At 31.7% G+C, this 144,179-nt stretch overlaps 2 protein-coding genes and 1 long non-coding RNA gene across 3 annotated transcripts in view; 2 read left to right on the top strand and 1 right to left on the bottom strand.

Annotated features, from left to right (window-relative positions):
• Nucleotides 1-60,908, top strand: part of LOC143042066 (solute carrier family 4 member 11-like) — a 62,844-nt gene extending 1,936 nt beyond the window's left edge. The window contains exons 2-20 of the mRNA XM_076214308.1: nt 3,686-3,744; nt 6,552-6,604; nt 32,156-32,619; nt 33,407-33,444; nt 34,396-34,630; nt 35,338-35,422; nt 39,162-39,285; nt 42,605-42,814; nt 44,566-44,650; nt 46,801-46,923; nt 47,913-48,026; nt 48,441-48,647; nt 50,264-50,441; nt 51,329-51,435; nt 53,941-54,115; nt 55,024-55,197; nt 55,882-56,074; nt 56,555-56,724; nt 57,102-60,908. Of these exons, the coding sequence (XP_076070423.1) occupies nt 32,178-32,619; nt 33,407-33,444; nt 34,396-34,630; nt 35,338-35,422; nt 39,162-39,285; nt 42,605-42,814; nt 44,566-44,650; nt 46,801-46,923; nt 47,913-48,026; nt 48,441-48,647; nt 50,264-50,441; nt 51,329-51,435; nt 53,941-54,115; nt 55,024-55,197; nt 55,882-56,074; nt 56,555-56,724; nt 57,102-57,162 (2,721 nt within the window). The 5' untranslated portion in view covers nt 3,686-3,744; nt 6,552-6,604; nt 32,156-32,177 and the 3' untranslated portion in view covers nt 57,163-60,908. The remainder of the gene's footprint in view (nt 1-3,685; nt 3,745-6,551; nt 6,605-32,155; nt 32,620-33,406; nt 33,445-34,395; nt 34,631-35,337; nt 35,423-39,161; nt 39,286-42,604; nt 42,815-44,565; nt 44,651-46,800; nt 46,924-47,912; nt 48,027-48,440; nt 48,648-50,263; nt 50,442-51,328; nt 51,436-53,940; nt 54,116-55,023; nt 55,198-55,881; nt 56,075-56,554; nt 56,725-57,101) is intronic.
• Nucleotides 60,909-63,770: 2,862 nt separating this feature from the next.
• On the bottom strand, nt 63,771-120,991 carry LOC143042061 (uncharacterized). The gene is made up of 21 exons (XM_076214300.1): nt 119,938-120,991; nt 118,821-118,932; nt 117,992-118,051; nt 117,040-117,308; nt 114,141-114,420; nt 111,087-111,218; nt 110,117-110,188; nt 107,313-107,414; nt 104,980-105,092; nt 103,559-103,640; nt 99,762-100,061; nt 99,239-99,387; nt 96,367-96,625; nt 94,044-94,295; nt 88,391-88,627; nt 85,384-87,135; nt 72,774-72,967; nt 70,337-70,754; nt 68,285-68,436; nt 67,666-67,843; nt 63,771-67,516 (listed from the first exon to the last, which is right to left on the bottom strand). The coding sequence occupies exons 1-21, from the start codon at nt 120,847-120,849 to the stop codon at nt 67,227-67,229; spliced, it is 6,315 nt and encodes a 2,104-aa protein (XP_076070415.1). The 5' UTR covers nt 120,850-120,991; the 3' UTR covers nt 63,771-67,226.
• A 9,915-nt stretch (nt 120,992-130,906) lies between these two features.
• Nucleotides 130,907-131,894, top strand: LOC143043327 (uncharacterized). Its single transcript, XR_012968312.1, has 3 exons — nt 130,907-131,029; nt 131,138-131,252; nt 131,811-131,894. It is a non-coding gene; the product is annotated as an uncharacterized LOC143043327 (long non-coding RNA).
• The last annotated feature ends 12,285 nt before the right edge of the window (nt 131,895-144,179 follow it).

Raw genomic sequence — 144,179 nt, 5'->3', positions numbered from 1 at the left:
TGTATATGCTGATTATGAAATTATAGCTTAGAAATGTTTCTATGGACTAAAAACTTGAGAGCTTTCATGCTAAAAATCGATGTAGTCTGCAATAATTATACAGATCTCAGGTGTAAATCAGCATTGCTGTTCATACAGTTTTTATTTGTTGGCGTATTAAATACAGTTGACAGATTACAAGCTGCATGTTAATACAACTTTAAGCCAGCAGAAATTATAATTATAAGAATTGAAAAAAATCTGCAACACACATGCAAATACTTTTGCTTGAAGTATTATAAAAATATGAGAATCTTATATAGAAACATGATGAAGCCATAAAAATTTGATAAGCATATGATTTTAATTCAATCTGTATTCTTTCATCAAAACTTTTAATGCTTATGAAACATAAAAGACCTTATGAAAATAAAGCAATGTGTGTTTTCGAGATATTGCAGCTGCAGAATGATGGAGAAACAAATACTTCTCACACTAAACATACAATATGTACAAATGTACTATACTGCTATACTTTTAATATAGAAATAAGGAGATGTGGTATGATTGCCAATTAGACAACTATCCACCATGACAGAGTTTAAATAAGTGGATATATAAAGCAATTAAAGGTCACCATACTGTTGAGCCATGGCTAAAAATAGAACATAAGGGTAAAATGTAGACTTTGGCTTATATCAGTCTCTGAAACCAAAGCATTTAGAGCAAATTTGATAGGGGGTAAAATTGTTTATCAGGTCAAGATCTATCTACCCTGAAATTTTCAGATGAATCAGAAAAACCTGTTGTAGGGTTGCTGCCCCTAAATTGGTAATTTCAAGGAAATTTTGCTGATTTAATCTCACCTGGCCTGAAGGGCGAAGTGAGCTTTTTTCATCACTTGGAGTCTGTTGTCCAGCGTCCTGCGTCCGTAAACTTTTACAAAAAATCTTCTCCTCTGAAACTGTTAATTAGGCCAAATTAAACCAAACTTGGCCACAATCATCATAGGGGTATCCAGTTTAAAAAATTAGTCTGATGACCCGCCAACCAACCAAGATGACCACCATGGCTAAAAATAGAACATTGGGGTAAAATGTAGATTTTGGCTTATATCTCTGAAACCAAAGCATTTAGAGCAAATCTGACATGGGATAAAATTGTTTATCAGGTCAAGATCTATCTGCCCTAAAATTTTCAGACAAATCGGACAACCCATTGTTTGGTTGCTGCCCCACAATTAGTAATTTTAAAGGAAATTTTGCAGCTTTTGGCTATTACAAATGAATCTTGAATATTATAAAAGATAGAAATAAACTGTCAACAGCAATAATGTTCAGCAAAGTAAGATCTACAACTGAGTCAACATGACCAAAATTGTCAGTTGACCCCTTAAGGAGTTGTTTCCCTTTATAGTCAATTTTTAACCATTTTAAATTTTTTTTTAGTAATCTTTAAAAAAAAACTTCTCCTCTGATACAACTGGGCCTAATTTAACCAAACTTAGCCACAATCATCATTGGGTATCAAGTTTAAAAAATGTGTCCAGTGACCCAGCCAACCAACCAAGATAGAAGCCATGGCTTAAAATAGAACAAAAATGACAGAGGGGTAAAATATAGATTTTGGCTTAGTATCTCTAAAACCAAAGCATTTAGAGCAAATCTGACATGATGTAAAATTGTTTATCAGGTCAAGATCTATCTGCTCTGAAATTTGCAGACCAATCAGGTAACTCTTTGTTGGGTTGCTGCCCCTGAAATGGTAATATTAAGTAAATTTTGAAGCTTTTGATTATATCTTAAATACTATTAAAGATACAGATAAACTGTAAACAGCAATAATGTACAACAAAGTAAGACCTACAAATACGCCAGCATGATGAAAATGGTCAATTGACCCCTTAAAGAAATATTGCCCTTTATAGTCAATTTTAACAATTTTCATCAATTTTGTAAATTTTTACAAAATATTTTAAGTACTGGACCAAGTTCATTATAGTTAGTGATAATAGTAAGCAGCAAGAATGTTCAGTAAAGTAGGATCTACTAACACATCACCATTACCGAAACACAATTTTGTCATGAATCCATCTGTATCCTTCGTGTATGATATGCACATAGACCAAGGTGAGCGACACAGGCTCTTTAGAGCCTCTAGTTGGTTATTGATCTACAGGTTTCTGCCCTGAAATTTTCAGATGAATCGGACAACTGTTGTTGGGTTGCTACCCCTGGATTTGTTTTTTTTTTAAGGAAATTTTGCTGTTTTTGGTTATTATCTTGAATATGATTATAGATAGAGTTAACTGTAAACAGCAGTAATGTTCAGCAAAGTAAGATCTACAAATAAGTCAACATGACCAAAATGGTCAGTTGACCCCTTAAGGAGTTATTATGCCCTTTAAAGTCAATTTTTTAACGATCTTTTCTAAATTTTTGTTATCTTTTACAAAAATCTTCTCCTCTGAGGCTACTAAGACAAATTTAACTACTTGTCCACAATCATCATATTAGGGTATCTAGTTTAAAAAATGTGTCCAATGACCTCGCCTTTGAACCAAGATGGCCAATGGCTAAAAGTAGTACATAGGGTAAAATACAGTTTTTGGCTCATATCTCTAAAACCAAAGCATTTGGAGAAAATCTGCTGTGGATAAAATAGTTCATAAGGTCAAGATCTATCTGCCCTGAAATTTTCAGACCAATCCGGCTATTTGTTGTTGGGCTGCTGCCACTGAATTGGTAATTTTAAGAAAACTTTGCAGCTTTTGGTTATTACCTTGAATATTATTATAGATAGAGATAAACTGTAAATAGCAATAATGTACAGCAAAGTAAGAGCTACAAATAAGTCAACTTGACCAAAGTGGTCAATTGACCCCTTTAGGAGTTATTGTCCTTTATAGTCAATTTCCATGATTTCTAACAATTTTCATAAATTTTTACAAAATATTGTCCACTGTTACTTGTAAGCCAATTTCGTTAAAGATAGAGATAATTGTTCAATAAAGTAAGATCTACAAAGTTCTTAAACACCAAAACAATATTTTGTCATGAATCCGTCTGTGTCCTTATTAAATATGCACATAGACCAAGGTGAGCAACACAGGATCTTTAGAGCCTCTAGTTTGCGTATTTCGTAGGTTCAGGAAAATGTATGTATTTAAATGTTCAACGAATTACAAATCTTTTAAAAGAAGGTATTAACATAATTAATAATGCAGACTTTGCAAAAACCACAAGTTTTCTTCAAACCTTGAAAATGCACAGGTACCCATAAATATAAATGAATCCATGTAGTATGTCATGAATGAGAAAACCCCTACTGTATAGCAGGCTACAAAAGGTTCCGACATGAAAATAGTAATAGGATTTCCTTTACTTATGCAGCAAGTCTTATTAGCTAAAGATGCATAAAGCTAACTATACAAATAATAAGATGTAGTATGAGTGCTAATGAGACAACTCCATTCAAGTCACAATGTATAAAAAGTTAACAATTATAGGTCAAAGAATGGCCTTCAACACAGAGCCTTGGATTACACTGAAAGCAAGCTATAAAGTGCCTGACCATTGTAAAACAATTCAAACAGGATAACCAACGGTCTAATCTACATAAAAACTGAGGAACACCTATAAACCACATCAACAAACAACAACCACATGAGTTTTATTACCATAGTTTTAATGTTTGTATTTTTCAGTGCCATTTCTTTACATTCAAGATATCCAGAACTGCTAGAACTATGCAGAATAAGTCTCAGTAAGTAAGACTATTCCCTTTACATGAAAATATGATATGAAGATAAGAAAAAACACATTGTTTTGCTGATCATGCCAGATTGTTTATGGCCCAATCTTGGTGTCTGAATTTGATTTTATTATACAAACAGACTAAATTTAACTACAATGGTCGGTAGTTGATATTTTTAGGCCCCACCTACGATAGTAGAGGGCATTATAGTTTCTGGTCTGCGGGTCCGTTCGTCTACTGTCCCTGCCTACCAGTCAACATAGGCAGAAATGTAATTTAGCAAGATTAAAAAATAATGCATGCTGATATACAAATATGTCAATACAATATATGCATAAAACAATTCATTGACACCTTATAGGTATTATTGCCCTTGAATGATGTTTTTAACCAGTTTTAACATTTTTTACTTTAATCTTTGGGAAAAATGAAAGAAACTGTGAACAGCAAAATTGATAAAAGCTAGATGCAAAATCTGCAAACATGTCAATATGACTGAACAATAAAGTTACATGATCTCATAGGAGTAATTGCCCTTGAATGAGGTATTTAACTGGTTTTAACATCATGAAAAACATCGTCATTGTCATTCGACAGAAACTGTTAACAGCAAAATTGATCAACAATGCAACCATCGATTGACTACTGGTCTTTACCAATGCCATTTTAAATGTTTTTACCTTTTTATGGTCATCGTTAAAGCTAAACAGATGGAAAGAAACTTAAAGCAGGGAGAATTATCATCATAAAACAGAAGTTGATAGTAATTTAGAAATATAAGGTTTATTGGAATTATGAAAAATTCTGGCATTCTCATATTTGAACTAAAAGAATAAAAGTATTGTATGCTACTGCTAAGTCATAAAAATTGTATATTATATAATGATTGTAAGAAAAGTAGTAACACATAATATTTTTATAGTGGCCTTATTGAGACTAAGGCTGACAAAAAACACCTGCTTATGGTTCTAAATACTTTAATTTATTGACTTTTTTGTTGCTATGAAAATGAAAGATTTTTTGTGCTGTATATTTTAACCCCTATATTTTAAATCTAATAATCTGTTGGAATATTAGACTATATTGTATAAAAAGGTTAAAAAATGGGAATTGTAACTTAATTTATTGGTAAAACAGAAAAATAATATATTATTATTAAGGTTCAAATATTGAAATTCAGTATGCAATTATTGAATAGTTTGAAAATATAAATAGCAGACTAACACATTCGCAATCATTGACAACATCAAAAACAGTTAGGTTAATTAACGCTGCAGTTTAAACCATTGATTTTGTTTGTCACCATTAAAGGAAGGAGTTATGCCATAACACGACATTTGAAATTCAATAATGTTGCTTTGATTTTGTCAACGACAATACTTAAACTACTAACATGTAGATGACAATCTTGTCAGCCCACAATAAAAAAAAAATCTGATTAAATCGTAACAGATAACTCGAAAACATTTGAAAATCTTTACCATTGCTAATTATACTTGTGAAATGAATGGGGAAAAAATGTCAAAGTAGTATGATTAAAGACAACTAGTAATGAATAATGGCCATTGTGAAAGAGACCTTTGCAATCATTTTTTGTATCAAAGATATTAAGTCTTGACAATGAATAATAGCACAAGTTTTCAATTTCATATGTGTTTAAGGCTTGGTGCACAGAAGCTGCATAGAGATAAATAGAAAGATCATTTGTTAGGCTTGCCTTAGCATTTTGTATAGATCTGTTCAGAATATTGGCACTGGATAAGAAATTTATCAGGAACAATTTATTAGACAGTACTATCATTTTGACATATTTTGGAATAACCTGGAAGAAAGTCGATTATCTCAACAAATATTTAAATGTGAAATCTTTGCAAGCAAAAAGGTAGGAAACTTTAACGATCAAATTCAATATATTTCTTGAAGTGATGAGAGAGTATCTAAAATTTAATTGCATTTATTTTATTCTTGTGTTATTATAGGTAATTCTTACAGGATTTGATTACTTAGCTTAAACTTTGATATATTTTATTATAATTTTTCTAATATTTCTAATGTTTATGATTATATGGTTCAGCTAGAGTTTAATTAAGTTTATAATGATTTTTTCTGTAAATGGATCATACATAATAGATAAGTCATGAGTATATGTGGAACTTAAAGTACAGGTAGATTGGAAATTTTAATGATGTAATTTCTTCCATCATAAACATAATCAAAACAATATTAGTGATTGTAATACATTTTTCGTTTGAACAGCTGTTTTTCTCCACAGATAACTGGACTGAAATGATGGGTTAAACAAATATTTGAAACATTAATGTGCTCAAACTATGCATTTTCATATTTTGAAAATGATTTTTATGCAGTTTCTCATTAGAAAATAGCAAATTTCAAAGATTAATGTGTGCATGAAAATGATATAAAATCAAATGAACTATGCTAAAAACAATTTAAATCTCTTCACATATAAGTTATCTTTCTGCAAATACGTGAAATTCTACTTCTTTAAATAATCAGGTTTTAATTTATTTTGACAGTTGCGAATTTCCGAGATGTTTAATTTCAAGATGATGAGTTTTCGGTGATTAGTACTTCACAAATGAAATAAACATCATTTCAGCATCATATAAACAGAGCTGTTGAACGAATAGGATAAAGATATAATTAGTAATTTACATAATTACTATGGTTCTGTTGTAAGGTAGAGGAGTGTAATTTACAATACTACAAACAGAATAATTAGTTTCATTTTAGCTCTTTAATATTGGGGTAGCATGACGTGATACATCTTGTTATTTTTTTTGTTGGTTTTACAGGTGTTTTACTCAACGTAGATTATCTGTTCGTATCATTTGGAAAAGTCACAAAGGTAAGAACTTAGTTATACTTCAAATCAGTATTTAAGAGCTTTTAAAACTTTTACAAGGTAGAAAGAATGCGGAAATCTATATTAGTATATTTGAAAAGATAAGACTCATAAAGAGCATAGGATGTCAGAAGTCTTCATTCTAAAATTTAACCCCCAAAAAGATGGATAATTAAAAATCAACAAAAACAAAATATTAACGCAAACAGATGAACAATTAATTTAGTAATTTTCATTAATTTTGTGTAGGGATGACTTTTTTGTCTGTTTGTCTGTTTGTTTTTTCTTTTTTAGCCATTGCAATGAATATCAGTTTATTTTTCGACTTGTTAATTTGAATTTCCCTTTGGTATCTTTCCCCTCTCTTTTTGGGTTCTGACAAAAAATAGAAATGAGAGGATACTACTTTATCATTCTAGGGTTTACAAGTAATAGGAAATTGACATATAAAGCAGGTACAATACAACCCAAAAGTATCACCATTTAAAAAAAAAGTTTTGCGACTGCTATATTTTTTCATGACTTCTCAAAAAGTAAAATCACAAAAATACTTAACTCAGAGGAAAATCAATTCTGATAGTCCATAATCACATGGCAAAATCAAATAATAAAACGCATCAAAAACGAATGGACATGAACAGACCAGAAAAAAGCTGTACATTATGTTCCAACTTACAGTGGACACCAATTTAAAGTGGACATTACCCTGCATCATTTCTATAAAAGTGTAGTGTCAATATCTCAGATAATCTTTTGATTCACCCATTATGCCATCAAATGGAATTGGATAATTTGCATATAATATCATTATCTTCTCTAGATCTACCATAAAAAAAGGGTCAAATTTCTGAAAAGAGCCTGCTTCTAAATGATTGAAAATCTATGATTTTTTTGTTTACCCTGTAAACCATAGTACACCATGAAAATATTAAATACAACGTATGTCATGGTATTATCTTATACTTACTATTAAGAGCAATTTTCTGTAACCACCAACCATTTTATATAGGGGGGCCGGCACGCATAGTCACCGATTTTCATGAAACTTAGACAAAACATGTGATCATGTAAAAAAGTAAGAAAAATGCCCACCCAAATGTTGCTAGTTCATGGTTGCCATGTCAACCAAGTGAATGAGATTTCCTGCAAATTTTGAGGAATTGTGCATCTAAAAAACAACTACTTTGCAGTCATTCGTAATCAAAACTAGGTTGTATTTAATAATATTTGTAAATATTTTTTAGAAACATGAAACTTAACAAACAAAATAGCAATGTCATATATAAAAAAATATTTGGCTGAATATTGTCACAACCGCAGAAGCAGAGGTCATTTTTCAATATAGTTCAGAACACAAATTTTACACATTTTGTATGAACAAATTAGACATTTTTGCATTCACCTCCATTTAACCTGAGGTTATGTATGAAAAGTATCAATGTTTCTTTTAAAAAAATTGTAACAAAATGTTTGGGAAATTAGGTTCTAGGTTGGTTGCTATGGAAACAAAAATGTGTCATTTTTGCCTTTTTACCTCTAAAATGTAGCTATTTTATTAAAATAATCCACAAAAAGTAATTAGTATTGAATGACTATGATGTGCAAACTATTGGCAATTAAATTACCATAAATTGTCCTAAAGTCAAAGGTCATTGTTGACCTTGACCTTTGACCTTGTGTATATTAATTGAATTCTGAAAGGAAATATAATAGAAAGAGGCTGCTATACATGGAGAAAATTATCAGGATGTTTTTAAGCCACTTTTTATCAACATCTGAAAAATAAAGAGTCAAGGTCATGTCAAAAGTGCTTAGCAACCACCCTTATTTGATCAAAAATGTACCTAGCAACCATACATGTTTTCATTCAGAACTATATAAACTATTCAATAGACCTAACTTCAGAGGTCCAGAGGGTGTCATCACATAAGTTGTAAACAATCATTCCTGATTGATTAGAATATCCATGTTCTTTGACTGTCATCTTAATATAAGGATATATTGCAGCTGGGGTGTCTAAATGTTAGACTATTCATTTTTCTTAAATTGCCGTAAAAGACTTCTCTGTCACTGTTCTTTTAACTTAAGTAGTGTTTAGGGTCACAGATTTTTTTATTTCGTTAAATTACTTTGAAATTAGCGAAATCACAGTTATTTCATGTAGGTTTTAAAGAGGAAACCTGATTTTTTCCTTATTGAAGATATATTCAGTTATATAATTGATTGAAATTGAATGAGAGAGTTTCAATTCATAAATACTTGCAAAATATCAAATTAAAAAAAGGGGGTCACAATATTCATGATATTAAGCCTTATTTCTTTAAAAAATCCATCGCCGCGATATAGCCTTTTTGAGCTAATGTGGCATTAAGCAAACATCAATCAATCAATCAATTAAAAATCCAAAAATCACAAATGTATCTGCCCCTGATTTGGAAGGGCTTGTTTTCTGAAAAATGTGTTTTTGTCAGGTTTTAAATATTCTGTTGTAAATTGAAATACACTTGAGTAAAGTATATTAAACCAAACATTTGTTTTTCAATATTCTCAGAAGCCGAGGGATGCTCAGAAAAGACCCTTATGTGTCTTCATCTTGATTATTTCCGTTTTTCTGCTTTCCACTTCTTGTGATGTCCCTTATTTCTGTGTTATAAGCTGTACAATGTATGCTTGTTACTGTTTTTGTGAAAGATTGGTTAGTGGGAGTTTACCAGTTAAACCCCAAAACATGTGTGCTTTTGGCAAATTAGGCTGTTTCTTATCTGTACCTTGACCTTGATATTAGGTATTTTATTGTCTTTTTCTGTCAATTTTTTTCACACGAACTAACAACTTAATGCCACTTTTATTTGATTTATTGATTTGAAAATTAAAATTTGTTTTTTAAATGCATCAAATAAAATTCCTCGTTATGTTAAACAATACATTCATTTATCAGTTTTTATCATTTTGAATATGACATATATTTTCAAAATAATTTTAATAGCACTTCAATCTTTACACAATCTGCAAATCAACAAAAATAATTCTTAAACCAGAACTTTTTTTTTTGTATTAGATTTTTTAAAAATTCAAATATGTTAAGGGCATACGATACAGTTTTGAACCTGTATTTACAAGTTGATGAAAATTTGCATACAGGCTATTTTTTACCTGATTAAATCAAATATGTAAAAAAAAAATATACCTTCATGTGCTACTTTTTGAGTAAAATGAGGTCGAAATTTTGTATATTTGCTCAAAATTCAGATTTGTGTCCGTATTTTCTTTTTCGAAAGAAAGACATAACTTTTTTGTTTTAAAAGATAAACACAAATTGTTTTTTGTTAAATAATCCGTAATTTCTGTATCATTAAGTATCATTAAAAATTTATGCAATTTTTATTCCGAAATAACTCTATATTTATCAAATGTTCATGAATAGAGAAAAAAACGTCATTTTTTGCTGCATGTTTATTAATATTAAAAAAATTGCGCTATTTACAGTTTTATAAAATTTGGGTCACATAATCTCCTTGCAAATTGAAACAAATTGCTGTTTTAAAAAATAGGGGTCCATGCACTCGTTTTCAAATTAAATCAGTTTGAATGATAAAAATCAGTTGAAAAATGCATCTTTTCCCGATATGTCATAGTTTGACGTCGCGAAAATAACATTTTACGTTGGCAACGTCATTACTTTCCCTGTAACTGTATCGTATGCCCTTAATTACATGAATTAGATAAACTAGTTGTTTCTTAAGATTATGCCACGACTCAAATCATATTTTGCCTAAAACTATGGGTGTGAACATATATTTGTTCCGAATAATACTTGTTCCCCCTGGAACAAAACTATGGATCATAAAAGTTCTTGGGATCAAACATTACATAATATTATTTCCACCTTCATAAGATATTTTCCTGGAACTAAAATGTCATATGGTTTCATAATATTTGTTCCTTTAAAGAAAAAGTGTCATTTGATTTTTTACACCTGCTTACATGTACCTCTTAATTAATGTTCACCTCACATGACATTTACCTGTACATATTTTCAATATTTTATTACTGCATGCTGCACTGTGATCATATAATAAATATTTCTGGAACTTTAATTATTTAATAACCATGATAACTATTCCTGCAACATTTGTAATATAGCCATTATTCCAATATGCCTGGAACTTTTATAATATAACTAATATTCCTAGAACTTTTATAATATAACAAATATTCCTGGAACTTTATAACAAATTTTCCTGAACTTTTATAATATAACAAATATTCCTGGAACTTTTATTATATAAAACATGGTCCATGATATTTATTCCAAAGAACTTTTAGCATATAACAAAAGTTTCATTGGGAACTTTCCTTATGTAATATTTTATCCTTTTTGAAGGAAATTTTCTTATAGCATTGGATAAAATATTATATAAGGAAAGTTCCCAATGGAACTTTTGTTATATGCTAAAATTTCTTTGGAACAAATATTATGGGGGAACTTATATTCTGTCACATGGGAAGTGGCCTCAATATCCAAATATACCCATTTCACATCCTTGAATATATAGACACTCACAGTGACATAACAATTGATATTTCTGCACAAAAATTTCCACAATGTTTCTTATAATTTGTCGAAAGGGACTTACTTAAGATTGACTGATCTGTAGAATTCAGATAAGTTATGCCTTACCTACAATAGTTTTTAGAAAATTCAACATTTTTGACGTCCATCATCACTGAACTAGTACATATTTTTGTTTAGGGGCCAGCTGACGCATACTTCTGGTTGCTGATTTTCTGGTTGCATTGAAGACTCATTGGTGGCCTTCAGCTGTTTACTGCTCTTTGGTCTGTTTGTTGTCTCTTTTACACATTTACCTTTTCCATTCTCAAATTTTATTAATTAATGGGTATTAAAATTCTAATTTAATTTAGCTATGAAACACAATAAAAAACTAAAATTCCAAAACATTATTTTTTTACTATGGACTTCGGCATACTTCAATTGAAACACACAGATCTTTAACTAAATGTGTGTTATAATAGAAATTTGATAATCATTAAAGAGGGGGCAGGACCTTTTGCTGGACATCAGGATCGGGTGTTTTTAAGCTTGGGATTTCAGGATTGATCCTTTAGGTTTCCAGGAATTCTTGTTTCGAATTTCGAGATGTCAGGATTTAAATTTCTTTAAATTTAGGACCTCAGTATTTCATGTTTTTAAGCCTGGGTTTTTGGGTTCAGGACCCCTCTGACCCCCACCCCCACCCTCATTTAATTGATGAATAAAATGAATAAAGTACAAATAGTCATGCAAGGTAAAAATTTGACCAAATGAAAAATATCCCAAACCGATGCAATTTTAGGACTTTTTGTTGTTTTGCACTTTACCAAACCTTTGCAGAATCAAAACAATCACAAGATAAAAAAAACTCAATTAATAGGCATTTTTTTGTAAAACAGATTAATTTGCCTGAAAAAGCAAGTGTTATTACATTAAGCATATTGAATTATGAAATGATTCTGAACCGCAATTAAATTTGTGTCATGTTGCAAAGCTTTTTCAATATTCAATCATTTATGTCAAAATGAGTTATGTCTAATTCACTTTTATGATATTGATGTGTAAAAATTACGTTACAACTAAAGTGGCTCTCTGGAACTGATTTTATAATGTCAGTTTCAATCAGTTTTCTACTTATTTCTTAGCCATAATAATTGATATATATAGAAGATGTGAAGTAAAATATGAATGTATGATCTTGTCTTCAAAAGCTGACTTTGTTTTAAATGTACCAATTGTTAAAATCTCTCTGGAAATCTAAATGATACACATTACATAATGTTCAAAGATCTGTTTGTTTATTTTTATTGGCTTTAAAAGATGGAAAATGAAATAATGCAAGTTATATAATATTTGCAATACTTTAAATACATATCTTATTTATGTATGTGATGGTACAAAAATATTAGTATCCAAAGTTTGGGAAAAAAAAAAAACCAAACCCAAAAGTTTATAAAAGTCTTTAATAATAATTATAACTTATTAAGAATTATTTTCGGCCATTATCTCATATGATCTCGAAACTCATGGAAGTTTCTAAAAATATAAGAGTTGAGGAGCACCACCCTTCCTTACTCCTTGATGATCCCAGCAAAAATTGAAATAAATGAAAATAACAAAAAGAGGTTGTACCTGGTGTGCATCTACAGCAACTAAACAATACAAAAATGCAAATGACGTTTTGAGGTCATGTTACTATAAATTTGTCAGATGCTTAACCTTTATATGACCTATCTAAAAAAAAGCACAGACTATTATCAAAGAACTGCCTGCAACACCAGTTCCCCAAATAATATAAAGACAACCCCTTAAATGAGGTCCTGATTTTAGAAAGGCACATATGAACTTATTGTGGCATCTGTGTTCAACTAGTTTTATGGGATCTCTACACTCACTCTTAAATCTTTCTTAGCAATGGAAAATAATGTGAATCCTAATGTTATCATGCTACTTTCTCCAGTGCCACAGTGTCATTATTCCCAATAAAGAAATACCTGCCAATAATATATCTGAATTTACATTGAATTTATATCCATCCCAAAACAATACCAGATGCAATGAATGATCAACAACAGTACATGTATAATAACATTATTAACGACAAGAAGAAACATGCAATTTCTTAGCTTGTAAGCTTTGTAAATACATATTAGTATACAAAAATTGTGTGTTAAATAACATTTTTTCATTAAAATCCTGAAATCCTATTTATAATCAATCAATAAAATTGAGAATGGAAATGGGGAATGTGCCAAAGAGACAACAACCCGACCATAGAGCAGACAACAGCAGAAGGTTACCAACAGGTCTTCAATGCAACGAGAAATTCTCGCACCCGGAGGCATCCTTCAGCTATATAGACATGCTGTAATAGAAGTCAATGTGTGTGATACAGAGAAATGACTCAATTATCTTGGCTTTTAAAGCTTAATAAATGTTGATAGAAATATGTCAATCTCAATATAAGGAAATAGAAAGTTAAGAGTAAAGTTCAATGCCAAACAGCACCTCATAGATATTTAGAAACAATAAGATCTGATGTGCTTTGAGTTTTCTTATTACTTCAGATTTTCCTGTGAAAACTTGAATTTTTGTCCACAATCTCTGATAATCAAATAAATCCTTGAAATATATAATGCAAAGAAACATTAACCTAATAAAATGGTTTCTTTATCACCGTATATGCTATTTTAGGATTTAAGTTTTCTAAAATGAAATTGACTGCTTTCTTTAGAAAAAGATAAAAAGAAGCGATAAAGCAGCTGCTGAACATGAAAGTTACACATACTAGTTGTAGGTCATTGGCTTGATTACACAATTATTTGTGTTTAATGTCTACAGAAATTAAATTGCTTCTATCTTTAAACTGCTTACATTTTCATTTATATGCCAGCCACCCCTCAATTTTGGACATGTTGATTTATGTATTATATAACTGTAAATTCAGAAATTATTGTGTGCATTTATTATTTTGATAATTGACTGAGAAATAAACATATCAACACTCTTGGTTATCTGTAGGCAGTAAAACTCTTGTGAAAGTTAAGCTTAAGTGTCTTTTAAGTTGTGGAGATGCTAAAAATGCACCAGCTTACAATCCTATTCAATCCCTATTATAGGACATATGGGCTATTTCAAAAAAAATGATGCCAAAGTGTGACAAACATGGTAAAAAATTAAGTCATTGCTAATCTTTTTTCTATCATTTTTCTTTAATCCAGAGACATTCAAGTTTACAAAACTACCAAGGGTTAATGCAAAATAATAAAAACAAAAATTTTAACAACATTTTACTCATAAGAATTCATCCACTTTTCAAAGGAAACAACAAAATAATGATATCAACTGACAAACATAAATAAGAATATAAATATCAATGTAATTTTTTTGTTTGTTGCAATAAAGGTACTAAATGATTTTCCTGCAATTTTTTTTTACTTATAAACAGTTTTTTTTTTTAAATATGTAAATTTCACCAATTTTTAGTGTATTCTTTAATATCTTATTTCAAAAGTTTTTATATCTCTTTGCAAAAGCTTTAATTTTATATAAAAAGTATAAGGAAGCAAACATATATGATCTAATTACATCCTCTGAAAATTTCACAACAATTGCTTCAGTCAATTCTAAGTTTTCTTCATTTAAAAAATACAAACATGTGTTTTTTATCCTTTTGTTACACTCCTGACATATTTTTTCAGTAACTGTAAGACTGTTTTTTAATGGAATGTTTAGAAAATCAGTAATGATATCTATTTTAAATTTACAGTCTCACAAATAAATAAATTTATTAGATATTTGATTACATATTTTTTTAATTTCTGAGCAAAGAGCAAACTTTTAACATGTTTAATGAGAATTACACTTTAATTTTTAAGAATCTTTGGTGAATAGTGTGCAGAAAAATCACTTTACAAGACAGATCGGCTTTCTCATTACATTGTAAAGATGTTACAATTATTTTAATAAAGAATCATGTTGAATTTTGTTATAGATAAGCTACATCAGAAACTTGTCAGGAGTGTAACAAATGTTACACTCCTGACCATAATTTATTGCTACCATATTTTAACCTGAAACTGACCTGAAATCATGTAGAGTCTTTATATTTCACATATTATTTTAGTGCAAATTAAGAACAGGTTAAAAAAAATCATATACTTCTTACATATTTACAAATTTTGCTAATTGTCTATTTAAGAAAAAAAGATGGCTTTCCTTTAAACCTTGTTCAGTCTCTTGTTTGATACTATATATATGCTGTTTTTATGACAGATAATGTATTATGATAAGTTTGTTCGTACTACCAAAGATGGTAGCAGTATGTGCTCTGTATATTAAAAATTGTCCAAAAATGTACCCAAAAATGTCAGGAGTGTAACGCTTTAAAATGTTTAAGGTGGTATGGGTGTCTTCCTCCATCTTGGATTGTAAAAAACAGAGAACCAAAGGTCAATATTTTCTATCAAGTTTGCAAAATTTGATGCAGGAATGCAGATATTTAATGTGAATTTTCATTTTAAAGAATCAATTTAAAAGAATATAACTTAAAAATATTAATATTTTGCAAATGATGACTATTTTTGGGTTTAAAAAAAATAATATGAAATTGGCATTTTAAGGGGAGGTAACTCTAAAACAGTGCATTTTCTGAAGGATTCTACATAGAATTTTCCTATTTTGAATTTTAGCTGGAAAAAACGTACGGTGACCCTATCTTTTCTTTTGATATTCTCAAAGCATTGTCTGAAAGCTATCTTTTCCTTAAGTATTTAACAATTCTATCATTTTGTTTAGTTTCTAATCACAAAATGGTATTTTTTCCTGTATAATCCATACAAAATGTGTCATTTTGTCACGTCTTGTAGCTTGAGAAAATGCGCGGTGACCTATCATTTTTATTATATTTTTCAACATATATCAATAGATATTACGTTTTGGCAAAGTATGAACAAATTCTATCATTTTTATTTTAGACTCCCATACCACCTTAAGTGTAACATTCATGTTATTTTTTATGAAACAATGTTATTATTAGTGGTTTTCTTTTCTGGAATTTGAGTGTGAACACCATCTGTTGCATATTTTCAGTAACAAACATGCCATTATTATGGCCTTTATTGCTTGTTTATGCTCAATATTTGTATGTCAGGACTGTAACAAATTTAAACAAGCTAGTTCAATTGCAATTTTAGTTCAAAAATTTCAAAAGTAATGATGTAGACTTGTATTCTGTGTTAAGCTGAGGTGTAGTAATGTCATTTTATAATAATTGTCAGCTTGTTTTTTCTTCCAATAACTTACCTTTGCTAATAAGATTGAAATAAGGCATTTTTTTAGGTTACACTCCTGACATTGAAGTATTGAGCATACAAAAGCAATGAAGGCCATAATAACGGCATGTATGTTACTGATAAACTGTAACAGGTAATGTTCACTGAAATTCAAGAAAAAACAACAACTATAACAACATTGTTTCTAAAAAAAAATACATCTTAACCCAGTTGTTATACTCCTGACAGACCTGGGTAGTCCTCTTATTGTAACCATAATATTCCAGTAGTAGAACTTCAGGGTCAACTGGATGCACCTGTGCCAAGCTATGATACTAAACAAAAAAAATAAACCGTGCAAGATGTACAGAAACATGTTAATTCACCTACAACGACATTTTCTGGCAGCATATTGACTTTTACTAACATTTTTTTTTTTACACAAACTTATTTGACTTACCTTATGAGGCTCATAAAAATGTAAATATATGGAAGAATTGAACAAGAAATCATAGTCAAGATATAATAGTTGGATGAAAGATATTGTTTGGTATTGTATCTGCCCTTATTTATTCTATATCATCAATGAATGAACATGCTTTCTTCTAAATGTCACACTAAAAGCGTTACACTCCTGACATTTTGAGGTACAATTTTGGACAATATTTTTTAAACAGAGCACATACTGCTATTATCTTTGGTAGTTAGGACCGACTAATCATAATACATTATCTGACCTAAAAACATTACAGATATAGTATCATACAAGAGACTAACAAAGGTTTAAAGGAAAGGCATCATTTTTTTTGAAATAGCCCATATCTATTGTATGTACATAATTGTTTTGTCGATTTGTTCTTGTCGTGAACATGCATGAAATACTTGCCACTGGACCTTAAGCAAACAGCAATCATTGCCATTGAGGAAAAAGGGCAAATATACAATATCATTGATTAATGGGGTTCCATAAATGCTTCATATTAACTAAATTAAGCTAGATCAAAATATAAAATGGTATTATGGGAGTTTATATCTTTGGCAAAAGCTATCCTGTTGCAAAACATTGGGAACATTTCTGAATTAACCATTCAGTCATAAAGGCTGAATACGAATTGGTTAATGCAAATTTCGATTTCAATATTTTAGAATGGGTTTCTTTCCAGCAATTAGACCTGATGTTATGAAAAAAATGACATATACAGGATATTGAATTACTTTTGTTTAATCTCTTATATATATATTGTTGGTGGAAGTTGATTTATATAAATGATGAATATGTTTAGGTCCTTAGTCATATAATACTGATTACATATGATAATTGATTATTTAATCAGTAGGAATAATTTATCTTACACAGTAATTAAGATTTCAAATAGTAGAATTATAGTGATAATTCATCGATAATAAGCATTGGTGTCTTGTTATAGTCAATGAAAGTTATGTTTTAAGAAATAATAATATACACTGTGATATATGGAAATTTGGTATGCATTTTTACAGAGTGAATATACTGTTCTAACCTGAATAACTACAAAAGATTGATTACAGGGAGGGACTGAATTATTAGGGTTGATACTGATGAAGGTCAAGTATTTCACTGCTTGAAAATTTTGTCATCTATTTCATTCTTAAAAAAACACATTGATAAAAAATGATCTGAATTTTTGGAAAATGACGCTTTCAGCGGCTTGTTCCAATACTATTGACCTGAACTTCCATTACATTTCTCTGCCTACCGCGCTTGGTTCGTATTTACTTTCCATTACATTTCTCCGTCTACCGCGCTTGGTTTCGTATTTACTATTTTACATACAAACTGGATTCTGCTTGTAATGGATCATTTTTGTGTAGTAATCAACTGGGAACCAGTTTACATACCTCCGGTCCTTCTTATTACCAAAAAGATCGAAGTGTACCAACCAATGTTGTTAAGATACTCACAAATCTATTTTTATACCTTTATTGATTATGTGAAGTAAAACTAAAACATTGTTAAAACATTAAAGATATATAATTAATCGGGGAAAACTTGATGGTCTTTTCGTTTTACAAACAACTGCCTTTTTTATAAGAAAATATAATGTGTCCGTGTTGGTCAACTTTCTACTGGTTATAATACAGATCGGGGTACCGGAAATCCGACTCAATCTTTGTTTACAATACAACATAGACATGTAGAGTCTGTGACAGACTGTATCTGTATGACATGTGAATAAATTGTCGATATCGATGCTGGCTTTAATACAACGGTTTGTGAGAGCGCCGCCGATTTATTGGCGGGGCGGGAGAACAGATTTGAAGCTCTCTACGTTTGATGCGTGCACAAAAGTGTCGTCTAGCTGATTCGGCGCGATCACTGTCTTACAAAGTTTGAATATTGCACGGTGTTTTACCTGGTGGAATGTCAATACACTCACAGTTAGAGTTATTCTTTACTTGCTTTTTCACAATAATTCTTGCGTGGTATTCTTTGAATTTCTCGGCAGTTATGGTTCTCTTCGGACATGCTTTTTAGAGGAATTCGTCTTGTTCAATAGCGTGAATCAGCCCCTCAACTACTTTTTACATAAATACTAACTTTGGCTTCAACTCATTGTTCGTCCTTGTCTAGAGATCTTGTTGTAGTTCCAGTTTGGCAAGCATTTTTGAGACTTATCCATCCTCTCTTCACTTGTAATCTCTGGTGATAAATTTTAACCGCTTGGCATGTTTATTTTTGTTACCGGGTAGGGGTCACATACTATGGCTCCATATTAAATAATGAGATCAATTCCTAAAGGTCTAGTTCATTTTCCAATCTGACACAAATTTCAATAACTGAAATGCCACCCAAGTTGAATATATGGTGACCCACTATAACAGCATAATTACTTGGAATTGTGTTTAATACCATGATCATGATGATGGTTCAATGGCATAAACTTAAATGGAGACAGAAATTTGACATGAAAGATTGTGGATTAGTGTAAAATAAAAATTAACTAGCTTACTATGATATATGGTTAAAGAATGAATATCAATTTATATGGGTCATGGGCAGAGTTGTTATATAATATCCATATGGCAGAGAAGTGGTTTCAAGTTTCATATAAAGGGACCTGACTGACATGAAATAAAAAATCAAAGGAGTATCCCTATTTGTCTAATCTTCAAGGTGAAATAAAACAAGTATAACAATATTATGCTATTGTGTAAATCTACAGAAATAGAATTTGCTTCAAGTAACAGAAATAACTATGTCACTAGTAACTTATTTAATGAGTATGTGGGTAATTAGTCCTATAACATATGACCTCGGGAGCATTATTTACTATTTCTATTTACTGTTCTGATAATTTTTTTTACTATCAATGTGTCACACTTCGCATTAAAAATAAAAAAAAAAATGAAAATATCAGTATAAAAACGTTAAAAATTGAATAAGAATGCGAAGTCATATGTTATAGGACAAGTGGGGTATAAGAGCTTGTTACAGTATGTAGAAATTAAGGACACATCAGGACCCTCATAAAAGATGAAAGTATTGATCATAGAATAAGGATGGGTTTGTTAAGTATCATAAATGGTCACACATACAAAGCTAGAGATCATGATGTTCTATAGGCTTGACTCAAGACCAAAGACAGCTATTACTGGGAGGCTTTATTACATTAAGTACCAGTAGTATTATACCATATGAGGCTCATAATTGTCTATAGATTTTACACTTCAATAAAATGTTGCTACCAATCCTTAAAAAAGATCCCCTGTTTCTTATTTTCGTATAATTTAAAAAAAAAAAAAAACTATGAAAGTTATACAGGGGCCTAAAGGGGAAAAAGGTATATGCAAGGAAGAACGCGAAATAAAATTGCCATTTCACAGTGAACGAAAAATTAAAAAGTTCTTGCACATTGATCTTTTTTCTATTTTCATGAAACAGCTAGGGTGAATAAAGAACCTCTTTCACGGATGCACGTGAAATAAAAATGGCAAAACAGGTTGCACGAAAATAACCCTTTACCACCCTCTTTATACATCAGGTTGATAACTAATTTTCAAAAGATTGTTTTTTTTTATTCAAAGCTTTTTAATCGTTAAAAAACAATTTCTGTAAGATGCATTCCATACAAAACTTGCTATCATTTTTTTTTAAACAATTAGGTAAAAACACAATATTTTACATAATCAGTGCCATACTATATTGGCAGAATAATTAAAAATGAAAAATGTTGTAAAGTACTTAATTAGCATTAACCTTTGAAAACTAATGTTCTTATCATAAAAAATCTGGGAAATATTTAGGTCTTTAGGTTTTTTCTATCAGATATTTGGCAATATAACAAAACTGTGTTTTAAAGTTGACGACCTTTATATAATTTATAGGTTTGTAATCCTCCCCCTACTTTCTGGTTATTAGTTTAAAAATTTCCTATAAATATTGGCAAAACAGACCGTGAGGGCTGTACAGCCAGTCAAGGTCGTTAAAATCTCCCATCATCAGCAAAACAGATGAGCAAATAAGCCAAAGTTATGCAATTTTAAATGCTAACCTGCAATAGGTCAGAAGACATTAAGAATTTATAATTTGGATAACAAACATTAATTTTTTGGCATGGCCTATTATTAGAATGACACCTCAGAGTATACAATATTCTATTTAAAAATTACAATTGATTTTCCAGCCCTATTAAAAGAGCACCCTATGAGATGATTGTAATACAGTGCACGTGGCTGATAGTGAAAGAGATAGGAGAGTGAAGGGGTCCGAACCCCCCTTTTTTGGATGATCAATACTTTTGAACATATAGATGGAACCCTCCTTTATCCTGGTTTAGATACCCCCTTTTATGAATGGTTGGATCCACTGCTTGTCATACCATTTTGATCAGGATATATATATTTTTAGCATTGAATAGGGAATGGGAATGTCACCTTACTAATTCAGCTCACCACACTTTTTATGGTTACACAGAAAAGTCTTCCTAATACTCAAACCATATCCCCAGCCCTGTCTTGGTTACATCTCCTGTTTCTATGGTAAAAGTGAATCAAAGATATTGTAGTTGAGTTTGTAAAATCAATTTCTAATTAGCATGACTGGCATAAGAACCCACATTAAAGCAAATGTGCTATATTTGAACCTTTTACATGAAAGAAAGACATTATAGAAATTATAATTACAAACTTAATATCAAATGAAAGTTGAAAAGAAATCTGGATAATTTTCAAATGTAGTTTCTTTGAAATATAAAAAGTACATATGTATGCAATTTAGTGAGTTGTTGGGAGGTAAATTTATAAATTCCTCAGTGAGATTTCTCAATTTTAGATGTCTGCAGGAAACCAGTTTGATCTCTCTAAGTATGAAACAGTTGATTTTATATACATTTTTTTTAAGAAACTGTCTCATAATCAATATATAACAGGTTTCATGTCATTATTTTAAAACTTTAAAGCAGCAAATATTTAAAATTTACCAATAAACCACACAAGGTTGTATGTGTGAGAAGTACAACGAAGTCTTTCTCTTTACAGAATTATAGAATCATCTTTTGATGGAGAGATTTTTGTATTTTAGGATGGTACAAATAGTCAGCGAGAAAATAAGTGGTCAATATTTTTCAGTATTTTTTGTTTTTTTTTACTGCCTATACAGTATGTATTGGTTTTCTCATTGTTGAAGACTTTAAGGTGGCCTATAATTGCTTATATCCACTTCATTAGAACTCTGCTAGATGGTTGTCTCATTGACAAAGATATTCATTATTTATGATGTATATGGCCCGAGAACACAGTTATTTCGTAGTGCATTTCTTTTAGACCATAAATTCAAATTAAAAAAATCGCACCTGCTCTTTCTCAAAAAGATTTTCACAGTGTAGTGAACTACCAGTGAGACAAATAATATCAAAATTATAGAAACTTCTACCAGCTCTAACTCAAAAATTCTTTGTTAATGGGGCTCGCGGGTCTAAATCAATTTTTTTTTTTAATTAATATAGGATTTCTCTATATTTTTCTATAAATGAACTTTATCTTATACTTAATAGAAAAATGAAATAAAAAAATGGGGTCACTGTTCATTTACGCTCACAATCTGCCTTTGAAAGAAGCATACATTGTTGGTAATCTCCTTTTTTTCTGTTGAACTAATAGGAGAAATAGCGGTAATATCGAAATAAAAAAAGATCTAAATTACAGAAATCGCTTAAATTTTACAAATAATTAGTTAATGTACAGCTTATTCGAAAACAACAATAAAAAATATAGGTCACTGATGAGTTAAAAAAGATATTTCCATTTTAATGCCAAAAAATGGCATTTTTGCACCAAAGGGAGATAATTTGGAGCTTTTTCATTGATATCTACATTTTAAAAGTCACCTGGGGACAACAGGAATTGATTTTTTGGAATGATTTTTGTACCATATGACAAAGTAACAACTACTTAAAGTAATAAATTAAATTTGTAATGAAAAAATAAATGTTTATTTTTTTTTCTGAAAATCTTATACCCGTGAGCCTCCTTAAGGGGGTGTAAAATTCAGTTTGACAGCTTCAGACGTGATAAAATTTGACCTTTTTCAACTGGACCAAATCACTACTTAACATAAAGATTCAGCACCCAAATTTTTTGAACATGTAATAACATCCCCCTACTTAATATTTCATGCATTTAATATCAAGAAATAAATTGGGAAAGTGTATTAAATAAAACATGCAAGTTATACACTGTTTACTCTAGGGACTATATTCGTAGACAACGAAAACCAAAGGACGATAACTGTGTCCTTGTACCATATTGTTACCTATAGTTGTTAATTTCTGTGTCACTTGGTCTCTTTTGGAGAGTTGTCTCATTGGCAAGCTGATATTTATATCATTAAATCTTTGCTGGAGTTTAAATTTATCAAGACAAAAGAACAAACACATTATTTCCCTTTTGTTATATAATATCTGAGCGTATATCTTTTGTTCTTTTTTTCAATTGTTATGTATACATTTCCAGTTTTGAATGATTGCAGAGTATCTTTCTTTAGATTGATTTAATACCTATACACTGTATTCCAATTGATTTAATACCTATACACTGCATTCCAATTGATTTACATACTGACCCATGTTGCATCATTGACATGTAAATAAAATCATCTTTTTTGCATTTTATGCATGTCTGGGTAGTTTTAAATCCTTTTATATCATGTATTTTATTTAAACTTATAGAAATAGAACCACTTATGTCGGCTTAAATGTTATGTTCATGATGTCTGTTTTAAAGAATAAGAGTATGTAATTTACGAGATTACCTCAAAGTATACAGAAATAAATCTTATTTGGAGGAGTTACAACAAAAAAAGAAACAAATCTGCTTCGTTAATTAAAATTCGTTAGATAAGAGATATTTCTTGATCTCAACACAAGTGATGTCAGAAACTTCTGACATTTTACTGTCATGTTTTTGATAACCCAGTAATGTGATTGGCCCGATTTACTAGTAGAATAATTGGCAGAGCATCCTTTTTTCTTCAGTTTTTATGAACTCTTTGGTATGTGAAATAGCTGCATGATAAATTATTACAAATCTTCCTGATTTCAAATTTGTCAATAAAATGTCAGCTGCTTGTTTAAGCAGACGACATGACTTGGTCTGATTCAAAGTAAGACAACATCTGAGGTGCTATATATAGGTTTAATTTAAATTCTAATGAATTACATATATTATTTTTTTGTTTCAGACAATTTTATTGGAAAACAAATGAAAATACACATTTAGAGATTTAGATGCTTTTTAAACAGCTCTTATTTATTTATGAAAGTGTCATGATCAATTTCAAAAGAATGATCAACCTGAGAATAAGACATTCTTTTAATTGATGCATTTTGCATTATTAATATGTTTTTATACCACCGCAATTTTTTGTGGATTGTATAATGGTATGATGTTGTTGTCTGCGTCGTTGTCGTCGTCTGAAAAGACACATTCAAAAGACACATTCGTTTCCAGACAATAACTGTTCAGTTTTAAGTGAATGGATCTCTACGAAATATTTTAGGAAGGTTCAATATCACAAATGAAGGTTGGGACTGATTTTGGGGATGATGGACCAAATTGTTTAGGAATTATGGGGCCCAAAAGGGGCCAAAAACAAGCATTTTTCTAGATTCAGGATATCAACTTGTGTACCAGTATTTCAATTGCTTTCAAATTATACCCCAATGTTTCATACCATAAGTAGAAGGTTGGGATATATTATAGGGGTTTATGGGGCCAATAGTTTAGGAATTAGGGGCCAAAAATAAGCATTTTTCTAGTTTCCAGACAATAACTTGTATGTTAGTGTATGGTTCTCTCTGACATTGTACCACAAGGTTCCATATAACATAGGGAAGGCTGGGATTGAGTTTCTTGGGTTTCATAATTTTTTTTCAGAATCTTTTAGATTTTGATTTCAATTGCACAGTATTACGCAATAGATTTGTAAGATCTTTGACCACATTTATTTTGTGTCAGAAACCTATATTATGTAATAAAATATGATCACAATCCAAATTCTGACAGTAACAAGCTTGAATATTGTGTCCAAATTTGCCCCAACTGTTCAGTATTCGACCTCTGCGGTCGTATCAGGCTGCACTCAGCGAAGCATTTTATTAAAACATCATTTACTGTTTTATATTAGACATAAATTTATATTAAAAGTTTTTTTTTGCATTTATAGATTCCTAAGCTTTTTTTAAGTCATGGATACTGTTTTGAATAGAACAAATGGAGATGCAGTCAGTAACTTATACTTTAATAAGAATTCAAATCGGTAAATGACTGAAATCTCAAAAGACAGCCATAGGATTATCAACATATGGGCTTTCAGAGGCAGATTTTAATAACAGGGGGTCTCTGACTCATAGAAAAAACAAATCTCTTATATGGAACCCCTTGCAGACCTTCTTCAAACCTGTAAACAGAGTTCGCGAAATCTATTTTTCCCTGGTGGTCCTTTAAGAAAATCTGCTGGTCCTAACAATTAATATTGATTCTATTGAAAAATACTAAAATTGTGTCAGTCCTATGCAAAATTTTGGTGGTAAAAACCTGAGGACCACCACTTTTCGCGAATTCTGCTGTAAAGCCTTTAGTACTAGATCACATAATATATTTTCTATGAGTTGAATATATCTGATGTTGTTGTGGAGTTGCTTGTTTTATTTTCAACTAGGCCTATAATTTGGCAGTTTTTTTATTACCAAAAAGAATTAATTTATACATTAAATATGGTCAACTGTAAGTCAAGGGCTAAGACATGTTTATTTTGAACTTTGCCCTATTAAAATCTTAGATTATCAGTTAATGGGGCATTGGGGAAATCAGACCCTTATATAAAGTTATTGATCAAGACATTAATCTAAGGACACTCAGAAACATAATGGGGTCTGAAACAGTATTAAGAAATCATTTGATAACATTAAATTAGTCATTAATTGACTACAAAACAGTATTAGATTCCTAACAGGTAATGTGCCATCACATTCAATAATATGGAAATAAGTAGCAGGATATTGCTTTTAGATCATTATCTTAGCATCTCTCTGAGCTAGAAAAAATCTTTATGTGCAAATTATGACTTCCCATGTTACATAGAATTTGCTTTATATTTCACTAAATCATGTAAATTACAACGAGTTAATAGTCTCACAATTTGTTTTAGAGCTATAAAACATTGTCTTCTTGGCACAGAATCTTAATAATAACAAATTATAAGAAAAATCAAGGTATAAAGGTGTGGTTTCATCAATTTATCAAGGTAAAAATAGATTAAATGTTATGAAAACATTGCAATGTTTTTGTCTATACTTAATTCTTTATTCTAGCTGGCTTTGGATTGATTTTGCACTAATGCAAACTTTTAATGAACTGTATGGTATTACTTATAGCAAGAGGTAGGATTTATCAAGAGATATAGAAGTTTTCTATCGTTTTGTTCTATAATGATTTTATTTTCAATTTCAAATTGTGTGGATTTTTGATGATTTAGCATTAAGTTAAGGCAAGTACAATGTACATTTATATATATGCATTAGGCAAAGAAAACAATTTAGGGTTACATCAGTTAGGAAGGTAATAATTTATAAAAACGCATAGAGATTTCGTAAAATGGGTTAAGGGAGCCATCAATTGAAATAAAAGTTGGATGAATGGAAAAATCTTAGGGGCTCATGCAACTCAACACGCAGCCAATATACCAGAAAATTAAAGATGGAACAAAATCTTTTTTTTTTTATTGGAATTGAGAATGAAAATAAGGAATGTTTCATTTTTAACTATTTACTTTTACCATTCAGAATTATGGTCCTTGAATGACCTTGGTATACATGTATTGGAAAATGGCATTTTATGTTGTTTCTATTCTGATAACATATGAATTCTTATAACCACTGGTTTTCAATTTATGATATGCCTTTACAGAAGACAAAATGGAGTTTAATTTTAATTTCAATCACTTTAACTGTTCATGAGTTGTGGTCCTAGTGGAAAATGGCACTTTATTTTGTTTCCTTGTGATAATATTATAAACAACTTGACCGATTAATGCTTTTAAAATTTTAGACAGTAGAGTTCAATTTTGATATTGGTAATTTTCACTTTTGCTGTCCTAAGGGTTTATGGTTCTTTATTGGTAGAAAAATGACACTTTATGTCTTTTCTATACTATATCATCTGAAATGTTCATGCAATAGCCTAATAGACCGTTTTACCATTGATCTTAAATTATAATATGCTGTTACTGATAAGAAAATGGTGGTCAAGTTTTATGTTAATGATTTTTATTTTTGCCCTTGAGGGATGAGGGGGATAGGACCTTTATCGGGACTCTGGGATGAGGTGTTTTTAAGCTCTGGATTTCGGGATTGACCCTTTCGGGATTCGGGAATTATTTTTTTTGGATTTCGGGACGTCGGGATTTACTTTATTTAAATTCGGGACCTCAGGATTTCGTGTTTTTAAGCCTGGGATTTCGGGATCAGGACCCCTCCTATCCCCCCTCAGGAATACATTGGAAAAAAGGCATAGAATAGATAGGAAGATGTGGTGTGAGTGCCAATGAGACAACTCACCATCCAAATAACAATTAATAAAAGTAAACCATTATAGGTCAATGTACGGCCTTCAACACGGAGCCTTGGCTCACACCAAACAATAAGTTATTAAAGGCCCCAAAATTACTAGTGTTAAACTATTCAAATGGGAAAACCAACGGTCTAATCTATATAAAAAACAAGAAATGAGAAACACATATAAATTACATAAACAAACGACAACTACTTAACATCAGCTTCCTGACTTAGGACAGCATTGCATACATTTGCAGCGGGATTAAACATTTTAATGGTACCAAACCTTCTCCCTTTTTCTGAAACAATAGTAACATCACAACATAGAAAAACACACGATAAAATATCAATTGGAAGGCTTAACTCAATCAAAAAATGTAAATTAACACAGTATGAACTAATAAATTTGATCTGCGATACCTGAATGTATAGAATGCATGGAATGTGGTATGCCTGAGAGCCCCTTTCAAAACTTGCTTTAAAATTGACAGCTCCTTCCTCAATGTTTCTATTGTATCAGATGTTGATGATGTATGATCTGCTAGTATAAAAAGGAGGAGATGTAGTATGGTTGCCAATACAGACCGTGCAAGGTCAAGGTCATTAAAAACTTCCATCTTGTCAATGAGACATTTACTCTCTAGAGTATCTACTAGTATAGTTTAGAAATTATAGCCGACAATGCAACCTTCAACAATGATAAAAACATGTAGGTGTTAGTGACTTTCTAAATAAAATTCAAAAACAAATCTTTAAGTCTTTTTAAAAAAACTGGGTGAATATTTATTTAGACGTCCACTTTTAAGTTGTATCAGAATTCAATTATTTTTGAATATGGATGTTGAACAATGCAATTAAGAACTGAAAGATTATACTTACAAGAAAAGAATTTTGTATAGAGTTTGGTAAATTGGATTACTATATTTTGTCTTAATGACTTTGTTAGCTCAAGGACAAAGGTAAATGCTCTGCTGCTAATTTAAAAACCAAAATATCTAGTGTCAATGAACTGCATGGAAACATGTATGTGCTACTTGTATTTATCAGATATCTTGTATCTACAGTTAATTTCTCTGACCTCTGATGCAATATCCTCTTCTAAGTGGTAGCAATGATGTGTTTATATAATAATTTAAAACTGATCATATCTCTAAGGCTACTTCAGATATTGGCTAGATATGAAAACATAATTATTTTGGTTGTTGATATATATACATGTCTTTTATCTATGATGAACTGCTTTTTATACAACCGTCAAAAAATTTTTGCGTCTTTTAATGTTATCATGAGGTCATCATCTGCATCGTCCATGAAGACGCGTTTAGTGTCCGGACAATAACTTTAGTTAAAGTGAAAGGATCTCTTTAAATTTTTACCAGAAGGTTCAATACCACTAAAGAAAGGTTGGGATTGATTTTGGGCGTTATGGTCCCAACAGTTTAGGAATTAGGAGCCAAAAAAATCATGCACTGATGGCACAGCTGTTCATTAAAGTTTAGTTCATTTTATGATTCAGAGTTTGGCCTGAATCCTATTCACTGAACTGAGGACACATTTTTGTTTAAGGGCAGGCTGAAGCCCTACTCTGGATGGGGGATTTTTCACTGTGTTTAAGAGCCTTTGGTGGCCATGGGCTTTTGTCTGTTCTTTGGTCAGGTTGTTGTCTCTTTGACACATTCCCCATCTTCAATCTCAATTTTGATATACATTTGTAATCACAATTCAACTACTGTAAATTCTGAAATTATTGCAAACATTTATTATTGCGATTTTATCATTTAAGACTTAAATGCGATTTAAATTTTTACGCTTTTGAGAAAAATCCTGTTAAATTCATATACAATATTTCAAAATGCGAGTTTAAATCATTGCGTTTACAACTCTTGCATTTTTCGCAATAATATAAACCTTGCAATAATTTCTGAATTTACAGTAATGTGTCACTAGAGGTTATGAGTTTGAACCCAGCAATTACCAGAAATATGAACAAAAAATCATGTAAACCAAAAATTAACAGAACATTTGAAATACAATCAAAGGCAAAACTATGAAGTATAAATAATTTAAAGGATTGTCCAAATTTTTTCATCGGGTATGCATGAAATATTTGTCACTGGATAATAAACAGTCTATTCTGTGCCTTCCAACATTATAACCTACAGATATTTGGTTAATATGCATTTAAATATTTTAAATATCTTCTGTAAAATTGTTTCATTATCTGATGAATGAACAAAGGTAATTTTGAATTGTTTTCAGATTTTACTTTTTATCTATGATCATGATGATAGAGATGATGTTAAGATTTCACTAACTTGTAATTCTTTACAATCTGATTTGAGAATCAATTCGTAAAAATCAGCTGATATGCTGTGATTCAAAAGTGCTTTACACATCTGTTAGAAAAATTACTGAAGATGAAGGTTTATATAGCCTCCCAAAAATAAATACATTAATTACGTAAGTCGAGTTTTATTTTACTTCTTTATCAAAGAAAAGAGCATATATATCTCCCAAGATTAACTTTTCCTAAGGCATTTGATCTAAATTTAGTCTTAATTTTTACAGAAACAGATTTGAATTAAGAATATCAATTTCTTAACACATCATTTAGAATTTCCTGTTTACACATGCTGGTTATTGTGCATCAATCAACATGCAGGTATATTCGGCATCAATCAGTTTTTCTTTGAAATGATTTAATTTTATTTTCTTTTTTTTTTTTATAGTTCTTTATCATGTGAAGGTTTTTCCATAGTTGGGAAAAGTTCATTCTTTGATTAATTGAGTCTCCCTCAATGCATTAATTAAGTCTCCCTCAAGGCATTCATTATAGATTGGTACAGACAACTGTCAGTCTGACCTTTCATATATTTTTCTGAACATAATTACTATAAAAGAAGTGCAATGAAAGCTCAAATAAGTATTTATCAAATAGTTCGAGACCTGTCTACATTTTTCATCAGATTATTTTTTGTTGGGTTTAGCTTTTTTATATACTTTTCTTTTTAAAGGTATTAGAGAGTAAATAATAAATTGAGAATGTAAATGGGGAATGTGTCAAAGAGACAACAACCTGACCATACAACAGACAACAGCAGAAGGTCACAAACCGGTCTTTAATGCAGCGAGAAATTCCCGCACCCGGAAGCGTCCTTCAGCTGGCCCCAAAACAAATATATATACTTAAGTTCAGTGATAATGAACGCCATACTAAACTCCAAATTGTACACTAGAAACTAAAATTAAAAATAATACAAAACTAACAAAGGCTAGAGCTCTTGACTTGGGACAGGCACAAAAATGCGGTGGGGTTAAACATGTTTATGAAATCTCAACCCTCCACCTATACCTCTAGCCAATGTAGAAAAGTAAACACATAATAATACGCACATTAAAATTCAGTTCAAGAGAAGTCCGAGTCTGATGTCAGAAGATGTAACCAAAGAAAGAGAGGTTCATTTGCAATTATTTTAGTTTCAAATGGGTTTGCGTTTGCTCCAGAAGATTATCTTTTAGATTTACTGTCCTATGTAAGGATAAAAGCATGAGACATTAGTGTCTCAGCCTATGGATTCATTTATTTTTGTGGGTATCAATTTTAAGGATTAAGGAATAATTGAATATTTGTGGATATTAGATTTCATTAACAAATTTAACAAATACAATCCTATACAAAATTACATTTCATTTAATTTTGTACTTTACCATGTTTACTATAATTATTTCATTTGGTGTATCATTCAGAGGCAGATTTAGGGGGGGGGGAGCTTTTGAGAAAAAAAATTGGTTGATTATATAGGGAATCACTGAAGTGTGACGGGAGCGGGCCCCCTCTTTAAAAGGCAGCCAGTGGGCCCCCACTTATGAAATTATCTAGACCCGTCATTGTCATTTCACCTTGACCTTTGAACTTGAGTTCAAATTAGTTGATTATTTTATGTTTTAGTGTCTTTTACATAAATTTTTTGTTCTTTGAAACAATCACGATATTAATATGTGATCCATAAATATAAATACCTCAAGGTGATGTGATGATAAAAATAATCTTTGACTTTGACTTTGAAGGTTAAATTATTAAATTTCATAAGTCCATCCCAAAACCTCATACATTCTTGCCATATTACATGATATAACAGATTGCTTTTATATATTACCTTGACATGACCTTTCTAGTTCACCATGGGTTTACTGGGGGAATTCTAGAGATGAAGGAGGGACATTTATTTTTGTTCACTCAAACACCAGATACACTCCCCATTTCCTATTCAAACTTATATAAAAGAAGATGGGGTATGATTGCAAATGAATCAACTCTCCACAAGAGACCAAATGACACAGATATTAACAACTATAGGTCACCGTACGGCCTTCAACAATGAGCAAAGCCATACTGCCTAGTCAGCTAAAAAAGGCCCCATAATCACAAACGTTAAACAATTCAAACAAGAATACTAACAGCCTAATTAAAGTACAACAAAAATCAAATATGTAACAGCAACAAACGACAACCACTGAATTACAGGCTGTTGTTGGATGTCACATGTCATTTTGATTTTCAGTCATCCCCATATTTATATACCAAAAGGGTCAGAAACAATTAAAAATGATATTTATACTGTTTGTTATTTTATAGGTTGTAGATTATTTTGTCGACAATGGATTCTTCTCCAGAAGAAACTACAGTAGAATTAGAACAAGTATTTATTGTGACCCCGACAAGTGAGAGAACTCCAGAAATCCATTCAGAATCATCAGCATCCTCACCACCTAATACACACAACGGCATAGAGAAAAGTGGACATCTTTATTTCAGCAAAATAAATCCAAAAGTTTTGGACCTAAAACAGAATGGCCGATTGTATCTCTCGCCATCTGACAACTCTGTCGATTCTGTTGGCCATTACAGAAAAGGAGGATATTTATCTCCCCTTGATTCAGCCAGTGATGATGAAGGTGGAGGGCGGAGAAGACATAAGAGTGAGGGATCAGTTCAAGTTGCCCCTGTTAGACCAAATCATCTTATTCCAAACAAGAAAAATTCTATGTATGAAAGTCGTAGTACTATAAGTGGAGTAAGATTTGACGATCCTTTTATTGGTGAGTTTATTTTTTTGCCCCACCTATGATAGTAGAGGGCCATTATGTTTTCTGGTCAGTCCGTCAGTTCATTCGTTGGTCAGTTGGTTCTTCTGTTTGTTCCTCTTCAGGTTAGAGTTTTTGCTCAAGGTAGTTTTTAATGAAGTTGGAAGTCCATAAACTTGAAACTTAGTACACATGTTCCCTATTATATGATCTTTATAATTCTAATGCCAAATTAAAGTTTTGACTCCAATTTCACGGTCCACTGAACATAGAAAATGATAGTGCAAAGTTCAGGTTTTAGTTTTTGGTGATAGTTTTTGGTCAAGGTAGTTTTTGATGAAGTTGCAGTCCAATCACTTGAAACTTAGTACACATGTTCTCTATATAGCTATGATATGATCTTTCTAATTTAAATGCCAAATTAAAAATTTTGACTCCAATATCACAGTCCACTGAACATGGAAAATAATAGTGCGAGTGGGGCATCTGTGTACTATGGACATAATTATTCTTGTTGAACATGAGTTGTAATAAATTAAAAAGGCAACAACAGTTTTTAAATGATCAAAAAATAAATTGACAATGGAGATACAAATCAAGTAAACGTATAAACAATAACAGATTGAATCAATAATGTGCATTCTTTCAGATCCTTACATTTTAAAATAAGAAATTGTATTAGTTTTCAATATCAGATTCTGTTATATCTTGTTTAACATTATGTTTAAATGTAGATATTGCTATTTATTTAACACAGATAACAATTTCTAAAACTGAAGTTATAAAATTCTGAATATTTCAGATGAAAATGGGCACACGTTGATGTATTCAAGGCATGAGGTAAGTATGTGTTTTTTAAAGATAGAACACATGCTGTGTTTAAAGGGAAATTTTACTGTGGATTCATTTGTTTTCGTGGGTATCAATTTTCGTGGATTGTTGAAAACTTGCATATTCCTTGATATTTGATTTCGTTGTTTAATGTCTTATCTCTGTATACAAAACCTATTGAGAATATGCTATTGATTGAACGTGTTTAAAATTCTTGGTTCACAATTGTACCCACGAAACCCACAAAAATTGGTATCAAATAAGAGTGAATCCACAGTATATTAATATATATTCAACCCAGTGCATGATACCATTTGTGATTGCAATAGTCTTTCAACTTCTCACCCAAATACTTGTGTTTAAATTGTCTTTTCTTTGCTTTATAAGTAGTTTCTGCAACCTGGTCTATCCCAAGGGCTAACAGAGAATTAGCTTTATAAATCATTATCACCAATATGACTCAAAATCACATATTTGATTTATAAAATTGAGAAAGGAAATGAGGAATGTGTCAAAGCAACAACAACCCGACCATAGAACAGACAACAGCCGAAGGCCACCAATGACATACTTTTAAAACGTAAATTCAAATTATAATCAGTCTGAAATGATTAATGACAATGCATGGCCTCAATAATATGTATCAGCATTTCATGTGTACTTTTTGTCTAGACGACATTTAGGTAACTATTGAGATGACCTTCAAAGACATCCAACACTCATAATATCTTGTATATAATTAATGCCCCTTTAACTAAAGAAAAGATTCTAAACACCAATCACATTCATGTATTTGAAGATATTCACATCATAAAAGAATTATATGAACATTTGTCAGAAGTCACCTGACCTTGACCTTATTTCCATGGTTCATTGATCAGTAGTTAAGTTTCATTGTTCCAGTGCTATATAACTCAGAACTACCATGTCAATTCAACAATGATTTTTTTTCTTTTTCAGAAAGTGCCACTAAAAGATTTCTCTATGGAATACAGAGCCTCTAAGGATATCAAAAAATTTCTTGATAACTTTGCATTAATACTGGATCTAAATAAAAATGGTGTGGATGAAATCATTGATGATATTGTCAAGAAAATATTAGAAATGAATGAGGCTAAAGCAGTTTTTGATGAGTCTAAGTTAGAGAAAATAACTTTGGACCAAGTTAGATCAGCACTTTTCACACATGACCAGGGTAAATATTTTAAATCACAACATATTGAACACTTTGTTTCCCTCTCCCAAGATTTCCCTTCCATTCTTGCAAACTATTCCACACATATCCACTTGGTCAAAGTATTTAAACTTTTGTTGGTTCCATTGTCCCATGTTCTAAATTCACAACAGAAATGTCAGATTTTTGAAAGACTCATGTTGTACAAGTATATGACATTTTTTATTTGTTTACCTGTCTGTGTAATTTTCTGTTGCCAACCATTCAAACCATTCTTACTTTTCTATTAAGATTGAGGTGTATCCTTTTGTAAGTTCACTCATAGTTCTATTAAGAGTGAGGTGTATCCTTTTGTAAGTTCACTCATAGTTCTATTAAGAGTGAGGTGTATCCTTTTGTAAGTTCACTCATAGTTCTATCTATTAAGAGTGAGGTGTATCCTTTTGTAAGTTCACTTATAGTTCTATCTATTAAGAGTGAGGTGTATCCTTTTGTAAGTTCACTCATAGTTCTATTAAGAGTGAGGTGTATCCTTTTGTAAGTTCACTCATAGTTCTATTAAGAGTGAGGTGTATCCTTTTGTAAGTTCACTCATAGTTCTATTAAGAGTGAGGTGTATCCTTTTGTAAGTTCACTCATAGTTCAAGTTTTATTTAGGTGTCACTACAAAAGATTTAATATGTGTTGCATTGTTTTTGAAGTATAATATGGAGAACTTTTCTTTATAGTACATATGTTAAGCAGAACACTACAATGTACCAGTATATCTGTAGGAGGAGGGTTTGACTACGATCAGAATTGGATATGTGCTATGTAAGTATACAATGTACCAGTATATCTGTAGGAGGAAGGTTTGACTACGATCAGAACTGGATATGTGCTATGTAAGTATACAATGTACCAGTATATCTGTAGGAGGAGGGTTTGACTACGATCAGAACTGGATATGTGCTATGTAAGTAAAAATTGTGTCAGTATATCTGTAGGAGGAGGGTTTGACTACGATCAGAACTGGATATGTGCTATGTAAGTATACAATTTACCAGTATATCTGTAGGAGGAGGGTTTGACTATGATCACAACTGGATATGTGCTATGTAAGTATACAATGTACCAGTATATCTGTAGGAGAAGGGTTTGACTACGATCAGAACTGGATATGTGCTATGTAAGTATACAATGTACCAGTATATCTGTAGGAGGAGGGTTTGACTACGATCAGAACTGGATATGTGCTATGTAAGTATACAATGTACCAGTATATCTGTAGGAGGAAGGTTTGACTACGATCAGAACTGGATATGTGCTATGTAAGTATACAATGTACCAGTATATCTGTAGGAGGAGGGTTTGACTACGATCAGAACTGGATATGTGCTATGTAAGTAAAAATTGTGTCAGTATATCTGTAGGAGGAGGGTTTGACTACGATCAGAACTGGATATGTGCTATGTAAGTATACAATGTACCAGTATATCTGTAGGAGGAGGGTTTGACTACAATCAGAACTGGATATGTGCTATGTAAGTATACAATGTACCAGTATATCTGTAGGAGAAGGGTTTGACTACGATCAGAACTGGATATGTGCTATGTAAGTATACAATGTACCAGTATATCTGTAGGAGGAGGGTTTGACTACGATCAGAACTGGATATGTGCTATGTAAGTATACAATGTACCAGTATATCTGTAGGAGGAGGGTTTGACTACGATCAGAACTGGATATGTGCTATGTAAGTATACAATGTACCAGTATATCTGTAGGAGGAGGGTTTGACTACGATCAGAACTGGATATGTGCTATGTAAGTATACAATGTACCAGTATATCTGTAGGAGAAGGGTTTGACTACGATCAGAACTGGATATGTGCTATGTAAGTATACAATGTACCAGTATATCTGTAGGAGGAGGGTTTGACTACAATCAGAACTGGATATGTGCTATGTAAGTATACAATGTACCAGTATATCTGTAGGAGAAGGGTTTGACTACGATCAGAACTGGATATGTGCTATGTAAGTATACAATGTACCAGTATATCTGAAGGATGAGGGTTTGACTACGATCAGAACTGGATATATGCTATGTAAGTATACAATGTACCAGTATATCTGTAGGAGGAGGGTTTGACTACGATCAGAACTGGATATATGCTATGTAAGTATACAATGTACCAGTATATCTGTAGGAGGAGGGTTTGACTACGATCAGAACTGGATATGTGCTATGTAAGTATACATTGTACCAGTATATCTGTAGGAGAAGGGTTTGACTACGATCAGAACTGGATATATGCTATGTAAGTATACAATGTACCAGTATATCTGTAGGAGGAGGGTTTGACTACGATCAGAACTGGATATGTGCTATGTAAGTATACAATGTACCAGTATATCTGTAGGAGGAGGGTTTGACTACGATCAGAACTGGATATGTGCTATGTAAGTATACAATGTACCAGTATATCTGTAGGAGGAGGATTTGACTACGATCAGAACTGGATATGTGCTATGTAAGTATACATGGTTGAGAAAGTGTAAAGAAAAGCATAATATATATCATAAAGATTAAAAAGGAAAGAGTAACAATGATTTGACACCTGTCTACTAATGTAAACAATACTTGATCTGTTTGGTTGTTTTTTAGTGTCAGGGTGCTGCTTCATTGGTGTACATGTAAGAAGTACATTTAACTAATTAAGAAGTTTTTTGGTCTATTTCAAACTAGTATGTTGATTTCTAGATGTCCGAGGTTCTATTTTGTAAGGTTTGATTGATGTTTCGTAGATATAGACTGTAAATTCAGAAATTATTGCATGCATCTTTTATAGTGATTTCGTCATTGTAGACTAAAATGCAATTTTTTTTTGGGGGGGGAGGGATATTGAGAAAAAGCCTGTTTAATACATAGAAAAAAATTTCTAAATGTGAGTTTAAATTATTGCAATTATAAACCTGTCACACTTTTCACAATAATAAAAACATTGCAATAATTTCTTAATTTACAGTACCTAAGATTTCTTTTTATTCTTGAATAAGAATAAGCTGCTTTATTGTTCATGTATTACCAGTACAAGAAATGTTCATTTGAAAACAGCAGCAGCTTTATATAGGCAACCTTTTAAAACCTATAGTTTTTCACATCCTCTGTTAATGGTTGATAATTGTCTCATTAGAGATCATACCAGTGAGCTCTTTATTTTAATAATATTATTTTGCATACATCTCAAGAAATTAAATATAATGTTGTTTATACTATTGGAATTGTATCAAGTACATTATGAAGAACTCTTAATGTTATAATTGAATGGTACATGAATTTACACTAATCAGAACATATATCTGCTTTTATGTTATTGGCTCAAATTCAAAATATTGTTCCAGAATTTGGATAAGATGTATTCTAGAAGGTCAGGCCATTCACTTGACACTGATCTGGCAAAAAATGCTTTCAAAGCTGTCCCTTTGAAAATTATGGGCATTATGTTTTCTGGTCTATGTGTCAGTTCGTCCATCCGTAGGTTCATCCGTAAGTCTGTCCCGCTTCAGATTAAAGTTTCTAGTCACGGTCATTTTGATGAAAGATTTAAGAGTCCAATCAACTAAATACTTAGTACACATGTTTACTATGATATAATCTTTCTACAGTGACTTGACTGTTAGTGTTGCTATCCACCATTTGCAACTCATTCAAAATTTTGACCAAATTGCAATTTGTTTTATTAATCCGAATTGATCAACTGGTCAGAATATTGAACAAATTGTTCAGACAAAATGGGATAGTGCAAGTTGAAAATATAAAACATACTTACAATCCTGCAAGACTGTAAGGCCACTTTAATGATGTTGTGACCAATTTAGTATATCAGTTTGTATAGGTATATTATAATCACTACCATGCTTATTAAGGTGAACTTGTTATTTTGATTTGGTATAAAAATGTCCAAACTAAGCTTTCATATAGTTTTTTCTTTCTAAAAGTATTCTATATTCATAAGAACCAGATATCATTTTAAATAAAACATCATATATTCAGTAAAATATGTGTGAAATAACAATATGCTATTGATAAGTTTCCATGGGGAGATAACCTAAAATATTATTCTTTTGAATTTTATAATATACCTATACAAACTGATAGACTAATTTTGTCACAACATCATTCAAGTGGAGTTAAAGTCTTATAGGATTGTAAGTATGTTTAATTTTATCACCTTGCACTTTCACATTTTGTCTGAACAATTTGTTCAATATTCTGACCAGTTTGATAAAACAAATTGCAATTTGGTCAAAATTTTGAATGAGTTGCAATTGGTGGATAGCAACACTAACAGTCAAGTCACTGTAATTAGAATGCCAAATTGGAGTTTTATCCCCGATTTCATAGTCCACTGAATATATATATACAAATAGAAATTTATAGTGCATGTAGGGCATCTGTGTACTATGGACACATTCTTGTAAAGTATATTTTGGTACTATAGGGGCAGGCTAGTTCTTATACTGATTTATAGTACATTATATTAAAAATTACCTCTTGTTTCATAGGGCAAGTATTCCATCCATACAGACTAGACATATTGGAATAGCACGACTGAAATATCCAGCTAATCTTGGCATCAGTAGTGAAGAAGTTTACTTTGTTATTGTGGTTCTCACTCCTATAAAGGAGGTAGGTTTATTTCAATTGTATTTACAGTTGATGTACAATTAGAACCTATGTAGATCTTTTACTCACAGGTTGCAAGACAAATAACCAGATTCCATTATCATGATTAAATGTAATTAATTATTAGTAAAAGCTGCCTAAGAATATAATTATTAGCAGAACACTTTAATATTTACATATATAACATTCATGTTTTGGGAGCAATGATTTACTTTTAAAAAAAATTACAAATTTTATTTAACTGAAAAAAGTACATAAATGACATTGAGTTTGAGCTGTGTCAGATATAAACCGACTGTACAAATGAATATAATAAGATCTATGAACCTATTATTGGCATTGAAAATCTCTGCAATGTCATGTACCTGTTTAAAAATTAAGTTGCTATATTTAAGAACCCTACAAAAACACAGCAAAATAATATTTTATTTCCTATTTGAATTTTCCAAAATCATCCCAAGTCTTATAGAAGTCTTATAGATATATACATGTACTCATGCACTTGCATTGAAGGTCGATTTTTATCTAACAAAGTTTAGATCTTATATAAGAAATTTAATAGAAATAAGAACAGTACAGAGGTACTAATCCTGCAATGTATAATAATCACAATATTATATTTGTATGTAACTTACACCCTCATGATGAACAATTGATTTATGATATAATACTGCTTTCATCTTGTTCACACTAATCTACTGAAGTTATATGCTCAAAGCTTGCTTTACCTTTAGATCAAAGATAAATTCATTGAAGATTTGTAAAGATAAAAATTGATCGCTGTTCCTCGACCAAAAAACAAAGTGTGTGTTTACCCCTACCTTATTAATTTTTATCCCCTACCCTTAAGTGTTTTTTTTCTGCCATTTTTGATTAAGCACTGTTAAAGTCACAATGTTACTCCCATATAAGACTCAATGTTCAAAAAAAGGAAAAAAGAAAAAAAAAATCCCTATCTACCTACCCTGGTTTTTTTTTCAGCATGTGACAGTAAATACACATTCTTTTTTGCTTGGCCTTATATAAGTTTTATGTAGATAAAAGCAAATTAATGAGGAGCTAGTAATTTTAACCAAGAAGTGCCTGCATGCTTCATGCATATGTGATTAATTACTTGCTTTCAACGTCATAATTTTTTTAAGCTTTCATTTCTTAAACAAATTACATAATGTTACATGTTTTTTTTTCTTCTTCATGTTTGTCAGAATAGGAAAAGATGATAATTTAATATCATTTCATACTGGCAAGCAAATTAATAGGCTAAATATTAAAACAACACACACAGAAAGACACAGGATTAATAATTCACTAAAGCAATAATTGATAGAATGTTTAATTGGTTTAAAACAAACTTAAACAATTCAAAATTAGATTTCAAGCTGTAATTTTCAATAATTGATAAGTTCATTATATGTTTAAAGGATATAGTATCACCTGTTGACTGTAAAAGATAGTTTTATTACTTCACACATGCTGTTTAATGTGAAATTTTTATGTTACCATATGGGAACTACAAATTGTAAGATGTGTTAAGTCCTTGAAATGTCAGAAATGTAGAATTTGATGGGGGAAGATCCATAAATTGAAGACATCACACAAGAATATATCAGCTGCTCTAATTAAACAATGGAGGTCTAAACAATGATTGCTTATCACAAAGTCTAGCCAACATTGACAAATATAAAAGAAGAAGATGTGGTACCATTTCCAATGAGACAACTCTACACAAGAGACCAAATGACACAGAAATTAACAGCTATATATAGGTCACCATACAACCTCAACAATGAACAATGCTCAAACTGCATAGTCAGCTACAAAAGGCCACAAAATCACAATGCAAAACAACTCAAATGAGAGATTACTAAAAGCCTTATTAATGTACAAAAAAATCCATTTCAATTTGAACCATGTCATGCGAAGCAAATTCTTACGAAGATTTATTATTCACTTAATTTGGAAAAGATATCTGTATGTCATAATATGTCTATGAGTATAATATGAAACAAGGACTAAATTGTTAAGATGCTATGAAGCAGACCTGCTTTTCATTAAAAAGTTATATATATTGACTTATTGCTTCTATAAACTGTAAATTGAAAAAAATCTTATAAATTCAGGCTTTAAATGTGAAAAATTGTAGGATGTGTTATGTCTGATAATGTCAATAATACAGAACTTAAAGTCATATGAAACAAGTGATTGGTGACAAAAAATGTATATCCAATTCTTGAACCAATGCATGTATATATAAACATATCGTATATTCGTCAATTTTATTTTCTCTCTGTCTGTTATGATGCTTAAATATGGCAGTTTATTAATTATTGTGTTTTGAAGCCGTTAAGTTTACCGATTGATAGCTTATAGTAAACAATCAACAAAGAAGCATGGATATTGAGCATATGTATAACATGTACAATCAGATAATAGTTTATTTCAGTGACAGATGCATGCATATTGTGATCACTGGATTTTTACGAGAAGGGTTACGCTAAGGTCATTTGCATACGGAAAATATGTTGGCGATTTGCTTCATGGAAGCAAGTTTAAGCAATTAAAAAAAAGTAAACTTCTAAATGTGGACAAATTAAAGAATTTTCTTCATAAAAAAGTATCTGTACATAAGTTTAATAATGAAAACTATCCATTTTGTTATAAAAAACATATGCATCATTTTTTTTTAATTTGAGGTTTCATATTACTTTAATGGTGAAGGTTATTTCTAAATATTGGTTAAATGTATTATAGCATAGGAGATGTACCTGGATTTTTTTGTATTAAAAATTTCTAGCACAATTTTCATACTCAGACTCAGAAATAAACCAATTGAAAAACTTGCTTTGCTGTTTCTAGTTCAAATTTTGTACTCATTATAAAAGTATGAGTTGAGTGTAATGACTTACAGCTCTGGTCTCACTCCTTTTGGCCTAGATGCACTATCTTTGTTTTGTATCTTGATTTGTTTCTTCTTAAAGCTGTTATCCTAATGCTAGCAAGTTAAAGGTTTGGTTAGCTTGCTTGCTTTGTTTGTATACATGTTTGCTCAAGCATTGTATTTAAGATTGGCATCTGTTATTAATAGATAAGCAGAGCTTCAACTTGTATACATTGCTTAACTTCCAATAACTCTTGAGCTAACATTAATACAAACAATGCAAGCAAGTCAACCAAACCCTTAACTTGCTAACATTAAGATAACTGCTTAAATAGATTTATGAGATTTGATCATCAGTAACAAAACTGCTTTTGCTTCTAATTTAAAAAACAATGGACCCAGTTTTTAAATGATACAAAATCAAAAGTTTTCACTTACTTTCAGAAAGGAACAAAGAATGAGGTGGAAACTGGACGAACTTTTGCTACATTATTTTCTGATGTTTACTTCCGCCTGCAGTTACTGGGAGCTAACACTGAAGAAGAATTCAAAAAGTTACTGGAAGATCAGACGAAAGAATTAGCAGACAGACAAAGAATGTCACACATTGCACACAAGATACCACTGGCTATAAATGAAAAACCTAGTGATACAGTTAGTATATATCTTTGTAGATCCTTTATTTGATGGGATCATCAGTTGACCTGCAACTCATGGCAAATATTATCACACATTTGATACAACTGGTAATGTAATATTCTCACCTAATTATCATGTCCACTCATCTTATTTCATACCAAATGATACATTGTTTTGTTTTGTCCCGTTTTGCAAATATCCAAATACTTAAGCTCTTGACAGGAGTAGAACTATATTTAGTAGAAATGATAGTAACATAAATTTATTATTGGACCAGATGAGTAAACCAAATTTGTCTTTTATTTTTAAGTAAAATAAGTGAAAATCATAAAGAAAATTGGGTAATTTTTACTTAGGCTTTGTAGAACTTTTTAGCACTATTTTGTACTCTCTTGGTGTTTTGAACACAAACTTTTTTACCCCAAATACTGAGTTAAGCTTCTGTTGGAAACCCTTTCCTGTGCTTTCTGATAAATTAAATTATGAACTGCTATATGACAACAGTACTTGTAATCTGGTTATTTATGGTCCTAGACCAGTTTTCCATTTTAAGCTCACCTGGCTGAAAGGGCCAAGTGAGCTTTTCTCATCACTTGGCGTCTGTCGTCTATCGTCATCTGTTGTCGTTGTCGTTAGCTTTTACAAAAATCTTCTCCTCTGAAACTACTGGGCCAAATTAAACCAAACTTGGCCATAATCATCATTGGAGTATATAGTTTTAAAAATGTGTCTGGTGACCTGGCCAACCAACCAAGATGGCCACCATGGCTAAAAATAGAACATCAATTTTTAACAATTTTTCATAAATGTTGGTGATCTTTCACAAAAACTTTTCCTCTGAAATTAACTGGAGGGGTTTTTACGTTGTGTATTTTCTGTGTCAACTTTAACATATTTTACCCCAGACTGTGTAAAGAGTAGGTATCGGAATCCTGAGTCTCTGATCCTTCATATGTGGCTTTGTAATTTAACCAAATTAGTCCACATAATCATTAAGGTATTAAGTTTAAGAAATGTGTGTGATGGCCCCTCCCACAAACCAAGATGGCCGACTTAACTAAAAATAGTACATAGGCTCAAATGCAGTTTTTGGCTCATATCTCTGAAACCAAAGCATTTAGAGTAAATCTGATGAGGATAGAATTGTTCATTAGGTCAACATCTATCTGCCCTGAAATTTTTCAGACCAATCAGGCAACCCGTTATTGGGTTGCTGCCCCTGTATTGGTAATTTAAAGAAAATTTTGCAGCTTTTGGTTATTATCTTCAATATTATTATAGATAAACTGTAAACAGCAATAATGTACAGCAATGTAAGATCTACAAATAAGTCAACATGATCAAAATGGTCAATTGACCCCTAAAGGAGTTATTGCCCTTGAGAGTCAATTTTTAACAATTTTCATAAATTTTGTAAATTTTTGTAAAATATTTGTAAAATATTTCCACTGTAACTACTGGGCCAAGTTCATTATAGATAGAGATAATTGTAAGCAGCAGTTATGTTCAGTAAAGTCAGATCTACAAACACATCACCATCGCCAAAACTGAAGATTGTTATGAACCATCTGTGTCCTTTGTTTAATATGCACATAGACCAAGGTGAGCTACACAGGCTCTTTAGAGTCTCTAGTTTATTATATTTTGAGCTGACATACCTTTGAAGATACTTTAGAAAATTAGGTGAAAAAATCATAATGTTTGAATAAACATTTAATAATTTAATGAACCACAGCTTATCCTTAGATATTCTACTTATTTTTCAGAGAAAATGCAACTGCAGGCTGTTTCAGGGAATAAAAGAAGATTTAAACAGACGATTGCCACATTATATCTCAGATTATACTGATGGTAGGCATTATATTATAGAGATGACTTATATATAGAAGAAATATGTTTTTCTAAAATTTTTACTATAAAAGGCTTAATTTTAAAAAAAAATGGCATTCCACATTAAATACCTGGAGACATTATTTCAATGTAATAAAGGATGATGATCTTTTGAATTTAATTTATCTAAAAGTATCATAATTAAATCAAAAACTGCAGTTATAGAAGATTTGCAATCACACAGTTGACATACTAAAAAAATATCAATGCAATTTTATGAACTTTTAGAGCAAAAATGGAAAGCTTTTTTTTTCGGGCAATTGTAAGCAATCATAAACTTGTCGTCAATGAGTAGACTAGAATAAAATTGAGAATGGAAATGGGGAATGTGTCAAAGAGACAACAACCCGACCAAATAAAAAACAACAGCAGAGGGTCACCAACAGGTCTTCAATGTAGCGAGAAATTCCCGCACCCGGAGGCGTCCCACAGCTGGCCCCTAAACAAATATATACTAGTCCAGTGATAATGAACGCCATACTAATTTCCAAATTGTACACAAGAAACTAAAATTAAAATAATACAAGACTAACAAAGGCCAGAGGCTCCTGACTTGGGACAGGCGCAAAAATGCGGCGGGGTTAAACATGTTTGTGAGATCTCAACCCTCCCCCTATACCTCTAACCAATGTAGAAAAGTAAACGCATAACAATACGCACATTAAAATTCAGTTCAAGAGAAGTCCGAGTCTGATGTCAGAAGATGTAACCAAAGAAAATAAACAAAATGACAATAATACATAAATAACAACAGACTACTAGCAGTTAACTGACATGCCAGCTCCAGACTTCAATTAAACTGACTGAAAGATTATGATTTCATCATATGAACATCAGGCACAATCCTTCCCGTTAGGGGTTTAGTATCATACCATCATAACATATATGAGAAGAACATAACCCGTGTCATGCCAATAACTGTTTTTAGAATAAATGTGTTTAGCTCCGATGCAAAGACCTTATCAGTGACTCAATATTAACGCCAAAATATGCAATTTGTAATGACTTGACAACAGTATCGTAATTATATCCCTTCTTAATAAGTCTATTCAAAGGTTTTGTAAGTTTCTGAGGTGAATACTGACACCTTTGTGCTTTATAAAGAATATTTCCATAAAAAATTGGATGTGAAATACCTGAACGTATTAGAAGTCGGCATGTTGAGCTATATTTACGAATGATGTCTTTATACCGATGATAAAATTTAGTAAAGGTTTTGACTAGTTTGTGATATCGAAAACCCTGGTGTAATAATTTTTCAGTAATACATAAATTTCTCTCGTTAAAATCTAAAACATTGTTACATACACGAGCGAATCGTACAAGTTGAGATATATAAACACCGTAAGATGGTGACAAGGGAACGTCACCATCTAAAAACGGATAATTAACGATAGGAAATGAAAAATCGTCATATATCATGGTTGTTTTAATATTAAAATTTCTAGCATAGAATATTAGCATTATTATTAACAACTTACAATAAATCATAACGTATCAAATCATATTAAGATAAAGATTATTTTACACTGTAAGTGTTGCTCTCCATCTATTGTAGTTTTTTCAAAATTCTGACCAAATTGCAATTTGTTTTATCAAATCAAATTGTTCAACTGGTCAGAAAGATTTACAAACTGTTATAGAAACCTACAGTAAAGTTGGAAAAGTCATGGTGCAAAATTAAGCATACTTACAATCCTATCTGACTTTAATTTCATGGGAGATAATCTGAAATTATTGATCTTTTGAAATATTGATCTTATCTCCCTTTAAAAATTAAAATTAAAAAAAAGGGAATATGTAAGGTTACAGATTGATTAAGAGAAAGCTTTGAAGCATGCTTAGGAAAACACAAAACAAAGCTGAAGATTGATTAAATAGTTATACATTTCAATTGGAACTAAACAGAATAAAAGTTAAATATTTTCTGAGAATATATATAAAAGTGAATTAGGCTATATACTGTTTTCAAATGGTATTGGTTTTAATAATTGTTTAATGCTTGACTGTGTCTTATTGTTGCTTACTTCTGAATCAGTTAGTCTTTAGTTGAAAGTTGTCTCTTTGACAATCATACCAGATCATCTTATTTTTATGTTTACTTTGTGCAGGATTTACTGGTAATAAGACAATACAGAAGACGATATCTACAACATTATTCCTGTATTTTGCCTGTCTGATGCCATCCATTGCTTTTGGTGTACTGAATAATGAAAATACTAATGGTGCTTTAAGTAAGTCAATCGAAAATTACTCTTAATTCTAGTTAATTTTCAAATCTGAAGACACATGTTCTCTGCACAACCCTTGTTAAAAAGAGAGTAGACACCAAGAGGGCCATCCTAAATCATAGTTCCAATAATAAAGCAGACAACAACATTGCTCTCATGGTATCATCTTTCTTTTACATCAGTTCATTTCTCCACTAATTGAAAGCTCATTATCAAATTATAAGAAACAATTCAAGATAGGATGCAGACTGTAAGTAAGTAAGATTTATAATCACATCTTCTGATACCATAACTGGAATTTGTTGGATTGTTGTCTCATTGGCCATTAAACCACATCTTATTTATATAATATTAAAAGTCATGTTTTCTGAATGCAAAGATATAATAGCCTTTAGAAATTAAATTTGTTACATTTTGTCAGTAAAATTTTATCCAAGGGGAATAACTCATGAATTCAATGTTTTAGTTGTGAATATTTTCATAGAATTGCAGTTTTCTTTCTAGAATTGGTTATTGATTTACTTATAATGATTATTGAATAAAAATGATTTTTGACGGAATAAAATTTATAACCATGCAATGATTTGGTCTTAAAATAAAATATAAAAAGAACATGATAAAATGTTTTGATTAGAATATTAGTACAATGCAATTTTTCATGGAAAAACAGATTTAAAATGAACACTACTACTTCCTTTAAGAAAATAAACCTGTAAATAACTAAACAAAATTCACCGCTTTTCTCATATTCCATGTGACCTCAAGCTCACAGTCAATAAATGACTGAACAAGCGTAAAAAATGTTCAGACATTACACAATTTAATGATTATGATGATAGTTGCTGAAAAATTATTAATATTTTGTCTATGTATGTGAAATGATGATATATTTAATTTTATTATTATTTTTAAGTACATACTTTCCATTACAGTTTTGTTACAATCATCTCTAGCACATACAACAAAAATAATGAATAGATTTATCTTTTCAGATGTGCAGAAAGTGTTGTATTCCCAGGTTTTTGGTGGTTTATTCTTTGCTGTATTTGGAGGAACACCACAAATTATACTTCTGACAACAGCCCCTTTGGCTTTGTTTACAAAAAGTAAGTTACAGTGATTTTCTGCTATTATTTAAGTATTCTTAAACTATATCTGTGAAAATGAAAGTTTCATTATGTATTTACAAGATTAAATGGGAGATCAAGTTAAAAATCCAGAAATGGAATAAAATGAAATCTTACATCTGAATTCTGACATCTAAAAGTAAAACTTTATTTTTTTCATTTAGATAACATTCAATTGAAGTCTCCTAAGTTTTTTCATATTAGTCCATGCATTTTGTAGAACTGATATAATCGATAAACTATAAATAAGCATCAATCATCATATTTAAGTTTAACAATTTTTGACTATTTATGAACTTATTGTTAAGACATCTTCCTATTTGGTGTGCTTTACTTCTTATGGACAGTTAATATACTGCATGTTTATCTTATCATTTAAATTTTCTGTTTCAGTAATATACAGTATTTGTGAAGACTTTAGTTTGGAGTTTATGCCTATGTTTGCTTGTGTTGGACTTTGGAATAGTTTTTTCTTGTTCCTTTATTCATCGTTTGGATTAAGTAAACTGATGCAGTGGTCAACGAGATCCTCGGAAGAAATATTTGCTTTGTTTATATCTATAGCTTTCATTGTGGATGCATTGAAAAATACTGCACAAAGTAAGTAATTGAACATTAGAACCAAAATACTGATGAATTATTCTATTGAATATATAAAAAAGAAGATGTGGTATGATTGCCAATGAGACAACTATCCACAAAAGACCAAAATGACACAGACATTAACAACTATAGGTCACTGTATGGCCTTTAACAATGAGCAAAACCCATACCGCATATTCGGCTATAAAAGGCCAGGGTTAGAAAGCACTGTTTGAACACACAAAATGTATTTTAAATTGAAGAAAAAATATGTTGAATTTAGAATAACAAAGAATCAGTATTGACCCTATTGACAAATCTGAAAAAATGTGGATTTTTGACTGAAGAAGTCTTATTTTATTTTATCATTAACTATAATGGATTTCATTGGGAGTCTCAAACCATGAAATAACATTCTCATTAACCCTTTCGCCGATGAGTCCCGGTTTACCAGGATTCATGCTTCAGACAGCTGATGATGAGACCCGTTTTACTGGGATCGGAATACCTCTTTTATATTTCCCGCTCAAAACAGTGCAAACATGGGTTATCTTTCTTTGATGAATACCCGGATGAAAGTGTAATCATGGCGCTTTTGTTCATTGAAAACCATGTCAAAATCAGAGGAAATTTACGGAATTTACGAAAATTTGAAATGAGGGAACATTTTTTTTGAAAGAATATGGAAGAATTGAAGCCAAACTAGTATACTTTTTTGACATAAAACATCGTTTTATATGTACAAAACACTTGGAATGGGCATCGTTCAGTGTGAGGAATTTGTACAGCCTCATAAAATTTTTCAAAATTTTGCCATTTTGGGTTGAAAAATTACGATTTGGGGTCAACAAGCAGAATTTTGAGAATTTCATGTAGATAATGCCGAAAATTTTAAAATTTGAATATTTTATGAGGAAAAATTATCAAAACATGAACAAAACTATGAACATGGTGTTAGTGAATGAAATAAATACACAAATAACTACAAACAAGTTTTTTTTTACATTATGAAGATCTCCCACTTGAGTAATAGTAGCCAGGGAAGCCATCGTCTCAGAGTAGCTTCTGTCTGTCCAGCAATCAGTGAAAGGGTTAAATTGAATATATGGTTCTTGGATAAAATTAAGAGCAGTTGAAATTTAGTTTTAGAATAGATTTTACTTAAACCATGTAAACTGCAAATATGAAACTCTTTGGAATAAGCTATCATTTCATTCTTTGTTTTAATAATAAAATAACCAAAATAAAGTTATTAACTGTATGAAAAAAGAGAGAAATTATATAACTAAAGAAGGGAGCAATGCTTCAAGAAGTATCTGTTTTATGTCAGCTTAGTCAGATCACTAAATATACAAAAGATGATGAATTACAAAATTATATCCCTTAGTAAAGTAACCATATGAATATAGGTGGAATGATTCAAAACAAGGAATATATATATATATATCCTTTAAGATTTAATATAAAATGAACAGCTGTGTCTTGAAGTTAAGATAAGTTTACTGCACAACAGCGATTATCTTTTGTCCTTATCTTTTTTGTACATATTCATTTGTTTTTTGTTACATGTACAATTTTTTATTGTGAACCACTTCAAATAAGAACCTCCATTCACACAACTTTATACTTTATAGATTTTGCCAACCATTACAACATTCCAGCGTGTAACAACAGTAGTAGTACGACTACTAACACTTCAGTTAATGTAACAACGATAATCACAGTCTGTGAGAGAGATGTTAGTCTGTTATACTTAATATTACTCTTAGGAACTCTCTGGTTAGGAGTTACCTTGTACAATTTTACAAAAACGTAAGTTATGAAATAAAATGTTAACTGTGATATGTGATGACTGCCACAAAAATATGCAGAACATAGCAGATCATAAATTTTAGGATGAAAACACAGGTCTTTGAATAAGAGGTGACACCATGTACTTTTTTTCCTCAATCCACACAACAGAATAGTACAACCTGAATTGAGAAAATTTTATTTGAAGTTTTCATAGAATATCATATATATGATAAAGTCCCTCCATTGAAAAAGGACAAAATAAGACTGTTATCAAGTTTTATAATTACTGATTTAAAAATCTTCAAAATACAAGGCTTATAACCTTGTATTGAAGACCTACATGTATGTTTAGTTTAAAAATATTTATTTATAGTGGATTGTGAAAAAAGTTTTGCAACTTATATTATTCCCTTTCCAATTTGCGGGTGTGAGTGCTGCCTTGTAGCAGCATTAGCCTGCTCTCTTTCTAAATCTACAAATGGTGTGAAGGGAGAGCTAAAAAAAATTCAGTCCATGAAATTTTCATCCCGGAACGGGAATCTCTGTTTCATCTCTATATGACTGCTCAGTGGCACTTGAATCACAACAGTGGAAGACCAAAATCAAATACTTAGGTGAAGAGTGCTGAAAAGCCAAAAAAATATTTTTGCATTATGAGTGGAAGTCGAATGTATTAGCAATACCTCACATCACACCTGTTCTAGATATCCTGATTACAGCTGTACTATTTTTTGTGATTTTGGAAGATGACAGTACAAAGCAGCTGTGTGTTTTTCATTCTGATTAAAAAACACCATTAATGCAATTTATAATATACAAAATATATCAAAATGAAATTGTGGACCTTTTGTTATGTGGAAAATATTTTAGTATTAACAACCATTTTATTTTTTACATTATTTCAGACCATATCTAAATGCAGGAAAGAGAGAACTGCTGGCAGATTATTCTCTTCCTGTTTCTGTTATTATTATGAGTGTGTTTGGTGCTTTAGCGTTTAAAGATGTCACATGTGAGTAATTTATTTTACAATGAAAGTTAGTGTGGCAAGATTTTTGCATACTATAAAATTTAGAATGGAAATAGGGAATGTGTCAAAGAGGCAACAACCCGACCATAGACATGATAGAGCAGACAACATCTGAAGGCCACCAATGGGTGTTCAATGCAGCGAGAAACTCCTGCACCTGGAGGACTCCTTCAGCTGGCCCCTAAACAAATATGTATACTAGTTCAGTGATAATGGACGACATTCTAAACTCAAAATTATACACAAGAAACTAAAATTAAAAATCAAACATGACTAACAAAGGCCAGAGGCATCTGACTTGAGACAGGCGCAAAAATGCAAAAAGATGTTTGTGTTCAAAATGTATAAATTGAAAGTTTTGGTGCAATGATCATAGTGGCACTCATATTGTCAAGGGATTAGTTCAAAAGTTATTTTGCAGGTAACAGTTGCACTACATGCCTTAGCCTAAAACTGAAGAAATCATGGGTTTTGAAAAAATAGATAAAAAGCAAATTTTGCCTTGTAATACATTTTTCATCTGCAATTTATATATTAATAGAAAATAGATAAAAAAAAAAATAGTCTTTCACTTAGTAAAACAACTATTCTTGTGACACTCCTACTAATATGGAGACTATTGACCAGTGGCGTAGCTTGCCTTCTGTTTTTACCGAGGCAGGGGGTCAGGGGGGCACAGCCCCCCTGAAGCTATCGAGGTTTTTACAATTTGAACAAGAAAAAATCGTTAAAAATAGTTGCTGTTCAATGTTATTTCATCATAATAATTTTAATTATATGCCTTACTATCTATACTTAAAGCTATAAAAATAACAAAATACGTGAAGGTATCACATTAGACAACCAATGAAAAGTCAGTTTCCTGACTTGCTAGCAGTTACAGAAAGCAGGAACATATATTGACATACTGTTCCCAGCAAAAAGCCAGCTCAAATGCCTAATGGCTCCCAATATATTTCCAAGCCGTAGTACAATCTAATATAGTTGGCTGTACCTCACTGTGACATGAGTTAGCGTCATATCACAAGAAATCATGACCTTGCTCGGTGGATAGAAGAAACCTGTACAAAATGTTCAATACAGAAAAAACAAACGCAAATATTAAGGTTTATTTGTAATAAGTTTTGTGATGATCATTTATTTGGTCGTAGGTCACGAATCAACGAATTATAGATAATCATCACAAAATGACAGCTGGATTGAACAAACGAATTTCAGGATAAACTAGGAGAAAAACATATGCTACATGTAAAGTGTAGCACGGCACTTGTTTTAGTGGTGTATTCCTTCGAAGGTCTTGAAATTATATATTGAATGACTTTTAACTTTTTTTTCATTCACGATGAACATGACAACCGACGAATAACTAACATTTACTTTATTCTAAAGTCTTCATTATAAAGGAACAGTATTTGGTTAATTTTTTTATATATATAAACTGACATTATGTATTAACTTTAAATATTTTAAATTCCCTGCTTGTGAAAACGTACTATGAATTTAAAATAGCGAGTCCAGACCACCAGGGCAGCCCCACAGTTCAAAAGTTAAGTATACCTTTATGTTAATGGACCCTTTTTCCAAAATTGTCTTATTAATGTGAAACTTCAGAACCACAACATATAAATTATTTTCTGTGCACTATGATATATAGATGCATATTTTGTTTTGTTTGGTACCAGAGTCAATGAACATAGTCGTAGGGGAACATGTGGGTTTGAATGCTTAGAATGGGATTATCAAATATTTATTTTTTAATCATTGTCGCCCATAATTTGATTTTCCTTTATTTTATAATTTAGCACCATTTTAAATCCATATTCTTTTAAATTTAAATTAATTTTAGGACCTCACCCAGGCCCTCATATACTACAAATTATTCTGACACAAAATTTAATAATTTACCTAATTCAATGGTAAAGTGATTTGATCGCATGACTCGTGAGTTGGATCCTCATCTATTCTAATCACTGTTTTCGCTTGCAATAGGGTAGGACAAAATAAATCTGTTGTCGATTTTCTTTTACTCTGACAAACTTGAATTACAGAAAACTACCGTAAAGGGTTTTTCCAAGTAGAGGAGGGAAAATTAATTCAAATGTTCCCATAAGTCTTGAATAATTCGTAAAGGGTATGAATCAATAACCACGCCAACAAGACAAAAAAAGTTGCTATATTATTGTTTAGTAGCCAGTTTGCTGCAATAATCATTTAAAAGAAAATACAGTGAAGGAAAATAATTTTTTTTGTTTTTTTTTTACCGAGGCAGTTGCCTCAACGTAAGCTACGCCCCTGTTGACAGTCATTTTTCCATATTAACAATTTCCTGCTGCCTTTTTGTAATGTCTTAATTTTCGACCTGATAAAACAACAACACACAGACAACTTGCCATTAATGTGCATGCATCACAAGCTCTTGCTATTTACATGTACTGTCCTTGATTTTTGTCCGAAGTAGAATATTTCCTTATTCTCTATATTTTTCAGTGATAAAAAGTTTCAAGGCAGGACCTTTGAGGTCAGACATGTTCCAGTTGATGCCCTTTTATAGTCTTCCTGTTGGTGCTGTGTTTGGAGCGATGGGACTAGGATTCTGTTTATCTTTACTTTTCTTCATGGACCAAAATATTACAGCAGCTTTGGTAAATGGTCCACAAAACAAGTAAATACCTTAAGTGAAATAGAAAACAAATGATATGAAGTATATCCATCCATGACACAAAATCAGTAAATGCACTGAAAAAAACACACAAAAAGCAAAGGAACAGTGCTTTTATTGCTGTTCTAGATCTTCATTTGAAAGTAACAGCTTTCAACATTGAGCAAAAACATTCTCACCTCACTGCAATTTTAATATGGCCACTAGCACCTGCTTGGCCAATGGGAAAATACATTGCAAAATATAGTCTATAGGACAATTCTTGATCTTGACATCAATGCTTTGGTAATGTTCACTTTTTCTGGAAAGCGTTTTACTGATGCTTTCAAAAATTATTTAATCATGATAGCAGAGAGTAGTGAGTGAACAGAACCAATTAAGCACCATAATGTGCATTATCCCTTTACTATTCAAACAAGAAATATCAACCATTTGGCTCTTCAATGATGAGAACAAGGGAAGTAGCTCAAGCTCAAATACACTAATGGAAAATGATATATGATACAGAAAAAAAAAATCTTTTTAATACATTGTCATTTTGTTATGTTCATGTCTACTGTAAAACAGTAAAAGTCGAAGTAATATAGTGTAAAATATCTTTAATATAAACAAAAGGAGATGTGGGATATACTTAATGAAAATTAAATCAATTTTAGGATATCCTTAAATTGAATTGTGGCTCAGGTCTTGAGTTAATTGCAGATCTGTAAGTGTTTTAAGACCTCCTTAAATCCAATCTTTGCAGATCTTTAGATATTACAGAAGGTCCTAAATTTTAATTATGTTGGAGGTCCTAAAATATTTTTTAAGGATATTTTTTTACCAAATGGATGCTAAACAAACCTGCTACACAAGACCAAAGTAGGTGTTAAACTAGAATAAAAACAGTTTACTATTTGCATACATTTCAGAATGAAGAAAGGAACAGCATATCATTGGGATTTGTTGGTAATTGGAGTAATCAATGTTGTCCTGAGTTTACTGGGATTCCCATGGGTACATGCAGCACTTCCACATTCACCATTACATGTGCAAGCTCTAGCTGATGTGGAGGAGAGAGTTGATCAGGGACATATTTATAAAATGTATGTCTATAGGGTCTATAGGTTTATATGTTTTGATAACTGAAAAATTATGAATAGTTACCAGCCCCTGCCTCTTGTATATTATTTTAAGTACAGATGTAAAACCTCAAGATAAAAGTCTACACAGTTTTCATATGTAAAGTTTATACAAAATTTTATACCAATTTTTGTGGATTGATGATAACTTGCATTTTCGTGTATATTTGTTTTCTTGGTTTGACCCATAATTTGCCTTAAACTCTAAAGAAAATTTGCATTTTGTTGAAAGTTTGGGTTCACCTGCACCCAAGAAATCCAAGAAAATTGGTATTGAACTAATAATAATGAATCCACAGTAATAACTCTGCTAACAACATTTTGGGTGGTATATAGGAATAGCCCATGTTACATCCATGTGTCTGCCAGTGAGTCTGTATGTCTGACTGTCAATTAATCTTCACCTTGACAGGTGTTGATGAAACTGTTCACAGTTGCAGAACACTACCTGAGGATATACCTTATAAAATATATGCCAAAGGGGAGATAATCTGATTTAATTCTGTTGGTTATAATGACGTGAATGTAGGAGTTGTGTTACTCACTTACAATGATGTTTTTTTTACTGCTGTGTAGACTTTCATGCTTTCAAGTTGAATTTCATATTAGCTTAACACTTATATAATGTTCTTTTTTTTCTTTATACAGACTTGTTAGTGTCAGAGAGACGAGAATAACAGCAATATTTTCCCACATACTGATTGGACTCTCCCTACTGATAACTCCAGTATTGTCTTACATCCCTACTCCTGTGTTATATGGACTGTTCCTGTATGTTGGAATAACCTCTCTGTATGGTAATCAGATGTTTGAAAGAATTATGTTGCTTTTTACGGAACAGGTAATTGGTCTATTAATACTTCATTGTATTTATATTTCTGTGTTTGATAGCATTAATGATAAAAACGTATGTCAATTAATCAAAGACAATAAACATGATTAAGATGTGCTTTAAAATATACATAGAATTATATTCCCATGCATTAGTTGATCATAAGGGCTGAGTTCAACCTAACTTGCTCTTTCACAATTTTTCTTTTACATATAATCAACAAAAAATAAGACTGTAGTGTAACCCAGTATAACCTCTTATTTTAACACTTCTAGATCATTGCCCAATATTTGAGTATTCTGGACAATGTATTGTATCAATGTAAATGAAATTGATACAAGATAGAAGAATTTGGTTAGTTAAAATTTTTTTGATCACTTTTTAGTAAATTCATAACAATTCCTTCACTGATGTGACATTTTTCATAAAACAATGAATCATAAGATAGCAATGTTTCAGCCTGAATTATTATTTTCATTTTCATTTAAGAATGCATATCCACCCAATCATTACATCAGAAGGGTACCCCAGAGAATGATGCATCTGTTTACAGTACTACAGTTACTACAGCTTTTGGTTTTGTGTGGACTAGGATTTGCACCATATCCATATCTGAAAATGTTTTTCCCAGTTCTAATATTTCTGCTGATTCCTTTAAGGTAATGTTAGAAGAAGTAGACAAAAAAATTAAAAAAAATAAAATCCAGCTACCATATTTAAGGCTTAATATTTTCCAATCTGTGCATTCATCAATCTTTTAAACGGTCAAACTGTATGTCAAATCATACATTTAAAGTCTGTCTTACATCGTCTAAGCTTGCATGTACTTTTCATAGCATCAATTGGGAAATGATACAATGAAAATTGGTGACTTTATCCAATCAAAATGAACATTAAAAACTATGCTGTCTGCTCTATGGTCAGGTTGTTGTCGCTTTGACACATTCCCCATTTCCATTCTCAATTTTATTGCATTAGAATTCACAGTTCATTGAATATTGTCCTATATTTATATCTGGTATGTCTTCTTTTACAGACACAAAGTGATCCCTCATCTTGTTGACCAGAGATATCTAAAAGCTATGGACAGCCATTAAACTTTATATTCTGTTGATCAGAATATTGACAGATTATTATTCTGATTTTTATCTTGTTTATATACTTGTTGATGTTATTTAGTATTTAGTGTTTTGTTAATTTTGTATGCAGTGTGTAGAATTGATTTTGTGTCTTAAAGAGTTATTAGGGTTTTAAACATTTACATGTACATCAATATAAACAGCGACAGATGCAATATGCACCATTATATGCAACAAAATTGCTTTGCTTGTTTGGTTTTTGTGGTTGATTTAAAGACTACTTGAAAAATTAGCCCTGATCATATATTTTTTACAGGAGTTATGTCCCTTTGAAATACAAATCCTATGGAAAATTCACCAAGTGCTCTCAAGCCTTTATTTCTTGTCAGAATTTGATGAAATTCATAAGATGATATTTGCAAAGTCATGAACAAGATACAAAGAATAGTGTTATCAAGTATTTAATAGGAGTATTTATCTCTGGAAATATCAATGCAATGTAGAAAATTGCAAAAGTTTGGTGAACAGCACAGTTTTTCAGGATTCAAATCTGTTCCAAATGAATTTTATTGAAAAAATATTTTCAGGATATTTATGAAAAGATGTAAAAGAAAACAAAAAATATATTGAAGTTGATGTCCTTGGACAGATGAAATATTGTTGAAACATTTGATATATATATATCTGTAATTATACCCCCGCTTTGAAAAAAAGGGGGGTATACTGTTTTACCTCTGTCTGTCCTTCTGTCAGTCTGTCAGTCCATCAGTCAATCAGTCCGTCAGTCAGTCCGTCAGTCTGTCAGTCAGTCCGTCCGTCCCATGAATATTTTTCGTCACATTTTTCTCAGGAACTACACTACCAGGATTTCTGAAATTTGGTTTCTGAGTGAGTGAGTGAGGCTTGATATAAGTCAGCTATACTGTGTGATGCGTTTTCAGATTCATCACTCGACAACTTCCTGTTTACCGAACACTTGTATGATTTTACACATGATACCATAGTTGAAAATTTTTGTCACAATTTTCTCAGGAACTACAATACAAGGATTTCTGAAATTTGGTTTCAGGGTTTATATAAGTCAACTATACCGTGTGATGCGTTTTCAGATTCATCACTTGACAACTTCCTGTTTACCGAACACTTGTATGATTTTACCCAAGATGGCCAAGTTAAAATTTTTCTTCACAATTTTCTCAGGAACAACAATACAAGGATTTCTGAAATTTGGTTTCAAGGTTTATATAAGTCAGCTATACCGTGTGATGTGTTTTCAGAGTCATCATTCAATAACTTCCTGTTTACCGAACACTTGCATATTTTTACACTATTAATATTATCCACTTGCGGCTGGGGTATCATCAGTGAGCAGTAGCTCACAGTTTCACTTGTTTAATTTTGGATGTAACATGTCTACTGATTGGCTGACATTGTTTTGTTTATCAGCTCATGGACATAATTTTGTCATGTGACCGTGACGTCATCAATTTTTTTTCATGAATTCCTCCTGCTTAAAATGGAAATTCAAAATAAATTATAAGAAATGACTGCAATTTTTTTCAGAATATTCGAAATAACATAAAAAATGTGGTGAACACTTTAAAATACATGCTATGCGGGTTATTCAGTGTGCACCATATTTTTATTTCTTCATAGACAGAAAAAACATTACAGTCATTCCTAAAATATATATATTTGTAAAACAGGATATTTATGTTTAAGGGGAGATAATTAAATGTGTCTGGCTTATCTTTTTGTGAGTTCACTCATGGTTCATGTTTTTATTGTTTGAATTTTTTAATTGGTTCATATTCATGATACTGTATTGAAGACGTTTTTTGTAACACTAATATTGGCCAATTATGTTTATATTTTAGTTAAGTTTTTGTAGACATTTAATTTCTCATTTTATAGATTATAAAAACAAATATTGTTCTTATTATAGATCTTAGATTTTTGGTTGATATTTTTTTTTTATAGATATAAAAAATACTGGTCATCCTAAAGAAATTTTTGATGCTTTTGCATCAGTTGTTAAGTTTGTAGCTTTTTCAAATCAATGTGTACATATGTTTATCATATTATAAACTTTGTCCCTCGCTAATATTAAAATGCTTGAAGAATTAAATTGCAGCTGCTACCAACTTAACAACAGTATGTTGATACATAATTTTTATGCCCTATTTATGGGCATTATGTTTTCTGGTTGCGTCCTTTCATTCCTCTGTTTGTTTGTCCGTCCGCATACCTGTCAACCTGTGACGATGAAAATGCAGGTCATGACCTGCATTGAAGAATCAAATCTCAGGTCATAACGCGTACAAACTTTTTCGAGCTTAATTTTCAGTCCGTTCGTCCTGCTTCAGGTTAAAGTTTTTGGTCAGGGTAGTTTTTAATGAAGTTCAATTCCAATCAACTTGAAACTTAGTAAACATGTTCCCTATGATCTGATCTTTCTAATTTTAATTTTAATGCCAAATTAGAGATTAAATCCTATTTTCACAGTCCACTGAACATAGAAAATGATAGTGTGGATGGAGCTTCTGTGTACTGGGGACACATTCTTGTTTTCACAAATTTGTGCTATGTATATTACGCTTTTGTTATATAAAGCTTTGTTTTCTTTGTATATGTATAATGTATACATTTCAAGATAAGAGAAAAGAAAGAGATGCCATTTACATTTGAAAGTTCACACTGAAGAAAACTTGAACATCTAGAATATGTATTTATTTTTTCTTTCGTTATTCAATATTCTTTTTTTTCTCTATGCAGTGTGTGAGGGGGACATAGAAATTTTGGCCTAGAACTGTCTGTCTGTCTTATAGTATAGCACTCTCACTGGTACCGTTCTTCCTTATCTTTTTTTTTTAATTTACAGCCTGTTTGTATCAGCAATGGTCATGTTTAGTTATGCTGGGCTACATATATTTATATTTTAGAAAATTGCGTTATAAGCTTTTTAACACCTAATTGTCTTGTAGGATTTTAATGAAATTTTTTACAAAAGATTTGAACGACTGATGTTAGCGATAAGTTTGAAAATCAGCTGATTAGTTATTTTAATGTTATTGGTCAATTGCAAATATTCTGTGCATGTTCAGAACATTCTGAAAATGTATCCCTTTGAAATGCAAATTCTCAAACCGAAATATAATACACATTTTCTCATGAATTACCCTTTTTTTTTGTCATACCTTTTTTCCTGGTTGCTACAAAATAATCAATAAAAATTCACCAACTGACTTTTGACTATGTTCATTTGAGTCTAGTAAGCTGTCTTCACTGAAGGCTCTTTAATATTACCTTAATTTCATACTAGTATAGCTACCAAAACATGTTTTCTCTAACACATATAAAAAAGAGGATGTGGTATGATTGCCAATGAGACAACTCTCCACAAGAGATCAAAATGACACAGAAATTAACAATTATAGGTAACCGTACAGCCTTCAACAATGAGCAAAGCCCATACCCCATAGTTAGCTGTAAAAGGCCCCTAAATGACAATGTAAAACAATTCAAACGAGAAAACTAACACCCTTATTTATTGAAAAGAAATTGTTTTGTTTATTTGTATATTGTTTATTAAAGAATAGAAGTGATATGTATTTGTAAACTCATTGGCTAAGTCAATGTAATAAGTGCAATAATTTACAATCAAATGTTTTTAGTTCTTGTTTATGATCAGTTATTTGTTGTTTACTTTTATTGTACAAATATATTTATATAGATGACTGTTAGAATAAACTGTTTGTATTGAATGATGACTTAATTGATGTTACATTTCCATGAATGAAACCATAACTGCATCCAGGCTGTTGGTTGCAAAAACTTCATTGATGTTCAATTTCCATACACAAGACCGTGATGCTCTGGTCGAATTCCAGGCCCTTGATAATGATGACTTTGTTGATGTTAAATTCACATGAATTAAACCATGATGCACTGCATCCAGGACTTCGGTTGTAAAAAAAAACCTTCATTGATGTTTTATTCCCATAAACGAGACCAAGATGCACTGCTTGAAATCCAGGCCCTTGATTATGATGACTTAGTGCATAATGTTTCACCTATCACAAATAGGACCTCAATGCACTGCATTCATGCCCTTGGTATTAATGGCTAATATGAAATATGAGATTCCATTAGAGTAATACAGATTTTATTAGACAGTTAATTCAAAAACAATAACCTGGGTAAAGGCAAAGCAAAGACTAGTTAACTTAGAGTATAAATAATCATTATGTTTCCAAATGGTTTTATTGTCAAGCTGACCATAGGGATGGTGATCAGGCGGTGGTGTTAGTTAAATTCTTAAAAGCTTTATATTTTAGGTGTAAGCTTAAGGCCTGCATGCTTCATACTTTGCATTAGATGCCTTATGTTATTAAGTTTCTGTCTAGTATGTCCATTGTCATTGACCTCATTTTCATTGTTCAGTGACTACTTGAAAAAAGTTAAGATTTTTTGTAATGTTAATTTCTTTCTAATTATGAGTAACATTATGTGCCTACCTTGCAAGGTCCTCATGCCCCTCCAACAGTTTTCATTTGACCAGGACCTTTTTCATGGATCAGTAAACAAGATTAAGTTTTCATGGTCAAGTACGCATATCGGATACTATAAGCAATAGGTCTACTATATTTGGTGTATGGTGTACATGTCCAACTGGTAGGTGTCATTGGACCTTGACCTCATTTCAGGAAATATTCATGGATAGGATGTATGGAATGTTATGATCAATGCACTATATTTTGAATATATCAAAAGGAATGATAACCTAAACCACTGAACCATGAAAATGAGGTCAAGGTCCCATGACAATTGCCAGGTGGACATGTACACCATATATTTATTCTGTACCTCAAATCAAGTAGACATTGTTTATAGTATCTGAGATATGGACTTGACCACCAAAACTTGACCTCACTTCATGGATCTTTGAATAAGGTTAAGATCGAGTGAAAATAGTCGAACAGGCACAAGGACCTTGAAAGCTACGCACATACCAAATATAGTTATCCTATTACTCATATACGGCAGATATCAAGAATACTAATAATCTCAACTTCTTCCAAGTTGTTTCTGAAACATGAAAATGAGGTAAAGGACAATGCACATATGACAGAGGAAATTAAACTTCAAAACATAAGATATCTATATATATTCAAAGCATGATGGATCCAGGTCTTCTACCTTCCAAATTATTTAGTCTTAAGAAGTTTAACCTCGCTGCCAGACAGCTATCCCGATGTAGTGCTTTCTGTGACAGAAGTTGTAGACTTGACAAAAACTACATCGTTCTTCGTTTTTTATTTTGTGTCAGTTCTTTTTTCCCCATTTAATGACATTTAATTGGGCAAGATTTCATAGAAAAATACACTAAAAAAAATCACTGTATCATATTGTTAAATATGTAAGCATAGCTACAATGGGGTCAATTACAAGCAAAAGTATTTAATTATATTTCAATTACATTGTTTTTTAAATGTAATTAATTACATTTTAATTACTTTGATTTTTTGGGATACGATTGCTTTCAAGCAATCTGTAGACTTATACCGGTGGCTCAGATCATTGCCCTCACGTCAATCGTTTTATTTTAAACATTAAGGAACATCTCAGATTCTTTTGATTGTCTTGCTTTAAAAGGTAAAAACAAACAAAGGGATTGAACTTAAACAACTTTCGTATAATGTTCTTTTCATAATCTTCATGTTTGATAATTCCCTTGACTTATATGCGTGTTTTAAACAACACGGAAAATCAGAATTAAGCAGTATTTATATTTAGTATTTTTATAAATTTAGAAACACGTCAGAGGGAATTCCAAGTTTTGATAAAATGCGATAGTTCTCTGAATACTCGTTCTGAGTCTGAGTATCTGAGTTCTCAATAAATCTATTTCTGTCATTTAAGAACTGAAGTGGAGTTTTTCTTATATGTTACCGTTATGAAACTGATATTTGAGATTGTCCTTCCATAAAGAAATAGAGAACCATCTAGGTCGTTTATTAAACATTTAATATACGTTCTTGCTCCAGGGTTTGTTTTGGAAATTATGCGCATGCGTATAGTTTTCTTGACTTCAAGGGGTTTTAGATTGAATGGTTGCTCTGGATTCTCCACTCAATTAATTAATTTATAACTCATGGGATCTTTTCTATGTATGTCTGCTATTGAAGGTTATTGTTGTTGCATAATTTTAAATCATATGCATCATTTAAATTAAAATAAATGTAGTCCTCATCGTAGAACACCCCTTCAGGCGAAATGGAGTCTTCCATATAATCGTTTCGAGTTGTCTCCCTTCCGGAAGTAACTTCCGTGAATTCTGAATCAAAACAACACGTCGAGTATTAGCGCGTTCTGTCAATAAACGTCGTATTATATTAAAAACGATCGCATTTTAAACCGATAAATGTGTACGGAAAGGAGTCATGATCACTGACCCAAAGGAAATTAAATATTTAAAGAGTTAGGAATGGGGTTCCTCCTAGAATTAACATAGGAAAATAGGTGATAAGATACGAAGTGAAATACCTTCTCTCAGTCTGAGTCTCAGTGACTGCTGTGGAAAGTAAACTTGGAATTGATAGTACAAAAATAAAACATAGGCCTGATTACATTGTTCATACACTTTTATTCGTGATTGGCTATTTTGTAACTATTTTAAATGTGCAGTTGAATGAGTTTTGAAAATAATATTATCCAGCTACATGTATACATGTGTCACTGAAACAACGACAATCGTATCCCTCAGAGCAATCTGCTCTTAGATTAATATAATTAATAACTTTTCAATTACATTGATTTTGACATTTAATTAATAAATTTACAATTACTTTGCCAATGTAATCAAAATACTTTTCATTTACTTTTGTCCAACAAAATGAATTCTAATGAATGAATGAACACTATTTGCAAGAAGCATATACATTCTATGGCGAACGAAAAAATATATAATATATAAAATGATTAACAAGCATTCTGTGATTATTGCATGGAATATATGGTCCCCTACCGATTCAAAATTCATAGTATTCAAATAAAATGCTAACTTGATCCAGTGGGTTGATGCAACTTGGAACTTTTATTCCCTGAAGGTATCACCCGCCAAGTATTCAGCACCACTGTGTTAACATGAATTATCATTGATATGGTCAAAATTATAAATCAATTGTTTACAAAACTTTGAATATTGAAATACTAAGGATTTATACCTCACCAATAGATTACCTTAGCTGTATTTGACAAAACTTTTAGGAATATTTGGTCCTTGAAGCTCTTCATCTTTGTGCTTTATTTGGCCTTTTAACTTTTTTTTATTTTGAGGCGACAGTCACTGATGAGTCTTTCAGACATTCAGAAATTCAGAGTACTGACAAGACACACAGAAGATAAATAAAAAACACAAAGCACACACATCATACCACAGACCAGAAAACAAGAAATAACGTTAAAACATGAAATGAAGAGACAGAATACGTTGCACAAAAATAACTTTTTACCACCATTATATAACAAGTATCAAGTATCTTCAAGATTGAAATTAAAAAAAGTGTTGAAACTGATTTTCTAAATGTCAAAGGACCATAACTCTGCACAAAATCATCAGACAGGAAAATTTGAACTTGTCATGATAAAACAATACACCAATTATCAAATTAACATCTTCAAGCATGAAGACAAAAATTGTGGAAAACTGATTTGCTGGACTGACTGATGGACAGACAGTTGACAGGTAGACAGAGTGCAAACCTAAAGTCCCATTTGACCTTATCGGTAGGGGACTAACAAAAGACAGCAGAGAATAGTCTGTACAGAGTACATGTATACAATTATATATAGTATGACAATATAATTTTATGTGATCTATTTTTCCAAGCTGCATTTAATCAAATACATAGTTTTACTGTCAAAGATTTACAATAGCTTGTTATAAACTTTCAAATTTGTACTAATTTGGCCAAGTATAGTAAAAATCAGGTAAAAATTCTTTTCCCACAAAAACATTTATATTGCAACACATACAAATTTTATGTCTCTATATGTATTTAGATAACAAACAACTTTAACATTTAATTTAAGTGGTTAGTCAATAAAGATACATTGCAATGAAAATCTAAATATGTTTCAATACCGAATACATATTATTGTTTATAAATAATTAGTTTGTTACAGTCTTCTAAATTTGTATTCCAATTTGTAAACAAGAGTGCACACGCTGAAATGTCTCGCCTTCTATACTAATCATTGATATTATGTTGATAGTCCTAAGTATAAAGCTAAGCTTTATTACAACTGTCACATAAACTTAACATTAACCAAGATAACTAAACAAAGACCAATGAACCTTGAAAAAGAGGTCCAGGTCAGATGAACCATGCCAGGCAGACAGGTACAGCTAACAATGCTTCTATACAACATATATAGTTGACACATTACTTATAGTTTAAGAAAAATAGACCAAAACACTGTGAAATGAACCGTGAAAATGAGGTCACGGTTAAATAAAACCTGCTCGACTGACATAAAGATCATAAAATATTTCCATACACCAAATATAGTTGACCTATGGCATATAGCATTAGATTAAAAGACCAAAACTCAAAAACTTAACTTTGACCACTGAACCATGAAAATGAGGTCAAGGTCACATGACATCTGCCCGCTAGACATGTACACTTAACAATCATTCCATACAACAAATATAGTAGACCTATTGCATATGGTATGAGAAAAACAGACCAAAACACAAAAATTTAACTATAACCACTGAACCATGAAAATGAGGTCAAGGTCAGATGACACCTGCCAGTTGGACATGTACACCTTACAGTCCTTCCATACACCGAATATACTAGCCCTATTGCTTATAGTATCTGAGATATGGACTTGACCACCAAAACTTAACCTTTTTCACTGATCCATGAAATGAGGTCGAGGTCAAGTGAAAACTGTCTGACAGACACGAGGACCTTGCAAGGTACGCACATATCAAATATAGTTATTCTATTACTTATAATAAGAGAGAATTCAACATTACAAAAAATTTGAACTTTTTTTCAAGCGGTCACTGAACTATGAAAATGAGGTCAAGGACATTGGACATGTGACTGACAGAAACTTCGTAACATGAAGCATCTATATACAAAGTATGAAGCATCCAGGTCTTCCACCTTCTAAAATATAAAGTTTTTAAGAAGTGAGCTAACGCCGCCACCGTAGCCGCCGCCGGAACACTATCCCTATGTCGACAAAAATTATCTATAATACAAATTTTAACACAAACAAATGGTAATTTACTAATATCTTAAGACTGAATTTGAAATTACTGAACGTATAAGATGTCTGCATGTTGATTTATATTTACAAATGATGTCCTTGTACCAATGATAAAATTTAGTAAATGTTTTGACTAGTTTGTGATATTGAAAACCCTAATGCAATTATTTCTAAGTTATTTTTTCCGTAACATCAGTTACATTGTACTTTGTTACACATACATATACAAGAGAAACAAACAAGTTGAGATATATAAACATCATATGATGGTGACAAGGGAACGTCACAATCTAATATTGGATAATTAACAATACCAAATGAAAATCATCTCTTTTATCATAAATTTTGGTATTAAGCTTCACGTTAAAGTTATAGTTATCAAGATCCAGGAAAGCATTAGCTTTATTTAAAATCCATAATTCATGTCAAAAAGACAATGTAATTGAAAATAATTCTCAATTACACTTTTCAATGAATTATTTTCAAATATGTAATTTATTATACTTTTAGTTATCCTAGGTTGCTTTCTTCTGGCACTTCGGCTCCCCCCACCAATAAAAACTGGCCGCCATGAAATGCTTTAAAGTAGTGCTTAAAAGTAGTGTTAAAACACAAAAAAAACAAATCACATCAAAATATCACAGGTCTGGTAAAAAACATAAATTTCATTAATTACAAAAGATAAGCATTCTTTTATGAAATGTTAGAATGGTCATAAATGTAAACTTCATGAAATTTTTTTAGAATCTAAATATACTTTATGAAACTGGCATGCAAATAGTAGTGCTTTATCATCTAAAAACAATGAGATATTCAGGATAAGCCTGAGTATCATTAAATATAACAAAGATGCCTGGACTCTTAGGATTGTCAACAACACTGTCATATAATATACGGCCACCAGCAGCTCCTGGTTTAGGCGGTGGTACTTTCATGCCACCATGTGCTTCAGTGAATTCTCCCACAAGAACTTTACACATGTACATCCTCTTGTTACCATTAGGATCTGGACGAGCATACTGGGCTTGAGTAGAATACGTTGGATTGACTGTAAAGTAAACTCCATTACCATATGCCACAGCTGAAAAATCAATTGAACAAGGTAATGATAGGTGAATATTTACAAGAAGGTTAACATTTCACTGTAATTTCATTATATTTTAGTTGAATAAAACAACAATAAAAATGAGGAAAAGATGATGTTAATTTGCATTTCATGTTTTTAATTACCATTCTTTCCACAAAAGGCTCTGTTGAATCCATAAGTATTAATGCTATCAACTGCTTCCATGGCTGTACCATGCCAAAGTCTACGTTCATTAATAGTTCCTGTAGCATTTGTAGAATCCATGGACTTTTTCTTAGCTTCATATTGTTGCTGTAAAGTTCTATTCTGTATTTTCTCAATCTAAAAAGATAAAATAAAATTTTAAATTCATCTCCATAAGGTAAAGAAAAATATACATTGCTTCTTATTTGTTGGCCTTTTGATATCTTTTCCAGTTTGTGTTGATGTTTTGTTGTTTCATTAATAGAATCCTTCATTTGCCCATATTCATATATAATTTTTCATTAAAATCCATAATTTTTATTGGCTGAAATCTATCACAAAACTCTATAACCATATTTTATTGATGTATAAAATACAACAGCTTTTACAATCATATAAAATATAAAAAAAAATGTTTTTGCTACAACTGGACTGCAGTGCTTCATCTTTACAATGGCTTCTATTTTAACGATTAAAACGACATTAAAATAGGTTGGCTTAAAAAGTAACATCACAAAAATACCGAACCCTAAGGAATGGGGAGATAATTTTGAAGACGTAGAATCCTAACTGTTATACCTTTATAATAGCATTATAGTTCCCTGCCATATTTGTCTGGAAATCATGTACAATATCTTGGTATTCTTTATCAGCAGGTTGTAATGTAACAATCTTTATGTTCTCATTTTGATCCATGGATGCCCAGCTAGATGGCATATCATAGGCAGCATCTGAAATCATACATGAAATTTATCTAACACATTAATTTTAATCATTCTGCTTTTACGTCTAGAGTTGATTTTTTTTATTCAATGTTCATTATATTTCATCACTGTCAAGCTTCTGAACATTCTGAAGATCTGTTAAAAAGTGTGACAAAATTAATTGTTTTTTTTCAATAAAAATATTTTGAAATTAAAACTATGAGTTTACAGAAAGTAAGTGTCTAAAGAGTATATACCATGTTACTGTGGATTCATTATTATTCGTTGGATTCAAATTTTTTCGTGGATTTCGTGGGTACAGGTAAACCACATATTTAAATGTTCAACAAACTGCAAATTTTCTATAGGGTTGTTTGCAGACTTTGCCCAAACAACAAAATCAAATATCCACGAAAAATGCAGGTTTTCATCAACCCCAAAAATGGGTACCAACGAAAATAAATGAATGCACAATACCAGTCACCACTTTCAAGATACTGACAATATCTAAAGAAGCCATTCTGTTCAAATGCTCATAAGAACAGTTTGAATGAAGTATTTGTTGAACAAGAGGAAAATATAATGGACAGAGCAGGGCTTCCAAAATTATTTTTAGCCAGCCAGACATTTTATATTTTATCCCGATTTTAATACCTTAAGACTAAATAAAAAAAGTATTCGTCAATTTATCCCTTTCTGCACCCGTTGTATAAAAAAATCTAATCAACGTGTGGTTGTTGATCTCAGTTCTTCATTGGTTAAAATCCGATTATGATGTCGGATTTTCTTGCTTTCCTCTGAATTTCCTATTGTGACGGCATGAAAAAGGGCGACCATGTCTGTTGACGTCACATAGAAAGAACACAGCATTTTGCAGATCATCCAAGGAATAAGCTTGCCTGCATATTGTTTGAGAATCATTAGAGAAACAGATTTTACCACCAAATCTCGTGTAATACGATATTTATAAACGCTCGGCGAGCCTCACATATTAAATTTGAAATTTAACTGTCTCGAGTGGACAAATATCTTATCACACTCGATGCAGTGGTAGAGTCTATATGTAGATGCTTTATTCTTGGGAGGGGGGGGGGGCACTTACTATGTAATGAGTGGTAGGGATGAGCCACTGGAAATTAGGTCACTATTTCATGCTCAATGATATATGAAAAGGGCGAGAAATTCACATTAAATATATCATTAGGTTGATATTATCACTTGCTTGATTATGTCATAAGTATCTGAAACTAATCAGAAGTCAGTATTTAATTTCAATGCGGTTACAACACAGTCGTAATTGCATCAGCTATTTCTCAAACCAATTAATCTCTTTTTATTTCAATGTGGTATTTCCACTGATGCTAGTTATAGATGTTCTAAATCGAATCATTTTAACATGTGCACCTAATTAAAATTCAAAAGTTTGTATACATGAAATATTATAACAATTATCAAAAGAATTCTATAGTATCAGTTTCCTTCAAGAGGGAACAGAAATTTAACTTTTATTAGTTTTGCATTATATAATATAGAACCCAGTGAAAGAGTAACTCTCTGGGGGTGTTATTACATTTATCTGACCAAACATATTGTATTGTCTCTTCATAATGAAAGATATAAAAGGGGAAAATAGAGGAAACTGTTTATTAATAAGATGTGACAAATTTATTGGAAAAGCAAGGTGTGATTTTTTAACATAAATCTGATGATAAGCCATATAAAAAAATCTCTACACTAATGTACCGGAAGATGAAAAATATCCAAATATATCTATAGGTCTGGTTTTTTTTTAATTGATATATGACAAGGGATATATTTTTGAAAAACAAACTATATGAAAAGGGTGGGGTACTGGATGTCTCAGCTGCTCACCCCTACAAAAAAATTATTGAAGTCCCCCCTCCCGAGACTTGATTACTACATTTACCTATCAATTTAGACTTTCTGAGAACAGCCACAGTATCAGATGGATCATCCTCAGGAAATTCCTCATAAGTAGTAAAATCCACAACATATTTATTTTCACTGTTATCGAGGAAGAATGCCTGTGGTTCATGGTTTTTAAATGCTTGTTCCAAAATAAGATTAACTTCTGCTGGATACTCCTCCAGTTTTTGTCCAGTATCTTCTACAGAAATAAAACACCACTGCACCATATCTGGTACAATCTTAGCATGCTGTTGTTGTTTCTGTTTTTGTCTGTCAAGATCTCGTATAATTTTGTGGACCTCATCCATAGCCTCTGACAGATTTTCTATCAAACCTCTGACATTGATACAACCTATTTTCTTATTAAATTCTATCTCTACTTCACAGGTTTCTTCTAACTTCAAGATTGCAGCTTCCTGTGAAAGAAAACATTGAATATTAAAGTCCAATATCATACCGCAATGACAGTATGGCTTTTCAAAAAATAAATGTGAAGGGAGTTGGCAGGCCCCCTTTTTGAATCATACATCACTATGCATTTGAGTTCTTACTACATATATATATATTATGTCTTATAATTGTCAAGGCTATATTTCTAAAATAATCGCCACCAATTACATTTTAATACAATTTAGATTTTTCTGTTTCCTGGTTTACAAGAATGGCATATACCATAGATATTAGAATTTCCCATTCTAGACAGTTTTTGCTCCGAATACATAACAAGTAAAATCACAAAAATACTGAACTCTGAGGAAAATTCAAAACAAAAAGTTCTTAATCAAATAGCAAAATCAAAATCTCAAACAGATCAAACAGATCAAACAAATGGATAACAACTGTCATATTCCTGACTTGGTACAGGCATTTTTTTATGTAGAAAATGTTGGATTGAACCTGGTTTTATAGATAGTTAAACCTCCCACTTGTATGATAATGCTAAGGCCAATTTTACCTGCTAATTTAATTTGCTTTCATAGAGGACATATTTCTCCATATATTTTTCCAAGGTAAATAAATATCAAACTATATTTAATAATAATATTCCATTTTTTTTATATAATATAATAATACTATATATACATATTTATAGATCTAATTTTAATGAATATTGGATTTATTTCAAAGATATTTCACTTGCCAATGGGATTACTAACTAATATTCTGTAACCCAAAAATTCAAAAGTTTTTTTAACATAATAATCTTGTTGGTTTTGTGGTTTTGTTGGTTGTGTTGGTTTTGTGGACAGTCTTTTAGTCTGTCCTTCTTTCAATCTTGTCCTTTTCTAAATCCATATTAATATATCTTTTAGGATGTTGTATATGAAATTGTCACTTTTGATATTTTTCTATTTTTTCCTCCTAAATATCTTAAGATGTATGACTTCAACTTTTTTCCAAAGCTGTGTAAATTTGTACTTTTAACATCTTGATTACATTGTAATGTGTGGTAAGAAATTGTAATAGGTCACATGCTCGATATTGTTTTTTCATTCATACTATATTTCATTTTGTGGATGTTTATAATGTGTCAAATAGTAAATAAATGTCTGTACAAAATGATAAGGGTTTTCTGTTGTATTTGAATTTTTCTGTAAATAATTGTTGGTTAAGAATGTTGTTTTTTCCATTTTTTGGGCTTTGTATACTTGAGATTTTTTTGTAAATCAAGATACATTTTTTTTAAATGTTCCATTTCCAATCCTCATCAGAACATTTTGCTAAAAAAAATTATAATTATTTTTAATATCATATTTCTGTAACTACCATTTGACTCTAGTGTTACAGATATCATTTTCTGATCTTAATATCTTTTGCATGCTTTGGATTTGCAAAGATTTAACAAAGTGAACAACAAATATCAATGTTTAGCGAATATAAATTTTGGAAATGTTTGTATGCAGACTTTTGAAAGGAACAGAATCATACAATTTTACGAAATCAAGACTTTTCCTAAATTGACAAAAATTGGTACCCAAGAAAATATATTGATCAATATTCCCTCAATATTTTAATCAAAAGAGTATTTGTGACATTTGTACCTAACTCAAACTAAATTTGCTGATACACCGTATTTTGAACTATATTGGTTTACTTTCATAAACTGTGACTTGGATGGAGAGTTGTCTCATTGGCACTCATACAACATCTTCTTATTTTTATTAAAGACATATTATATAAGGAGATGTGGTATGATTGCCAATGAGATAACAAATAAAATAGATTTAGGCAACTATAGGTCAATGTAGGGCCTTTAACAATTTTAAAGGAATTAATGTAATAAAACTTCTTAAGCTTTTTAAACTGACTTTGCTGACTTCTAAATCATTTGATCTCTTGTGAAAAGTTGTCTCTTAGGCAATCAAACCACATCTTTTATTCTATATTTATATATAAGCCTTTCACTAAGCCAGTGTCTTAATTAAATAACTCACTTGTTCTTTAGTGAGTTTTTTGATTAAAGCATCCTGAATATTTTTTTCTTTAAAATCATTGATCAAGCTCTCTTCTAAAGATTGTATCGCTGAATCTGCATCATTCTCTTTCTTTGCATACACAACAAGATTCAAAACAGAGCTTGGCATCTTACTGACTGTCCATTGCTTTGTAGATACTGCTTTCTTTTCTTCTAAAACACAAAGTTGAAAGTTTGTACTTGGTTTTCATAAGAAAAGGGATATTCCAGGGAAACTTTTTTCATAATACTGTGAAAGTAATTTTATTTGTGGGGTACCAATTTTCGTGGATGACTTTATCCACGAATTTAAGTGTCCAACGAAATAAAACAAACATTGTCCAAATCAAGACATAGAAAGATCCCCGTCAGTAGGTTTGACTACTGATATGATCTAGGGAATATATTGAATAACGCCAAATCTGAGAATACTTTAATAGCAGTCACAGAACTACAACCGCATGCAGGATTATACCAATTTAATATTTAATAACCTAATCTGTACAACTTTTGATCTTTTAATTCTCATGAAAAATATTTTTGATCGATGAAAGTCAGATTTCCGGTATTGATATGCTAGTATGATTTTATTTCCTCATAGTTCTTGTACATATAGGAAACAATAATTTTATACTAGGCTTGATTTTTAGAACCCAAATAATTATCACATTCTTTCTGTATGCTTTTGCCACCTAAAAAAAAATAGAATGACCTAGACAGTTTTCCATAATAGTTATGTCATAAATCATGTAAATACGACGTTTATTTTTTTTTAATGGTTTGTCTTTTGTTAGGCCTCTTATTCCAATCATTATGTAAGCCAAAATCTAAACAAGAGGCTGTCACAATGACAGCAAACCGGATTTATTAATATTTATTTGTGTCCTGGCAATATCACAAGAACCATTACTGATGAATGGTGAAAGTGAAAATCGTCAATATCAAATTTGACCTCCATTTTGTCATCAGTATCAACATCTTAAAATTTGAAAAGCTTAGATTGAATGGTTCATCAAGGCCGTAACTAGGCCTTTTATTTTAGTGAGGCAGAGTAATTGAGCGAAAAAATTTTGGCAGGGTATGGAATGAATGGTGCAAAATCCTGCATTCTGAGCATTTCCAGAGGGCTTGAAAATTTTTAGAATTTTGACACTTTTTATATAAATTGTTCATGTTTACAGACATTTACTTGAAAATTTTTAACATCTCTATTTGATTTTATATGTCAGATAAACTTCCAAATAAAAAATTGAGTCTGCTGCCAGAACATAAAACAAACATCGACTCAGTAGAAATTGTCACAGAATTCAAATGGCCAGTTACGTGAAACTGTTTCAGAATTTTTGGTCTGCTGACATCCTCATCGCGATGAACATGGACTGATGGAGCATGGCAAGACCACAAAATCCATCGTCTCTCGTGCTAAACCTTTCCTAAGTTTGCAGTCGTCTCAGGGTAGAAAAAAGAATGTTCACAGCAGAGGATTGTCAATGGGAGAGTTAATAAAAGCACAAGAACACGTTGTGACGTTACGCACAGTGTTCGGTTTAGTAATGGTAACGTTACTCGACGTAGTTTCAACCGAGTTCTGTACAAAACACCAAAGCTTTGCAATATTTTTACTACAGCTGGAAGCATTTTAATGTTTTACTACTTATCTAACCAGGTGCTCCGCAGGGCGCAGCTTTATACGACCGCAGAGGTCGAACCCTGAACAGTTGGGGCAAGTATGGACAAAACATTCAAGCGTGATACAGCTCTGAATTTGGATTGTGATCAAATTTTTGACATTACATGGTTTTTTTTTACACAAAACAAATGTCAAGATTTTACAAATCAATTAAAGATTTCTTCTTCAAACTTTTTAAATCTAAAATTAAATAGTTGACACAGCATAGGTTTCTGACACAGAATGAATGTGGTCTAATGAACTTAAAAGATTTTTTTTGCCTTTGAGCAATTCACTATGCTGTTGAATATTAATCCTCTCAAAAAAATGTTTGAAGAAATTTTCTTTTTATTTATGAAATCTGAAATGAGAAAAATTTAACCCCCCCCCCCCTTTTTTTCACATCCCCGTTTCCCTTTTTCCAAAACTGATATCAATTCAAATTTCTAATGGAGTTTGCAACAAAAACTACTCTTTTAAATACATCATAAAATATTAAAATGTAAAATAAAGTGCTTGTTATCACTGAATGGTAAAGATTGGTTGGTGGTAAAACTGAATATACATGGTTTATTGTATAAAACAATAAAAAAAAAGCTTCATCAGCAACATTTTATATTGGCAAATTTCCAATGAAGTTATTTACATAAAGTTATTGGCAAATAAAAATAGAAAATGACATCATAGTCATGTCTGGCAAATGTCCAACATACATTATCTAAAAACATTTTAGATAAGATAAGGAAAAAAAGCTTCATCAGCAACATTTTATATTGGCAAATTTCCAATGAAGTTATTTACATAAAGTTATTGGCAAATAAAAATAGAAAATGACATCATAGTCATGTCTGGCAAATTTCCAACATATATTATCAACTGCTATTCTATACAAAGAAAGATAACTCCAATTGAGAATTAATTGCTATTGCACAATATTGTGCAATTAGATATTTCTTGCTATTGTGCAATACTGTGCAATTGAAAATTTCTTGCTATTGCACAATACTTGATATGGAATCCTGATTTGGACCAACTTGAAAACTGGGCCCATAATCAAAAATCAAAGTACATATTTAGATAAAGCATATCAAATAAGCCCAAGAATTTAATTTTTGTTAAAATCAAACTTAGTTTAATTTAGGACCCTTTGGACTTAATGTAGACCAATTTGAAAACTGGACCAAAAATTAAGAATCTACATACACAGTTAGATTTGGCATATCAAAGAACCCATTTATTCAATTTTTGATGAAATCAAACAAAGTTTAATTTTGGACCCCCATTTGGACCAACTTGAAAACTAGGCCAATAATTAAAAATCTAAGTACATTTTCAAATTCAGCATATCAAAGAACCCCAAGGATTCAATTTTTGTTAAAATCAAACTAAGTTTAATTTTGGACCCTTTGGACCTTAATGTAGACCAATTTGAAAACCGGACCAAAAATTAAGAATCTACATACATAGTTAGATTCGGCATATCAAAAAAGCCCAATTATTCAATTTTAGATGAAATCACACAAAGTTCAATTTTGGACCCTTTGGGCCCCTTATTCCTAAACTGTAGGACCAAAACTCCCAAAATCAAACCCAACCTTCCTTTTATGGTCATAAACCTTGTGTTTAAATTTCATAGATTTCTATTTACTTATACTAAAGTTATGGTGCGAAAACCAAGAATAATGCTTATTTGGGCCCTTTTTTGGCCCTTAATTCCTAAACTGTTGGAACCAAAACTCCCAAAATCAATCCCAACCTTCCTTTTGTGGTCATAAACCTTGTGTTAAAATTTCATTGATTTCTATTTACTTATACTAAAGTTATTGTGCGAAAACCAAGAAAATGATTATTTGGGCCCTTTTAATAATAATAATAATAATAATTCTTTATTTAAAGAGGGTTACACAGTTAGCTATAAAGCTAATCTTCCCTGAGGCCCTCATGAAATACAATGAAATATAACAAACAATTACAAAATATCAAACAGACACACATACATGAATAATGAAATAAAAAATTGTTATGAAATATACAATTTTCAAAACAGGCAAAAGTTACAAATTCATATATGACATGTATAGTATTGGCATTAACAATATCATAAGTTTGAGTAAGTGTGAAAATTATTATGCATATAAAAAACGCACAGCATCTTAATCTTCCATCAAGTAATTTTTTAAATCTTTTTTGAATGAGCTTGTACTTGAGGTTGATTTTTTCAGGGATATTGGTAAGTTATTCCATAAAATAGATCCTGAATATATAAAAGATTTCTTATAAAGCTCTGTTTTGGCTTTTGGAACTTGTAAATTTTTGCAAGAGGCATTTCTCAAACAATATTGGTTTATTTCTGGCATTTCTTTAAATTTTTCAGTGAGATATACAGGGGCTTCATTCTTAAGGCATTTATGCATCAAAACTGATTTGTAGTATGAGATTCTGTTCTCTACTGTCATCCATCCAATCTGTTTAAACAGTGGAGCTGATGATGAAAGTGGATCTGCATCTAAAATAAGTCTTGCAGCCCTTTTCTGTAATTTTATTATTCTGACTAGCTCATTTTTAGCACAACCACTCCAAATAATACAACAATAATCTATCAGTGGGAGAATATAACCATTATAAAATAATTTTCTTAGATCAATATTTAGAAATTTCTTGATTTTAGAGAGTAAAAAAAGTCTAGATGAAATTGATGAACATAAGTAATTAATATGGCCTGTCCAGGACAGATTAGAGTCAATTCTAACACCTAAAAGTTTTTCAATTGATGATTTTTGAAGAATATTATTCTCAATAGTTAGAACTGGTTCTGCTTGATTTAAACGCAGCCTTTGTCTTGTACCTATAACCATACATTTCGTCTTGTCCGAATTTATGAACATGCTATTTTCATGACACCATTTTTCAACACATTGGAGATCATCTTGTACTTTTAATTGCATATCACCAATAGTCTTTCCTGATGTATGCATAGTTGTGTCATCAGCATACAGGTCTGTATGGCAGTTTTTGATGTGTAATGGAAGGTCATTTATGAACAAAACAAACAAAATGGGACCAAGTATTGAGCCCTGTGGAACACCAAAATTTATAAATTTTTTATCAGAAAACTGATTATTTATATGGACTTGCTGTGTTCTTTCACTCAAATATGATTTAAAAAAATCAACAGTACCTTCATGGAAGCCATAAATTAGAAGTTTTTTACATAGAATTTCATGATCAACAACATCAAAAGCTTTCTTAAAATCCAAGAGGACTGCCAAATTGATATTTCCATTATTCATTTCATGTAACCATTTATCAATAATATTAATGAGGGCAGTTTGACATGAATGGTTAGGTCTAAAACCAGACTGGGAAGGGTGTAAAATATCAAACTTTGTCAAATATTTATACAGATGTTTAGATATATGTCTCTCAATTAATTTTGATAATGTTGGCAAAACAGATATTGGTCTGTAATTGCTAGCTACATTTTTTTCACCAGATTTGAAAATTGGAGCTACTTTGGCATTTTTTAAAACAGATGGATAAATACCAGTATCAATCATTCGATTAAAAATGTATGTTAAGGAAGATGCTATGAAAGGAGCACTAAGTTTTAAAATCTTCGGACCTATATTATCAGAACCAGAAGATGTCTTAACATCTAGTTTAGTTATTTCAGCAAATAGTTCTGAAACTTTTACTGGAGGAATGATGAATTTATTATGCCTTTTTTTTAAGAATTTCATTTGTACATAGTTTGTCAGAGTATTAAAATTTGAGTTGCTTGGTGCCCTTATTCATGTTATTAACTATGCCTTAATTTTTCAACACATGAGGTGAAATAATTATTGAACGTATTAGCTATTTCTTTATGATCGGTTGTTTTATGGTCTCCAGTTGTAATAAGTTCATGTGGTTTTGATGGATTAGATGGATTTAGGCTGTGAATACATTTCCATAGTGTTTTAGAATCTTTTGAGTCCTTTATCATATCATTATAATATTGCTGTTTAGATGTATCAATGATATATTTTGTTCTGTTTCTCCAGAATCTATATTCAGCCCACATTCCCAGTGAGTGATATTTATCTCTCATTTTTCTTGCATATGAGATTTCTTTATTGTACCATTCAGGCTGTCTGTCTTTTTTTACCCTCTTTTTCACAATAGGGGCATGTTTATTTAAAATGTTATTAAAAATGTTGTACCACATTTCAATACAAACAGATGGGTCATTTTCAAATTCAATATGTTGAAAAGGTGCACTTTTTAAATCTTTTAAATAATTTTGCTCATTAAAAGTCTTAAAATTTCTATAAGTGATTGTTGAATGAGAATGTTTTTTATCATACAATTTCTCTTGTCTTGTCATACATATTGGATAGTGATCACTAATAGAATATTTAGAAACATGAGCCTCTTTAACCATGCTTAAACTGGTGACATATATATGGTCAATCAAAGTTTTTGATTCATTTATTACTCTAGTTGGTTCCTTAATTACCTGTTGAAAGTTATAAGTTTCTAGAGCAGTTAACCATCTTTGTGGTATTTTATTGGGTTGTAAACAATTTATGTTAAAATCTCCCATAAGGATTACATCTGAATTATATTTCATTGCAACCTTAATCTCATCCTCAAACTTATCTATCCAACCAATTAGTGACTTGGGTGGCCTATAAACAAAGCACAATAAAAAAGATTTCTTATAGCTGGGTTTAACTTCAAACCACATAGTTTCAATATTACTTATTTCAAAATCATTTTTTCTAGAAAAGGAGGTGGTTTCTGTTAAATAGACAGCCCAGCCACCCCCACCATCGGTTAGTCTATCTTTCCTTTGTAAAATATATCCAGGTATATCTATTTCTCTATCAGAAGTATTTTTACCCAAAAAAGTTTCACAATAACCAATTATATCTGGTGGATTTAGAGTGGACATTAGATTGTATCTAATCTCATCAAACTTGCATTCCAATCTATTAACATTGTGGGAACATATTTTAAGACCTTTGCATTTGTTAAATCCATATGTTACAAGATCATCATTTTCTGTATCCTTATCAATAAGATAAGTATTGTCAATAACACATAAACATGATACACATATTATATAATAAGTAAATAAAAATATAAAAAAATCCTCAATACTCAAAGTGTCCCCAGTGACTTGTATTACAAAAGTATTTGTTTTGTACATTATGTCTGGAGAAACTTGAGATGGCAAAGATAGGGATATGTCTGGTACCTGCTGAGAGGTTGTATCAAATTGATTTAATGCTGATGTCATTTTATCAGAGTTATTAATTACATCCTTATGCTTAGATAATTGGTAAAAAGATTTTGAACAGCTGGTTTCTAATTTCTGATAATTAAACTAAATCCTTAATACAATAGAGACATGTGCAGGAAATATTATTACATTCTTGACATATGTGGTTTAAAATTTCAAAAGAATTTTTCAAAATTTGATTGTGTAGGGCTTTGTCTTCTTTGCCATCACCCTAATTATAAAATTCACAGAATTTTTCTTTGTGACCAAAATTGTTACAAGAGTGACATAGAACCTTTCTACCATGTCTACATGATTTTGAATTATGATTTGGTTCACCACAGTGAACACAATACCTATCTGATTGATCTGTATGCTTTAATATACTAACATGCATGTTGACTGATCTTAGGAACGCTGATGTCCCTTTTTTTGACAAATGAATTCCATCATGATGAAAAAAAGAATAAGAAAGATTGTAATTCTTATCATAAAACATGTTTGTATGATCAATAAATTGTATGTTAAACTGTTCACATAGGTCTTTCAGCATTTCATTCGGGTTATGCATATTAAGTCCTTTTCTGGGTAGAATTCCAGAAACTACAAATTTACAATGTGGGTGACATTTGATATTCAGTGTCTTATCTTTTTGGCCCCTAATTCCTAAAATGTTGGGACCAAAACTCCCAAAATCAATACCAACCTTCCTTTTGTGGTCATAAACCTTGTGTTAAAATTTCATAGATTTCCATTCACTTTTACTAAAGTTAGAGTGTGAAAACTAAAAGTATTCGGACGACGACGACGCCAACGTGATAGCAATATACGACGAAAATTTTTTCAAATTTTGCGGTCGTATAAAAACTTAGACTGTTAACATGACTGATTATATATTTTTGACTAATAAACTTTCCATTCTCAATTTTATTTATTTCCTCATAATCTTAACTTATTGAAAGTTTATATATCAAATATTTGTCACTGCCCAAGCATGTCAATTGTTGCAAAATGCATATCCTCGATGATGCTCAGTATTCCGTCATCACATGTATCTAAGGTAAGCCATTACCACAGCTGTTTAGTGCTTGAAGAGTATAAATGTTGTCAACCCGCCTTCAATTGTAGTTTTCAAACTACAATTAGCGAATAATGTTAGGGTTTTTCTAACCGTACTACCAAAATCCCAAATATGTGTCTTTCGAGAAGATTATAATGAAAAATAATCCTCGTTCGGGTCTATGGCAGCCACAGCTAATATCAATCCCCTTTTTGCTTGATCTATAATTTCAACTTCATCTTCAACTTTTGGAAAGAAAACGGCAGTTTGGAATTGCTTATTTTATTTAAAATTTAAAAGTGATCTACAGTTCTTGAAATAGAATGGGTATTTTTCACATGCGTCTGTTTGTTGGATGCCTGGAAATGACTGTTAGTGTATACAACAAACATTCGTACTAGCAGAAACATATTTGTTACTAGGTTCCAAAGTCGAAAGGTTCTGTATTATAGAAAACGTATTATTTATCAAAAGATAAAAGATATATAAATTACGTTACATTGACACCTACATTGACGTTCCGTGCAAAAAACGTTCAATTTGGACGTGGTAACATTTTGGGGAGACATGGAAAACTTGATTGAAATTGATGAAAAATTAAACGTTTCCTTGACATTGAAGGCTTAAATAAGTCTTTTAAAAAATCACATTTCAGTAGTAACATTTGTTTTCATAGTTCATTTGTCTGTCACAAAGTTAAAATACCCTTAAAAATCTTGAACAATGGACCTACAGTAACATTTAAGGGAGACACGGAAAATACTGGAAAAAAATAAAATGAGAGAAGCTGTGTCAGAAATAAAAATGTTTTCGTAAAATTCAATAAAATCACATTTGCATGTAGAGGTGGCTAACCTTTTCTATGATTTATGTGAAAATATTTTAATATCGAAGTGCTTGCTTTTATTTTTGTTAACTCGAATTTTCAAATCTTACAGATCTATGGAATTTAGAAAATGGCCACTAGATTGCGAACTGACATGCTATTTATCGAACCCGTTTCACATCATGAATATGATCCTATTGTATCCCACCTGCACAAATTTCATCGAAATCCATTCAGTAGTTTTTGTTTTTTCTTTGTTTATATTTGGATGGTTAGTTATTGTTGTTACGTCTTACACGGCAAAAATGGCAGTATAAACACGGAATCGTTGCTTAAATATGTAATAATACATAACATTAAATTTATTAAAATCTCGTTTTATTAAATTTCGATTAAAATGATGAATCAAGACAAGTAATTTTTTAATAATACGCAGAATTGGTTTGTTTTTGTCCTATTTTTGCATCAATAAAATGGTCAAATGAAACGGATAACCGGCGTTTTGCATTTGCGCCGATCTGCATTTCATTTGCGCCGATTTTTGTTTTCATTTGCGCCGATTTTATTACAGGTAAATTACAGGTGAATAGATATAAGAAGATGTGAGTGTCAATGAGAGAACCTTCCATCCAAGTCATGTTATTTTTCATTTATCATTATAGACCTCTTCCATTTGCCACTTGTACAAATGTAATGAATTGTGAATCACAACGTGTATATAACTGTTGTCCCCTGCTCACCACTGGGAGGTGGAAGAAGGCCTACAAGATTCATCTCCAGACTTTTTTCCTTGTTGACCGTATCCGTAGTTCTTTAGCATCTGTCTTTCGGACATTTACCACATGGTTATGCTCGATCTGTGTTTTGACAATAGAATCCGTGGTAACTCTGACTTTTGAGAACACTGACCTTCCGATATGTATGGCCCTCGATGATTAAAGAATTTACTTCTCGGTCCGTTTCAATGTGCAATATGACCATCAAGTTTCAACGAAGTTCCAGAACAATATGAATCAAAATTAACTTAAACATGGATCAAAAACAATTATAACCAGATTTTACCAATGGTATAGCACAGTACATGTACAAGTTTTAACTTACCTGTAAATCTAATTAGGAGCAAATATAAAATCGGCGCAAATGAAAAATGAAATCGGCGCCAATGAAAGAATGAAAATTTTCAGAATCGGCGCAAATGTCATACGCCCAAATGAAATATAGACCGAATACCGTGCGTAACGTCTGTACATTTGTGTAAAATTCCTGAAAAAAGGACTTATGCATTCCTATAATACAATCGCTGTTACAAAATATTAAACTCGCTTTTATGCTGACAAAGAGTAAACAAACTAGGGATAGAATGAGATAAGATACATGTATATGATTCTATATTTAGAGTTAGTTTACTTTTGATATGGGTACAGAGGAATTGGACTGGAGTTTTTTCACCGTTTATATGTAGGTCTGTGATTTCAAATTATTTCTGGTAACATATTTAAGATCGAGAATCAATAAATTAGGGGTCCGATCCCGAAATCCCGAATATAAAAGGAACGAAATTCCAATCTTTTAAGAACCATAACTCCTGAACAGTAAAAGTCAAAATCGTCATTATTGAACTTGACCTCTACTTTGTCATCAGTAACAACATATTAAAATTTGGGAAGCTTTGGTAAAACAGTTCATGCGTAAATGCACGGACACGACTGGAAACGCCATTTCACAATCTTTCAAGAACCATAACTCCTGAACGGTAAAAGTCAAAATCATCATTATTGAACTTGACCTCCATTTTGTCATCAGTAACAACATATTAAAATTTGGGAAGCTTAGGTAGAACAGTTCATGCGTAAATGCACGGACACGACTGGAAACTCCATTTTTCAATCTTTCAAGAACCATAACTCCTGAACGGTAAAAGTCAAAATCGCCATTATTGAACTTGACCTCCATTTTGTCATCAGTAACAACATATTAAAATTTGGGAAGCTTAGGTAGAACAGTTCATGCGTAAATGCACGGACACGACTGGAAACTCCATTTTTCAATCTTTTAAGAACCATAACTCCTGAACGGTAAAAGTCAAAATCGTCATTATTGAACTTGACCTCTACTTTGTCATCAGTAACAACATATTAAAATTTGGGAAGCTTTGGTAAAACAGTTCATGCGTAAATGCACGGACACGACTGGAAACACCATTTTTCAATCTTTCAAGAACCATAACTCCTGAACGGTAAAAGTCAAAATCATCATTATTGAACTTGACCTCCATTTTGTCATCAGTAACAACATATTAAAATTTGGGAAGCTTAGGTAGAACAGTTCATGCGTAAATGCACGGACACGACTGGAAACTCCATTTTTCAATCTTTCAAGAACCATAACTCCGGAACGGTAAAAGTCAAAATCGTCATTATTGAACTTGACCTCTATTTTGTCATCAGTAACAACATATTAAAATTTGGGAAGCTTTGGTAGAACTGTTCATGAGTAAATGCACGGACACGACTGGAAACTCCATTTTTCAATCTTTCAAGAACCATAACTCCTGAACGGTAAAAGTCAAAATCGCCATTATTGAACTTGACCTTCATTTAGTTGTCAGTAACAACATATTAAAATTTTAAAAGCTTTGGTTGAATGGTTCATGAGTTAATGCACGGACAACATTTTATTGCCGCCCGCCCGACCAACCGACCGCCCGCCCGCCGTACATCCCCAAATCAATAACCGACCTTTTTGTCACAAAAATCCGGTTAATAAAATTAACCCAATTAAACTTTCAATTTGTTAAGATAAATAACTCACTTAAATCAGAATCATAATAATATACATGTTCCAGACTGTATGGGTATTTGGACCGTAAGCGTACGGTCTGGACCATATGCATACTTTTTCAAAATACGCATACGGTCGGACCGTACTCATAGGGTCTGACTAATATTAAGAAGTTGGTCAGGTTTATTACATACAAATGTATATATAACAAGTATCAAAATAACTTCTATCTCAAATTAATATAAAAATTTCAATTATAGTAATTTAAATAAAAACTTAATATTTTAAATTTTAAAAAAATCACGCTTATTTAATGTTAATCTCCTGTATTAAGCATGTCAGTAATTCATTAATTTCAGCCAAGTATGCTCACTGACATTCTCGGAAGTAAACATAATGTGGGAGGACAATTGTTGAAGAATATTTGGGAACTTTACAAAAAAGTGCATATGCAAAGGAACATGCATGAAAATGTAAAAAAAATATGACGTTCCTTGTGGAAGCAAATGTCACCTTGGGCCAGAGTAACACAAAAGGATTCACGGATATAAAATCAAACAAATATTCAATTTCAATTGTTCGCTTATTCACTTTACCCATCTTATTGTAATAATAACAATTTGTATAACTAATAATAATTCAGGATTTTGATAAATACTTGTTTGAATTTAACCCATATGATCCCAAAACATGTTTGGTCAGCTGGACCGTACGCGTATACTCATATGGTCCGACCGTACGAGTATACGTATACGGTCCGGACCGTACACGTACGGTCCAAATACTCATACGGTCTGGAACATACACATATCTGAGTTTGTTACAGAAACAATCTATAAAATTCCTCAATTTTTACTTCAATTGATTGTAGGAGAATCTGAGAAAACAATCACAAACATTAAAATAGTACTGACATTTGATAATAAAATATTTGCTATATTATCAATTTAACTAAGTTTAGACTCCTTCTCCTATATTAAATTGTTACCTTTGTCAACAATAACTTTAGCCAGTTCTCCTACATGTTGCAGCTTCTCATTGGCAATATTAACAATAACATCAACATCAAGTTCTGTAGTATCACCAACAACTGTAATAATGGTCTGTCCTGAAGGTATGGTACACATAGCTGTCTCTTTGTATGTTTTCTTTGGTGAAATTGGCTCGGATTTACTTCTATTATCCTGCTCCTCATCATCATTATCATTACCTGTCTGTAAATGTATAATAACGTTATTCTTTTTTTCCACTTGACTGATTTTAGCTTGTCCCTGTTCACTTCTCATATGTTTCACAATGCCAGCTTTTTTTATGGTGTATTTCTTTCTATAAATAGATCTGAGTATATCATCCATCTTCTGTTTGGTGTCTTTGACTCTTTTAGAATTTCCCTGAATATAAACAGAGATATTATCAAGGATCAGTGTCAAATGATCTTTTGCAGACTGTTCTTGAAGAGTACTTAATTCGATTTGGTACTGTTCTTGTAACAGTCTGATCTCTGAACTTGACAGCTGTATCTTTTCTTTAGAAGCTGCATGACAATAAAAGATGTTAGTGACTTTTTCTCTCAAGATTCCTTTGTTTTCTGCTGATGTCTGATAAATAACGATAGTTTTTGAATCAGCCACAACAATTTTAACCAAAGCTTTCTGATATTCCATTTGAACAGCCTTGATCTCCTTATTCCATATGTCAGTTCCTATCAAAACACCCTGTTTGTCATCAAGATGTATTGGAGTTTCAATGATTGATTTCTTTAGCACATCACAAGCAGTCACAGCCCCTTCATCTGACAAAGAATACATTGTAATAATATTGCCCTCTTCAATATTCCAAACCCCTAAAACTCCCTGCTGTTTAATTTGTTGACTTACATATGTTTTCACCTCTGGTATTTTCAAAAATTCTATATATTCAACAGAAAATTTCCCAACAGTTACACCAGTAAGTTCCTGTATCTGATCAAACATCTTAACCTTAGCTGCATTAACATGACTTGACCTTCCAGTGAAGATCACTATATGCTTTTTCCAATCAATCTGAATATGCAGTCCTTCAAATTCCTTTTCCATGTTATCCAAAAAATGTAAATGCAGTAGAACAAGAAGCTGAAAGTGTTTAAGACTAACTTCTTCTGTAACTTGAAGTCTTTTCCTATCATGCTCAGCAGCAACATCTTTCATGACAATGCCAATTTTTTCTGCCACCTCATCAACAGGAACCTTATGACCTACAATAACCATCTTAAAGTCCTCTGTGATAACTGTGACAGCTACATTTTCAGGATAAGAAATGCTAATTTCTCTCAGATGTTTCAACACATCATTCCAAGCTCCCTGCAAGATTTGGATTTCATTCACAGTAAACATGTTGAAAAATTTCTCAGTTTCTGTTGTTACTGTCTTTGTCCATGTTTGGGTCAATTTTCTGCAGTCTTTGACTTCTTCAGTTAAAGTACAGTTAACCGTAAGTGTATCTTTTATCTCTGTTATATCTGGCCATTCAACATCGGCATAGTGTCGTGAAAGTTGTTTCTCAAAAGCTGTTTTATTTGTGTCAGAATTGAGAAGGAATTCAATTTTTTGTGGATTAACATTTTGTATCACAATTGGTTTAAGCGATTTGAATTTTGGTCCATCGTCATCTAGTGCAGTCTGACCTAGACATTCATAATACACTTGTACTTTAAGAAGTTGACCTTCAACTGTGTGTTTTCTGTTACAAACCTGGAGTGCACCTAAAACAAAATCAATAAATTTTCCATGTGTTTGAACAGTTTGATATTAAAAAAAATCATGATATTATGATAAACATTATTTCAATTGATAATAACTGTAAAGAATGCTATGAATTTCAAGCCCCTGTAATTTATGTTTATAAGATTATTTATTTCTAATTTTGTACTGAGACATAACTATCGTACTAATCTGATATTCTTTGTCTGTACTTTTTTATCTCGATATGTATACACTGTTAATGTCATAAGTAGACTCATAACACTATGTTCTAAAATCAAGTTTATTTTTATATACCACTGAAAAAGCCTAGAAATAAAAAGAAAATAATAAAAATAAAATGTAAATGCTTGTACACTATCATTCATTGCATTGTCCCTGAGTACTAAGATATAGACAATAATAGTGTATTGACTTGACATATCAACAATATAAGGATGAGGCTTAGAAACAGAGAAATGGGAGGCTATGCCGTGTTTTTTCCACGTTTCTGGCTGAATCCTAACATCGTTGATATGTCAAGTCAATACAATATTATTGTCTTTATACTGCAATGTAGAAAAAAAACATTTTTAAGTGTTGTTTATTGTTATTTATTTGATTTAAATATTGGGAAAATCACCCTTTAAAAGGCCTCATATCTGGCAAAGAAATAAACAATACAATGAAATGTACATTACCTGTTGAAACCAATCCATGGTGAACAAATTCATTTGAGTATGGACTAGAATAATGACAATAAGCATAAAACATAATGAACTATAGGATTTAAACTAGATGTGTCAAAGCGACACGAATGGCCCCGTCCCAAAAAGTTGAAAAATCTGCAATTTCAATAACACATGTGGACACAAAATTTGTATAACTGTGATTTTCAATAATTTATCAAAGTCCAAAGCCCGTAATTTCACCAAAAATTAGCGGAGCCAAACGAAACTTAAACTTGATCTGTAACTCATCGTGAGTAACTCACATACCAAAAATCAGCCCTATATCTGAAAGCGTTTAGAAAAAAAAGTCTGTATAATTGTGATTTTCAACAATTCATCAAAGTCCAAAGCCTGTAATTAAAGCAAATTACAAATAAAGCAAAAATTTATTAGTATACCTGTTATTTGTACAATAGTTGGATAATTGCAGGATAAATGATGTATACCTTTCTGTGATGAATTTATCTACAACAAAGATTACTGTATCCTCTTATGACAATAAACCTAACCAAGGGATTTATTAATGGCTGCTTTACAACAAACTTACTATCAGGATCAGTAAAGTACACCAGACATTTCCCTTCATCTTCAACTAACTTCACTTCTCTTACACCTTCCACCCCTGATGTCCTTTTATTGTCAAAGTAGTACTCCATTGTAACTGATGAGGTAGTGTCTTTGAATCCACTGACAACAACACAGTCTGTTATTGGTACTGTGTGTATGCTAAGATGGCTGCCATCCAATGGTCTCATCATACATGCTGTCTGTAACTTCTCAATATCTATAATACAGTTTTAATATGGATGTAGAGAGTCTTATAACAACAACACTTTAGGGACTGCTGCAGAAATTTATTGATCGACATGATTCGGTGCCTAGGGCACCGTCATCAGGATAAAAACAATACATAAAATCATGTTGAAGTACAAAATCGGGTTGTTAAAATTTAAACGTCACAATGTTACAATGGTAAGTAACGTTATTAATAGCAACGTACTGAAAGTGAAAGTGAGTGTTCATTGCAAGTATGTAAATAAACTATAAAAAGAAATTAAAATAAAATGTTTTTGTTGTGAAAATGTTTGTTACAGTGAGTTGACTGTTAGTGTTGCTCTCCACCAATTGCAACTCATTCAAAATTTTGACCAAATTGCAATTTGTTTTATAAAATCAAATTGTTCAACTGGTCAGAAATTTGAACCAACTGCTGTAGAAAACCACAGCCAAGTCATGAAAGTGCAAGGTGATAAAATAAAACATACTTACAATCCTATAAGACTTTAACTCCACTTTAATGATCTTGTGACAAAATTAGGTTATCAGTTTGTATAGTTATATTATATTCATTTCCATGCTGAAGGGGAACTGTTTATTTTGAATTGCTATTAAATTGTCCAAACTAAGCTTTCATATAGTTTTTCTTTCTAAAAGTATTCTATATTTATAAGAATCAGACATTATGTGAATTAAAACATTTCATATTCAGTAAAATATGTGTAAAATTTCAATATATGTTTGTAGGAAGTTTCCATGGGGGAGATAATAACTTTTCTTTCAAAAAGTCTTTATTCAAAAGAATAATATTTTTGGTTATCTCCCCTGAAAACTTATCAATAGCATATTGTTATTTCACACATATTTTACTGAATATATGATGTTTTATTTAAAATGATATCTGATTCTTATAAATATAGAATACTTTTAATAAAACAAATAGCGATTTGGTCAAAATTTTGAATGAGTTGCAATTGGTGGAAAGCAACACTAATAGTCAACTCACTGTAAAATTATTCTGCCAACATGTGTTTGTCCTCTTGCATCGTGGAAAGAATAATACAATAAGTTGTCAGGCTGTGTATAGACTGTATAGGTTGTGTGGTCTGAATGTTCGGTTAGTGTTGCTCTCCACCAATTGCAACTCATTCAAAATTTTGACCAAATTGCAATTTGTTTTATTAAACCAAATTGTTCAACTGGTCAGAATATTGAACAAATTGTTCAGTCAAAATGTGAAAGTGCAAGGTGATAAATTAAAACATACTTACAATCCTATAAGACTTTAACTCCACTTTAATGATGTTGTGACAAAATTAGTTTATCAGTTTGTATAGTTAGTTATATTATAGTCATTTCCATGCTAAAGAGGAACTGTTTATTTTGAATTGCTATATAATTGTCCAAACTAAGCTTTCATATAGTTTTTCTTTCTAAAAGTATTCTATATTTATAACATAGGATTGTAAGTATGTTTTATTTTATCACCTTGCACTTTCATGACTTGACTGAACAATTTGTTCAATATTCTGACCAGTTGAACAATTTGGTTTTAATAAAACAAATTGCAATTTGGTCAAAATTTAGAATGAATTGCAATTGGTGCAATTGGCTGTGGTTTTCTACAGCAGTTGGTTCAAATTTCTGACCAGTTGAACAATTTAATTTTATAAAACAAATTGCAATTTGGTAAAAATTTTGAATGAATTGCAATTGGTGGAGAGCAACACTAACAGTCAACTCACTGTAAATTTCTTCCCCAAAATAGATGACATTTTATCAGCAATTCCGTACCATTTCCACTGGCTTCCCATGGCCAGAGATACTGCTTCCAATCGCGTCAGGAATGCTGTAAAATGTTTCAGTCGCCGAAAGTAAAGGACAAAGTATAAATATCACTAGTCTATGTTGAATTTTAACTATGTGTTTGTTCATCAAACTATCGGGAATGGCCAGTAATCCGTAAAAGTGGATTACTGGCCATTCCCGATAGTTTGCCAGTCGAAATGGTACGGAATTGCTGATAAAATGTCGTCTATTTGGGGGAAGAAATTTAACAGAACATTCAGACCACACAACCTATACAGTCTATACACAGCCTGACAACTTATTGTATTATTCTTTCCACGGTGCAAGAAGAGGTGCAACAAAAACATTTTATTTTAATTTCTTTTTATAGTTTATTTACATACTTGCAATGAACTCTCACTTTCACTTTCAGTACGTTGCTATTAATAACGTTACTTACCATTGTAACATTGTGACGTTTAAATTTTAACAACCCGATTTTGTACTTCAACATGATTTTATGTATTGTTTTTATCCTGATGACGGTGCCCTAGGCACCGAATCATGTCGATCAATAAATTTCTGCAGCAGTCCCTAAAGTGTTGTTGTTATAAGACTCTCTACATTTTATGTTTTTTATCATAACAACCCTGCATACCCTCGGGTATCCACTTTATGGACTCGACCGTACTACAGATTCACCAGGCGTTGGTTCTCTTTCGTTTGTAATTGAGTTTTAATATGGGTATAAATATACCAGTACAAATTCAATAACTGTCTGTATCTTTTCTATTGTCCATGAATATAAAAATAAGGAGATGTGGTATGACTACCAATGAGAAAACTATCCACCAAAGTTTAAATGAAGTGGCTGTGGGCAATATATTAATTAGGCAACTGTATTGCCTTCAACAAGAACAACCCATATCGTATTATGGCAGCTTAAAAAAAAACAGACAAGAAAATATGAAAAAATTCAATTGAGAAATCTAACATTCTTATCAATATAACAAATCAATATATGAAAAATCAAATATGACTAAAGAGAACCAACAACAACCACTAAACTACAGGACTCTTACTTGGGACAGGCACATTAAGAATGTGAAAGGGTAAAACATGTTGTGGGATCTCAACCAGCCCCTTTACAATCTAGCCGAAGTGGAGTAAAAACACCAGTAGTACACATAGTAATACTCAGTTTAAAAGAGGTCAGAGTCCAATGTTAGTTAAGGTTTCAGACGAAACTTTGCAAAATGATAATAATCAACATAAATTAACAAGGCACTGCTAGCCGTTACTGATATGCTAACTCCAGACTTTTATATAACCGATTGAAAGATAATGTCATCAAATGCAAATTTAGTTAAATACATTCCTTAAGGGTTTAATATCATACCATCATAAAATATACAACATAATAGGTATCATGAAAATAACTGGTTTTATAATACATTTGCAATGTGTTTACGTACATTTGTATTTGTCTTTGGTCGTTTAAAAAAATAAATGCACTTTCAAAAGTTTGTTTATACTGCTCATTTGTTTATAATCAAGGTACTTTATATACACCTATTTTGATCATTTTAATACCCAATCAAACATAACCAGATGCTCCGCAGGGCGCAGCTTTATACGACCGCAGAGGTTGAACCCGGAACGGTTGGGGCAAGTATGGACACAACATTCAAGCTGGATTCAGCTCTAAATTTGGATTGTGATTAAATAGTTGACACAGCATAGGTTTCGAACACAGAATGAATGTGGTCTAATGAACTTAAAATATTTTGTTTGCCTTTGAGCAATTCACTATGCTGTTGAATATTAATCCTCTCAAAAAAATGTTTGAAGAAATTTTCTTTTTATTTATGAAATCTAAAATGAGAAAAATTTAACCCCCCTCCCCCCCCCCCCCATTTTTTTTTCACATCCCCCTTTCCCTTTTTCCAAAACTGATCTCAATTCAAATTTCTAATGGAGTTTGAAACAATAACTACTCATTTAAATACATCATAACATATTAAAATGTAACAAAAGGTGCTTGTTATCACTGATTGGTAAAGATTGTTTTAATTTATCAGTTGGTAGTAAAAGTGAATATACATTGTTTATTGTATAAAACAATGATTTAAGTTGAATCAACTACTATTCTGGACAAAGAAAGATAACTCCAATCAATTGAAAATTTCTTGCTATTGCACAATATTGTGCAATTAGATATTTCTTGCTATTGTGCAATACTGTGCAATTGAAAATATTTGCTATTGCACAATACTGTACAATTGAAGATTTCTTGCTATTGCACAATACTGTGCAATTGAAAATTTCTTGCTATTGCACAATACTGTGCAATTGAAGATTTCTTGCTATTGCTGAATACTGTGCAATTGAAAAGTTCTTGCTATTGCACAATACTTAATATAATAATTTTGGATCCTGTTTTGAACCAACTTAAAAACTGGGCCCATAATCAAAATCTAAGTACATGTTTAGATTCAGCATACCAAAAAAGCCCAAGAATTCAATTTTTGTTAAAATCAAACTGAGTTTAATTTTGGACCCTTTGGACTTTAATGTAGACCAATTTGATATCGGGACTAAAAATTAAAGAAACTACATACACAGTTAGATTTGGCATATCAAAGAACCCCAATTATTCAATTTTTGTTAAAATCAAACTAAGTTTAATTTTGGACCCTTTGGACCTTAATATAGACCAATTTGAAAACGGGACCAAAAATTAAGAATCTACGATTCAGCATATCAAAGAACCCCAATTATTCAATTTTTGATGAAATCAAACAAAGTTCAATTTTGGACCCTTTGGGCCCCTTGTTCCTAAACTGTTGGGACCAAAACTCCCAAAATCAAACCCAACCTTCCATTAGTGATCATAAACCTTGTGTTTAAATTTCATAGATTTCTATTTACTTATACTAAAGTTATGGTGCGAAAACCAAGAATTATGCTTACTGGGGCCCCTTTTTGGCCCTTAATTCCTAAACTGTTCAGCCCTCAACTCCCAAAATCAATCCCAACCTTCCTTTTGTGGTCATAAGCCTTGTGTTTAAATTTCATTGATTTCTATTTACTTATACTAAAGTTTTTGTGCGAAAACCAAGAATAAAGCTTATTTGGGCCCTTTTTTGGCCCCTAATTCCTAAACTGTTGGAACCAAAACTCCCAAAATCAATCCCAACCTTCCTTTTGTGGTCATAAACCTTGTGTCAAAATTTCCTAGATTTCTATTTACTTAAACTAAAGTTATAGTGCGAAAACCAAGAAAATGCTTATTTGGGCCCTTTTTGGCCCCTAATTCCTAAAATGTTGGGACTAAAACTCCCAAAATCAATCCCAACCTTCCTTTTGTGGTCGTTAACCTTGTGTTAAAATTTCATAGATTTCTATTCACTTTTACTAAAGTTAGAGTGCGAAAACTGAAAGTATTCGGACGACGACGACGACGCCGACGACGACGACGACGACGACATGATACCAATATACGTCCAAAATTTTTTTAAATTTTGCGGTCGTATAAAAACTATTGCAGTTAAATATATATAAAAATTCATTTTATGAAAGTAAAAGTATTGGACAAAGCCCCATAAAACAATATTACTTTTATTCAATTTTACCTGGTGGTTGTTCAAATGTAACTACTGCTGTGCCTTCTGCCTCACCAAATATACACTCTATTGGAATACATTCAGATTTAACTTCCAGAAAATTCTCTAGTCCATCTTTGGTGGTTGTAGGACTGATATTTGTTATAAACACTTTATCATCATATTTTGGAACCATTTTTTGTGGAGGTGGTGGGACACACCGTTTTGCTTCTAGTGTCTGCCCATCAACTCGAAGGTTTTTACTCATTACTGCTTCAATGGCTAAAATATTCAAGGAGAAATGGTATTTATCATGAAATAAAAAAATTACATGTTCTAAAGAAGTAATTTTTCAAACAAAATGAACACCAGATTTTCTAGTATTTGACCTTTAGTTGGTTTGTGGATGGTGACAACTACAAACATTATGCTTCAAATATTTTTTTTAAGTTTTAGTTTAAAAATTAAAAAAAAAGTGAGTTTGTGTAAAAGTAAATAAGACAAGCAACTCAAAATTACATCAAACAAAAGATCATCCCTGCTGTTTGCTTGGGTTTGTGTATTTTTAGTTGTTCAGTGTTTTGTAACCTGTTGTTTGTCTTTTAATCCTTTTTCTAATTTTGCCATTATTATTATTTTAATTAAGAATTTTAATTGTCTGTTTGGTATCTTCTGCTTTATATCTTAAAGATCAACATATTGTCTTTTATACTGCCCTCGTTCTATTTGAGCAGTCAAAATGCATTGACTGTATATTTCTATTTATCATATGTTTAGTAGTAAATACAGTAGTTTTGAATATGTGATAAATGGCCTTCTGTTTAATCCATATCGCGCAACTTTGATGCTCACTCTTTATCGCATACCCTTTATCACACCCCTACCTTTTATAGCATACCCTTTATCACACCTTTACCCTTTATCACACCCCTACTTTTTTTTTTTTTTTTACATAGTCAGTTTTTATTTATGGAAGATTAAGAAAAAAAAATCCTAAAATAGATACGGTCATTCCGGCGTGACGCAATTTATTGAATGACATCATTGTTTGGTATGTACATGTGACGTCAAGAACGCCAAGTTTTCATAATTTTTTGCACACTAAATGCAATTGTAAAAAATACAAAACACACAAAAAAATACAACAATAAACAAAATATTTTTAAAACAACAGCACGCAAATTGTAAGGTAACCCAGGTGCTTTGGATAAGTAATTGCGCAGTTCTTTTAAGGCTTTTAAAACAAAAGACAAAAGTAGAACTGAAGGTAACCTAGTGAACAGTTCATATAACATAACTCTCCTGTTGAAATATATGATAAAGCGTATAAAACATGGCAAAATCCGTATCACATACCATATCACCTTCGACCAATATCATCCCTCGGGCTTAAAGGCCCTTGGGCTGATATTAGTGTCTCGGGATGATACGACATATGATACGGATTTTGCCATGTATTATTCTCTATGTCATATACAGTCACTGACCTGATATCACTTTTTCTCATGAATATTTAAATAGAAATCTACGAAATTATTAATTAATTATTTATACGACCTATTCAACCTGTTCTTGGTTCCAATATTTTTTGTATACAACGACATAAACTTAGTTCTTTTGCAATTTTTAGAAAAAAAACATATTTCACTTGTTAATATTTTTGGTTTTCAAACTATATATCATTATATTTTATGCATATTGTTGATATTTTAGTTCATTCTCAAACAAACTTGCTCATCATCGACTGGAGGTAGATGTACATTTCATTTACTGTGCATTTCCCCACCTGCATGAAATGAGGCCTTTTTATAAAAGGGGGAAGTTTCCCAATATTTAAATCAAATAATTATATACACACTAAACAACAATTGAAAATGTATTATTTTAGATTGCAGTATAAAGACAATAAAAGTGCATTGACTTGACATATCAACGATATAAGGATTCGGCCCGAAACGGGGAAAAAGCTCGGCAGAGCCTCGTATTTCCCCGTTTCTCATCCTTGTATCGTTGATATATCAAGTCAATGCACTATTATTGTCTATATACATAAATACATTTATCTTACAATATAAATGGCTCTATATAAATTACCCAAAGTAAAAATATTACAAAAACATTTGACAGAAACTAGCTATCATAGATAATCTTTCAACATCAAATACTAAAATGACAAAAACAAAAAGTTTCTCAACTGGTTGGCAATGCATAGTTTTATCATTAGTTTTTATGAAAATAGACAACAGTTTCCAAAATAGCCTATAAGAATAGAAACAAAAGAATTCAGAAAATCTCCCTTTCTTAATTCAAAATGGAGACATAATAAAGAGTCCACAATACTATTCATACATACCACTTTCATCTGCAAACCAGACCATGTACATTTCTTTTTCTTCAATAAATTTCATCTTTACAACGTCAGCATTTGCAACTTTGCGGCTTTCAAAATAGTATCTTAAGGTTTCTTCAGATGTGGTTGGTTTCATTCCACTTACTTCCATAACAAACTCAGTGGGCAAGTCAACTGTGTCTCTTTTCTCTGCGGCTAGTCCAACTTCCTCTACGACTGGTGTTGTTGCAAATGGTAAACATTTCTCAACATCAATCTTTTTCTTAAATAAATAGCAGATGGTGAAAAAAATAACCAGTTGTATACCTATAATACCAACCTATCAATTTTATGCAAAGATTTAGATTAAACAGCCCATTCAACAATACATTTTAGAAAATAATAGACCAGAGTTTAAATTTAATAATTGCTTTGCTGAGTACAGCTGGATACCACAGCAGAGGTCCAACCCTGAACAATTGGGGCAGAAAAGGACTCAATTTTCGTGCTTGATGCAGGTCTGAATTTGGATTGTAAATAAATATTTGACACAGAATAACTGTAGTCAAAGAACTAAGAACTGGTTACAGGATTATAATTTATATCCAATCCATATGCTGCCATTGGCTTTCTTCCAGTAGATGGCACAGCATTGAAACCACAAATGTTGGCTTTATCTGCCAAGGGTGGAGAGGAAGGAACTAGCTCGTAATCCTTGGCTAGCAAAAAACAGTCATCTTAATCACTATAAAAACAAATAAATGTGCAAAAAATTAAATGACATTGCTTATCTAAACTATAATATAATTTTCATAAAATGCTGGAAAGTGTGTACACATGAGAGCGGTAAAAATGCAATTTTCCATATAATCAATATTTTTAAACTCTTTAAAAAAAAATTGATTTGTCATTGATTTTTGAACTCGTTCTAGCCATTGCTGATAAACATTAACCTATGAGTTTCATAAATATCTGTCAAGAATTCAATTGAATGCTTGAGAGCGCTAATGATGTTATTTTCCATAAAGTTAATATAACCAAGGGGCGTAACTTTTTTAAAATAATTTATTGCCACTGATTTTCAAACCCATCCAAGACATTGCTAATATAAACCTATGATTAAAGTTTCATACAATCCTGGCAAGAACTATGTACATCAGAGTGCTAACGGTGCAATTTTCCATATGATGAATGTTTCTAAGGAGCATATCTCTTTAAATTTAACTGATCGGCACTGATTTTCAAACTCATCCATGACATAACTTATATAAACATATGATCATGATGATATAAGTTTCATAAAAATCTGGCAAGAACTGTTCATGTGAGAGCAATAACAAAAACTGGAAGGACAGCCAACACCAGTTATTTCTATGTCTTAGCAATGTGTTGTGCTGTGTGAGTGAGGGCCGAGCCAATAAACTGTTAATATGTTTGGTTTCCAGCAAGATAATTCCTTTACATAAATCCAGTATTTTGGAAATTTAGGTAAACTTATGTTATGATTCCTGATAAATAAGGTTATTTGACTGTTTTAACAATACTTGTCACTTAGGGAAAGACTTCAAATATTGTTTAAGAGTAACATGAATGATTCAAACATGGATAAGGGTTATTTAATGTGTTAGATGTCCTAGGCCCCCTAATTAATTACAAGTACGATATGACCTACTAGGAAACATTTAGGTCACATGAGAAGCAACCATGTGAGATCTTCACTACTCTCAATAAAAGGGGAGAGTAGTTTTCTGATGTTCAGATATTGAATATCAATTACAAAGAAAACAAGAATGTGTCCATAGTACACGGATGCCCCACTCGCACTATCATTTTCTATGTTCAGTGGACCGTGAAATTGGGGTCAAAATTATAATTTGGAATTATAATTAGAAAGTTCATATCATAGGGAACATGTGTACTAAGTTTCAAGTTGATTGGACTTTAACTTCATCAAAAACTACCTTGACCAAAAACTTTAACCTGGACTTCGCACTATCATTTTCTATGTTCAGTGGACCATGAAATTGGAGTCAAAACTATAATTTGGCATTAAAATTAGAAAGATCATATCATGGGGAACATGTGTACTAAGTTTCAAGTTGATTGGAATTAAACTTCTTCAAAAACTACCTTGACCAAAAACTTTAACCTGAAGCGAAAGGACGCACAGACGGACGAACGAACGCACAGACGAACAGAGGCACAGACCAGAAAACATAATGCCCCTCTACTATCGTAGGTGGGGCATAAAAATCAAAGTAACTTACAAAAAGGAGTAAAACTGGGAACGTCAACAGGAATTTATAATAGCGGTCAACAAGTTAGTAATGGTGCCCTAAAACTTAGGAATAGTGTCAATTGCAGATGTTCTACCTCACAACTACTAAGACAAGATAACCTACGTCACTACAGATTGACAGTTGGGACAAATATAATATCATACAAGTGGATACTAGTATGTTAGTACTGTAAAACTTGTGACTTGAACTAAGAGAAATTCAAGAGATTTTACATAAATACTGTCAGCAGAAACCATCCACATCAAAATTCACAAACACTTACGATATTTGAATGCGGTACGTTGACTAGTAGCTTTTTACATCTAAGTCATTTTAAATTAAGCATGTTTAGTGGTTAATAATTCTAATTGCAATAATTCACTACCATATTTTCATATTACAGCAAGGCAGAGGGGGGGGGACGGAGGGGTCCTGATCCTTAAATCCAAAGTTTAAAAACATGAAATCCTGAGGTCCCGAATTTACAACAAAAAAATCCTGACATCCCGAAGTTTGAAAAAAGAAATCCCCGATCCCAAAAGGATCAATCCCGAAATCACGACGTCCCTAAAAAGGTCCTGCCCCCCTCAAGGCAGAACTTATATAAATGTACTTACATCCTTATGTTGTTGATCTGTACAGTTTTTTTTACAACAGAGGTTGATGTTACTTTTGTGGCTTGTAAAAGATGAAAATGATTTAAACGTTATTCCACATCTTCCACAAATGAATACATCATTTTCATCTTCATCATCGTTATCTTCATCTAAATAAGAATCATGTATGATAATAATTGTAACAACACATGATAATGAACAAACAATTTGATTTCAGCTTTAAAAAAATCATCACTTTTAATGCCATGCTACTGCCAATTAAAAGTTAAGGTACATGCAACTCAACTACTAAAAGCTTATAAATCATTAATGTTGCTTATTTACATTAAGATACTATCAGCATAAGATGTGATGTTTTATGTATTTTCTAAAGACCAATCATTTAACAATAAATTTCATATAAATAAACAAAAATTATATGCAGGCTTTCATTTATTTTCCCATAATGCATATGGTAACTTATATATTAATTAGCTTAATGATGACCTAGCAAGAAGTCCTTGTGAAAATAAAACACAAATACCTTCTGCTCCTTCAACAACATCAACACTAAAAGAAAACTTTGTTTCATCTTTACTATCTATTGGGCATTTTTGGAATAAATTAACCATAAATTTATCCATGATTTCTGCAAATTTTGCTTTGTTTTTGACAGCAGATGCATTTGTTTTTGTCCAAAAAACTAGGCTTCCGTCTTCAATATATTCAACAATGATGTCTTTGTCAATGTCAAGATTTCCTGTACAAGTTTTCTGTACTTGTTTTACGTAATGTTTCCATGCTGGTTCCATTTCCCCTGGTGTTTGCTGCATGCGGATCTTTACTGTAATAAATATTAGACCAATATTAAAATGACTCTTGCATTTGTGTCACATGCAATGGTAAACAAAATAAGTTAAGGAATTGTCAATGAAATAGAAGTTTTAACATGTCCATCACTAAAATTGTTCTGTAGGTGGACCATATTTCATAACTGCTGCTGTAAAATTTTGTCCACTTAGGGGACAATATTTCATGGCAATAGACATTATTTAATAACAAAATTATATATTTTATTTTGCCTTCTTTTCATAATAAATATAGGCCCTTATTTGGCCCAAAAACTACTGCAAATTTAAAAGATATACTTATTCTTAAATCACTGAAAACTTGACTAAGGTACAAGGTATTTAGGAAATAAAACAAATTTGACATTATCATGACTTAATTTGCATATTTTATAAATTTTCATGATTTTCCTTGTATTAATCAAATTTTAAAGTATATTTTAGATTGAAAAGTGTGTGCGCACCTAAGAAACAAATTAAAATATTTAATGAGATTATGTCAATAGTTATAATAAAGCTTCTGTTAAATTATGTTGTTGTTTCTTGGCTGCGCACGATGTTTCCACAACAGAAATAAAGATAGTAAAACTACATAAATTCTGTATTTTTCATCGATTTTGTGAAAACAGTACCTATAATGACGTATTTGTGATGTCATCAGACAAAAATCTTTATGTTTTTCATTTATATGTATTTTTAAACATTATGTGTCAATTTGAAATTATTTTTTCTTGGGCCAAAACCAGGCCTTTATGCCCCTACTCCTTTGATTTGATACTTTACACACTTACTTCTTATTGTATTTCTATCATTGATTAGCATAAGCTGGTTATTTCTTAGAACTTAAATGTCTCTATATTCACTTCAGTCCATTATTTAATCAATTTCTAATCAATCGATTTAGATTTTATTAAAATTCAAGTAAAATAAAACTTTTAAATGACCTTTGTATTACTTCCCTTGGAGGACACAATTTAATAGCAGCTACTATAACAAGATTGCACACAATGAAATGTCTCGCCTTCTTTACTAATCATTGATTTTATTTTGATAGTCCTAAATATAAAGCTTTATTACAACTGTCACAGTAACTTAACATAAACCAAGAAAACTAAACATTGACCAATGAACCATGAAAATGAGGTCAAGGTCAGATGAACCATGCCAGGCAGGCATGTACAGCTAACAATTCTTCCAGACAACAAATATAGTTGACCATTGCTTATAGTTTAAGAAAAACAGACCAAAACACAAAAACTTAACACTGTGGAATGAACCGTAAAAATAAGGTCAAGGTCAAATAAACCTGTGCGACTGACATATAGATCATAAAATATTTCAATACACCAAATATAGTTGACCTATTGCATATAGTATTAGAAAAAAAGACCAAAACTCAAAAACTTAACTTTGACCACTGAACCATGAAAATGAGGTCAAGGTCAGATGACACCTGCCAGCTAGACATGTACACCTTACAATCATTCCATACACCAAACATAGTAGACCTATTGCATACAGTATAAGAAAAACAGACCAAAAGACAAAAACTTAACTAAAACCACTAAACCATGAAAATGAGGTCAAGTACAGATGACACCTGCTAAGTGGACCTGTAGACCTTACAGTCCTTCTATACACCGAATATACTAGACCTATTGCTTATAGTATCTGAGATATGGACTTGACCACCAAATCATAACCTTGTTCACTGATCCATGAAATGAGGTTGAGGCCAAGTGAAGACCGTCTGACGGGCATGAGGACCTTGCAAGGTACACACATACCAAATATAAATATCCTTTTACTTATAATAAAAGAAAATTTAACATTACAAAAAATCTTAACTTTTTTTTCAAGTAGTCACTGAACCATGAAAATAAGGTCAAGGACATTGGACAAGAAAGTGACTGACGGAAACTTCGTAACATGAGACATCCATATACAAATTAAAGTATGAAGCATCCAGGTCTTCCACCTTCTAAAATATAAAGCTTTTAAGAAGTTAGCTAATGCCAGCACCCTGCCGCCGCTCCCGGATCACTATCCCTATGTCGAGCTTTCTGCAACTAAAGTCACAGGCTTGACAAAAACTTGTCCAGTGGGTGGACACTTTTTCATAATTTTAGCAGTAAAGATCTGTCTATTTGAGGGACAACAGACCTCTACAATAACTTTTTTTTCAACTTGTCCAGTAGGACAAGTACATACCAAAACTTACTTGTCCGAATGAAATTGTTACTTGTCCAAATTTTTTTAATTAAAAATAACCTTTTTACATCTTAAGTTGATTAAAGGAACAAAACGAATTTAAACAAAACAACAGAATTTGATGTTTTTCTTTTGAAATACTTTTCAAAAATATGAGTCAAGTACAACTGAATCTAGTCATGTCACAGGACTTAGGTTCTAGTTCTCATCAGACTCTGCACATGAGGAACCATCTGATAGGCCTGTACACTCATTGGATTTGTATCCTGGGGTTTTTTTTTAAGTTGAAAAAAGTTTATTCAAATGCAATCCATAAAAAGAAGAAGATAAGGTCTGATAGCCAATGAGACAACTCTCTGCAAGAGACCAAATGACACAGAAATTAAAACAACTATAGGTCACCATATTGCAAGTATTGTTTTTTTTTCTACTTTTGATCAAATATGATTTTGTGAATTTTATCGTGTTGATGGTAAATAAAAAAAATTATTTTTGTGAAAAAAATACCTGTATGGTATTTATTATAAGGAACAGAATATGTTAGCAAAATGAGGTACTGATTTGCGAAATGTCTCCTGCCTTGCCAAACTGTCTATCAATCATGTCTCCTAAATATGTCTCCTACAGTGCCAAACTGTCTATTAAACTTGGAGCTAAACCTGTCGAGGTGACGAACTGTCCTGTAAAGTTACCTTATCTACAAAGCGCATCATTGATTCGGATCAGAAAGACTGGTTTCCGAGAATAGTTTACCTTTTACCTTTTAAAAAGTACCTGACAAAGAACCAGTTAAAAATTATCGATTGCAAGTAAACATGTTGAAGAAAAAGGTTTTGCATTTGAATAAACAGAATACAGAAACATGTCAAATTAATATTTGTTTTCTTGTTTTTTGTTTATAATTACTTTGTTCATCAAAGTTGGATTAAATTTATTTTCTGCAGAATAATTGTACTTGTCCCAACGGACAAGCTTGATACAGCTTTTACTTGTCCGACCTTTTTTCCCTCTGGTACCGGACAATTGGACAAGCGTTATTGTCGAGGCCTGGACAATATTTTATGGCAATGGACATTATTTAATACCAAAATTCTATAAATAACTGTACGGGTGGACACTTTTTCACAGGACACTATTATGTCTTACATTACTGAGTAAAAACTGCTATTCCTTCAAGGGCTTTTTCTGGGTTTTGTATTACTCACTACTTTGTGGAATCTTTTATTTTTAGAGTAGTTTAAAAGACACATATAAATTAGTTCCTATTAAACCATGCACTTACATCTAAATCGTTTCTCATTTGGTTCGCCAGGTGTCATGTTCTGTTTCTGTTCACTTGACATACCTAATGTATCAGTTGGTTTCTTGAAATAGAAAAGAAGCAAGAAAGCATAAATTCATGATTACCGGTACCACAATTTGAAAGGTTATGTTCATGATAACGGATGGTTTAAGTTAAATGAGATACAAATAAAGTGGTATCAATACTAATATACTAGTGTCAGTAGCATTCCTGAAATATAGATAGTTTTATGAAACATGTGAATGCAATTCAATTTCTATTAACTTGATAATGAACTATTTCTATTACTGTATTTGTCAATATTGAGCTATACAACTGCAGTCAGTAGTCTTCAGAGATCATCTAAATGTTTTATTAGATGGCATCTCAACTAAAATACACACAATATAATTATACAAAGATTTGATTCTATGAGTAAATTGTTAAATTAAGACTTTTTTATAATCTGGATATACACGTACATGTTTGTATATTATATTAATTATGAATCACATATGAGAGTTTTAGTCAAATCTGGGAACATAAATATAACAGCTCATACCCCTTAAAATAAACAGTGATACCTACTATGCCGACACATTTAGTCTCATACCATTTCATGCCACGAGTTTCTGACAGTGTACACCCTTAGTCTTAAATGTGCATTAGTATATAAATTAATACTTTAAACAGGTATTGTTATTGACAAGGATAGCAATGCAATATCTTCATGTTTACAGATAGTATTCAGTGATCCAGCTGGCATGAAATGGAGGTGTGCCGCCCCTCCGAAATTTTGCGCCCCTCTGCCCTTTTGATGTGCCCCTCTGTGCCCTTTTGATAAAAGTTTTAAAAAAACATCTTTTTTCCTCATATCATCGCCATTTTGTTGAGTTCTTTATTCACAAACTTCATTAAGACAACAGATTAAAACTATTGACACTTGTTACCTTATATAATCACCAACTTGATTAGAGTCAATTACTTAATCAGGTTTAATTTATGACCCTGTCTAATCCCTTTGCCCTGAAGCACCATGAATTGATTTTTTAACACCTGACGATGCAAAATAGAATTTATAAAATAAATGTGAACGATGTTCATCTCTATCGTATTTGTTATTTATAAAATAACGTTCATTAAAAAAGAATCACTCCAATAGTATATTGTAAATCGTCAACACGTAAAATGCCGACGAAAAAAAGAAAAGTGACCAATGACACGAAGAAAATATCAAAGACTTACCAGTCTATTACATCTTTTTTCAAGAATAATAACCATCAAAGGTAAAAAAATAATTTAATTCGTTACTTTTATGAAAAATTGAGAAGAAGAAAGGTTTCTATCAGATATCGCAATTGTTCTTCTATTGTACATTCCGTATAATACTATTATATCATACACAAATACTACATATATACCTTTATATTTTTTCTCTTTCTCTGATTGCATTGAATACTTTCCTTCTTGTGCTTTTCAAAGGATTCATAGGTTGTAAAACGCTTCCCACATTTTCCACAACCAAACAAGTCATCTATGGAGAAATTGTATTAAAAAGTCATTGATATTTGATATATTTCTTTAATAAATAAGTAATTTTGTTTATGCATTTTACCTTTTTTGTATAAACTATAGTGAAAGTATCGTAAGCTGTACTGTGCTTTGAAGCATGCATTTATCTGTTGATTTTATATAAAAAAGTCAAATAACAAAAATACCAAATGACAAGGAAATTGTAAATATAAATTCCCCTATCAATTGGCTAAATCAAAAGCTCAAATACATCAAACAAATCAAAAACAACTATTTTATTCCTGACTTAGTACAGGCATTTCCTTATGTAGAAAATGATTTTAAAGCTAGCTTACCTAATAATTATTCAACAATAAACCACTTACACTAATATAATTAAAAAGATGATGCATGAGTGCCAATGAGACAACTTTTTATATATTAAGTCAAAATGGATAAATAATTAACAATCATAGTACGACCTCAACACAAGCCTTGGGTCACGATGAACAGCAAGCTGTTAATGCCCCAAAATCACTAGTGTAAACACAGAGTTAATTCCTTCTGCTTTAATTATGTTTCATTTTTTGCATTATATAATTATGGTCAAATGTCTAGGCAAAAAAAAAAAATCTTTTTGAAAAATGGACTAAAATTCAAAACAATTCAAAATGGTATAATAACTAGAGGGCCTGTGTCGATCACCTTGGTCTATGTTTCAGAAAATGATATGCCTAGAAAATTAATGAAATCCTGCATTATTATCTACCTCAGGGCTCACGCTACCAGGCGACTTGGGCGAAGAAGTCGCTTGCCTGACCGTCACTTCGCTTTCCCCAACCCCCAAAAGCGAAAACAAGTCGCCCTGTTTTTGACGATACTCGCTTTCAGTCGCTTCCATCATCGGACATTTTCAATTTTTACCAAGTTGATGAAACATCAATTCTTTATTGATAATTAAAGAAATTTAGACCTAAACGATTGATTATCTTAAGAAAAGAGGTTGAAATGAAGGATTGTCTTTGCAGTGTGTAGCAGGTTATTTGATAAAAATAAAACTTTTTATCACTTCGTGTATTTCCGCAAGTTCCGGTGGTTGTTACTCGAAAACGTACATCAACCTAAATTTCGGCGGCAAAATAAGTTTGTTACTTCATTTAAACGTGATAAAAGTTGCCTCCAGTAAATGTTCAATCCATTTATTGCATTAAAAACGTCATGTTCCTTTCCAAATAACTTGTCAAACATCGTTTATTTTTGAAAATTTTCTTGCATTCGTCCGCCATTGACCGATTTCTAAACTACGAATCTGAACCGGACCAGCTATGACCGAAATCCGTTCTTTTACAATAATTACTACGGACGCACGGATGGAACAGCTGACAGAAGAATATTGATCCCAAAGGGAAAAATTACGTATTCCACACGCATAAAGAGACTTTTGGTTACATTTAATTGATTGGTGTATATAATTCCCTATATTTTTTATGGATTGTTTCAAAGTTGCTTAACTCTGAGACTATTAATTATAACAAGGATTTGTCTTACTATACAAATCCTTGGCCCAGCTTAATAACTTTTATATTTTTTTATGAGAAACACTGAATTTCATACACATGATAGATTTGAATTAAATTGTAATTGATATATTATAATTTCTTTACATTTTAAAAAAAAAAAATTTTAGTGCTAGATATAAATATTTAGTTTGTAGTTTCTCAAAACCTTAGTTAAACTTAAACAACTTTTAATTTGAAATGTTACTTTAATTGTATACTCAGATACGAATTTAATGATATAAAAAGAACATTATTTACATATGACCCTTTATACTATAGTAAAATCCAAACATTGTAGCGCACCGCGCGAATGAGCACTTCTCTTTCAAATCTCACCACTTCTCCCTATCAGTTTCAAAAAGAGAAGTCACTTCTCCCTATAATTCCGAAGTAGTGTGAGCCCTGCTTCCTACTTAATAATTTTTATAAATGCATATATATTTATGTTATGGTGATGAGATTTCATCTGTCCATGTTGATAATCTGTAAAATTGTTTCCAAAGACTAAGGTGGTTGCTCCATTTCAAAGTACCAATCTTTGGTTACATTTATGTTTAAATGGAACAGTCCTTATTCAAGTTTGAAGATTAAACATTCTTTATTCTAAAAGAAGTTTTTTTTAACAATCACTGCTCGGTTGTCTACTATAAAAACAACTATACAAGACACTCTATCTTACTTACCATCACAATCACTATCTCCATCTCCATTATCATAGCTCATTGGTGATATGCTTGAACTGCACGGAATTTCAATTTCCCGAACATCTGGTGCACATATTTCTCCTATAATGATACCAAATTATAATGCTATACATTGTATTACACTCCTTTTTATATACTATGTACATGTACTACATTTAGTTATTTATGAAGTTTCAACATGTAATTACTCTGATTATTATGAGTGAAATCCAGTTTTTGTTCTTTAAATGTTTTCAACGACTATCATCTATTAAAATTACAAACTCTTCTATCAGTACATACATCAACTTCAAATATGACTAAACAACACAAGTATGCATATGATCAATAGCTAGATGAAACATACAGTTTATGCAACATGTAAACCATATTAAAAAAAATATATATATTTGGATTATAAAAAACAACCACTTTTTTTAATAATACTGTTTCCTTCAGTAAATATAAAAAAGATGTGGTATGATTTCCAACTCTCCACAAGAGACCAAATGACACAGAAATTAAAAACTATTAACAAAACCTTTTTACATATGACTTGTCATTTATAGATTGTGGATATTAAACACAAGAGTGCACACACTGAAATGTCTCGCCTTCTATACTAATCATTGATATTATGTTGATAGTCCTAAGTATAAAGCTAAGCTTTATAACAACTGTACCATAAACTTAACATTAACCAAGATAACTAAACAAAGACCAATGAACCTTGAAAATGAGGTCAAGGTCAGATGAACCATGCCAGGCAGACATGTACAGCTAACAATGCTTCTATACAACATATATAGTTGACCTATTACTTATAGTTTAAGAAAAATAGACCAAAACACAAAAACTTAACACTGTGCAATGAACCGTGAAAATGAGGTCACGGTCAAATAAAACCTGCGCGACTGACATAAAGATCATAAAATATTTCCATACACCAAATATAGTTGACCTATGGCATATACATTGTGTAGTATTAGATGAAAAGACCAAAACTCAAAAACTTAACTTTGACCACTGAACCATGAAAATTAGGTCAAGGTCACATGACATCTGCCCGCTAGACATGTACACCTTACAATCATTCCATACAACAAATATAGTAGACCTATTGCATATAGTATGAGAACAACAGACCAAAACACAAAAATTTAACTTTAACCACTGAACCATGAAAATGAGGTCAAGGTCAGATGACACCTGCCAGTTGGACATGTACACCTTACAGTCCTTCCATACACCGAATATACTAGCCCTATTGCTTATAGTATCTGAGATATGGACTTGACCACCAAAACTTAACCTTGTTCACTGATCCATGAAATGAGGTCGAGGTCAAGTGAAAACTGTCTGACAGACATGAGGACCTTGCAAGGTACGCACATATCAAATATAGTTATGCTATTACTTATAATAAGAGAGAATTCAACATTACAAAAAATTTGAACTTTTTTTTCAAGTGGTCACTGAACCATGAAAATGAGGTCAAGGACATTGGACATGTGACTGACGGAAACTTTGTAACATGAGGCATCTATATACAAAGTATGAAGCATCCAGGTCTTCCACCTTCTAAAATATAAAGCTTTTAAGAAGTTAGCTAACACCGCCGCCGTAGCAGCCGCCGTAGCCGCCAGATCACTATCCCTATGTAGAGCTTTCTGCAACAAAAGTTGCAGGCTCGACAAAAATCAATCAGTCAAATTATAAAAATATAATAAAGGATGTTTGCTTACTAGGTTCCTGCCATTGGATCAACGACTAACCATATCGTGATGTTTAATTGTTTTTTTTTCTTTTCCCAGCCTTCTTTTGTTAATAAGATAATTGAAACCACCGTAGGAACATAGAAGAATGCAATTCAAAAATATATAGGAAATGTGTCCATGGGTACAGATAATGCCCATGCTTGCATAAAATGTTCTAAAGGGACATAACTAAAACTAACAGTTAAAGTGACGCTACCAAAATTTGTAGACTTTTGGTAATATGCATTGTGTATAAGTTTTGTAACATTTGGCTGAAGCAAAGGCAGACAAGTTTAAGAAAACAAAAATAGCATCAATTTTTCCAATTGAAAAGGGGCATAACTCTAGAAATGCAAAAGTGACACAACCAAGATTTTTATTCAATCTGTATATTGTGATAATAAGAGTTGTGTAAAAGTTTCATAACATTTAGATGATGCAACCTAAAGTTATAGAACAAAAAAACAATTTCGCGACAAAGGGAAGTACAGAGAGACGGACAGACAGAGGGAGGGACGCCTGGTATTTCCATGTCCCCATGTAATGCAGGGGACAAAAATAAATAAACCATGGTGGGCATACTCAAAAGCTAATATCAATAGTCAAATTAATTATTTTACAAATAATTATAGTATAGCTAATCGCCGTATTTGAATATCAAAAATAAGACAACGCGTGACCAAACGACGCATGGATTAAACGAGTGAGCAGCACGAGTTTAATCCATAGCGGCGTTCGGTCACAAGTTGTCTATTTTTGATATTCAAATACGGCGATTAGTTATTCTTTTTATTACATTGGCAAATGGCTTTTTTTTATGAAATTAATGTAGAAAATGTAAGGAACTATATCTTTTTCCTACGCATTGACAATTTGTTTTGATCTGAAATTATCGACGTCTTGACAACCCCTATTGTTGTATGACGTCAGAGAGTGAAATAACCACGTTTATTTCACATGTGAAATTATCGGTTTTTATTTAACTGGGAAATAAATGTAATATATTGCAACCAATGTAATAATTCCCCACATTAAAATTAGACTAACCTTTGCCTTCAATTTTCATCTCTCTTTTTATTGTTCTGTCTTTTAATGTCATGTATATATCAACACTAGTAACTGAAAAAAAAACCAAAAAGTATACCAATGCGGAAATAGATTGATAAAATCAAATATAGGCACATACAAAAGTAAAAAGTAAAAGGAAACAAGCATTATGTGGATATTGCAAGGCAATACAAAGTCTGCTATCGGTTAAAAAATCATTGTAATGAAACGAAATTCTAACTTGATCGATAACTTGTCATGATGTAAACTACTAAAAAATATAAAGTCAATATCTTCAAGCATGATGAAAAAACCTGTTGTAAACTAATAATTTAAGTTAATTTTATCCCTCGCTAACACTTGGGATAAAATTTAAATATCATGGCCCTGTGTAAATTAAGAAATAATTCATGGCAGCCGTTGATTTCTTTTCATTTAATCATGGGTTGAGCATTAATTTTAGATTATTTTACCCTGAGCATTAGCTTTATCATCTAAATAAAAGAGTTCACTTTATTCAACAACAAAAATTAAATATATATAGCATTCAGAAAATTAGTTTATACAGAATAACAGAAAAATCTACCACTAAATTCTTCCAACAATTTACCAAAGATGAGGAAAAAAATCAAAATTTCATTTATCATTAATACACTGTCTTTTTAAAATCTGTTAAAAACAGCAATCTAGTAATTAATAAGTATTTCATTAACATTCAATTCTAGGGAAAAGGTTTTTACTCTTTTTTTTTTATTTCAAGTTGCATATGACTTAAAATTAGTATGTGCGTATGCAAAAAGGCAATGTTACTGTGACCACGATTACACTTTTTCTTTAAAATATAATCCAACTCAAAACCAAGCAGCTGCTTTTATGACATATTTATAAAGAAAGGAATTCATTAGAAAGGTTTTGTTTTAGAAGGTTTGAATAATTAAACATGTTTACATGCATAAGTCACTAAAATTACCTTCATAATTACTAGGAGGAGTGTCTAACTCCATTTTTTTCAAGGCAGTTGTACAAATACCAAGGGGTGAATGTCTATGATTTAGAGACTGCATTTTGCAACACTCTACTAATCTTCCATTTTCTCTAGTTGCTGTAAAGATAAATATCAATCGTTTCATAAAAATTGAATGCAAATATGGTACTAAGTGTTTAAGTCAGTCTCATTTTTATTGATCAGAGGTTTTACAATTTGAAAGTAAAAAAAAATTGTATATCAAAGTTTAATGCTTTTATTAAAAAAAAAATATTGTGTGATCATTTAAACAAGTAAAATGATAAAAAAACCAAGAATGTGTCCAAAGTACATGGATGCCCCACTCCCACTATGCTTTACCATGTTGCATGGACCATGAAATTGGGTAATAATCTAATTTGGCATTAAAATTAGAAAGATTATACTATAGGGAACATATGTACTAAGTTTCAAGTTGATTGGACTTCAATTTGATCAAAAACTACCTTGACCAAAAACTTTAACCTGAAACTCCCACTTTCATTTTCTATGTTTAGTGGACCGTGAAATTGGGGTCAAAAGTCTAATTTGGCTTTATAAATTAAAAAGATCATATCATAAGCAACAAGTTTACTAAGTTTCAAGTTGATTAGACCTCAGCTTCATCAAAAACTACATTGACCAAAAACTTTAACCTGAAACTCCCACTTTCATTTTCTATGTTAAATGGACGGTGAAATTCGGGTCAAAAGTCTAATTATGCTAAAAATCAGAAAGATCATATAATAATCAACAAGTGTACTAAATTTCAAGTTGATTGGACTTTAGCTTCATGAAAAACTACCTTGACCAAAAACTTTAACCTGAAACTCCCACTTTCATTTTCTATGTTTAGTGGACCGTGAAATTGGTGTCAAAAGTCTAATTTGGCTTTATAAATTAAAAAGATCATATCATAAGCAACAAGTTTACTAAGTTTCAAGTTGATTAGACCTCAGCTTCATCAAAAACTACCTTGACCAAAAACTTTAACCTGAAACTCCCACTTTCATTTTCTATGTTAAATGGACGGTGAAATTCGGGTCAAAAGTCTAATTATGCTAAAAATCAGAAAGATCATATAATAATCAACAAGTGTACTAAATTTCAAGTTGATTGGACTTTAGCTTCATGAAAAACTACCTTGACCAAAAACTTTAACCTGAAACTCCCACTTTCATTTTCTATGTTCAGTGGACCGTGAAATTGGGGTCAAAAGTCTAATTTGGCTTTAAAATTAGAAAGAGCATATCATAAGCAACAAGTGTACTAAGTTTCAAGTTGATTGGACTTCAGCTTCATCCAAAACTACCTTGACCAAAAACTTTAACCTGAAACTCCCACTTTCATTTTCTATGTTCAGTGGACCGTGAAATTGGGGTCAAAAGTCTAATTTGGCTTTTAAATTAAAAAGATCATATCATAAGCAACAAGTGTACTAAGTGTCAAGTTGATTGGACTTCAGCTTCATCAAAAACTTTAACTTGGACGGACAGACGGACGAACGGAAGCACAGACGGACGAACGGAGCCACAGACCAGAAAACATAATGCCCCTCTACTATCGTAGGTGGGGCATAAAAATTTAACTAGGCAATACAAAGGCAAAACAAATAAAATCCTCTCATTATTTCTGTTTGCTCAGCAGTATTATTTAATTTCAAACTTTTGTTCGTATGATAAACTTCATAAATAAATGGGGAATGTGTTGAAAATTCAGCAATTGTTCCACCGGTCAATAGTTGGAAACTATTGGACCTGGTTTAAACTTTTTGACTGCAAGCGTTATTATATTTCCCAGAACTTCAAATGCAGCTACTTGATTTGAGGATTTTTAAAATACCACTGGAGTTGAGACGTCGTGTTTTACCTATCTTATCTAGGTTTGACATCAGTGCAGGATGTCGCCTTAGCATTTCCGAATATTTATGAAGTATACGTTAAACAATATGGTTGGATTTCTGTTTTTTTATATAACGATAGTGTATTTCCACCGCCTTTTATTGTCTGTTGTCTTTTTTGATATAATAAAACACTTACTGACTGGATATTAGTGGAATAGTAATTGATTTATGGCAAGGACTTTCTATACTAATGGGAATCGTCTCTATTGATTTTAACTGATTACTAAGCAGAATGTTTAAAACTATCACCTAGCAATAAACTTAGTCTCGTATCTCTGATATAAGATGCTAGTAGTTATTTGCGTATTTCACAGTACATTGTATTTATATAATTATTATTAGTTGTTAATATATAATTAATTAATAGCCATTTATGATGACAAAAGATATACGATTTTGAAAGAATGATGAATTATTAAACTTAGACATATTGTTTGAAAAACACCCCAGTTGTGTAAAATGGTTTACATATCAAACAAGACGGAAGCTACTGAAAATTCAATGAACAAATACCTCAAAGTTCAAAGATCAATATTTAAATGACGATCCGAGAAATATTTTTTAAAACAGCATTTTGCAATGACAAAATGTATAAAATTTCATAAAAACGATTTTTTGTTAAACTTGAACATATAGTTATGAAGAACACTTCGTAAATGTGAAATGATTTGCTATAAAGTCACATGACATCAGCTATGGACGAGATCAGTCTGACAATTTGTATAGACATTGCTATAATTGACCAGTCCTGTTAGTATAGAAAGTCCCTGTTTATGGGTATGTTAAAATGGTTAAGTTCTGAATTAAAATAAAATGATAAATAATTCAATAGTAATCAAAACATACTTATATTAATATTTACCTTTAAAATGTTCTATAAAATATTTTAAAATATTTGACTCAGAAAGGCGAAGAGTTCAAGAATATATATACAAAACAAAACATAGAAGACTGAGTAACATGAACCCATTAAAACCTAGGGTGATTGCAGGTGATCTGAAGCATATACTGCACTCTCTCTTTATATACAAAACACGATAAACATTTAGATACATGCAAATTTTTAACAATAATGTCCATATTTCCATTAATAAACTTAGCTTAACAAATCATATTACCATTCAAAGATATTAAGCTGTAATAGTGGTTTTCCCATATATGGCCTAAAATAATCGTCTTTCCATCGTAATCCATTTTTCCAACAATATGTGTCATACAGTTCTCAGGGCTGGCTTGTGGGTTGCTTGTGACAATAAGCATATTTGTTTCTAACATTCTTGCCATCCCTAAAACAACAACATGATCAGCGAATACTCCATTTCTCCTCATATTGCTTGCCCAGTCCTCAAATGTACTGTCATCGATGAAATGTTCTATATTTACATCACCATCAACACCCTGTAGAATGAAAGTTAAATGCAATATCTTGTATTTCAGCTTTGTTCCATTAATATCAAGAAAGAAAGTTCTGTTATATTACTGAAAGTAAGTATATTATGTTAGGATTTCACTCCTTGGAGTTTTACCTGGCTGATACGTTAAACTAGGTTTAAACCATCACTGTTTTCTTGGAAAATGCCTAGACCAAGTCAGGAAAATGACAGTTGCTTTCCATTCATTCCATTGGTCAGGTTTCAGGGACTTTCCCATTTTTGAATTTATCTTGGAGTTTAGAATTTTTTTTAATATGACAATTAGCACAGTAACCTGTATTAAATTACAGCTTAAAAAACAAGAATGTGTCCAAAGTACACGGATGCCCCACTCGCACTATCATTTTCCATGTTCAATGGACCACGAAATTGGATAAATAATATAATTAGGCATTAAAATTAGAAAGATAATATCATAGGAAACATGTGTACTAAGTTTCAAGTTGATTGGACTTCAACTTCATCAAAAACTACCTTGACCAAAAACTTTAACCTGAAACATGCAAGTTCATTTTCTATGTTCAGTGGACCGTGAAATTGGGGTCAAAAGTTTAATTTGGCTTTTAAAATTAGAAAGATCATATCATAAGGAACATGTGTACTAAGTTTCAAGTTGATTGGACTTCAACTTCATCAAAAACTACCTTGACCAAAAACTTTAACCTGAAACGTGCACTTTCATTTTCTATGATTAGTAGACCGTGAAATTGGGGTCAAAAGTTTAATTTGGCTTTAAAATTAGAAAGATCATATCATAAGGAACATGTGTACTAAGTTTCAAGTTGATTGGACTTCAACTTCATCAAAAACTACCTTGACCAAAAACTTTAACCTGAATAAAAATCGTCTCTAATATGTAAACTAGGACTTTTCACTATTCATCACCATCAAGTTAATTTTAGAATGGCAAAACAAAATCGCTGTGAATTGTGTTAGAAAGAGCTAAACACAAAATAAATCATCCACAAAAAGAAGTTGGTTTGTACACAGTATCTATATATAGTGCTTCTTAAATTTCTAAAGCTATGGTTTGAAATATAAGAGTTTTTACATCTTTTTATTATCTAACCATGTATTATGTTATATAAAATTTTAATGATAAGCTGATTTTGACACAAAAGCACAGAGGTTTGAAGACTTTACAACACCCATTTTTGTGGGGGATGTCTTTTTATGGCAATGTGACATCATAGAACTTTTATTGACTGAAAAACCATCGAAAATATTAATAAAGAGAAGAACAAAAACTTATATTTTTTATGGAAAATGCAATTGTAAATGTTTAAATGAAAAAATGTTGGATTTATTTTTTTGAAACATTATAAACACGATTAAAAATAACATATGTTTTTAATAAGGATAAAAATATATTTAGGTCAGATGTTTGTGTTCAGTGTCAGGGTAATCATTTCAAATGTGTTTTTTATTATTCTTATTTTCTGATTGCCTTTCTATCTGCAAAAGGAACTATGTTAGAATGTTGATAATAACTCTAAACTCTAATGACCAAGAGCGCACAGGCTGAAATGTCTTGCCTGCTTTACTAACCATTGATATTATGTTTATAGTTAACATAAAGCTTTACTACAACTATAATGACATATATATGCTAACTTTACCTGATCCAAGCAAATGAGGTCAAGGTCATATGAAACAAAAGAAATACATGTACACAAAAAAACAGAACAAACACAAACACTTAACACTGAGCAATGAACCATGAAAATAAGGTCAAGGTCAAATAAAACTGTTGAGACTGACATGTACATCATATAAGTATTGGTGTTTTTGCTTGTAAGAGAGTTGTAAACATTGAGTTTTTATCATTAAGTGTGTCATTTTTATTTGAATGCATTACTGAGTATTTTATATGAGCCTAAGCAAAATAGTTATGATGTCTTGAAAGGCTAATTTATGGGAATTCTATGAAACTCTCATACAAGTGAGAGGGGTTAGCCAGTTGTAAAACCCTGGTTTAATCCACCTTTTTCTACATAAGCAAATAAATAAATAGGACAACCTTAATGATAAAAACTCAATGTATACCACTCTCTTACAAGCAAAAACACCAATACCCGTAGAGTACAAGGACATACACCATTAAAACTGTCGGACAAATTCTAGTGCATCCACACAGCAAGGTAAAAAACATGCAATCAGTATAAAAATAATAAAATGAGATTTGATTACTCAGGTAACTATAATAACCAGCGTTAAAATGATGTGAAGTAAGCATTGTTACTTTGGGTCACCATACATGCCTTCAACTATGCGCAAATCCCTAAGCATTTACAATATATAATCATGATAATAGGTCCTACATGACATAACGTGAAACAATTTAAACAAACAACAAATTTTCTAGTTTACCACAAACCAATAAACAGGGAAAAAATATCACTGACAGACTTTACAACAACTGATCATGCTGATATACAGGATTCTGACTGTGGATAGGCAAATATGGAAAAGTGCAGTGTAAAATGTTGCAACAACGGATTACCTAGGTTCAACTTTCATCAGTCGATGAAACCTGTCCAATTTCTTTACAAACATTCTTGTGTTTATCATTTTAAGCATATACCTGAAACGTTTTATTTTCCATCAGATAATCGATTACATTTTCTCTTATTTCTTGTGCAGACCTGTTCATCAGACCAAGATCCCTCAACTGCGAAGAAACAGCATCAAAAAAGCAATTTCCATCTCTAGGAGATTCATTTCGAAATGTTAGATTCAGATTACGACAATTTTCTTTCAACCTCTTCTCAGCCTCTTCTGTTCCACAATCATTCTCCTTATACAATTTCTTCAATTTCAGTTTTAATTGTTTTGGATGTAAGCAGATAGAAGCTAAATAATTAAAGAACATTGAATGGATTACTTTAAAATATACAAAAGACAGCAGATAATGCGGGGGAAAACGCTTAATTTCGAATGATATTTTGATCAACTTATCAATTACTGTAATGCAATTTTATATTATGATTTGTATCAGAAATATTCAGAATAATTGGATTGGTTTTGTTCGAAATGAGTTATGGCACTGTGGTATATGACATGCAGACGGCACAAAACTAACTATGAAAAGAACTTAATTGTATATGCTAAGAATCTGGAATATATTTTTAAGCATGCATTTGATAATTTGTAATTGCTGAACAGAATATTGAACTTACCGGTAGTAGTGATGACAATGACGACATAAACTAGGATTGCTATGTGCTGCTTTTGTGACATAATCTTACAGATTCGACAAAAACAGGCGAATAAATATCTTTTTGTTTACCAATACTGAATAACCACTGAGGGTATGATTTGAAATTAATAAAATTTCTAAACATGAGCTTTATGTTCATGTGGTTTTTTTTTTCAGATTAGTTTATGATCAAAATTACTTCAAACAATCAAAATCTATTAAGGGTCTGATAATTGACAGAATTTCATGCTAAAGATGCACTTTTTGGTTGAACAATATTTTGTATTCTGTGTCTTTAGTTTGATTGTATTTGTTGAAGAGTCATTGAATTACTTACATTCTGTGTAGTTCTTATGAGATAATGATGTAAATGACTGTGCAGGATTGTTCTCTCTCGCTATGGAATAGAAATAATACTCAATTCATATATAACTTATCATTTTAATCTCCATTACCTAATAAAGCAATGAAATGACATTAGATTCAGACTACTTTTAAACTTTTGCTATAAAATGATGATATGAGCGTACAGTTTATACACAATATTTCAATCTTGATGCATCTTTGAAATCACCTGTTTTAAAATTGGTGAATCCAGACAGATTTTCAGGGGTCCAGGACTCATTGAATCTCCTTAGTGAGAACCCTGAAGACTTCCATTTTTCAAGAATGATTCATTTTATATACACCCCATGCTTAGGGAGCTACCATTTGATTTTTATGGGGGGGCTAGGATGAAAAATTTTGTCCTGCATTTTTTTTTATAGCTGTAACCTCTGTCCTGCCTTTTTATTTTTCACTCTGTTCGGTCCTGCCTTTTTTTTTTAGTTTATCCTGACTTTTTTTTACCTAAATTGTCGTCCTGACTTTTTTTTTTACTCAAAACTCCTGTCCTGCCTATTTTTTTCAAATTTCATCCTAGCCCCCTCATAAAAATCAAATGGTAGCTCCCTTAAGAATTTATGGTGACATATTGATTGCTTTTGAACTCTCTTGTATGTTTGGTTTTCTGTCTCATTTGCGCATAACAAATGTATGCATTTTTTCATATTTTATTAATCAATCAACATGCCTGCATGCCATCAATTTGTTGAAAATACATAACGGAAAAATAAACAAAAAATAACAATTAGTAACAATTTTGCCATTAATTCTAAGTAACTTACATTTTTGAAAAAGGTTCTTCAATTCTCTTTTCATTTGGTCTAAAATCTCGTGTGAAGGTTTTTCATTCAAAATACTTTTTCCCAAGTCTGTCTTAATTTCTTGGAGTAAATTCTAAAAAAAAATTGAAAATGATAATTAATTTTAATTTGTTTATTAACATAAATCATTATTGTATAATATAAAAGATACTGTGGGCTATTGTGCAATACTGTTGGCTATTGAGTGATACTGTGTTTTTGTGCAACACTGTGCTACTTTTGTGAAACTTTGAAATTTCAAAGTTTATTTTCTTTTCAGCCAAAAATAAACAATTTAAGAAAGTTCCATAAAGTTTAGAACAATTTGTTGTCTGGAAACTAGTAAAAAAGTTTGTTTTTAGCCCCCTTATTGTCCCTAATTTCTAAACATTACGGGCAATTACCCGCAAACTCAATCCCAGCCTTACCTTTGTGGTATTGGAACCTAGAAGAACTGTTTTATTTCAGAGAGATGATCATACACTTAAAAAAATGTGTCTTTGGATAAAGATGCCGACGCCAGAGGAATTCTAAAACACCATGCCAGATACTGCTGACGACATGATAGCATAACACAAACACAAATTTTTGCAGTCCCATAAAAAAAACTCAGGCATCTTTTAATTTTTCTTTAAAACCTTTGTCATGTTTGTATGAATATAATGATGTATAAACATAATGAAGAGTTTCTTTTGTGAACAAAGAAACAGGTCGACAAGAAGAGAAGTGCAGTTTGTCCCTATATGGTATTTCTTATTCTCAAAAAAACAAATATGTTGTTGATACAAAGATCAAAATCTTATTAAAAAATTATTTCACATTATTTTTATGTCTTGAAGAAACAATGTCAAAAAGATATAAATATAAATGGATGGCTGAGTTATTGTTGATTCGAGATATACATGTATTAGTTGCAATCATATAACATCAAGATTAAAGCATGTTAATCATGTTAATGTGATCTGAATATGAACCTTATTAATTTCTTATTAGACTGCTGCACTGATCTGGTTTACATGTAAACAACCCAAGCTAATTCTTTAATTTAATCTGGAGAATGTTATTAATTACTAATTTCTATAGGTACATGTATAAATACCTTTAAGTCCAATTTCTGTTCCAGTTTATCAATGCTTTCTTCTGTCCAAAGCTTAGACTCTGTCATTGTTTCTATTTTTTTAATGTTATCTCTTAAAGTGCTCCAGCATTTTTTAAACGCTTCTTCTGTTATATCTGTGATATGTGAAAAGTTATTTCTGGTTTCAACAATACTGTTAATTTCTTTTTGAGGAGAACAAAAACAGTCTGTTATTGTTTTGAATAACTTAGTGCCTTTTATATCATTCAGTGAAATTCCTTGCTTGGCAGAATACGTACATGTATCATTTAAAGTACATTCAACTGCCGTAATTGTTCCATCAATAGTGTATAAACGTTCAAATTCATGCTGATTTATTTCTGATTTGTTTGGACGTTTATACGTATTTTTATGCTCATTACACTTACAGCATGTAATTTTTGGTTGCCATAAATGAAATAATTCATGTCTTTTATTTTTCAAAAACTGTTCAAAACTGCCAGAGTGTTCAATATCCAAATACCATGTCCAGAAAAAAATATTACAAAATTTGTTCAGCAGTATCCTTAACAGTGTTATATCTACGTCATCGACACATAATTGACAGTTTGCGAAGCAACAGCACATGTCTTTCTTCCTGTAGTCATGATTATCTTTTCTTTTGCTAGTAGTTTGTGAACTAGTATCAAACATTTTTTCTATTTGTGACATTTGTAAAAGTGTTCTATCTCCCAAAAAAGACTGGCCTGTGCACTGACAACATCTTCGTTCAGTGTGTAGATGATATATTTCATGTTGATTTATGTCAATAAACTCTTGAAAAGTGAGGCAGCATTTTTGCAAGTAATAGGTCATTAAAGCACGAAACGCTTGGGTTGCAGGTCCACGTATTAATAAACACAGCTTAATGTAGTTGTCGAAAATATCAGACATTATTCTTTATACATTTCTGTTTGCGTTGAACAAAGCCTGTAAAACAAATCTGACTAATTATTAATGGTCGAATCATTATTTATCAAAAAAAAAATTTTTGTAATTATAAAAACAGTTATATTTGTGTTTTATTTTGTTTACCTTAACTTTACCAGAATTGTATTTTATAATCATCAAGTTAAAACTGTTAACTTTCAGTGACAGAGAATATTTGTAGCAGTCTTATGTGTATAGAAAACAACTAAATATATAGATGTTCATGATGTTAGGGTTGAAAATCATACGAACAAAGATGTGATGTTTTGTAATTTTTCTTAGCCTTGTTCCGAAGATTCCTCTTTCATATCTTCAATGTTTTAAAGCCACTGTTCTTTTTAACAAAAAAATGTAACCAGATGCTCCGCAGGGCGTAGCTTTATACGACCGCAGAGGTTGAACCCTGAACGGTTGGGGCAAGTATGGACACAACATTCAAGCTGGATTCAGCTCTAAATTTGGATTGTGATTAAATAGTTGACACAGCATAGGTTTCTGACACAGAATGAATGTGTTCTAATGAACTTAAAATTTTTGTTTTCTCTTAGAGCAATTCACTATGCTGTTGAATATTAATCCTCTCAAAAAAATGTTTGAAGAAATTTTCTTTTTTATTTATGAAATTTCAAATGAGAAAAATTGAACCCAATTTTTTTAATCACATCCCCCTTTCCCTTATTCCAAAACTAATCTCAATTAAAATTTCTAATGGAGTTTGCAACAATAACTACTCATTTAAATACATCATAAAATATTAAGATATAAAAAAAACTGCTTATTATCACTGAATGGAAAAGATTATTTTAATTTATCAGTTGGTAGTAAAAAGTGAATATACATTGTATATTGTATATAACAAAGATTTAAGTTGATTCTGGACAAAGAAAGATAACTCCAATTAAAAAAAAATCTTGCTATTGCACTAGATATTTCTTGCTTACTATTCTGGACAAAGAAAGATAACTCTAATTAAAAAAAAAATTGCTATTTCACAATATTGTGCAATTAGATATTTCTTGCCATTGCGCAATACTGTGCAATTGAAAAGACTTGCTATTGCACAATACTTAATATAATAATTTTAGATCCTGATTTGGACCAACTTGAAAACTGGGCCCATAATAAAAAATCTAAGTACATTTTTGGATTTAGCATATCAAAGAACCCCAAGATTTCAATTTTTGTTAAAATCAGACTAAGTTTAATTTTGGACCCTTTGGACTTTAGTGTAGACCAATTTGAAAACAGGACCAAAAATGAAGAATCTACATACACAGTTAGATTTGGTATATCAAAGAACCCCATTTATTCAATTTTTGATGAAATCAAACAAAGTTTAATTTTGGACCCCGATTTGGATCAACTTGAAAACTGGGCCAATAATCAAGAATCTAAGTACATTTTTAGATTAAGCATATCAAAGAACCTAACTGATTCATTTTTTGTCAAAATCAAACTAAGTTTAATTTTGGACCCTTTGGACCTTAATGTAGACCAATTTGAAAACGGGACCAAAAGTTAAGAATCTACATACACAGTCATGACAGTTAGATTCGGCATATCAAAGAACCCCAATTATTCAATTTTGATGAAATCAAACAAAGTTTAATTTTGGACCCTTTGGGCCCCTTATTCTGTTGGGACCAAAACTCCCAAAATCAATACCAACCTTCCTTTTATGGTCATAAACCTTGTGTTTAAATTTCATAGATTTCTATTTACTTATACTAATGTTATGGTGCGAAAACCAAGAAAAATGCTTATTTGGGTCCCTTTTTGGCCCCTAATTCCTAAACTGTTGGGACCTAAACTCCCAAAATCAATACCAACCTTCCTTTTGTAGTCATTAACATTGTGTTTAAATTTCATTGATTTCTATTTACTTAAACTAAAGTTATTGTGAGAAAACCAAGAATAATGCTTATTTGGGCCCTTTTTTGGCCCCTAATTCCTAAACTGTTGAAACCAAAACTCCCAAAATCAATCCCAACCGTTCTTTTGTGGTCATAAACCTTGTGTCAAAATTTCATGGATTTCTATTAACTTAAACTAAAGTTATAGTGCGAAAACCAAGAAAATGCTTATTTGGGCCCTTTTTGGCCCCTAATTCCTAAAATGTTGGGACCAAAACTCCCAAAATCAATACCAACCTTCCTTTTGTGGTCATAAACCTTGTGTTAAAATTTCATAGATTTCCATTCACTTTTACTAAAGTTAGAGTGCGAAAACTAAAAGTATTCGGACGACGACGACGCCGACGCCGACGCCGACGCCAACGTGATAGCAATATACGACGAAAATTTTTTCAAATTTTGCGGTCGTATAAAAAAGCTTTAACTGCCATTATTGTCATTCTGCATATTATGTGTTCTTTGTTAAAAGTGGTCATATTCAGCTGCTCTCCGAAGCAATTTATTGTATATTATATTCAATCAGTACACATTAATGGATTTAGTCATAAACAGTCCAACGCCATGACCACTTTTACCTTGGAATACATACTACTGTGAAAGTACTTTTATTTGTATGGAAAGAATTTTTGTGTTTTTTTGTGGATGTCTTTACCCACGAATTTAAGTGTTCATAGAAAATATAACAACGTTATCTGTTGTCAACACTTTTGATGGTCTTTAATTTGTTGATCACTTGATCTCGGGTTAATTAGTGTTATAACTACGATTTACACAGGTAATTAAAATATTTTCTTTGCAATTTCCTCTCATCAAGACAATTTGTAATTTTTGGTTTCTAATCAACTAGTGGCTTCAATTGTTCACACTATTGGTTTTTTTTACTAGAAAACTAAATTCCAGGAAACTAAAAACCCACAAACATGTAACTTTTGCTTAAACCATGAAAATTGATACTCAGAGTTCCTTCAGGGGCCACCAGGGAAAAAGATTTTGTGAACAGTTGGGGCAAAAATGGACACAATATTCGAGCCTGATGCAGGTCTGAATTTGGATTGTAATTAAATATTTGACATATAATAGGTTTCTGACTCAAAATAACTGTAGTCAAAGAACTTAGCATTGGTTATATGATTTGAATTTATATTCAATTTTTTGCTTTTGTGCAACACACTATGCTGTTGCGAATTGCCATTAACTTTTTCAGACCAATGGTCCAGCTGGCCAGTACACAAAAAAGCTTAAATTCAAGTGATTATTCGCACCCTAGCTGTCTTAAGATCTACAAAATATGGAATGGAAACATTTGTCTGAATCATAAATAAACGTAGGTGAAAAAACTGTCATAATAGATGCAATTTGGGTTCTGTCACATATTTAAAAAGAAGAGTTAGAAGAGGAACAGAAGATCTTCTCACTGCAAAAGAACAAAACAGAAATGGGGAAAAGAGGAGGGGGGCAGAAATGGACCTCTTCTGCATGGTTCCTGAGACTACTATAACACAGTAGTCTCAGATAGTTCACAACCAGAGAACAAACGAAAAACACACCCTAGGTTGCAGTCTTGTAATATGACTATAATATCCAGACTAGAGGCTTACATATACATGCAAACAAAACAGCTGATTTTTTTAAAAATAAAATGATACATGTATACAAGGATTTGTATAGTTAGATAGTTAGGTATCTTCCTATACAAATCCTTGATGCAAAGAAAAAAAATGTGCATAACTTGAGGGTACCCAAATTGCACCGATTTTGACTTTTTTAACCTACGTTTATTTATTCTTCAGACAAAAGTTTTCATTCTGGGTTTATTTTGTAGATGTATCATTATTTACCATATGGTTTGACCAATTTAATATTGAATCCATGTGGAATCATAGAAAAATTGGTTTTAACTGACCTCCAAACCATCAATGATTCTGTAATGAGGAGTACCCAAACTGCATCCATGCATAAGTCGAATAACAGAGCTTTTGTTTAATATCTTCAAATATTTTGAACAATTGGATATAAGTCCATGCTTACTCTTCATTTTTTAAGAAATGGATACTTGTAACATATTGTATTTGCTAATTTTAAAAAGATGACGTTTTGATGACGTCGCATGGCAACGTTTCCGTACATTTTTTTTTTTTAGTAAACACGTTAATCGACTTCATCTGTAAATCGTTGTGGGGCTCATATGGAAGGATCCTATCCTTTTTAGGCCACCATATTTTGGTACACTTTCAAAACTGATACAATCATCAATCCTGCATGATTTGGTGCAATATTTCACACAATTAAAAAGTTATATAGAAAACTATTTGTGTCCTCATCAATTACTTAACTAATATATGACTGACTCCAAATGACGGTCTATACTAGTTTTAAAAGCTTCCACAGTTTTTGATGAAATAACTTCAACTGGTAGGTTATTCCAATCATTACTAATATATTATGAGAAATGTCTTAATCGAAAAGAAGTGTTACATCTAGGTTTTGCTAATTTCCAATCTGTTGATAAATACTGTGAAGGATTAGTGTATATAGAGTGGGGTGATCATTTTCGCCATATCTTTCCATGTTTTCTTCAGTTTATGTTTAGGTCTTTATGTTTTTGAAGTATACAGATATTTCTATATGAAGATAACTTCAAATGCAAAATATTTTTAATAGCTTGAAAACATGTTTGTTTTGAGTAAAATCATCTGAAAAGTTGGATTAAAGGGTGTATGAAATTTCCTATTTTTTTGTCAACGGGGGACACATATTCGCCGTTTTTACATATATATCTATTTATTAATTTAAAACCAAATAACTGCAGCTTTAAACAATATTTATCAAATAAATTTCATTATAGACGAATAGCAGACATTTGAAAGGTGTAAAAAACTGAAATTTAGGGCAATCAGTCAAAGAATTACTAAGGAATGCTTCTTTGAAATCGTTTTTTTCATTCAGGAAATTGGCTGAAAATCGTTGTCCATTTTTCGGTCCTTTGCCGTAAGGGCTGAAATTTAGTCTCATTTTCAAAAATAATCATATTTGTTATAAAAATATAATTTAACGGCATATTTCTTCCATTTCAACCATCCTTTGAAGTTTTTACACCTCAAAATCATAAAACGGCGAAATTGTGTCCACGGCGAATATGAGCGCCCCACTCTATCTAAATATTTTTACCTATGTTGAAAGACGTACATAGTATCAAATCATGAAAATACAAATTGTTTAATCTCTAGGAAATCTTGCAAGATTTGTGCTGCTATTTTTGCTAAAAAGGTGCAATTTAGGTACTCGGTGCAATTTGGGTACCATTACACAAGGCAATGTTTTCTATCCATGGCAAGATCTACTAGTATCCCTATATGGCCCAAGACCACAATTAATGACCCCGCTTTTCGTTGTCCACGAATATAGTTCCTTTTAATTAGAGTGTATTTTTCCTTAATTTTTTTTCTTTCCTTTCCTCACTCATTCCTTAAATCTTTTTGGGTGGAAATGAAAGAAGAGAGGTCAAATAAATTTTTGGAGGTTGTATTTTAACTGATTTTGATATGGAATGAGTGGTTAGGTCAAGTGCAAAAAGGTGATATTTACAGTTTTCGGAACATCTCTTGACTTGTCAATAGGGGTATGGATGTGTATTGGCTAAATTTGTAAAAGTGATTGCTTCAATCTTTCTGAATTTTGGATATATATTTGGACTAGGACAATACATTACACACACAAAAAATTGGACAAAAGTGCATGGTGCAATTTTTTTAATGATGCAAAAGGTTATAAAGAACTGATAGAGGAATTAATTGTGGTCTGTGGCCATATATTACGAAGTTTTGAAGTGGAAGTAGCCATTACAATGTTAGCCACCTTCTCGTAATAAATAGGGATAGTAGATCTTGTCATGGATAGAAAACAAGTGCCTGTGTACCGTTACGTTTATATCTGTATATAGACTGATAGATCTTTAGATTTTTTTTAAAATCTTTGATTTGTAGTAATGTGAAATTGTTTATATCTTTGAGTACAGTTTGCCATGTGGCAATAGGGGGCCATGGCACGAATAATAAAAGCCCTGAAGTAAAATATAACTTTTTCTACTTTCTATTTGCTGTGTTTACAAGAATGACCATATTTAGTGTAAGTAAGGAACGGATGTGAGCTCTGCGTCCGAGATTGTTTTCGGGTTTTACACAGATGTCGGGTCCGTTCGCCCTAATTACATATTCGCCCTAGGTTGTTCGTTCGCCTTTGGATCTATTTTAATTGATTTTTTTTTATTACTGATAAGCATGGTAAGATTTAATAAACTTATTCAGATATTTTTAAAAGAAATGTTAAAGAACATGTATATTTCTAAGAAAAAAGATGTCGGACATTTTTTTGAAATTATATAGAGCAGTATTATAAAATTGAGAAAAGAAATGGGGAATAACCCGACCACAGAGCAGACTTCTTCTTCTTCTGATATACAGTTACAGCTTCATTGATTGAAGATTACGAACTGTTGCATGCCGAAGGCCACCAATGGGTATTCAATGTAGCGAGAAACTACCGCACCCGGAGCTCGGCGTCCTCAGTTCAGCTGGTTCTTAAAAAAATAGGCACTGGCTACGGTTACATGGAAATGTAACAATAATAAAAATATTATTGATACATTGGAGACTAAATGCCGGAATGCATGGTTGGGTAAGGACCTGTTTAATAACGTGTGTAACAATAATTATTGAGGCTACGGTTACATTGCGTTATTGTTACACGAAAAACAGCAATGTACGATGGGACTAGTAATATGTACTAAATAATAAAAGTTGAAGACATTTATTTTATATTTACAATACATACATTTATTACATAAAATTTCTTTACTGTAATTTTTTATTTACAATGACAGTTTCTACAAATCCAGTAAGTGGTTTTTAAAGCATATGTTGAAGTCCGACACATTTTTGATGAACGAAATTACGTCCTCTATGGATACATGTACATACAGAAGTTCCCAGTATTTACAGTTAGCAAACTTTGCTTTTTTTAGAACTGCGTTTGTATAGCTGTAAGAAGTTTGTGTCTTGATATTGATTCAGTTTCGTTTAAAACGCATCCCAAGATTTAAATTTTTCACCCTAAACAAAATTGGTAATAGGAATCTCTTCATCCATTGTTCAAAGTATAATGACAGTAATAAGAGTAGGTGTGCAGTTACATACTTAAAAGTGAAACCATTGGCCTATTATATTTTTCGCCTATGACACTCCTAATCTGGAGTAGTATCTTTAAGAACATCAAAACCATTAATACGTAAAACTATTTAAACACCATTTGTTGAATAATAATATTATTATTTATATTTATATAAAAATCGATTTAGACCCGCGAGCCCCCCCTTTTTTTTTAAAGTTTAATATTAAATCTAGCGTACATTGCTGTTTTTTCTTGTAACAATAACGTCATGTAACCGTAGCCTCAATAATTATTGTTACATTTTAATTAATCGGTTCCGGATCCTTACCCAACTTTGCATTCCGGCAATTAGTCTCCAATGTAACAATAATATTTTTATTATTGTTACATTTCCATGTAACCGTAGCCAGTGCCTAAAAAATATGTATTCTAGACTAGATGTGGTATGATTGCCAATGAGACAACTATCCACAAAAGACCAAAATGACACAGACATTAACAACTATGGGTCACCGTACGGCCTTCAACCATGAGCAAAGCCCATACCACATAGTCAGCTATAAAAGGCCCCGATAAGACAATGTAAAACAATTCAAACGAGAAAACTAACGGCCTTATTTATATAAAAAAAAATTGAACGAAAATCAAATATGTAAACATAAACAAACGACAACCACTGAATTACAGGCTCCTGCATGCATTTATTTTATTAACAAATTCGAGTCAATATCTGCAGACTGAGTATCGCCCTATTGCATGTTTGTTCGTCCTGTAAACTGGAATCCGCTTGTATTACGCGACACTCAAACAACTATCTATGAACAAATGTAGTAGTCAGCCGAGAACTAGCTTATTCGTCCTGTATATGTTCAATATATAAATCTGTATCAATATTTATAATCCCTTTTGCCATAATGGCATTTGATTGGAGACTTTCCGTTTTGGGTTTTACTCGGAGTTCCCGGTTTGAGATCAAGGTCCGAAACTAAAACTAAAAAAATAAATCATTCACTTAATTATTAAACGGGCGTATAAAGACGAACAACCAGAACAGTAAAATTGAGAATGGAAAGGGGGGATGTGTCAAAGAGACAACAACCCGACAAAAGAGCAGAAAACAACCGAAGGCCACCAATAGGTCTTCAATACAGCGAGAAAATCCAAGACTTGTACTGTCTTATAATGAACGCATACAATTGTAATCAAAATATTGGATCAATGATTGGTTGAAAATAAATCTGTTGGAGGATTAAGATGACCTTCAATGTGAGTCGAAAGATACCAAATGGATATTTAAACTCATTCGTCGAAAATAAACTGACAGCACCATGATAGAAGAAGATCAAAAGACAAACAAAAGCACACAAAATACACCATAGTTATACAGAAAACTTAATACTGAGCAACACGAATCCCATCAAAAACTGAGAGTGATCTCAGATTCCCTGGAAGAGTCAGCGCATACCAAAGGACATTCTGAAACTCACAAGTAAAAAATAAACTGACAACGCCACAAAAAAACAAAAAAAAGACAAACAGTAGTATACAAAATAAAACATACAAATCGAAAGACTTATCAACACGAACCCTACCAAAAACTGTGGATATTTTTAAAAGATACTAGGTAAGCAGATCCTGCTCGACATGTGGCACCCTTCGTGTTGCTCATTTAACTTTTAATCCGGTGATACTAATAAGTTTAATTCAGTAGGTCATATTCGGGGGAATAGAGGACGGGATTGTTGTTACGACATTGGAACATATCCACTATCATCTGTGAAACAAATATTCCACAACGGTCAACCAACTTGTGCTGGCATCCGTTTAATTTTAAAAGGGATGATTTCAACTGCACCTCTTTGCTCTCTTGGTTTACTAGCTTTCTTATTATCAGCAAGTTCCAGCAACCCTCAATCACGGAAATCATGATAGGAAATAAAAAGCCCGATGCGGAATGGTAACTGATTCTCGGCATGTGAATCACTGACACTTTTCGGTCAATTTCGTGTTCGTGGAAAATACGAAAAATACGATCAGATTGCCGAAAAAAATCCTTGTTATTTTGAAAATTTTAAAAATCAAAATGTATGATGGATACACAATGTGCGTTGATAATTTTACAAAATAAACGTTCAAAGATCTAGGCGTATACAATAAAGAAATTAGTTATATAAATGTTGATACTTTTTACCATGTTTACCAACATTTTATACTTGTATACCGTCGTACGGTTTCGCTATTCACAATCAAGATTACAGATATGCGGCTATCTCTGTGGGTTTTTTTTTAGGTGAAGAGCAGCAGTTAATGCATTGTTTCTTTGCTTTTTTTGTTGTTTGCGAGTAGTGACTTTATGTCATGAATTGATATACCATGTACTTATTTTTACACTGATAAATCTATACTTGTTAACAACTTCTCAAGATTGGATGGAATTAAAAAACAACATTGCATAGACATGCGCTAATTCTTTAGTATAAGGAAAGAGCGTTTTTTTATTCAAAGATACATTTCCTGCTTGTATTGCTTTTTTCGATTGCTCTCATCGACGTACATTGTATATCCAACATATTCAAGTTAATGATCAAACTCGTGATATAACATCACATGTTTAATTACCTACCTGTAATTGGAGCCAGTGAATCATAAAATATAGGTCACAATAACTAGAAGTTGACAGTTTCCGGGAGATGCATCTTTAATTAAACCAATTAATAAAAAGAAATTGTATATTGATTGGTATTTGAGATCTTATATTCGACAATTTTCATGCAGATGTTTGCAAAGTAAAAAATAGAGTGAAAAGACAAAATGGGAAGACATCATTTTATAGCTTTTCAGTTATAAGTAAACCGTTAAAAATGAATTTCTTGCAAATTTTGCACTCCAATGAATACGATTGTTTATAAGGTGCCATACTGCGCAACACAACTTAGATAATATTAAGACATGAAAGATAGTCAACAATTAGGTTAGGACAAAAAGATAACAAATTTAACCGCTCCTTGGTTATATATCTGAGAGAATGAGATACTTGTTGCTTTGCTTTTTTATAGCGTCATTAGGTAAGGAACTAAACATTGATTACACGCAACTCAATAAAATGAGACACCATATCTAACGTTAATTGTATATAAAAAAAATTATATATAAATGTAACATATTTTTTCCAGCTGTTTTAGGAGAAGGGTTTTTCCTTAAGGACACATTGTGTGCTAACCTAGTAAACTGCTTTGTAAGTCCATGTTTGGGTAAAACATGTCCTGGAAATCCGGATGCTGTGTGCACGTGAGTTTTTCAAATATTTATGAGATGTTCATTCCACGGTAACCTCTTCCGCATAACTAGCCCGACTGACCTATTTTAAAATTTAAAACAATGATTTTTTACAGGGAAGTAGAGTGTCTCAAAAGCCCCGTTTATAAATACAGGGACTTAATTATCATCGAAGTTAACTTGCAGACATTTGTATGACGTGCTACGTCATGATTCGAAGGATTTGAATTCTGCAGAAAATATTATATGATCAAACACGGATATTGTTTGTTTAACGTCCAGTGACAAATATTTCATGATTTTTTTTTAAACCGAATGAAATTATTACAATTACTTTTTTAAAAGAGATACATGTATCTTCAAAATTTTTGAAATGGTATTTTATAGGAAAAAAATGTCAGTGCTTTAACAATGCATGTTTAATTATAAAAACATCCAAAAGATTATACAGTTTTACTTTTTTCCGTGTGGTCGTTTCATGAATCGTTATGTCCCCATATATTGTAGAACAGTTTATTTTGGCCTAAATGCCATATGAATATTTTTAATTGGAATATTCTATATATAAAGGGCAAACTATTGTGGAGGATGTAATTACGACTTCTACATCGGAAACCATAAGGTCCTCTGGTAAGTATTTGAACTAAATAGATAAAGGAAGATGTGGTATGAGTACCAATGATACAACTCCCCATCCAAGTAACAATTTATTAAAGTAAACCAGTATAGGTCAAGATACGACCTTCAACACGGAGCCTTGGTTCACACCGAACAGCAAGCAGCTAGCTATAAAGTATATATATATATATACAAAGCCAAATAATCCATCACGGATTATTGAAGTCAGTACACATCATAAATGAAATTTTCAATGAGCACACACTGGCGGAAATGTATTTTAACTTACTGACCATGACTGGAATTAATTTTGAAAGTCCATACGATATAAAGATTTTATTTCAGAAATCACATTTTAACACCATAACGGATCACTATTAATGTTAATCTGTACATATTCTTATCATTCAATACACCAAAAACAGTTGACAGACCCATTGCTTGTTGTATCTTAGTAACGGGTATTTAGATTCACGAAATCTTTTCGTTTACCAACGAACCATGAAAATGAGGCCAATGTCATACAAACTATGCAAAACAGACATGAACACCTACCAAACTTTTTAATAATGAATAAAATAAAGGTTAATATATAAGAAAGGTCTCAATTGGATGATAATGGGTTAAATAATTAATGAGCTAAATTGTACTGCAAGACATGACTATTGCTTTGAACTAACAAAGTGCCTTACTTGATATCTAATTTTGTCCGTGTCACAATAAAACACAATTCATTACCATTTGTATTCATTTTTTTCACCTGAAAATAACAAGACATCGACTACTAGTAATTAGTATGACGATGAAATTTAAATAAAATATTTCTCAATGTTTTGTTGAGTGGTTCATATGTTGAGGTTTATTACTAAGTCTTATGTCTGAAAATTGTACAAATATCTCTTCTAATCACATGGGATTTTCTTATTGTTGGAGGACTACGGTTGCCTATAGTGTGTATATCCACTTCAATTAAACTTTGTTGGATAGTTGTTTCAATGGCAAACATACCGCATTGCCTTATTTCTATATCTTAACAAAACTGTAGTAGAAGATAGCTGGACAAACAATGTCTCCTTGCTTGGACGGACGACAGACAGACGGATGGACGGAGAGGGGCAAATTAATATGCCAAACGACATTTGAGCGGGGGCATAAAAAACAAGGACATTCTTAATCATTCTTTCAGAAGCAAGTTATGAGATTTTAGATCTACATTTTTTCCCCTAGAAACTTGTATATAACTGAGTAGAGGTCGAAAAGTGGTCAAATTCGGTCAAATAGAGATCGGGTTTTGGTCCAATTGATCTGGGATTCAAACAATAGTAGTCGTAATGATCGGTAAGCGATCGGAAATTGGTCGACTTAATCTGGATCAAAGATCAAACAAGATGGTGATGATCGAGAAACGATCGGATATTGGTCGAACAAAGGTCGAGATAATCAAGTTCTGATCGGTAAATTTATTTGAATTCCAACTAAACTTGATCTCAACAAGATCATTTCTCTGTCATTTCTAGATAACCCTGAGAAAACCACTGACATTCGGCTGAAAAATTGTCAAACATAGTTTTGGAGTCGGAACAAGCTTCGAATTCTGAAATAAGCAATGAAGCAATAATTTGAACTACTGAAAGAAGCTTCTTTCTGACTTGATCCAGTTTTCGTTTGATAAATAGTTTTGTTTTTTATCTCTCAAATGGAATATAGCAAGAGGTTTTAAAAAGAGTTTAAGAAAAAAAGAACAGTAGCCGAGTGCATAGTTTGTTTAAATACATTTTTGTCGTTGAGATGCTATCTCGTTGAGTGAAAAAAAAGCTCGAATATATCTGGCTTCCATTCAAACCAAACACATATATTTGGTTATTTATGTTGCTAGGTTGCTTTCTCATTGACGTTTAACCCATATTTCATATTGATGCACAATACACATGTAAATAATATATATATTTAAACATGAAGTTGAGGTGTTATGTCATGCGTAAATAAGCCAGAGAAAAAAAGCAAAAGAGAGAGAGACTCAAAGAACTAAATAGAAAAAGACGAAATGATCTGATGTTTAAGAATGACCTGTTTGGTCGCTCGTAATCGGTTGTCTATGAATATAGTTCCTGTCATTTTTTATGTAGGTAAGCTATTTTTGCTGTGTTTTTTTTACACATACAAATCTACATTGGCTAAAAGTATTATTCGTGTTATTTCTTTAATAGTGAACTTTCTGATATCTGTATTATGCTTTAGATCATTGAGCCATTGTGGAACTACATGTCAAAGTTGTACGAAGGGCAACTCTGCCTATTCAAGCAGGGACTTTTCGCATGTGTCTTGTGACTTTATTTCATATGTAACCAGTTCCGAATAAATAAATTTTTGAGTATACGCCAAGACGAGCATCATCTTTTCAACTTTTTTTTCATTCTACAGACTGTGTACCTTAAATGTTTTAACTGGGAAAAAAATATGTCTTCACTGGGAACCCCAGAGCTGAAACATGCACACTTCAGTTTAGCGGGGACAATACTCTGTACCCCCTTTTTTGACATTTTTGCACATTGGATCTTTAAAGACATGTCAGTGGTTCACAGTATTGCTTGTCAAAGACATGTCTATTAAGATAGTGAATGCTGCATTTGAATAGGGACTGCTCGATTCATTCTCGGAAAATTTGCAATCGTCAAAAATATAAAACACCCTTTTCTATTAAAGAAAGATATTCTACATTATAAGGTGTCGACTTTAAGTTGGTAACGGAACTTAAATATAACATATATTTAACTTAGTACAAGACTTTTACAAAAGGTTGCCACATATGTAATATGATGGACACACCAACCTTCAAAAAAAGGTCCCTTCTATGTTGCTTGGTCCTTGCAATTTTAAGGTATTTTTTAAATACTTAGCTTTCCTCCAGAATGTTTGATTAAAGTTGAAAGCTAAGTTGTTTTAACTATCTCCCAATTCTTCTAGGTATTACAATGTTACAAAGATTAAGATTCATGTCCAGTGGCACATATTACAGTCATATCGAGATTCATCATTATACGATGCTGGAAAATTCCTATTGTCAAATTCAATTTCAAATGCATAGATTCTGCTTCAATAAGGATAAGATCTGTGTGTGAAACGTGTGATATATACAATGATTGATTAATTCATTATATTGGTCTTAAACGACACTTTTATTATTATGTGCTATTTCATGGCGACCAGTTATATAATGGCGAAGAAAGCTGGTGCACCAGGAGAAAACTACGGACATTCGGCTGGAAAATTGTCAAACATAGTTTTGGAGTCGGACCAAGCTTCGAACTCTGAAATAAGCAATGAAGCAATAATTTGAACTACTGAAAGAAGCTTCTTTCTGACTTGATCCAGTTTTCGTTTGATAGATAGTTTTGTTTTTTTATCTCTCAAATGGAATATAGCAAGAGGTTTTAAAAAGAGTTTAAGAAAGAAAAAAAAAAAGAACAGTAGCCGAGTGCATAGTTCGTTTAAATACATTTTTGTCGTTGCGATGCTATCTCGTTGCGTGAAAAAAACCTCGCATATATCTGGCTTCCATTCAAACCAAACACATATCTTTGGTTATTTATGTTGCTAGGTTGCTTTCTCATTGACGTTTAACCCATATTTCATATTGATGCACAATACACATGTAAATAATATATATATTTAAACATGAAGTTGAGGTGTTATGTCATGCGTAAATAAGCCAGAGAAAAAAAAACAAAAGAGAGACTCAAAGAACTAAATAGAAAAAGACGAAATGATCTGATGTTAAGAATGACCTGTTTGGTCGCTCGTAATCGGTTGTCTGAATATAGTTCCTGTCATTTTTTATGTAGGTAAGCTATTTTTGCTGTGTTTTTTTTACACATACAAATCTTCATTGGCTAAAAGTATTATTCGTGTTATTTCTTTAATAGTGAACTTTCTGATATTTGTATTATGCTTTAGATCATTGAGCCATTGTGGAACTACATGTCAAAGTTGTACGAAGGGCAACTCTGCCTATTCAAGCAGCGACTTTTCGCATGTGTCTTGTGACTTTATTTCATATGTAACCAGTTCCGAATAAATAAATTTTTGAGTATACGCCAAGACGAGCATCATCTTTTCAACTTTTTTTTCATTCTACAGACTGTGTACCTTAAATGTTTTAACTGGGAAAAAAATATGTCTTCACTGGGAACCCCAGAGCTGAAACATGCACACTTCAGTTTAGCGGGGACAATACTCTGTACCCCCTTTTTTGACATTTTTGCACATTGGATCTTTAAAGACATGTCAGTGGTTCACAGTATTGCTTGTCAAAGACATGTCTATTAAGATAGTGAATGCTGCATTTGAATAGGGACTGCTCGATTCATTCTCGGAAAATTTGCAATCGTCAAAAATATAAAACACCCTTTTCTATTAAAGAAAGATATTCTACATTATAAGGTGTCGACTTTAAGTTGGTAACGGAACTTAAATATAACATATATTTAACTTAGTACAAGACTTTTACAAAAGGTTGCCACATATGTAATATGATGGACACACCAACCTTCAAAAATAGGTCCCTTCTATGTTGCTTGGTCCTTGCAATTTTTAGGTATTTTTTAAATACTTAGCTTTCCTCTAGAATGTTTGATTAAAGTTGAAAGCTAAGTTGTTTTAACTTTCTCCCAATTCTTCTAGGTATTACAATGTTACAAAGATTAAGATTCATGTCCAGTGGCACATATTACAGTCATATCGAGATTCATCATTATACGATGCTGGAAAATTCCTATTGTCAAATTCAATTTCAAATGCATAGATTCTGCTTCAATAAGGATAAGATCTGTGTGTGAAACGTGTGATATATACAATGATTGATTAATTCATTATATTGGTCTTAAACGACACTTTTATTATTATGTGCTATTTCATGGCGACCAGTTATATAATGGCGAAGAAAGCTGGTGCACCAGGAGAAAACTACGGACATTCGGCTGGAAAATTGTCAAACATAGTTTTGGAGTCGGACCAAGCTTCGAACTCTGAAATAAGCAATGAAGCAATAATTTGAACTACTGAAAGAAGCTTCTTTCTGACTTGATCCAGTTTTCGTTTGATAGATAGTTTTGTTTTTTTATCTCTCAAATGGAATATAGCAAGAGGTTTTAAAAAGAGTTTAAGAAAAAAAAGAACAGTAGCCGAGTGCATAGTTCGTTTAAATACATTTTTGTCGTTGAGATGCTATCTCGTTGAGTGAAAAAAAACTCGCATATATCTGGCTTCCATTGAAACCAAACACATATCTTTGGTTATTTATGTTGCTAGGTTGCTTTCTCTTTGACGTTTAACCCATATTTCATATTGATGCACAATACACATGTAAATAATATATATATATTTAAACATGAAGTTGAGGTGTTATGTCATGCGTAAATAAGCCAGAGAAAAAAAAAGCAAAAGAGAGACTCAAAGAACTAAATAGAAAAAGACGAAATGATCTGATGTTTAAGAATGACCTGTTTGGTCGCTCGTAATCGGTTGTCTATGAATATAGTTCCTGTCATTTTTTATGTAGGTAAGCTATTTTTGCTGTGTTTTTTAACACATACAAATCTACAATGGTTAAAAGTATTATTCGTGTTATTTCTTTTATAGTGAACTTTATGATATTTGTATTATGCTTTAGATCATTGAGCCATTGTGGGACTACATGTCAAAGTTGTACGAAGGGCAACTCTGCCTATTCAAGTAGCGACTTTTCGCATGTGTCTTGTGACTTTATTTCATATGTAACCAGTTCCAAATAAATAAATTTTTGAGTATACGCCAAGACGAGCATCATCTTTTCAACTTTTTTTTCATTCTACAGACTGTGTACCTTAAATGTTTTAACTGGAAAAAAAATATGTCTTCACTGGGAACCCCAGAGCTGAAACATGCAAACTTCAGTTTAGCGGGGACAATACTCTGTACCCCCTTTTTTTGACATTTTTGCACATTGGATCTTTAAAGACATGTCAGTGGTTTACAGTATTGCTTGTCAAAGACATGTCTATTAAGATAGTGAATGCTGCATTTGAATAGGGACTGCTCGATTCATTCTCGGAAAATTTGCAATCGTCAAAAATATAAAACACCCTTTTCTATTAAAGAAAGATATTCTACATTATAAGGGGTCGACTTTAAGTTGGTAACGGAACTTAAATATAACATATATTTAACTTAGTACAAGACTTTTACAAAAGGTTGCCACATATGTAATATGATGGACACATCAACCTTCAAAAATAGGTCCCTTCTATGTTGCTTGGTCCTTGCAATCGTAAGGTATCTTTTAAATACTTAGCTTTCCTCTAGAATGGTTGATTAAAGTTGAAAGCTAAGTTGTTTTAACTTTCTCCCAATTCTTCTAGGTATTACAATGTTACAAAGATTAAGATTCATGTCCAGTGGCACATATTACAGTCATATCGGGATTCATCATTGTACGATGCTGGAAAATTCCTATTGTCAAATTCAATTTCAAATGCATAAATTCTGCTTCAATAAGGATAAGATCTGTGTGTGAAACGTGTGATATATACAATGATTGATTAATTCATTATATTGGTCTTAAACGCCACTTTTATTATTATGTGCTATTTCATGGCGACCAGTTATATAATGGCGAAGAAAGCTGGTGCACCAGGAGAAAACTACGGACATTCGGCTGGAAAATTGTCAAACATAGTTTTGGAGTCGGACCAAGCTTCGAACTCTGAAATAAGCAATGAAGCAATAATTTGAACTACTGAAAGAAGCTTCTTTCTGACTTGATCCAGTTTTCGTTTGATAGATAGTTTTGTTTTTTATCTCTCAAATGGAATATAGCAAGAGGTTTTAAAAAGAGTTTAAGAAAAAAAAGAACAGTAGCCGAGTGCATAGTTCGTTTAAATACATTTTTGTCGTTGAGATGCTATCTCGTTGAGTGAAAAAAAACTCGCATATATCTGGCTTCCATTCAAACCAAACACATATCTTTGGTTATTTATGTTGCTAGGTTGCTTTCTCTTTGACGTTTAACCCATATTTCATATTGATGCACAATACACATGTAAATAATATATATATTTAAACATGAAGTTGAGGTGTTATGTCATGCGTAAATAAGCCAGAGAAAAAAAAAGCAAAAGAGAGACTCAAAGAACTAAATAGAAAAAGACGAAATGATCTGATGTTTAAGAATGACCTGTTTGGTCGCTCGTAATCGGTTGTCTATGAATATAGTTCCTGTCATTTTTTATGTAGGTAAGCTATTTTTGCTGTGTTTTTTAACACATACAAATCTACAATGGTTAAAAGTATTATTCGTGTTATTTCTTTTATAGTGAACTTTATGATATTTGTATTATGCTTTAGATCATTGAGCCATTGTGGGACTACATGTCAAAGTTGTACGAAGGGCAACTCTGCCTATTCAAGTAGCGACTTTTCGCATGTGTCTTGTGACTTTATTTCATATGTAACCAGTTCCAAATAAATAAATTTTTGAGTATACGCCAAGACGAGCATCATCTTTTCAACTTTTTTTTCATTCTACAGACTGTGTACCTTAAATGTTTTAACTGGAAAAAAAATATGTCTTCACTGGGAACCCCAGAGCTGAAACATGCAAACTTCAGTTTAGCGGGGACAATACTCTGTACCCCCTTTTTTTGACATTTTTGCACATTGGATCTTTAAAGACATGTCAGTGGTTTACAGTATTGCTTGTCAAAGACATGTCTATTAAGATAGTGAATGCTGCATTTGAATAGGGACTGCTCGATTCATTCTCGGAAAATTTGCAATCGTCAAAAATATAAAACACCCTTTTCTATTAAAGAAAGATATTCTACATTATAAGGGGTCGACTTTAAGTTGGTAACGGAACTTAAATATAACATATATTTAACTTAGTACAAGACTTTTACAAAAGGTTGCCACATATGTAATATGATGGACACATCAACCTTCAAAAATAGGTCCCTTCTATGTTGCTTGGTCCTTGCAATCGTAAGGTATCTTTTAAATACTTAGCTTTCCTCTAGAATGGTTGATTAAAGTTGAAAGCTAAGTTGTTTTAACTTTCTCCCAATTCTTCTAGGTATTACAATGTTACAAAGATTAAGATTCATGTCCAGTGGCACATATTACAGTCATATCGGGATTCATCATTGTACGATGCTGGAAAATTCCTATTGTCAAATTCAATTTCAAATGCATAAATTCTGCTTCAATAAGGATAAGATCTGTGTGTGAAACGTGTGATATATACAATGATTGATTAATTCATTATATTGGTCTTAAACGCCACTTTTATTATTATGTGCTATTTCATGGCGACCAGTTATATAATGGCGAAGAAAGCTGGTGCACCAGGAGAAAACTACGGACATTCGGCTGGAAAATTGTCAAACATAGTTTTGGAGTCGGACCAAGCTTCGAACTCTGAAATAAGCAATGAAGCAATAATTTGAACTACTGAAAGAAGCTTCTTTCTGACTTGATCCAGTTTTCGTTTGATAGATAGTTTTGTTTTTTATCTCTCAAATGGAATATAGCAAGAGGTTTTAAAAAGAGTTTAAGAAAAAAAAGAACAGTAGCCGAGTGCATAGTTCGTTTAAATACATTTTTGTCGTTGAGATGCTATCTCGTTGAGTGAAAAAAAACTCGCATATATCTGGCTTCCATTCAAACCAAACACATATCTTTGGTTATTTATGTTGCTAGGTTGCTTTCTCTTTGACGTTTAACCCATATTTCATATTGATGCACAATACACATGTAAATAATATATATATATTTAAACATGAAGTTGAGGTGTTATGTCATGCGTAAATAAGCCAGAGAAAAAAAAAAGCAAAAGAGAGACTCAAAGAACTAAATAGAAAAAGACGAAATGATCTGATGTTTAAGAATGACCTGTTTGGTCGCTCGTAATCGGTTGTCTATGAATATAGTTCCTGTCATTTTTTATGTAGGTAAGCTATTTTTGCTGTGTTTTTTAACACATACAAATCTACAATGGTTAAAAGTATTATTCGTGTTATTTCTTTTATAGTGAACTTTATGATATTTGTATTATGCTTTAGATCATTGAGCCATTGTGGGACTACATGTCAAAGTTGTACGAAGGGCAACTCTGCCTATTCAAGTAGCGACTTTTCGCATGTGTCTTGTGACTTTATTTCATATGTAACCAGTTCCAAATAAATAAATTTTTGAGTATACGCCAAGACGAGCATCATCTTTTCAACTTTTTTTTCATTCTACAGACTGTGTACCTTAAATGTTTTAACTGGAAAAAAAATATGTCTTCACTGGGAACCCCAGAGCTGAAACATGCAAACTTCAGTTTAGCGGGGACAATACTCTGTACCCCCTTTTTTTGACATTTTTGCACATTGGATCTTTAAAGACATGTCAGTGGTTTACAGTATTGCTTGTCAAAGACATGTCTATTAAGATAGTGAATGCTGCATTTGAATAGGGACTGCTCGATTCATTCTCGGAAAATTTGCAATCGTCAAAAATATAAAACACCCTTTTCTATTAAAGAAAGATATTCTACATTATAAGGGGTCGACTTTAAGTTGGTAACGGAACTTAAATATAACATATATTTAACATAGTACAAGACTTTTACAAAAGGTTGCCACATATGTAATATGATGGACACATCAACCTTCAAAAATAGGTCCCTTCTATGTTGCTTGGTCCTTGCAATCGTAAGGTATCTTTTAAATACTTAGCTTTCCTCTAGAATGGTTGATTAAAGTTGAAAGCTAAGTTGTTTTAACTTTCTCCCAATTCTTCTAGGTATTACAATGTTACAAAGATTAAGATTCATGTCCAGTGGCACATATTACAGTCATATCGGGATTCATCATTGTACGATGCTGGAAAATTCCTATTGTCAAATTCAATTTCAAATGCATAAATTCTGCTTCAATAAGGATAAGATCTGTGTGTGAAACGTGTGATATATACAATGATTGATTAATTCATTATATTGGTCTTAAACGCCACTTTTATTATTATGTGCTATTTCATGGCGACCAGTTATATAATGGCGAAGAAAGCTGGTGCACCAGGAGAAAACTACGGACATTCGGCTGGAAAATTGTCAAACATAGTTTTGGAGTCGGACCAAGCTTCGAACTCTGAAATAAGCAATGAAGCAATAATTTGAACTACTGAAAGAAGCTTCTTTCTGACTTGATCCAGTTTTCGTTTGATAGATAGTTTTGTTTTTTATCTCTCAAATGGAATATAGCAAGAGGTTTTAAAAAGAGTTTAAGAAAAAAAAGAACAGTAGCCGAGTGCATAGTTCGTTTAAATACATTTTTGTCGTTGAGATGCTATCTCGTTGAGTGAAAAAAAACTCGCATATATCTGGCTTCCATTCAAACCAAACACATATCTTTGGTTATTTATTTTGCTAGGTTGCTTTTTCTTTGACGTTTAACCCATATTTCATATTGATGCACAATACACATGTAAATAATATATATATATTTAAACATGAAGTTGAGGTGTTATGTCATGCGTAAATAAGCCAGAGAAAAAAAAAGCAAAAGAGAGACTCAAAGAACTAAATAGAAAAAGACGAAATGATCTGATGTTTAAGAATGACCTGTTTGGTCGCTCGTAATCGGTTGTCTATGAATATAGTTCCTGTCATTTTTTATGTAGGTAAGCTATTTTTGCTGTGTTTTTTAACACATACAAATCTACAATGGTTAAAAGTATTATTCGTGTTATTTCTTTAATAGTGAACTTTATGATATTTGTATTATGCTTTAGATCATTGAGCCATTGTGGGACTACATGTCAAAGTTGTACGAAGAGCAACTCTGCCTATTCAAGTAGCGACTTTTCGCATGTGTCTTGTGACTTTATTTCATATGTAACCAGTTCCAAATAAATAAATTTTTGAGCATACGCCAAGACGAGCATCATCTTTTCAACTTTTTTTTCATTCTACAGACTGTGTACCTTAAATGTTTTAACTGGGAAAAAAATATGTCTTCACTGGGAACCCCAGAGCTGAAACATGCAAACTTCAGTTTAGCGGGGACAATACTCTGTACTCCCTTTTTTGACATTTTTGCACATTGGATCTTTAAAGACATGTCAGTGGTTTACAGTATTGCTTGTCAAAGACATGTCTATTAAGATAGTGAATGCTGCATTTGAATAGGGACTGCTCGATTCATTCTCGGAAAATTTGCAATCGTCAAAAATATAAAACACCCTTTTCTATTAAAGAAAGATATTCTACATTATAAGGGGTCGACTTTAAGTTGGTAACGGAACTTAAATATAACATATATTTAACTTAGTACAAGACTTTTACAAAAGGTTGCCACATATGTAATATGATGGACACATCAACCTTCAAAAATAGGTCCCTTCTATGTTGCTTGGTCCTTGCAATCGTAAGGTATCTTTTAAATACTTAGCTTTCCTCTAGAATGGTTGATTAAAGTTGAAAGCTAAGTTGTTTTAACTTTCTCCCAATTCTTCTAGGTATTACAATGTTACAAAGATTAAGATTCATGTCCAGTGGCACATATTACAGTCATATCGGGATTCATCATTGTACGATGCTGGAAAATTCCTATTGTCAAATTCAATTTCAAATGCATAAATTCTGCTTCAATAAGGATAAGATCTGTGTGTGAAACGTGTGATATATACAATGATTGATTAATTCATTATATTGGTCTTAAACGACACTTTTATTATTATGTGCTATTTCATGGCGACCAGTTATATAATGGCGAAGAAAGCTGGTGCACCAGGAGAAAACTACGGACATTCGGCTGGAAAATTGTCAAACATAGTTTTGGAGTCGGACCAAGCTTCGAACTCTGAAATAAGCAATGAAGCAATAATTTGAACTACTGAAAGAAGCTTCTTTCTGACTTGATCCAGTTTTCGTTTGATAGATAGTTTTGTTTTTTATCTCTCAAATGGAATATAGCAAGAGGTTTTAAAAAGAGTTTAAGAAAAAAAAAGAACAGTAGCCGAGTGCATAGTTCGTTTAAATACATTTTTGTCGTTGAGATGCTATCTCGTTGAGTGAAAAAAAAAACTCGCATATATCTGGCTTCCATTCAAACCAAACACATATCTTTGGTTATTTATGTTGCTAGGTTGCTTTCTCTTTGACGTTTAACCCATATTTCATATTGATGCACAATACACATGTAAATAATATATATATATTTAAACATGAAGTTGAGGTGTTATGTCATGCGTAAATAAGCCAGAGAAAAAAAAAAGCAAAAGAGAGACTCAAAGAACTAAATA

Source organism: Mytilus galloprovincialis, chromosome 8 (genome assembly GCF_965363235.1).
Source record: "Mytilus galloprovincialis chromosome 8, xbMytGall1.hap1.1, whole genome shotgun sequence".
Taxonomy (NCBI): domain Eukaryota; kingdom Metazoa; phylum Mollusca; class Bivalvia; order Mytilida; family Mytilidae; genus Mytilus; species Mytilus galloprovincialis.
The sequence above is the reverse complement of the archived record's forward strand: the minus strand, read 5'-3'. Positions and strand labels throughout refer to the sequence as shown.

Excerpts from the sequence above, each read along its gene's own strand:
- LOC143042061 (XM_076214300.1), bottom strand. The coding sequence starts at position 120,849 with ATGTCTGATATTTTCGACAACTACATTAAGCTGTGTTTATTAATACGT. Across the intron at positions 118,933-119,937 it reads AACAGAAATTGGACTTAAAG|AATTTACTCCAAGAAATTAA; the intron begins GTATTTATACAT and ends ATTTTTTTTTAG. Across the intron at positions 110,189-111,086 it reads TCCTCCTAGTAATTATGAAG|TTACTAGTGTTGATATATAC; the intron begins GTAATTTTAGTG and ends TTTTTTTTTCAG.